Source organism: Dasypus novemcinctus, chromosome 23, assembly GCF_030445035.2.
Source record: "Dasypus novemcinctus isolate mDasNov1 chromosome 23, mDasNov1.1.hap2, whole genome shotgun sequence".
Classification (NCBI taxonomy): domain Eukaryota; kingdom Metazoa; phylum Chordata; class Mammalia; order Cingulata; family Dasypodidae; genus Dasypus; species Dasypus novemcinctus.
In genome coordinates this window covers 6,746,213-6,887,583 of record NC_080695.1, presented here as the reverse complement: position 1 = coordinate 6,887,583, position 141,371 = coordinate 6,746,213, and the positions used below count along the sequence as shown (strand labels likewise).

The 141,371-nt window shown below is 54.0% G+C and overlaps 2 protein-coding genes across 2 annotated transcripts in view; one reads left to right on the top strand and one right to left on the bottom strand.

Moving 5' to 3' along the window:
- PRKAR1B (protein kinase cAMP-dependent type I regulatory subunit beta) overlaps positions 1–57,197 on the bottom strand; it is a 112,855-nt gene extending 55,658 nt beyond the window's left edge. The window contains exons 1-4 of the mRNA XM_058285674.2: positions 57,136–57,197; positions 55,398–55,601; positions 28,265–28,435; positions 27,016–27,107 (exon numbers count right to left, since the gene is read on the bottom strand). Coding sequence (XP_058141657.1) covers positions 27,016–27,107; positions 28,265–28,435; positions 55,398–55,574 — 440 coding nt within the window. The 5' untranslated portion in view covers positions 55,575–55,601; positions 57,136–57,197. The remainder of the gene's footprint in view (positions 1–27,015; positions 27,108–28,264; positions 28,436–55,397; positions 55,602–57,135) is intronic.
- A 16,425-nt stretch (positions 57,198–73,622) lies between these two features.
- Positions 73,623–121,600, top strand: DNAAF5 (dynein axonemal assembly factor 5). The gene is made up of 13 exons (XM_058285673.2): positions 73,623–74,232; positions 76,116–76,300; positions 80,444–80,568; positions 81,050–81,168; positions 102,677–102,909; positions 104,455–104,667; positions 108,616–108,759; positions 109,793–109,961; positions 114,561–114,708; positions 115,991–116,141; positions 116,679–116,835; positions 119,174–119,365; positions 120,779–121,600. Exons 1-13 carry the CDS (start codon positions 73,626–73,628, stop codon positions 120,913–120,915), a joined length of 2,580 nt encoding a protein of 859 aa, XP_058141656.1. The 5' UTR covers positions 73,623–73,625; the 3' UTR covers positions 120,916–121,600.
- The last annotated feature ends 19,771 nt before the right edge of the window (positions 121,601–141,371 follow it).

The window sequence follows — 141,371 nt, the reverse complement described above, 5'->3', positions numbered from 1 at the left end:
CAAGCTCACCAATCCTTTCTTCTGCCTCCTCAAATCTGCTATTATATGAATCCAATGTTTTTCAAATTTCATTTACTGCACCTTTCATTTCCATAAGATCTGCTATTTTTCTACATATGCTTTCAACGTATTTTTCTACGTATGCTTTGTACTAATCCAGGGTCTTCTTAATATCCTTAATCTCTTTAGCCATATCATTGAATTTACTAAAGAGATTTGTTTGAATATCTATGATTAGTTGTTTTAACTCTTTTATGTCATCTGGAGGCTTACCTTTTTCCTGTAACTGGGCTATATGTTCCTGTTTCTTGATGTGGATTATAATTTTTTGTTGGTGTCTTAGCAACTGGCTTACTAGAATATTTATTCTGGGTACAGTTTTTCTCTGTAGTTTAGGGCTTCCTGCCCTTTCTCCCTTGCTGGTTGTGCAGTAGGAGCCAAGCATGTAGTTGGGGCTGTAAGCTGTGGAGGATCAAGCTGTCCTCATTGCACCAGGGACCAATGAAGCTTCTTCCAACTTTCTCCTTTGCCAGCAGTAGGGACAGAGTCACAGCTGTGTGGAAAAATCCAAGTTGTGCAGGCCTAGACTGTAGTTGCCCAGAGACTGATGAGGCTTCACGCCCCTTTCTCCCCTGCCTGGGGCGGGGATGAGCTGCAGGTATGGGCAGCAGTCTATGCAGTGTGGGTCCAAGATGACTGCAGTTGCCCTCGTAGACTTCCGATTTTCAGTCTGTGCCAGCCAAAGCTACCCGCAGTTCCCTGGATAGTCTGGTGCAGGGCCCGCAAGTCTCCTCCCGGCCAGAGGCGGGGCTGACGCCTAGGCGAGGGCTGCAGGCCGATAAGTCTTCTCTGCAGATGGGCAGTCTCCTCCTTCCATTCCTTCAAGGATGTGGCAGGATGTTCTTCTGGTCTCCTGGAATCCCCAAACAGGTGCTTCAGCTAGCTCAGATAGCTCTGGGTGTTTGCTAACTGCCCTGTAGCAGGCGCTGACTCTAGGAGCGCCTTACTCCACCGCCATCTTGCTGGTTGTCCTTGTGTGTGAACTTTTAAATTTTTTTTTTAAGATTTTTTAAAAATTCTCTCCCCTCTCCCCCCATTGTCTGCTGTCTGCATCCATTTGCTGTGTGTTCTTCTGTGCTCACTTGCATTATCCGGTGGCACTGAGAACCTGCATTTCTTTTTTTTTTTTTTTTTAAAGATTTATTTATTTATTTAATTTCCCCACCCCCCCCTCGGTTGTCTGTTCTCGGTGTCTATTTGCTGCGTCTTGTTTCTTTGTCCGCTTCTGTTGTCGTCAGCGGCACGGGAAGTGTGGGCAGCACCATTCCTGGGCAGGCTGCTCTTTCTTTTCACGCTGGGCGGCTCTCCTCACGGGCGCACTCCTTGCGCGTGGGGCTCCCCCACGCGGGGGACACCCTTGCGTGGCACGGCACTCCTTGCGCGCATCAGCACTGCGCATGGCCAGCTCCACACGGGTCAAGGAGGCCCGGGGTTTGAACCGCGGACCTCCCATATGGTAGACGGACGCCCTAACCACTGGGCCAAAGTCCGTTTCCCTGCATTTCTTTTTTGTTGCATCATCTTGCTGCGTCAGCTCTCTGTGTGCGTGGCTGCAATTTTTTTCACACGCAGCAGCTCTCCTTGCGGGGTGCACTCCTTGCGCGTGGGGCACCCCTACTTGGGGACACCCCTGCGTGGCACGGCACTCCTTGCGCACAGCAGCACTGCGCGTGGGCCAGCTCGCTACATGGGTCAGGAGGCCCTGGGGATCAAACCCTGGACCCTCCATATGGTAGACGGACGCTCTATCAGTTGAGCAACGACCACTTCCCGTGTGTGAACTTTTAAAATTACAAAATCAATGTCTTTAATGGTTGTAAGACTATCAGACTGCCTATTTCACTTCAGATGAATTTTAGTACTTTGTGCTTTTCAAGAAATTGGTCCGTTTCTTCGAAGCTGTTGGACTTGTGAGTTGAGAGTTGTTCTTAGTGTTCTCTTGTAATTATTCCGGTGCCTGTGGGTCTGGAGCGATAGCCCGTCTCACTCCCGACCTGGGTGAGGTACGTGTCCTCTCGCTGTGGTGGCGTGCCTGTTGCAGGTGCGCCCCTCCCCGGCAGCATGGTGTGTCGGGGGGAGAGGGGGTCCCAGGCCTGGTGGGAAGGAGAGCTCCTGCCCGGCCCCCTGTTTTTGGCAGGGCTTCCTCTGGTCTCCCTTGCTGGTCCTGCCAGGCTGTCCTGGTGTGGTCAGGGGACGGCCATTCAATCGGGAGGAGTTGGCCCTCCTGGGCCTGCTCCCGCTGCCAGGTCAGAGGTCAGGAAACGCAGAGCCTGGGGCCCTCCCCGCGGGTGGGCGCTGTAAGATGTCCTGTCACCGTGACCTTCCTGGGCCCGTGACCACTTCACTTTCCTCGTCTCACCTTCCAGGGAATCCTGGGGGGAGGCGGCGGGAGCGAGGGGCCCATGCCCTTTAGCCCAGGTGGGAAGTAAGAAAACACCATCGTAATCCATACCGAAGGCTTTCAGCACCGCACCGTCAACAGCCCCCCCAGGACTGGACGCTGATGTTCGGCCAAATCCTCGTCGCACGTGTTCACGGCGGCATCGTTCACAATCACCAAAAGGTGGAGCTGCCCAAGCGCCCGTCCACGGCTGAAGGACAAACAAAGCGGTCAATCCCTGCGATGGGCTGTAACTCAGCCATAAAAGGATGGACGTGCTGAGACGCGCTGCAACACAGACGAGCCTCAGAATGCCGCGAGAAAGGCAACAAGAAGACACGTCCGGGAGGAGCCAGGCAAACCGGAGACAGCACAGACGGGCAGGCTCGGGGCTGGGAACGGGGAAGTGCTGAGGGCTGGGCTCCCTTCGGGGAGCTGAGGGGACGGGTGCACGACAGTGTGAACGTACTGAACGTCACTGAATTCTCACGTTAGCCTGGTTAACTTTATGTGAGTCTAACCTCAATTCACAAACATGAACAAACCATTGCTACAATCTTAAGTATAAATGAATCTCACAAACACAACGCTGAACAAAATAGCAAGTCATAAAAGACTACAAACAGATCGATTCCATTACATAAAGTCGGCAATTCATGATTTAGGGCTGCAAACAAAGTGGTAAAATTACAAAGCCAAGTACGGAAGGATTCCCAGAAATGATCTAGGTCCCAGGGTGCTAAAATGAGGGCGACGCCCCCAACAATCGGTGGTCCTGGCTCCTGACATGCACAGGCTGTCACAGACAGGGTCACTAAAACTATTTCATTAAAATGCTTACGCACTGTTCAAATATCTTCAAATACAAGGAAAAAAGAACATGCTCACTCTTCCTGATGCTGCTAAGTCTGAAATGCACCTTTCAGAGAATAAGTACCACATGACGGGAGGGGTGACCACACGGGAGGGCCGGCGTCAGTGACGCCACGGCGTGGGGTTTGCTTTGCAAAAGCTCTGGAGCTCGCAGAGGGGGGGCCTGGCTCATCTCAGCCCCGTTCCCGGTCTCACCCGCCCCCCTCGAGGGGAAGGCCCAGGCAGGGGCCCCAAGCCCACCCCGCGCAGGCAGCTGCAAGTGCTTAGAACGAGGTCCAAAGCGTCCCCAGAAGCCCCGCGTTCCTCGGTGTGGCACGTTTATTCCAGCCTCATGCCGGACGGCCAGAAAAGGCCAGTGCATGAGGGGCAGGCGGGGTGGAAGCCACAGACAACCTCCGCCGGGCGCGGGGACCGCGGGGCGATGAAAACCCCCTAACCTTGGGTGGCTGCAGGTTCAAGAAGATCCCCCACAGTGGACGAGTCTCACGGCGTGCGACGTACACCCCTACAAGCTGTGAAAAACGAGCCCGCCTCCTGCCACAAGACCGCGGCCCCGCGGGGCTGCTGGGCTCGCCGCAGCTGCGCACGAGGGGCGGCGAGCCCGCCTGACGGCACGCGGTTCTGCACTCTGGCCCCCGCCACTTTCCGGTGCTACATCTCAACAGCAACTTCACCCCTCTGCACCCCTCTGAGCCTCAGTTTCCCCTTCTGTGAAAGGGGTAACGACCTTCCCGGCACCAACAGGACGGCGAGCGGATTGAAGGCAGTAGCCCGTGTGACACTCTCGGCGCAGTGCCAGCCTGTGCTGCCCCTCGAAGGCGGCCGCTGGTACAATGTTATTACAGCAGCTTCAGAACAACTGGCCTTTCTGTTGCAAAGGAAAAAGAGAACAGTCTTTCTTTCCCTCTAGACTCCCCGAAGCTCCACTCAGCCACTCCTCTACCCACCGAGGCCCACTGCCCGGGGGCCCTGTGCGCAGAGGCTGCAGCCACGGGCCACGCCCAGGGTCCAGGTGTCAGGGGAGCCGAGCCCCCACCCGCCGCTTGAGCCCCCCACCCGTGGTCTGCACCTGCCCCGCCCGAATTCCCAAACACCGGGGCGTGCCCTCCAGACACAGCGGGACGCGGTGCTGGCGCAGCGGTGGGCAAGTGTGGCACCACGTGAGGCCTGGCCCGGCCTGCAGTCAAACGAGCGCTAGCCGGGACCCCGCGCTCGGCCAGCGCAGGCCAGCATGCGACGGGTCTGCAGAGGGCTTCGGCCAGAGCGGAGTGCGAGTCTGCGGCCCCAGGGACTCCCTGGGGGACCCCAAGGCCACGAAGCTCTCAAGGCGGCTTGCGCAGCCTGGCCATCCTGCCGTCCAGTGCCGTGAGGCGCATAGGGTGCGCCGGCATCTCGCAGCCTGCAGTTCTTGAGCGCACAGGCCGCTCCCTTCACGCTGAGGCGCCCCAAGGGGCGCTCCCGCCAGCTGCCCCCTCCCCTCAGGCCCCAAACCCCCTCGGGGAGCCGGCCTCTCTGCTGCCTCGTGCCCCGGGCAGAGCCCCGTTCTCAGCCTGGGGCCACAGGCCCGCTCCAGGCCCGCCATGGGAGAGGCTCCACGGCAGAGGCCGCGAGGGCCTTCTTTAGAAACGCGGCGCGCCACATGCCCCTCCCCGCCACGTCCTTCCACAGCGGGGGCCCAGGGCTCCCACGCCGGGCCCGGGATGGAGAAGCCGGCGAGGCCGCGCAGGGCGCTCATCAGCCGAGGGCAGCCCCAGCCTGCAGGCTTCTTGGAGGAAGCTCAGTCCACTTCACTGTTAGGATTCTCTCATTTGTCTTACGCCTGGTCAGCCCTTCCCATGAGGCTTCCCTGAGGCGACAGGGGCAGGGGGGGCCTCAGCTTCCACCCCCGACCCCACCCGGCCACGGCTCAAGGCGCTCCAGGGGCGTTCATCACTAAACACAAACCAGCGCCTGACACTAGCAAGAGGCACCAACTTGAAACAGCCGTTCTCGTGCTAGGCGGACCTCTTCTTCCTGGGGCGGGGCCTCTCCTTCCAGGGGGGCTCTCTATCCAGGGGCCTCTCCTTCCAGGGGCTTCTCCTTCCAGGGGCTTCTCTTTCTGGTGGGGCCTCTCCTTCCGGGGGCTTCTCCTTCCAGGGGGCTTCTCCTTCCAAGGGCTTCTCTTTCTGGGGGGGTCTCTCCTTCCGGGGGGGCTCTCTATCTGGGGGTCTCTCCTTCCAGGGGCTTCTCCTTCCAGGGGCTTCTCCTTCCAGGAGCCTCTTTCCGGGGGACTTCTCCTTCCAGGGGGGCTCTCTATCCAGGGGCCTCTCCTTCCAGGGGGGCTCTCTATCCAGGGGCTTCTCCTTCCGGGAGCCTCTTTCCAGGGCGACTTCTCCTTCCAGGGGCTTCTCTTTCCAGGGGGGCCTCTCCTTCCAGGGGGGCTCTCTATCCAGGGGCCTCTCCTTCCAGGGGCCTCTCCTTCCAGGGGCTTCTCGTGTGTAGTCCTGGGGCCCTGGGGCCACGAGGGCTGAGCCGCTCCCTGGGGGGGTGCAGGGCGAGGGTCCCGCCAGCCCCTCCCACGTGTTTCCACTTAGACACCGACTCAGCACAGGCCGTGGGTTCACGCACGCAGGGCCCGCGCCCAAGCGAACCCGCCTGCACGTGCTTTCCCCGCGAGGCTCATCGCAGCCCCTCGGCTCAAGAACAGCCGGCGCTCAGCGCTGCGCTCAGGGCGCGGCAGGCGGAGAGGCCCCCGCAGAGAGGCGCAAGCAGCTGGAAAGGACGTGTTTCCAGGGTGAGGCAGCGCCCGCCTTGCTGGACGCCAGAGGGACCGTGTGCACCGTCAACTCAAACCCTCCACTGCTCTGCACGGCCCACGAGGCGCCGTGAGGGTACCGTGATGTTGAGCAGGGCGACAGTAAATTCCAGCGAGCGCGCGGATTCGCACCAAGTCGGGGGGAGCAGGGACTCTGGGAAACGGCGTCCGTCCTGCGCAGGCCCGGCTGACGGCGTCCGTCCTGCGCAGGCCCGGCTGACGAGAGCCGCGAGGACCACCGAGGAGAGGAAAGCGCCTTCCCGAGCGGGGCACGCAGGGTCCCGCCTCCCACGCTCACCTCCCTCACGCAGCAGCCAGGACACGGCCCCGCCCTCGCCCACCCACCCCCGGGAGACACTCGCCTGCCCGTGGGCCGCAGCAGCGCGGTGGCCAAGAGCCGCTGGCTAGACACATGGATGCAGCCAGGACTTGGAGTGTCAGCCGACTGCCCCTGGCGCCACAGGAGGCAGCGCAGGTCCAAAACGGTGAGCCGTGCGGGCAGCGGGGTGGCCTGGCGGGCGCCGGCTGCTTGGCTTCTCTGAGCATGACCAGTCCACAAGGCCCTGGGCCGGGACCCCCGGGAGGGCGGCACGCCTCTCCAGCCACCTGTGGCCGAGGGTCTAAATCAACGGCCCACTTACGCTGTTGTGTACGACCAAAAGAGTTTCTTAAAAACTATGCACCCCTTATGTGTTTTTAAGTTAATATCTAAAACTTTTCGTTACCTTTACATTGTTGTAAGAGAGCAATTGCCAGGAACCGCTGACGTTTTCCCTGTCGGGTCGCTCTTAAACGGCGGAGCCCAAGTGCATCTGGCTGGACACCCACCTTTGCTTAAAACAGGAAGGAGCGGCTGGAATTTTCCACTGTCCTGTTCCCCTAGAACTCATGTTCCTGCTCCATTTCACGTGAAATTTATTCCAATGGAACAATGTCTGTGCTTGAAAGTATTTTACTGATCTTCTGACCAAGCTTCTCGGAGATTTTTTTCCTGTGATCATGACTCTAAGGATTAAATTTTTTCAAGATTGAGCTCATTATTTGCACACACTTGTAAAGTATAAAGGTAGCGTTTTTGACAAGTAATGACTAAACCAAAGAAGTAGGCTGTTTTGGAAACACTGCTCGCAGCGTGTTAATGGTGCCTCGCAGGCCGGGCAGCCCCGCAAACACCTCGGACTGGCCGGCAGTCACCACCCACGGCCCAGAAGGCAGCACGTCCGGCGTCGGGCGTCAGCAGGCCTGTGCTTTCTCCCGAGGCTGGTGCTCCGGGCGGCTTTCCGGAACCCTCTGCCACGCCCTACCTCCGGCCTCAGCTGGGGGCCCGGTGGGCCGACGTGGCCACAGCCAGGGAGGCCCTTCGAAGGCCTGTCCCCGGGCAGGCCCTCACACGCAGGCCTGGCCAGGGCCGACCACATGGGCGCGGCTTGTCCACCACGAGGCTGACGCCCGCTGACCGTGCCCGTCTGCCCGTCCCTGTGGGGTGGCCTGGCGTTTTGGCCACGAGGGTGCTCACGTGCGCACCGCTCACCTCACTCCGCTGGACAGGCTGCGGCCAGCCCCATGAGGCCACACGCAGGAGTGAGGCTGGGCCTGGGCCCCCGAGCAGCCCCCGGGCTCTCCCAGGCCAGGTCTGAGTGCCCCGGAGGCCTCGTGCTCAGCCCCTGCCGGCCCTTCCCTGCCGGGCTGGTTCCCGCCACACCCGCCCACACCGGCCCTCAGCCCTGGAGCCTGCCTGTCCTTCCGCCAGGACCACTGCCCACCCCACACGTGCTTAGGGTCTCAGAACAAAACAGCCCCTCCTCGGGGGGCTTTGGCTTCCCCACCTCAGAGACCCTCCCCCTCACTCATCTCTGTGGCTGGACCAGTCCTGCACACTGACCCCCCACAGCGCCAGGCCTGGAGGTTTGCTGAGTGAATAAGTGACCGACTGCCACCAAGGGGGCGGAGCCCAGAGGGTCAGGCGCTTGCCAAGGCCACCAGCAGGGACCAGCGCAGCTGGGGCGGACCCCACGTCTCGGGCTCTGCAGTCCAGCTCTCCCCACCCGGCGCAGCCCCAGCTCTGGCTGCTGAGAACACACCCCACGCGCAGCCGGTTCAAGCCCTGCCTCCGCCTGGAAGCCTCCCTGGGCTCCTCCAACCTGGAGGCCGGTGTTTCCCTGGACCTGGAGTCTGAGTCTCTTCAGGAGCCGTCTCCACTCGGCCGCCCACCTCCCCGCAGCAGCCAGCGAGGGCCTCCAGGACGGCGGCCCCGGGCCAGCGGGCAAGGAGCCCGGGAGGCTGGAGACTGTGCGGCCTGGGCCACCCGCGGGCTTCTGTCCCCCTTGGGTGAGAGCCCCTCACTGCCCCCGCCTCGGGGGGCCTTCAGGAAACGCGGGGCGGTGCACAGGACCGCCACACGGGCCGCAACTCCCCAGCACTCGCCGCACAGGGCCGTGAGTGACGACGAACGCAGCCCCGGCCGGCGCCCAGGGGCCTCACAGGCCACAAACAGGTCTCTGGGCTGGGGCAGCGGGACCGGACGGGCGCTGAGCCTCGGTTTCCCTCCCCTGGGGTGGGGGGCAGCGCCTGGAGCTGCCTCAGGCTGGGAGGGCTGCGGGGTAAGGGCGTGCGTCCGCCGCCCCCGCGTGATGCTTTCTGAGCCCACCGCCACATCCCCAGCAGCCAGCGAGGGCCGCGGTCTGCCTGGACATTAGTGCTCCCCTCCGCTTGGGGACACGGGCCCGTGCCGCAGTGCCGGGACGCACGGGCAGGTGGACACTGGAGGAGTGACCTGGACGGTCCAGGCAGGTCAGGAGACGCTGCAGCCACACTCGAAGTGCTGGAGCGCTGACTGTTGGAACCAGTGGTCACAGGGGCGCCGCGACGCCAAGGGTGGTTGCCTGGACACGGCGGTCACCTGGACGCAGTGGCAGTGGCCTGGACGCGGCAGTCGCCTGGACGCGGTGGTCGCCTGGACACGGTGGTTGCCTGGACGCGGCAGTCGCCTGGACGCAGTGGTCGCCTGGATGCAGCGCACGGCAGCGCCTCGGCCTCCTCCGTCGGCTGTTCGAGGAGTCTGGGGTACACCCTGCCTCCCATCGCAGCTGCTCTTATTTCACGTGAGCCGGCTGCTGCCCCAGGCGCGGCGCGCGTGCAGGCCCAAGCCAAGGAACCAGCTTGTAGAGCAAGGACCCGCCAGCCCCGGGAGGCCTCAGGTTCGCCCTTTCAGGGCCCCAGCGGCTCGGCCCTGCCTCCGGTGCCAGCCGGCTGTGCACAGACACCGCGGCTGCCCTCCCCACGCCGCACGTGGGCACGACGAGGCGAGCAGGGAGAGGAGCTGCACGGAGCGACCCGCGCGCTGACGTGCTCAGTGGCAGGATCCCACTGACAGGCGGGGAGCAGCCAGGCGCAGGGACGGGTGCTGTGGCGCGCGCTCCTCTACTTCCACATCGTCCTGAAATGGTCCGTGATAAGACACCTTTTTTTTTTTTAAAGTCTTTTTTTTTTTTAAAGATTTATTTTTATTTATTTAATTCCCCTCCCCTCCCCCGGTTGTCTATCTTCTGTGTCTTTTTGCTGCGTCTTGTTTCTTTGTCCGCTTCTGTTGTCGTCAGCGGCACGGGAAGTGTGGGCGGCGCCATTCCTCGGCAGGCTGCTCCCTCCTTCGCGCTGGGCGGCTCTCCTTACGGGTGCACTCCTTGCGCGTGGGGCTCCCCTACACGGGGGACACCCCTGTGTAGCACGGCACTCCTTGTGCGCATTAGCACTGCACATGGGCCAGCTCCACACGGGTCAAGGAGGCCCGGGGCTTGAACCACGGACCTCCCATGTGGTAGACGGACGCCCTAACCACTGGGCCAAAGTCCGTTTCCCAAGACACCTTTTCAAACACGCGCTTTGCAGTCACAGGCCCGCGACGTGCCTGGTGTGAACAGTGCTCGGGCAGCAGGACCCCCCGATTCCCCCCGGGGTCCTCTGCACTGACAGGGCTTCTCCGACGACTAGGGCGGCCCGACCCGGACGCTGCCCTCTGCCCGGAGGGCCGCGGTGCAGAGATGGACGAGGAGCCCAGGCCCCTGCTGTCTCTTACTACGAGGGAGGAGCGCAGCGTCAGAAGAGGAGGGAGGCAGAGGGAGGTCGGCGCGCACCAGCCCTTGGGGGGAGCCGGGAGCAGCCGCAAATGTTTTGGCCTCAAGGCCCCCGGGGTGGCCCTGAGCGGGCGGCCCCCGCGCAGGCAGGAATGGCCCTGTGCGCCCAGGAGGGTGGCTCCTGCCGGGGGCCACCGAGCGCCCAGGGGCTGCGTGCGGGGAGCCCCCCTCAGCTCTCCTCCGCTGCATGGCTCCACCAGAAGCGCCTACAGGGCCCTGCAAGGAAGGCCATGGCCACCCCTCTCCGGACAGCATGCAGCCTCGAGCGGGGGCCGGGGGCTCTGGTGCTGAGCGTGGCCCTGCCCACGGTGGCGCCTGCCTGCTGAGCTCGGGGTGCCGCCATTCCCTGCAGGGCGGGCGTTCGTGTGGACGCTGCCCTGCGCCCCCGCAGTCGAGGCCGACGGGATGGGGCGAGGCTGGCAGGCAGCGGCGGCCGGGGTCCCGGGAGCCCTGAAGCGGGTGTAGAGGCAATCCCAGGCCCCTGGCCGCTGCATGAAGGGGGAAGGCTGGCCGAGGGCTGCGCGGGCGCTGGGGCTGCCTGTCTCCCTGCCCCTCCACACCGCCCAGCACCACTGCGGCCTCTGCCCCCGGCCTAGCCCCTGACTCTTCTGAGCGGGGGGCTGCCAGCTCAGGGAGAGCAGCGAGGGCCAGGGCAGGCCGTGGCCTGATCCGGCGCCGAGCTCGGGGTCCTGGCGCAGTGCCCACCTGCTCCTGCCCAGAGAGCGCAAGAAAGGGTGCGCGTCGGTCAGCAGGCCCCGCGCCCCTCTGTCTGCACGTCCACAGGGGCAAGCGCCACTTGTGTTCTCACCAAAATAAAAGGTTGGCGATTCTATGTTGGCTTCCCCCAAAAGCGGCTTATGGCATTCGAAACTCGGCCCAAAGGCCCCTGAAGAGGCAGGTCAAGTGGGGGGGTCCACCGCAGCCTGGGCTCCCCCGGGGGGCCGCCCCACGCACTGTCTGTGGGGTGTGGCTAGGCCCTGCTCCCGGGGCTGCCCCCCATCCGGAGCACAGGGGAGACGGCCCAGGACCCCAGCCCTTTTCTCCCTCTGGGCTCCCCGACCTTCTGCTGAGGACCCCAAGTCCCGACAGCTCCCCAGGGCTCCAAATCTGCGCACGAGCTGCTCAGGGGCCGCCCGGCCCTGCAGGCCCGAGCCCGGGTCCTCTGGCCCCTCTGCCACCCTGGTGTGCGCCGGGGCAAGTGCCCCCGCCGCCTCAGGAGCCCCGCCCCGCTGCAAGCGCTCTCGCGCCTCCAAGCTCAGCGCCCGCCTCCCTCGCCGCTTCCAGAGAGGCCTGCAGGGAACCCCCCGGCACATCCGCCTCGCAGGACGTGCGGATGCTCTGACGCTCTTGAAGCCGAAGAAGACGTGGGCAGGGTCCAGCGCAGAGCGCAGTCCTGGAGCTGACCCCAAACCACACGGGTCCTGTTGTAGGTCGGCGGGCAGAGAGACGGCCGGTCAGCGGGCAGCGCTGGGACTGCTGAGCGCTCGGGAAGCGGTGCTCACGGGCTCTAAAGCCAAGTTACAGCTCCAGGCCAGTAAGAGATTTAATCTCCTGAAACAGGAGGAAGCAGCCCGGAGGTTCTGGAGGTCGCGAGCGAGCCGGCTCGTCCTGCCGCGGGGAAGGTTTCCCGGGGGAACCCCAGAGGCCAGACAAGGAAGGGCAGCACCCCTGGCCACGTGGAAACCAAACTGCCAGAGGGAGGCGCGTTTCCTCGAGCACTGGAGGCCAACAAGTGACCGGGAGCTGCGCTGCGCACGTGATCCGCAGCGGCCGAGGCTGCCCATTTACAAAGACTCGTGCGAGCCCAGGAGGCGGCGAAGAGCAGGACGGGGCAGGCGGTTCACAAAGACGCGACTACGAGGCCGGGCGCCGCCCCGAGGCCCCGTCAGGACCAGCCACCAGCGCGGCCCGGGCAGAGCCCTGCACAAGGCGGCGGCGGCAGAGCCGGGCCACCGCGGGGTCTGCTCAGCGCGGACCCCAACCCCAACCCCAGCGGGCGCGCGAGCCGGGGGACAGGGCGCGGGGTGTCAGGTGGCCTTTCTGGACGCCGTGCAACGAGCTGCGTGGACAGGACACAGGCTCGGGGAAGGCACCAGAAACAGCGAACGTGGGTGAAGACCTGGGACCTTTCTATCCCTCTTTGCACTCTGACTGTAAAAAGCAACCGCGGCCCCAGGCGGGGGCTGAGCAGGATCCCACCAGCCAGACTTCCGCTCGGCACTGCTCCCGCCTCAGCCTCCGCCGGGGCCCCTCAGCTGGGAAGGCACGCTCCGCGGCCTGGCTCGAGTCACCGCCTGCCCAGGGCGCGGGTGGCCACGTCATGCCCTGACCACGGCTGGGGGCAGTCCTGCCTGCCTGGGCCTCGGCGGCCCCACAAGTGGGCATGGGGCGGGCACCCTTGGGCAGCGGCACGTGCTCTGCGGCCGCTCCGGCCTGGGTGGGGGGGCCTGGCCCCTTGGGCCGATGAGAAGCAGCAGTGGTGATGACCGAAAGCGGTGAATGTTGTCAATGCCCCGAACTGGACACTGAAAGGTGGTTAAGATGGCAACGTGGATGACACACCCGCGTTACGATTAAACAGTCTTGGTGGTCGGCGGGGGTGGGGGGCAGAGGGAAGGTACGCTGGTGGTCTGGAGCGTCCTACGTAAAACTTGAAAACAAAACAGTAAAAGCAGAAATCCAAGGTGTTCACTTTGGAAATAAAATCATGCTTTAAAAAAAAAGGAAAAGCGACGGCACCAAACCTCCCAGGCGGGTTCCCTGGACCACAGAGCCGGGGCTCAGCGCCCGCGCCCATCACTTCCCCAGCACTGGGCACAGTGGCCGGCGGCCCCTCCACAGAAAGGCCCCACACGGCACGGCCGCCCGCGAGCTCCGGACGACAGGCTTGTGAAGGCCAGCGCGCTGCGCAGCGCCTGCGCGGGAAAGCTGGGCAGCCTGGCGCCACCGCGTCCCAGGGTTCACGCCCAGCCCCCCTGCACCTCAGGGCCGGCGGCCGGTCCTGCCTGGTCCTGCCTGGACCCCATGGCCAGGGCGCGCGCTCGCCACCACTGCTCTGTGCAAGCCTCCCGGCCCCGCAGCACGCAGGGTCCACATCCTGCCGGGCTGCGCGGAGGCGTCCGCTGACCTCCAGGCCTGTGCTGGCTTGGTGCAAAAAGAAAAGCCAATTCCATGCATGTTCAAGCCATTAGCGCCCACTCGGGGGGGGCCTGCAGTTTCCAAAACGCTGGTTCTGCTTTTTCAATTTTGCCTTAAGGAAAAGCAGAAAGTCCAGATGCCAGAGCCAGGGCGCTGGGAGGCCAGAGGCGCGGCCGGCGGGCGTTCCTCCTGTCACCTGCAGGTCCAGGCCCCTGCGTGCAAACAGCTGCAAAGCCACGCGGGGACGGCGCGGCAGGGCCAGCCACGGGAGGTGGCTGCGGGCGCACCTGGCACGAACAGCGCTGGCCCTCGGCCCGGGGCCGGCCGCGCAGCACCGAGTGCGGTGCCTCCGAGCAGGGAAGGGCGCGGTGCGGCGCAGCCCAGCGGCTCTGCAGATGTGCTGCCCCACGGGGCGCCCCAGCACGAGGCCCCTCTAGGTAGCCCAGGGTGGGTCCGTCCTGCTGACCAGGGAATTCCAAGGCCCAGCGCAGTCCGCTGCCCCTCAGGCCCAAGTGGACGTGTGGCCCTGGCCACTGCAGCCCCCTCCTCGGATGGAGCCCAGGGGAGGGCCGGCCAGGGGGGAGCGGGCCTGGCTGCAGGGTCCGTCTGGGGGCTGGGCCAGCCCCGAGAGGCAGAGCAGCTGCAGGCAGAAGCCCCCCGAGTCTCTGCGCGGGGCCGGGGCCACCCGGGCAGTGCCGTGGAGACCCCGAGTGGGGACGCCACCTCACCACGTCCTCGCCGCAGCCCGCAGGGCAGGCATCACCGTCCTCGCTGGACCCCTGGGGACACTGAGGCCCACAAGACGTCATCACACAGCTTGTGTGCTGACCACATACCACGCCTTCCAGGAGATGCTCTGACGCGCCTTGAACCCCGTGGTGTGTGCGCCAGTGTGTGTGCCTGAGTGTGGCTGGGTGTGAGCTGGACTCTGGCAGCAGCCCCGGCCCCCCAACCCCCAGCCGCCGCCCCCACTTGCCAAGTCAGGGCCCAGCACCGCGGCTCCACCAGGACATGCGGGCCGTACCCCACCCCCAACCCCCACACATCGGCCTGCGTGGGCTGGGGCACGTGCCGCCCGCTTTACGTATGGGCGGAAATGGGGCCTGGGTGAGCGGCCCCGGGCGACGCCGTCCCGCTGAGGGCACGGCACTGCGTGCCGCGTTGTCCTCCAGCAGGAGGGCCGCAGGTGCGCGCCCAGCTCCTCCACGGAGACCCCGCAGAGAGGAAACCCCGAGAAGGGCTGCACGAGCGGGCCAGGCAGGACCACCGCTCAGAGGGAGCGGCCGTCACCCCCAATGGGTTTAGCTGCACAGGAGGGTCGTGCTTTAATATGCCCGCGCGGCCTCCAAGTCAGGGCACCAGGGACCCCTCTGCCCTCGCCAAACCGCAGCAGAGCCAAGACAAAGCCGCCGAGCCAGCATCCACTGCACTGGAAAACAAGACAAGCTTGGGTCTGCACCGGGGAGACGTCCCACAGAGGTCAGCAGACCAGTCAGCGCCTCCGGCCACGCCTGCTGGAGCCCGGCCCTGGCCTGAGAGGGGCCGGCGGCACTTCTAAGTGGAAAGTGAGTGTTCCCGGGGCAGAAAACAAGACCGAGGCTCAGACTACCCTGCCGGAGAGCTGCCCGCTCCAGCCAGCCCTGCAAGGGGATTTCTCAATCCAGCACCTGCCTCCTCTGTGCAGGGGGAACCGTGCAGTTCCAGAAGCTTCTGGCCAAGGACACAGTCACGAGCTGGGCACCCACGGCCGGGACGGCCCACAGACGCGCCATTTCTACCAGGGCCTCTCAACTCGCACTCAGGCAGAATGAAGCCCTAAAACAGGAGCTTGACGGAGCGAGTCACACCACTGCACTATCGGGCAAGGCGGGGCTTACACACAGCGGGGGCACGGCAGCAGAGGACGGCGGGGAGGCCGGTGAGCCCGGGTCCCTGTGCTGTTTCCAGGGGCTTGTGCGTCACACAGTCCCCAACTCCCGTTCCATGTCATCCCTTCCCAGGCTCCCAGGCCACGCGTCACTTCAGGGGAGGGGACCTGGCACACTCCTGGGCTCGGGTGGCCAGAGCCCCTGCCCCTGGCCCCGCCGAGATGGGCCCGCCGAGATGGCTAGCCTAGAGATGCTTGGCACGGCAGGAAACAAAGATTCTGTGGAGCCGCTGAGCCTGCGGGCCTGTTTGTTACACGGCAGGGTCCAGCCTAGCCTCGCCCGTGGGAGTCCTGACGCCGCTGCTCCTAACGAGGTGTGAAAGGCTAAGGGGAGACACGGGGTCCCACCCACAGGGGGTCAATGCGCTGCGGCCACAGGTCTCGAGGGCTATGCCCAGCATCAGCTCCCGCCTCCCCGCTCCGAGCCAGGAAGGGAGTCGCGCTTTCACGAGCCAGGCTCCTGACGGGCTCCAGCGGTGCTTTCGGACCCTGGGCTGCCTCTGGAGGCAGGGCCTCTCCAGAGAGGCTCCGGAATGCCCGGAAATTCAGAGTGATGAGCATTTGAGCCCCAGGAGTCCAGGGCGGCGTTCCCGGGCACGCTGGGTCCCTGCTGGTGACATAGCAGTGCTGCGCTCAGCCCTGCCCCGGGGCCTCTGCTCCGGCCCGCCCTGCCCCGTCTCCCCGGGCCCTTCCCAGGGTCGGCCCCACGTCTGTCGGGCTCCCCTGAAACGCCCCCTTTCTGCCCAGCCTGATGACCTCGTCCGCTTTATAAAGCTCCCAGCGCACGCTCTAAATGCTCCCTGTTGACCGACCGCAGGCGCCTCCTCCAGCCAGGCAGGGGCCCGGCCCCGCCTCGGTGCGACTGCAGCACCCAGCACTGCCTGCAGGAAACGCCCCAGAGCTGCGACGTCGATTCTGCTGAACTGAGCCAACGAGTGGGTAAAGGGGATGAAACGGGTTTTACCAGACCAGGGCTGAGCGCCCGCTCTGCCGGCAGGCGCTGCTGACCCAGCGGCATGGCTACGGGTGTCTGGGGCAGGATGGTGGACTGGCCGGCCCGGGGCCTGGCGCTCCTCACAGCGCCTGCCCACACGCACACACCTGGCCCACTGCTGCAGAGCTCAGAGGAGGCCCCTCGCCTGCCGGTGCAGAAAGGGAAACTGAGGCCCAGAAGGCGAGCGACACGACTTCCGGGCCGACTGGCCAGTCATGACCCCACCAGGAGCTCGAAGGAGCCTGTCTCGGAGCTCCAGCCTCAGGCTGTGCACTGAGTCCAGCCCCCGGGCGCCTCCTGCCACGGCCCCCAGCGCTGCGCTCACGTGGGAAGGACCGAGCCGAGGACGCCAACCCTTAGCAAACACGAGCAAGCCGAGCCCAGCAGCGCGCACCGTGCGTGGGAGGTGGCGGGGCGGGCGGCCGGGTCCCAGCACGCCGGAGGTGGAGACACCCATGACCAGCTGAGCGGACTCGAGAGGCCGCGCCCCAGCCCCTTCCCAGTGAACACCCGCGGCCAGGAGAGCAGGGACTGTCCGACCTGGTAAAGGGCGCCCACGGGAGCTCACAGCCGCACCGTCCTCAAGGACACTCCGGAAGCTCCCGTCAGGCACCAGTGCTCACACTCGCCTGCCAGGCCACCCGGCGCTGCAGCCCAGCCCGGAACTAGGCAAGGAAAATACATTAAATTAAAGGCATCCAGACTGGAAAGGAAGAAGTAAAACCGCTTCTGTCCTCAGATGACATGACCTTTCTTTTTCTTTTTGAAGATTTCTCATCCCCCTTGCTATGTCTGTTCATCTTCCTTTTCTTTAGAAGGCACCGGGAGCCCAACCCGGGACCTCTGACATGGGAGGGAGGTGCCTGATCGCTTGAGCCGCCCTGCTCCCTGCTTTGTTGGGTCTCTCATTGTGCTTCTCCTCTGCGTCCCTTGTTGCGTCATCCGCTGGCATCAGCGTGCTGCACCTGCCCGTCGTGCCAGCTCACTGTCTTCTTGAGGAGGCCCTGGGAACACTGCTCCCTGCTTTGTTGTTTCTCATTATGTTTTTTCTCCTTGTGTCTCTTGTTGTGTCAGCTCGCCACACCAGCTCACTGTCTTCTTTAGGAGGCCCTGGAATCCGAACCAGCGACCTCACGTGTGATAGGCGGGGACTCAGTTGCCTGAGCCACATCCACTACTCACATAAGCTTATATACAGAAATCCTAAGGAATCCACTAAAAGAAACCATTAGAACAAAGGCATTCAGCAAGGTGGAAAAAAGAAAATCAATATTAAAAAATCAACTACATTTCCATACACATCTGGTGAACAATCCAAGAAAAAATTAAGAAAACAATTCTTTATAATAGCATCAAGAAGAACAAAATACTTAGGAATAAATTTATCAAAAGTAGTTCAGGGGAGCTGAGGTAGCACAAGACACTGAGCACCTCTCTCCCCCTCCAGAGGATCCCAGGATCAGTTCCCGGAGCCGCCTAAAGAGACAACGAGCAGACACAGAGGAGCACTCAGCAAACGGACAGAGAGCAGACAGCCAAGGGGGTGGGGAATAAATAAATAAATCTTTAAAAAAAATGGAAGCAGCTGCAACCAGAGCAACTGAGCCCCGCTTGCCATATGGAGGACCTGGGTTTGATCCCCAGGACCTCCTGGTAAAAAAAAAAAGAAAGAAAAACGGTGTCCCAGGCCTGTGCGGTGAGGCGCAGGCCCCGCGCAGCAAAGCAACGCACCAAGACGATGACACAACCGAATAGGAAAAAACAGTAGTACAAAGCTCCTACTCTGAAAACCACCAGCTGCATTGAGAGAAAGTAAAGACCTAAACGAAGGGAAAGGCATCCATGCTGCTGGACTAACGTTCCTGGAGAGGCACGTCGTTGAGGAGGCAACCCTCCCAAACCCATCCAGAGTCAACCTAATCGCCACCAAACCCAAGCTCGTGCTTTGCTGAGCAGAAACTGACAACCTAATCCCAGCAGGGACCAGAACAGCCACATGCCAAAAAAAACCTTGAAAAGAACGAAGTTCAAGGACTCACAATTCCTGATGTAAAAACTGGCTACAAAGTGACAACAACCAGGACCTCGTGCTCCTGCCACACAGACACAGAGACCACAGAGCAGACTGAGGGTCTGGAATAAACCCCACACCTGCAGCAACTGTTTTTTGTGTGTTTTTTAAGATTCATTTCTTTATTTAACTTCGTTGTCTGCTCTCTGGGTCTACTCGCCGTGTGTTCTTGTGTCCACTTGTCTTCTCTGTAGGAAACTCTGGGAACCGATCCTGGGACCTTCTGGAGTGGGAGAGAGGTGCTCAATCTCTTGTGCCACCTCAGCTCCCTGAAGTGCTGTGTCTCTAATTGTCTCTCCTCTGTCTGTCTCTTTGTTGCATCATCTTGCTATGCAGTTGTCCGCTCGAGCCAGCTTGCTGCATGGGCCAGCTGTCCACTCAGGCCAGCTCACCACGTGGGCCAGCTCGCCTTCATGAAGAGGCCCCAGGATGGAGCCCTGGACCTCCTGTATGGTGGACAGGAGCCCAGCTGCTGAGCCACATCCACTTCCCGGCAACTGGTTTTTTAACAGGGTCCCAAGACCATCCAATAGGGAAAAAGCAGTCTTTTCAACAAAGGTGCTGAATCCCACCTGCGAAAGAATGAAATGGGACTCTACCTTACACCATACACAAAAAACTCACGGCGGATCAACAACCTGCATGTAAGAGCAAAGTTTGCAAAGCTCTTAGGAGGAACAGGAGCGAAACTTCAAGACCTTGGGCCAGGCAACGGTTGCTCAGATGACACCAGAAGTATCATTACCAACACACAGGTAGGTTGACCTCACCAAAATCAAAACCTTTTATGATTCAAAGGACACCGTCAAGTAAGTAAAAAGACAACCCACAGAATGGGAGAAAGTTTGGGTAAGTCATTTATGTGATAAGGGACATGTATCTAGAATACATATAAAATTCTTAATACTCAATTAAGAATTCAGTAACAGAAGCACAAATAGTGCAATTAAAAAGTGGGCAAAGGGGAAACAGATTTGGCCCAGTGGTTAGGGCGTCTGCCTACCACATGGGAGGTCCAAGGTTCAAACCCCGGGCCTCCTTGACCCGTGTGGAGCTGGCCCACGCGCAGTGCTGATGTGCGCAAGGAGTGCCATGCCACGCAGGGGTGTCCCCCACATAGGGGAGCCCCACGCGCAAGGAGTGCGCCCCACAAGGAGAGCCGCCCAGCGCAAAACAAGTGCAGCCTGCTCAGGAATGGCGCCACACACATGGAGAGCTGATGTAGCAAGATGACGCAAGATACCACTGACAAGAATACAAGTAGACACAGAAGAAGACACAGCAAATGGATACAGAGAGCAGACAAGTGGGCGGGGGGAGGGCGGGGAAGGGAAGAGAAATAAATTTTTAAAATCTTGGAAAAAAAAAAAGTGGGCAAAGGATCTCGATCGGCATTTCTCCAAGAAGATAGACAACGGAATATTACTCAGCCCTGAAGAGGATGACATTCCAAAACACGTGATGACACAGACGAGCCCTGTATGAGTCAGCCAAAGGGGTGCGGATGCAAAATACAGGAGGGGGTTGGTTTCTATGAAGGGTGTTTATTTGGGGTAGGAGCTTACAGACACCAGGCCTTAAAGCATAAGTTCCTTCCCTCCCCAAAGTCTATTTCCACGTGCTGGAGCAAGATGGCTGCCGATGTCTGCGAGGGCTCAGGCTTCCTGGGTTCCTCCTTCCAGGGTCTGGCTTCTTCCTGGACTCAGGGCTCCTCTTCTCCCAGGGCTGGCTTCTGTTTCCTCTGTGAGCTTACTCCCCGGTAATCCAGCTTCAGCATCAAATTCCAACATCAAAACCCCAACATAAAATACCCTCACCTCTGTCCTCTGCCTTTTATCTGTGCGCCCCACCCACCAAGGGGCAGGGACTCAACACCCCAACGACGTGGCCGAGTCAAAGCCCTGATCCTAACTCACTCACGCCCAGGTGCAGACCAGTTTACAAACATAATCCAATATCCACTTTTGGAATTCATTACTATAACAAAGTGCTACAAATCCCAAAAACCACTACACCATGGAAACGAAGGCAGACACAAAAGGACAAGTAATGTGTGTTTCCATGGAAATGTCCAGAACAGGGCAGTCCCTAAAGACAGCAGCCGGGTGGGTGCTTAGGGCAGGAGGTGGCAGGACAGGCGTGGGGTGGCAGTGAGAGGGCCTGGGGTTTTCTGCTGTGAAACCCACCACGGAGACGGCCGCAAGCCTGACTCTAGCACCTGCGGAACCGCACACTCGCCTGGAGGAGATGCACAGTGTGAGAACGACAACTGAATACAACGGCTTTATTTTAAAGAGAATGCCGGCCCTTCTGTGGACGCCAGTCACGGCACGGCATGGGGGGTCGCACTCCCGCCCGAGGCTCGGCTCCTTCCTGGCCTCCCCGCGCTCCGTGGCTCTGCCCCACGTCTCGTGGCCTCTTCTCCGGCCCCCGCTTCCCTCTCAGGAGGACAGGCCTGTGGTCAGGTCGTGCTTGGATGAACCGGCCAGGCGGTCAGTTCACGGGCCTGGGGTCAGGACGGGGCCCCCGTGCACCCTCCATGACGGGTGCCCCCAGCCAGCCTCCCACGGGACCCCTGGGCTACGCGACAACAAAGCAGCATCAGGCCCCTGCCCAGCTCAGCAACGTCTACGGGCCATCAACAACCAGGAGCGAGCGCTTTCCCAGCAGGACGAAGCGCTGCTAACCGCGCTTCCCGGCTGTGGGGGCCGGCTGGCAGGAAGGGGGGAAGGGGCAAGCGCTCAGGGACGGCTCTGCCCGCACTGGTCCCCCGCGAACTCAGGAGATGCCTGGAAGGCGCCAGTGAGAGGAGGGCAACTTACAGGGAGCTGCCCCAGACGGGAACCCACGCCCCAGGGCCGCCCTGCCCTCCCTCTCTGCCCTTCTCCCTCTGCCCCCCCACCTCACCCCTGCCCCTGCCCCCTCAGCCCTCCTCCTACCTCCACCCTTCCCCTGTGCGCCTCCCATTCCGCCCTGGGCCTCCTGCCCCTTGGTCCCTACTGCTACCCCCCTATCGCTGCCCCCCTACCACTGCCCCTGGCCTCCTACTGCTACCCCTGACCCCCTACCGCTGCCCCCCTACCACTGCCCCTCCCCCTTGGTCCCCTCCTCTCACCCTCCCTGCCACGTCCTCTGGGCCCCCAGCCCCGGGGGCTCCTGCTGTTCTCAGGCCCAGCAAGGACTTTCCACAGAACAAAGCTTGGGCCACAACCGCCCTGCCCAGTGCTGGACCCCAGAGGAGTGGCCCACCCGCCCCGGGTCCCGGCAGCCCTGGTCTCATGGGATCATCCTGGACAGCTGTGGGGGAGGGAGGGACTTTCAACAGTGGCCGCGTGGCCGGTGGGGAGCCAAGCACCACCTCCCCGCGCCCCCAGCCCATCTTCCTGCGAGACACTTCAGGACCGGCTCCTGCACCGGTCAGGTTTATTTTCTCCTGCTGCTGGACACTGTTCTTACTCTTTGTTGCAACAATGTAGCAACCAACAATCAGAAACAGCCGCCAGGACCCTGGACGGGGCTTCCTGGACTGGCATACAAGACGCGGGGACGTGGGACACTGGGCTGGCGCACAGGGGCTGGCGCACAGGGGTTGGCGCACAGGGGCTGGCGCACAGGGGTTGGCGCACAGGCGCGCCTCGGCCCGCTGATGGCGAGGAGCACGTCACAACACGCGCATGATGCACAGAGAACGAACCGGAAGGTCACGCCAAGCACAGCTGGGAGGCGTGGGGGCAGGCGAGAGGAGAAGAGACGTTTTCTTCTCATTTTGTGTATTTTATGTCATTTGAATTTTGAATAGGCCTGCTGTCAAAACGTCCCCAATCTAATAAAGACATAATTTGCCACAAATGAGCAAAAGAGACAGAAAATGTTTTAAAATGTTATACATCCTTTGATCCACGTCAAGGAATTTACCTCAGAGGACAAAATGGGTAAGTCCCTGAGGTGGGTGTGCGAGGACAGCCGTGGCCCCGAGAGGGTGAAGAAGCTGACCGCAAACCCCAGAGCAGGACGCGGTGTGGCGGCGTCCAGAGGAGCCCTCCAATTCCAACCATGTGACCTGCCACCCGCCCTCCTCGGACCTGTCACCTGCCCTCCTCGGACCTGTCACCTGCCCTCCTCGGACCTGTCACCTGCCCTCCTAAGACCTGTCACAGCCCAGGCCCATCCTCTGACCTGTCACCTGCCCGGGCCCCTCCTCTGACCTGTCACTGCCCTCCTCGGACCTGTCCCCTGCCCTCCTAAGACCTGTCACTGCCCAGGCCCCTCCTCTGACCTGTCACCTGCCCGGGCCCCTCCTCTGACCTGTCACCTGCCCGGGCCCCTCCTCTGACCTGTCACTGCCCTCCTCGGACCTGTCCCCTGCCCTCCTAAGACCTGTCACTGCCCAGGCCCCTCCTCTGACCTGTCACCTGCCCGGGTCCCTCCTCTGACCTGTCACCTGCCCGGGCCCCTCCTCTGACCTGTCACTGCCCTCCTCGGACCTGTCCCCTGCCCTCCTCTGACCTGTCACTGCCCAGGCCCCTCCTCTGACCTGTCACCTGCCCGGGCCCCTCCTCTGACCTGTCACCTGCCCGGGCCCCTCCTCTGACCTGTCACTGCCCTCCTCGGACCTGTCCCCTGCCCTCCTAAGACCTGTCACTGCCCAGGCCCCTCCTCTGACCTGTCACCTGCCCGGGCCCCTCCTCTGACCTGTCACCTGCCCGGGCCCCTCCTCTGACCTGTCACTGCCCTCCTCGGACCTGTCCCCTGCCCTCCTAAGACCTGTCACTGCCCAGGCCCCTCCTCTGACCTGTCACCTGCCCGGGCCCCTCCTCTGACCTGTCACCTGCCCGGGCCCCTCCTCTGACCTGTCACCTGCCCGGGCCCCTCCTCTGACCTGTCACTGCCCTCCTCGGACCTGTCCCCTGCCCTCCTAAGACCTGTCACTGCCCAGGCCCCTCCTCTGACCTGTCACCTGCCCGGGCCCCTCCTCTGACCTGTCACTGCCCTCCTCGGACCTGTCCCCTGCCCTCCTAAGACCTGTCACTGCCCATGCCCCTCCTCTGACCTGTCACCTGCCCGGGCCCCTCCTCTGACCTGTCACCTGCCCGGGCCCCTCCTCTGACCTGTCACTGCCCTCCTCGGACCTGTCCCCTGCCCTCCTAAGACCTGTCACTGCCCGGGCCCCTCCTCTGACCTGTCCCCTGCCCTCCTCGGACCTGTCCCCTGCCCTCCTCTGACCTGTCACTGCCCAGGCCCCTCCTCTGACCTGTCACCTGCCCGGGCCCCTCCTCTGACCTGTCACTGCCCTCCTCGGACCTGTCCCCTGCCCTCCTAAGACCTGTCACTGCCCAGGCCCCTCCTCTGACCTGTCACCTGCCCGGGCCCCTCCTCTGACCTGTCACCTGCCCGGGCCCCTCCTCTGACCTGTCACCTGCCCGGGCCCCTCCTCTGACCTGTCACTGCCCTCCTCGGACCTGTCCCCTGCCCTCCTAAGACCTGTCACTGCCCAGGCCCCTCCTCTGACCTGTCACCTGCCCGGGCCCCTCCTCTGACCTGTCACTGCCCTCCTCGGACCTGTCCCCTGCCCTCCTAAGACCTGTCACTGCCCAGGACCCTCCTCTGACCTGTCACCTGCCCGGGCCCCTCCTCTGACCTGTCACCTGCCCGGGCCCCTCCTCTGACCTGTCCCCTGCCCTCCTCGGACCTGTCCCCTGCCCTCCTCTGACCTGTCACTGCCCAGGCCCCTCCTCTGACCTGTCACCTGCCCGGGCCCCTCCTCTGACCTGTCACTGCCCTCCTCGGACCTGTCACCTGCCCTCCTCTGACCTGTCACTGCCCAGGCCCCTCCTCTGACCTGTCACTGCCCAGGCCCCTCCTCTGACCTGTCACCTGCCCGGGCCCCTCCTCTGACCTGTCACTGCCCTCCTCGGACCTGTCCCCTGCCCTCCTAAGACCTGTCACTGCCCAGGCCCCTCCTCTGACCTGTCACCTGCCCGGGCCCCTCCTCTGACCTGTCACCTGCCCGGGCCCCTCCTCTGACCTGTCACCTGCCCTCCTCGGACCTGTCCCCTGCCCTCCTAAGACCTGTCATTGCCCAGGCCCCTCCTCTGACCTGTCACCTGCCCGGGCCCCTCCTCTGACCTGTCACCTGCCCGGGCCCCTCCTCTGACCTGTCACCTGCCCTCCTCGGACCTGTCCCCTGCCCTCCTAAGACCTGTCACTGCCCGGGCCCCTCCTCTGACCTGTCCCCTGCCCTCCTCGGACCTGTCCCCTGCCCTCCTCGGACTGTCCCCTGCCCTCCTCTGACCTGTCACTGCCCAGGCTCCTCCTCTGACCTGTCACCTGCCCGGGCCCCTCCTCTGACCTGTCACTGCCCTCCTCGGACCTGTCACCTGCCCTCCTCTGACCTGTCACTGCCCAGGCCCCTCCTCTGACCTGTCACTGCCCAGGCCCCTCCTCTGACCTGTCACTGCCCAGGCCCCTCCTCTGACCTGTCACCTGCCCGGGCCCCTCCTCTGACCTGTCACTGCCCTCCTCGGACCTGTCCCCTGCCCTCCTAAGACCTGTCACTGCCCAGGCCCCTCCTCTGACCTGTCACCTGCCCGGGCCCCTCCTCTGACCTGTCACCTGCCCGGGCCCCTCCTCTGACCTGTCACTGCCCTCCTCGGACCTGTCCCCTGCCCTCCTAAGACCTGTCACTGCCCAGGCCCCTCCTCTGACCTGTCACCTGCCCGGGCCCCTCCTCTGACCTGTCACTGCCCTCCTCGGACCTGTCCCCTGCCCTCCTAAGACCTGTCACTGCCCAGGCCCCTCCTCTGACCTGTCACCTGCCCGGGCCCCTCCTCTGACCTGTCACCTGCCCGGGCCCCTCCTCTGACCTGTCACTGCCCTCCTCGGACCTGTCCCCTGCCCTCCTAAGACCTGTCACTGCCCAGGCCCCTCCTCTGACCTGTCACCTGCCCGGGCCCCTCCTCTGACCTGTCACCTGCCCTCCTCGGACCTGTCCCCTGCCCTCCTAAGACCTGTCACTGCCCAGGCCCCTCCTCTGACCTGTCACCTGCCCGGGCCCCTCCTCTGACCTGTCACCTGCCCTCCTCGGACCTGTCCCCTGCCCTCCTAAGACCTGTCACTGCCCGGGCCCCTCCTCTGACCTGTCCCCTGCCCTCCTCTGACCTGTCCCCTGCCCTCCTCGGACTGTCCCCTGCCCTTCTCTGACCTGTCACTGCCCAGGCCCCTCCTCTGACCTGTCACCTGCCCGGGCCCCTCCTCTGACCTGTCACTGCCCTCCTCGGACCTGTCACCTGCCCTCCTCTGACCTGTCACTGCCCAGGCCCCTCCTCTGACCTGTCACTGCCCAGGCCCCTCCTCTGACCTGTCACTCCCCAGGCCCCTCCTCTGACCTGTCACCTGCCCGGGCCCCTCCTCTGACCTGTCACTGCCCTCCTCGGACCTGTCCCCTGCCCTCCTAAGACCTGTCACTGCCCAGGCCCCTCCTCTGACCTGTCACCTGCCCGGGCCCCTCCTCTGACCTGTCACTGCCCTCCTCGGACCTGTCCCCTGCCCTCCTAAGACCTGTCACTGCCCAGGCCCCTCCTCTGACCTGTCACCTGCCCGGGCCCCTCCTCTGACCTGTCACCTGCCCGGGCCCCTCCTCTGACCTGTCACTGCCCTCCTCAGACCTGTCCCCTGCCCTCCTAAGACCTGTCACTGCCCAGGCCCCTCCTCTGACCTGTCACCTGCCCGGGCCCCTCCTCTGACCTGTCACCTGCCCTCCTCGGACCTGTCCCCTGCCCTCCTAAGACCTGTCACTGCCCAGGCCCCTCCTCTGACCTGTCACCTGCCCGGGCCGCCCCTCCTCTGACCTGTCCCCTGCCCTCCTCGGACCTGTCCCCTGCCCTCCTAAGACCTGTCACTGCCCGGGCCCCTCCTCTGACCTGTCCCCTGCCCTCCTCGGACTGTCCCCTGCCCTCCTCTGACCTGTCACTGCCCAGGCCCCTCCTCTGACCTGTCACCTGCCCGGGCCCCTCCTCTGACCTGTCACTGCCCTCCTCGGACCTGTCACCTGCCCTCCTCTGACCTGTCACTGCCCAGGCCCCTCCTCTGACCTGTCACTGCCCAGGCCCCTCCTCTGACCTGTCACTGCCCTCCTCGGACCTGTCACCTGCCCTCCTCTGACCTGTCACTGCCCAGGCCCCTCCTCTGACCTGTCACTGCCCAGGCCCCTCCTCTGACCTGTCACTGCCCAGGCCCCTCCTCTGACCTGTCACTGCCCAGGCCCCTCCTCAGACCTGTCACTGCCCTCCTCGGACTGTCCCCTGCCCTCCTCTGACCTGTCACCTGCCCGGGCCCCTCCTCTGACCTGTCCCCTGCCCTCCTCTGACCTGTCCCCTGCCCTCCTCGGACTGTCCCCTGCCCTCCTCTGACCTGTCACTGCCCAGGCCCCTCCTCTGACCTGTCCCCTGCCCTCCTCGGACTGTCCCCTGCCCTCCTCTGACCTGTCACTGCCCAGGCCCCTCCTCTGACCTGTCACCTGCCCGGGCCCCTCCTCGGACCTGTCACTGCCCTCCTCGGACTGTCCCCTGCCCTCCTCCGACTGTCCCCTGCCGGCCGACAGTGTGCAGTAGCCTGGCCTCGGGAGGCCTGGGAGGGCCAGCAGGGCCTACCTCCTCTCGTTGTCGTCGAGGTGGGCGAAGAGCACGTTCCTGGAGATGGCCTTGGCCAGCGCCGTCATGGTCTTGTAGTCCTTGGGGATGACCTGGGGGGAAGGACCAGCAGCATCAGGCTGAGCCCGAGGCGGGCGATGCAGATGCGCGGCCTGCCCCCATCCCTGGGGCTGCACCCCGTCAGGGCTCAGGGGGCGCTGGGGTAAGGGATGGGGAGGGACTCGGCCCCCGTCAGCCAGAGACGATGAGCAGGGGCAGGGAAGCGGGACGCACTGCGAGTGCCATCTGCAGATGAGAACGAATCCCTCGCTTCCCCAGGGCCAAGAATTCCCTCTTACACGAGAAGCACTAGGGTGGGGGGTATACGGGGACCTCATATTTTTTATTGTAACATTAAAAAAATAAAGAAAAAAAAAGCAGCACTGGGGAGGCAGTGGTTGAGCTCCTGCTTCCCATGACGAGGGTCTGGGTTCGAGCCCCAGAACCTCCAAAAAACACACACACAAAAAAGAGCAGACCCCGAGGGGCGGCTCGTGGGGCCACACAGGAGAGCCGCCAGCTGGGCCCCCGCAGCGGGCAGGGTGCTCGGCAGGCGCACCTGGCGCCGGAGCACAGCAGGTGCCCCACGAGGCCGCTCCGGGTCCAACAGGAGGGAAAACGGGCTGTGGATCCTAGAATCGCTTCCGGTTCCGTCAGAGGTGGAGCCGGGCAAGGTGCGGTGGCCGGGGTCAGCCTCTCCGCGAGCACAGCGGGCGCCGGCCCCGGCCCCGCCCACACTGTGGGCGCCCCCAGTCCCCAGGAGCCCGCCAGGCCCTCGCTTTCGCCACCGCGGCCCTCCGGGCGGGGGCAGCTTCTCAGCACGGGCCAGGGCGGCCGGTTGGGGGAGCTGTGGGCTGGTGCGGGCTCCGTGTGGGCCTGGTGGACGCCCGGCCAGGGTGGACGGCGTGACGGTCTGGGAAGGAAGCCGGGAGAGGGGGTCGCCCAAAAAGACGTCTCAGCAACTCTATCCTCGGAGGAGAGAAGCGTTACCGTAGAAACGGCTGAAGTAGCAAAGGCAAGGCCTGATCGAGGGGTGCAGGGGGGCGGAGCTGGCACCCATGATGGCCGGTGGCAGGAGCCTCGAGGCCTGGGCGGGGACGCAGCAGAGGGCCTGGGGCCATGGGTGGGGACGCAGCCTTGGGGCCCCCCAGCCTTAAGGGATCCCCCCAGCCTCAGACCCCCGCCCGAGCCCCGGCCCTAGGCCTCCCACCTTCCTCACGTAGGACACGGCGTCCTCCTCGGTGTAGACCTCGGCGCTCACGGCCCCGCGCCGGTGCCGCACCTTGACGGCGCTGCCGAGCAGGCTGGGCGAGGCCGCGTCCTCGCGGGCATCCACGTGGGGGCCCGACTTCTGCCGGGCCAGCAGCTGGCGGCTCTCTTCCTGGGCGAGGAGGGGGGGCAGGTGAGGGGGCGGGCCCTGGGTCCTGGAGACCCCCGCCCCAGGCCCCTGGCGGCTCTTCCCCTGGAAGCGTCTGTCTGTCTGTCCACTGGCCAGGGCTCTGGGGTGTCAACGTCCCCACCGGCCGCTCGCCCCTCGGTCCATGCTCAGGAAGCATCCGTGGACGGTGAAGGGGAAACGCCCTCCTCGCGACCTTCTCTTTTTTTAAAAACATTTGTTTTTTTTCCCAAAGATACACAGACTATACAAAATGTTACTTTAAAATATCTAAGCGGTTCCTACACACCCCACACCCCCACTCCGCCCACATCAACATCCCTTCCATCGGTGGCACGTCCATGGCATTTGGGGACACAGCCTGGAGCACTGCCGCACAGCGTGGATTATAGTTACACTGTAGCTTACATCTCCACCGTCCACCCAGTGGGCCATGGCAGGACACACAACGTCCAGCATCTGTCCCTGCAGCACCACCCAGGACAACTCCAAGTCCCGAAAATGTCCCTCCATCACACCTCTTCCTCCCTCTCCCTGCCCTCAGCAAAAAAATTTATACGTGTGAAAGCACAAAACGCAAAGAAGGGCCAAGGGGTCTGTGTGAGGTCTCCCTCCTGCCTCACCGCCAGCCTCCTGCCCCTGCTCCCGACGCAGCCGTCCCCAGGCTCCTGGGAGCCGTGCGGGGCAGGGTGGGGCACTGGGCCGTGAGACCCTCGCCCGCACCCCAAATTGCTCAGGACAAGGTCTGCGGCCCGTGCATCCCCAGGAACAACCCCCCGAACTGGCTGTGGGCCCAGATCTCCGAGTCGATTCAGGGCGATGAAGAGCCAGCCCGGCTTTACGCGGGAGTCAGCTGGCAAAACCACGGAGCAAGGATGCTGCGGCCTCAGGCCCCCCTCATCCCGCGTGGGGTCCTCCTGCCCCGAAGGGACTGGGGGCTCCAGAGCCAGAGTCCTTGGATCCCCACAGGCTTCTGAAGCATCTCCTCTCTCCACCTCTCAGCACGCTTAGCTCAAGCTAGCCAGTATCAGAAAGGGAGCTGGAAGCGCTCCTAATTCACACTACAGCGTAAATGACTTCCAGCACAACGCTCCCCAAGGCTTTATACTTTGTAAGAAAGACATTTAAAGAAGGTGCCAGGGAAGACTCTACTTAAATGGGGTTGGGATATTTTTCCACAGAGCAGCTAGAGGGGGAAAAATTAAGAGAGCCACCCACCTGCAGAACAAGTTAATACAATTCATTCATGCATTCATTTTGCAAATATCGGCTGCCTCACGTTCTAAGCATTGAGGTTGGCATTCACTTTTTCCTATAAAAATATTTTTTACCTTAAAAAGACCGAGGAACATAAGCCTAATTGAAAGTTCAACACTATGCATGTCATTTTGTGAGTCACATTAAAAAGTGGGTGAGACACTATAATTTCTTACAACTGCATGTGAATCTACAATTACCTCAAAGTTAACGTTTCAATTTTAAAAACGTGGGTGAGACTGAGCAGGTGGGGCTCGCGGAGGCTGAGACGGCCCGTTCCGGGGCTCAGGCGAGGGAAGACGAGGCCGCTGGCCGCTCAGAAGGCGCAGGCGGCCCCCACCTCCCCTCAGCGCCGGGGCTGGCGGCGCCTCCAGGCAAGGCGTGCGTTTACCGTCTGCAGGAGCCCTGCAGCCCCCGCTGCGGCTTGGCACTCCCACCCACGGCAGCCATGGCCTCTGACCTCCACGCTGGGGAGGCGGGGGCTGGCAATGGGGAGCCTGTCCTCTGCGCACAGGCCACAGCTGTGCTGGGCAGCGGGCGAGCAGCGGGGCCTGGCCGGGCACACGCCTCGCAACACGCGTGGCCTGGGCGCGTAGCGACAACCTTCTGAGCCCCCGTTTCTCTTCTGAGAAAGGGCGCGGAGGCACCTGCTGCCTCGCAGGTGTGAGAAGAGGTTTCGAGTGTCCCACAAAGAGCCCCTGCGCTAAATGCCAGCCGAGCCCGGCTGAGTCACCACTGCTCGGCTCAGCCCTGGTGGGTGCTGCCCCCGGGCCCCGGGGCCTTTGCACCTGCACTTCCAGGCTCATCTTCGCGCAAACGTCACCCCCTCAGCGCAGCCTCAGCCACGTTCTCCCAATGGCGGCAGCCCATGGCGGTGCGGGGGACAGCGCCCCCCAAAGCGCGTGTCTGAGGCAACCTCACTTGGAAATGGGGTCTTTGCAGGGGCCAGAGCCCGGGGTGGGACCAGCACCCACGGCCCGGGGGGCCTCGAGGTGGAGCCAGAGGGAGCGGCCCCCCGTAGCCCGCTTCCAGGCCTCGGCGCCAGCCCGGGCCTCAGCTTCCCCGGCCCCACTGCGGCCTGGGCAACGCGCCAGCCAAGCGCACGGCAGGCTCACCCAGGGCAGGGAGCGCCGCGGAGCCGCGGGAAGGGCTGCGTGGCCCCTGCCTGGGAACACAGCTGCCAGCACCACCACGTGCTCCGAGAGCCCGCCCTGCCCACGCGGGGCCCCCGTCGGTCCTGAAGACCACACTCCGCCTGCCTGGCGCCTCCTCACACTCTGGCCCCGCTCTCTGCCCGCGCCCCCTCGCACACAGCTCTCCTCGCAGCCCCGGCCCCAAGCCTGGCCCTGTTCAGTGGGCTGGGCACGTGGGGCTCTGCCCTTAAAAGAGATGTCGTGTCCACACCTCGCCCTGGGCCTGCTGACAGGAGTACCTGGCACCCCGCCCCTCCCACGCGAGCTTGCGCAGGCCTGCATGCAGCAGGCACGGGCCCAGGCACCTGCGCAGCGCAGCTTCCCGCCCTCCCTTGCGGACCCAGGCTCCCCGTGCAGGCCCCTTGCCAAACACTTGCGACGCGGACGCCGACAGGGCCAAACGACAGGCGCCAGCGCTGGGCAGCACGGCTCTGGCCTGCACTTTCGAAACCACCCTGGAGCACCCTGTCGGCTTCTCCTCCCAGCTTCCTGGTCCATTTCTACCCGCGACGCCGAGCCACCCAGAGCAGCCACACGGCGCCGCCCACGGGCCTTCCGCAAACACGGGGAGTTCTGCTGAACGCGGCCCGCTCCTGTGGGTGGGGTCCCAGGGCGGCAGCTGGGGGCCCTGGACCAGCTCTCGGAGCCGACGGAGAGGCCTGTGGGCTACGTGTCGCTCCCTGCACGCAGGCCCTCTGCGGGGCGTCTCCAAACGGGGCCCCCGGAGAACCTTCCCGGCCAGGCCCTGCCGTCACCGCGCCTCCGTGTCTGAGCTGGCAGCCTCCACGGGCACTGGGTGCTCCTGCAGCATTTCGCAGTCCTGGAAAACGATCCTTTGTGGGACTCGCCAAAGAACGCGTGGCAGGTTGATGGCACGCAGTCATCCTGGGAATCCCATGGGAACGACAGTAAAACTTAAACGTAAGTGGATATGAATCCACAAGAAAGATGAAGGGAGAGAGACTGGTGGGACGTTTCAGCCAGTTTCCAGAAGACAGACCTTTAAGCCGAGAGCGGAAGGACACTAGGGCGGGCACGCCTGGGTGCGGGCAGCCGAGACGCAGCGGGCTCCACGTGGGATGGCGGGCACGGGCGGGGGGCTCGGTCCAGAGATGGCGGGGACGGGCGGGGGGCTCGGTCCAGAGGACGGCAGGCACGGGCGGGGGGCTCGGCCCAGAGCAAGATCCGATGGCGTCCACAGGTGGGCATCTCTGGGAGGACACCCTCCCCTTTTACCTTTTACTGTGGGAAATTTCAAACCCATACCAAGTAAAGAAAATCATACAAAGAATCACCAAACGCCCGTCACCCATCTTAAATCAGTATCAAAACAGACCTGAGCAGGGAGGATGTAGCCCAGTGGCTGAGCACCTACTTTCCATGCACGAGGTCCTGGGTTCAATTCCCAGTCCCTCCTAAACACGACAAAGAGCCGATCCTATTTCACCTCCGTCCAATTACACAAACAGAGAAGATTAAAGAAAATCCAAGACATTAGTACCTTCACTTTACCTAAGTATGTATGTCTAAAAGATGGCTTTTTAAAATATAACCTTAATACCCGTTATCATGCTGAAAATTCATAATTCTTCTTAATATCATCAAATACCCATCCAGGCAGTGTTGAAACTGTCATCCTGGATGCTCTCCACTTTTTAGGTTGTTTTTCAAAATTCTAATCAGGATCTAACAAGACCACTAATTCTTAAATGTAACAGCCAAACAAAGATTACCAGATGCTTGAGGAAAATATCCAATATAAATGGAAACCAGGTTAAACTCAAAGGAAAAAATGACCCCTGTAAAATAAAAATAATTCAGGGAATATAAGACAATTCAAAAACGTATATACATATTCTGCTCAGAAAGATATGAAAGGAAATTTTAATCATTAACCACTAATATGTCTATGAAAATTGCTTCAAAACTGCTGAATTTAAGTATATGTTGATATATATGATATATTAACATAAACATATCCTAACATATATGTTAACAATGGGAAGATGAGTCTTGGAAATACCCCAGAAAAGAGTGAAAAAGACAAAGACAAAAATATGCAAGAAAAATAAAATACATATCAAAAGCAATCTGGGGGGATGGATAATATAGGAGGTTGAATATCCAATTAACAGGAGTTCCAGAAGATAAAACAAAAGAGAGGAGACTGTCAGGGGAAAAAAAAGGAAATTTTCCAAAATTGAAGAACATGGGAGGGTCCAGAGAATTTCCATCCCAGTGAATGAGGGAATTTTGCATTGTGAGGTTTCCAGAGATAAGACTAACATCCCAAAGACTGAAGCAAAGAGAAGTCAGGCCACCTGCCGAAGGCTGATCATCGTGACGGCCCCGCGTTCTCCACGGAAACCCCGAATACCGGCAGACAACAGAACGGAGCCTTCAGCTTCCCGCGGGAACCTGCTTTCAGCGTATACTTCCATACCCAATGGACCAACATGTGCATTTCAGGACAGAGTAGAGGCATTTCCAAACATTCTAAGACATCAGAAAATATGCCAGTTTAACTTTCAGCTTTTCAAATGAACCTACAGAGAAAGCATACAAGACATCATTGTGATTTTTTAACAGAGCATTAGTGTTACCAGTATTGGCAATGAAAATTTCAGATATAAATAAAAGGTGATAGAGTTTTGGAGAAGAAAACTGGACAGGGCAGAAATGCTAAGAGCTTTGCTTACAAAATGGGGAATACATGAGATGACAGCTCATACTATGAATACAGCTCACAGTTTATGGAATTATAAGTTGTTAGCATATTCTTTATGTTTTAGAAGGGAAACAATGTAAGAATTTAAAAAGTGACATAAGAATACTGGAAAATGGAGAGAAAGTGGGAAGATGGGTTCAAAGTCAACATACAAGGTAACATCTAAAACTGAAAGGCGCACGCGTGCCATCACCTGTTATTTGTCCTCACTACAACCCAGTCACCACCTCTCCTCTGGAACAACGCCAGAGCCGACTTTTCTTGCAGTCAGGAATCTACTGAAGCACAAATCAAGTTTTCACTTCTGGTAGTGGCACACTAAATGAACTAGACCAAGTCTTCTGGTGAGACAAACCAGAAAAGCCTGGTGAACTATAGTTTTAAAAACATGTTTTTAAAGGCATTGGAGGGCACTAGAGCAGTGAAGAATTACAGTGCCAATACCCAGGGGAGATGGAACCCAGACAGTGCGCACAGGATGTGGAGCCACTTTACCCCTAGAGGTGCTAGAACATTAGCCAAGAAGTGGGGAGCTGAGCAAAGCCTTCAGCAGATCCTCAGAGCTGGGGAGACCAAAGCCCAGAGTTCAGGGCCTGCTTAGAAAGAGCCCTAGCAAATCCCCAACACTCGGGGCCCCCGAGGGTCAGACCCTAGAAGCCGGGTGCACCGAGGCTGAACCAGCTCCCGGGCAGAAGCCCAGCTCCAGGCACCTTCATCTGTGTGTGGGCCGTGCTGACTGGGACTCACCAGTGCCCCAGTCTACCATCTGCCCGAACCAAGCACAAGTTCTCTCAAAAGGAAGACGTCAACCATAGCCTCGAATTCTCTCTGTAAGTTTCCATATGCTACGTAGGACACTCAAGAAAAAATATAAAGAGGCAGGATCATGTAACCTAAAACTAAGATTAAACAATAGACAGTAGAAATAGACCCACAGGAAATTCAGATAACGGAGTTACCAGATAGAAACTTTAAAATAACTGGGCTTGGGGAATGGGTGTGGCTCAAGCAGTGGGGCACCCGCATTCCACATGGGAGGTTCTGGGTTCGGTTGCCAGTGTCTCAGAAGATGAACAAATGCTGCAATGAGCAGACAGTGCAACGAGCAGATGCTGCAGCCAGCAGAAGCCACAATGAGCAGACAACACAACTTGGAGGGAGTGGAAGTGGCTCAAATGGTTGGGCACTCGCATCCCACACAGGAGGTCCCAGGTTTGGTTCCTGGTACCTCCTAAAGAAAATGAGCAGACAAATGAGGAAGCCATCTCAGAGGCAGAGGGGGAAGGTGGATAAAAAGTAAAAAATAAAAAATAACTAGGTTTAATATGTGTACATAAAAGATTGAGAATTTTGGCAAAGAACTGAAAAGAAATTTTTTTAAAAAGTCAAATGGAAATTTTAGTTCCAAAAAGCATAATAATTGAAATGAAGAACTCAGTACGTGGGTTTAGCATCAGATTACAAACACAGAAGAGAGAATTAATAACTGGGAGGAAGTCAGAAAGGAGCACATAGACACAAAAGGAAAGAAAATATTTTTAAAAGCCTCATGAGACCAAGTGGCATAAGGTAAAAAGGTCTAATTTATGTGGAAGCAGAGCCCCAGATGGAGAGGAGCAGTGAGGGCAGAGACGATACTTGCAGAGCTAACGATTTAGAATTTTCCTGAATTAGTAAAGATGCCAAGCCACAAATTCAAGAGGGGCTCGAACTCCTGAGCAGGACAAGCACAGAGCCAATCACAGGCGCGGTGCAGTGAGGCAGACGAGAACCCGAGGCAGACGAGAAGCCGAGGCAGAGGAGAACCCGAGGCAGACGAGAACCCGAGGCAGACGAGAACCCGAGGCAGACGAGAACCCGAGGCAGACGAGAAGCCGAGGCAGAGGAGAAGCCGAGGCAGACGAGAACCCGAGGCAGACGAGAACCCGAGGCAGACGAGAACCCGAGGCAGAGGAGAACCCGAGGCAGACGAGAAGCCGAGGCAGACGAGAACCCGAGGCAGAGGAGAACCCGAGGCAGACGAGAACCCGAGGCAGAGGAGAACCCGAGGCAGACGAGAAGCCGAGGCAGACGAGAAGCCGAGGCAGACGAGAACCCGAGGCAGACGAGAACCCGAGGCAGACGAGAACCCGAGGCAGAGGCGCGCACGGCGGCCGGAGGACAGACCCCAGAGAGGTTGGGCGGGGAGTGTGTGCCCGTGGGGGCGGTTTGTTTGGCGGATGGAAGGTTTTGGTGATGGACGGTGGTGATGGTGGCACAATGCTATGAATGAAATTTGGCCACGGACTCAGTACAATTAAAAACGGGGAAATGTTACATCATGTGTGTCATCGCAATAAAAAATACACTGAAAAATTAAAGATAAAAACAGGATACACATCTATACACAGTGGATTATGAGCTTTATTACACGTGGGAGAGTAAGAGCAGGTGTGTGTGCACCAGTGTGCCCAGCAAGCCCCGGGCTCCAGGCGGGAGCAAGGGCACCGAGGGCACCAGGACGTGGCCGCTGAGCTGCGTTCTTGGCGCCGCGGGAGCCAGTGCAGGCGCCTGCGCTCCCTGGGCTGACCCACAGGGGGCACCGTGCCCCAGTCGCGCGGGCACACGAGAGAGGGCGGTGACGAGGGTGTGTATGTACGCACAGCGTGTGCAGTAGTGTGCACGTATGCCCAGGTGAGCACGCACACGTGATGTGTGGGGGTGTCTGGCATGTGCGTGTACACATAGGTAGGCACTCATGTGTGCCTGTGCGTCACACACACACCCTAGCTGCCCGTCTTCAGGTGTGTGGGGCCCCTGTGGGTGTGCGCGGGCCCGTGGGTGAGCATGTGCGGGCCCCTGTGTGTGTGCATGTGCGCCTGTGGGCGAGTGTGCGCGGGCCCCTGTGGGCGGGTGTGCGTGGGCCCCTGTGGGCGAGTGTGCGCGGGCCCCTGTGGGTGAGTGTGCGCGGGCCCCTGTGGGTGTGCGCGGGCCCGTGGGTGAGCATGTGCGGGCCCCTGTGGGTGTGCATGTGCGCCTGTGGGCGAGTGTGCGCGGGCCCCTGTGGGCGGGTGTGCGTGGGCCCGTGGGCGGGTGTGCGCGGGCCCCTGTGGGTGAGTGTGCGCGGGCCCCTGTGGGCGGGTGTGCGCGGGCCCGTGGGTGTGCGCGGGCCCCTGTGGGTGTGCGCGGGCCCCTGTGGGTGTGCGCGGGCCCCTGTGGGCGAGTGTGCGCGGGCCCCTGTGGGTGTGCGCGGGCCCCTGTGGGTGAGTGTGCGCGGGCCCCTGTGGGTGTGCGCGGGCCCCTGTGGGCGAGTGTGCGCGGGCCCCTGTGGGTGTGCGCGGGCCCCTGTGGGTGTGCACGGGCCCCTGTGGGTGTGCATGTGCGCCTGTGGGCGAGTGTGCGCGGGCCCCTGTGGGTGTGCGCGGGCCCCTGTGGGTGTGCATGTGCGCCTGTGGGCGAGTGTGCGCGGGCCCCTGTGGGTGTGCGCGGGCCCCTGTGGGTGTGCGCGGGCCCCTGTGGGCGAGTGTGCGCGGGCCCCTGTGGGTGTGTGCGGGCCCCTGTGGGCGAGCATGTGCGGGCCCCTGTGGGTGTGCATGTGCGCCTGTGGGCGAGTGTGCGTGGGCCCCTGTGGGTGAGTGTGCGCAGGCCCCTGTGGGTGAGTGTGCGCGGGCCCCTGTGGGCGAGCGTGTGCGGGCCCCTGTGGGTGTGCATGTGCGCCTGTGGGCGAGTGTGCGCGGGCCCCTGTGGGTGTGCGCGGGCACCTGTGGGCGAGTGTGCGCGGGCCCCTGTGGGTGTGCACGGGCCCCTGTGGGCGAGTGTGCGCGGGCCCCTGTGGGTGAGTGTGCGCGGGCCCCTGTGGGCGGGTGTGCGCGGGCCCCTGTGGGTGTGCGCGGGCCCCTGTGGGTGTGCGCGGGCCCCTGTGGGCGAGTGTGCGCGGGCCCCTGTGGGTGTGCGCGGGCCCCTGTGGGCGAGTGTGCGCGGGCCCCTGTGGGTGTGCGCGGGCCCCTGTGGGCGAGCGTGTGCGGGCCCCTGTGGGTGTGCATGTGCGCCTGTGGGTGAGTGTGCGCGGGCCCCTGTGGGTGTGCGCAGGCCCCTGTGGGCGAGCGTGTGCGGGCCCCTGTGGGTGAGTGTGCGCGGGCCCCTGTGGGTGTGCGCGGGCCCCTGTGGGCGAGTGTGCGCGGGCCCCTGTGGGTGTGCGCGGGCCCCTGTGGGTGAGTGTGCGCGGGCCCCTGTGGGTGTGCACGGGCCCCTGTGGGTGTGCATGTGCGCCTGTGGGCGAGTGTGCACGGGCCCCTGTGGGTGTGCGCGGGCACCTGTGGTACAGGCCCCTGTGGGTGTGCACGGGCACCTATGGATGTGAGTGGGCCCCTGTGGGTGTGCGTGGGCCCCTGTGAGCAAATGTGTGGGGGCACCTGTGTGTGCGGGCGCCTGTGTGTGCGGGCGCCTGTGTGTGCGGGCGCCTGTGGGCGAGTGGCGCGGGCCTCTGTGGGTGTGTGCGGGCGCCTGTGTGTGCGGGCGCCTGTGGGCGAGCATGCACCGGCACTTGCAAGCACCTCACACCCCCCACCTTGGAGACGGCTGAGGGCCGACGGTGCAACCGCATACTCTCCCGCCCCTCTGGGCTGGCCCTTGGGGCTGCGGGGCGGCTGCAGTGTGAGCACGCGCGTGAGTCTGGCTCACAGACTGCACATCTCACACACGCCCCCCCGGCCCGCACGCGGAGGCACTTCTAGAAGGCTGTGGAGAGAAGGGGGTGCTTCCAGGCCGGCCTCCTCAGCAGCGCGTCCGGCGGCCAGCAGGCCCTCGCGCTTCGACCATCGCAGTGAGGGAACGACGCCGGTCCAAGGACAGAAGCCAGAAGGCACCGGCCGGCAGGACCGCCTCCCGGGTCCCAGCGCGCCCGGGAGCACGGGTTGTGCTGCCTCGCCCCGTCGACGCTGGCGGCGACCTGCCCTCACCGGGCCTCAAAGTTCTCATCTGTGAAACGGGGTGTGGGAAACCAACGCCACAGCGTCTGAGGACGAGGTGGGCACACAACACACTCCATGGAGCCTGGCGCGCGCGTGGCACGCACACGTTCCCGGGCGTGGCTGGCCGTTGTCTCACGCTGGTCCTGGTGAAGCGTCCGTGGACGGCGAGCAAGGAGCAGGCAAAGGCGCGAGCCGCCTGCCTCGGAGCAGCAGGGCTGGGCAGGCGTCCACACACGTCCACCGAGCCTCGCGGGAGGACGGTCAGCACAGGCCTCTCTGGGGCCGCGGTGGAGCCAGCGGAGCTGGCCGAATGGACGGTGCTCGCCCAGGCCCTCGGGTGCTGGAGCCGGCGGTGGGCTGAGGGGCGGGCTCGGGGCACTGCAGGAGCCAGCCACGCCGGGAGAAGTTTAAACTTCATCACGAGGACACTGGGAAGCTTCTGAAAGGTCTTAAGCCAGGCAGGGAGGCAGACTGATGTTTTCCGATGATTCCTCTGGCTGAATTTCTCGGGGGTGCGGGAGGAGGCAGCTGAGAGGGGAGGGCGGCTTAAATCGAGATCAGCACGTTGTGGCGAACGTGACATTTACATTCGTGGCGGGCGGTGGAGCCTGAGAAATTCCACAGAGGACGCGGGAGGAGGGGGCCCCTAGCTTCACATTATCAGCTGACACAAGCCTGACCCACCCCCCAAGCCGCACCTGCACAGAACACGTCCAAAGACGCAGACTCAGTCGAGGCCTCCCAAGTCCCAGGCCAACCCCCAGTCAGGGAGCCCAGGGGGAGGCGGATGTGGCTCAAGCAACTGGGCTCCCGTCTACAACAGGGAGGGTCCTGGGTTCGGTTCTCAGGGCCTCCTGTTGAAGGCAAGCTGGCCTGTGCAGCGCGGAGAGCTAGCACAACGAGATGACGCAACAACAACAGAAGAGACACAGGGGAGCCAGTGAGAGACACAGCAAGCCAGGGAGCTGCGGTGGCTCAGGTGAGTGAGCGCCTCTCCCCCATGTCAGCAGGTCCCAGGATCCGTTCCGACGCCTCCTAAAGAAAGGACGAGACGACACACAGAAGAACACACAGCGAATGGACACAGAGCAGGCAGCAAGCACAAGCGGCAGAGGGGGGAAATAAATAAAAAACTTAAAAAAAAAAAGAACTTAAGAAAATGTCATAGGCGGCAGACTTGGCCCAGTGGTTAGGGCATCCACCTACCACATGGGAGGTCCGTGGTTCAAACCCCAGGCCTCCTTGACCTGTGTGGAGCTGGCCCACATGCAGTGCTGATGCACGCAAGGAGTGCCGTGCCATGCAGGGGTGTCCCCCGCATAGGGGAGCTCCATGCGCAAGGAGTGCGCCCCGTAAGGAGAGCTGCCCAGCGTGAAAGAAAGTGCAGCCTGCCCAGGAATGGCGCCACACACACGGACAGCTGACACAACAAGATGACACAACAAAAAGAAACACAGTTTCCCATGCCACTGACAACAACAGAAGTGGACAAAGAAGACGCAGCGAATAGACACAGAGAACAGACAACCAGGGTGGGGGGGGAAGGGGAGAGAAATAAATAAATAAATCTAAAAAAAAAAAGGACTGCTCTCTACCTTTAAAAAAAAGAAAAGAAAATGTCATAAATGCTTAAAAAAAAAAAAAAAAGGTGCAAAGGGGCTCCCCACAAAGGTGAGGACAGACTTGCCTCTGAACCCAGCTGATTGATGTCTACTGAAATAAACAAATGAACATCGTTCTCCACAGGGTTTTACCAGAGCCACACAACATAATCTATAAAATGTGCAGGATACAATCCAAAATTACTTAACACACTCAGAGCTGGGAGCCAATTCCTAAGGGGAAAGACACATGATGTCAGCCTCAGGATGAGACAGATGCTGGGACAGTCAGATTTAGACTCTAACCACCCACCATGAGATAAAGGAGAGCAGTCATGAAACGAAGGGCAAAATTCTCAGCAGGGAAAGGGAACACTTTTTAAAGAACCAAAAAAAAAATTTAGAACTGAGAAATAAAATAATTGGACTAAAAAATTAACTGGATGAGGTCAATAGCAAAACAAAGATGACAAAGGAAACAATCAGTGAACCTGAAGATAAGCAGAAATTATTCAATCTGAAGAAAAGAAAAGAAAAAGATTGAAAAGGAAAAAAATATTAACAGAGCTTTGGGGATTTTGGGGGAAATATCAAAAGATCTAACTTTTGCATCACTGAAATCCCTGAAAGAGAAGAGAAAGAGAATGTCACAGAAAAAATATTCCAAGAAATAAGGATTGAAAACTTCCCAAACTTGTTGAAAGACATAAATGTACAGATACATGAAGATGAGTAAACATGAAACAGATAAACCCAGAGGAAAAAAACATAGCTAGACACATTATAATCAAACTGCTGAAAACCAGAGAGAAAACCTTGAAAGCAGCCAGAGAAAAACAACACGTTACGTTTAGGGAACAAGGATTCCAAAGACTGTGGATTGACTGGACTAATCTTCAGAAACCACTGAGGTCAGAAGACAGTGGCAAACATAAGTCATCAAAGAAAATAACTGTCAACCGGGAACTCTACAGCCAGCAAAAGTGTCCTTCAGGAACGAAGGCAAAACAAAGATATCCTCCCATGAGGGAAAACAAGGCATTTGTTGCAAACAGATATGCTCTAAAAGAAGACCTGAAAGCAGTTCCTCAGGCTACAGGGACGTGGGATCTACAGGAAGAAGGAAGGAGCCGAACGGCAAACATCTGGGAGATGGACTAGACCAAGTTCCACTCTTGTGTTATTTAAAATACATAAAAGTCCTAACAGTAAAAATGACAGCATTGTCAGGAGGAGGGCTCCAATGTACGCAGCTGCCAAACCTATGACGGTAAGAAATAAAAAGGGAGGTGCATGGTCTACACAATGGAAAGTTCATAAGTTTTACTTAAATTGTAAAATATTCACTCTAAAAAGGCTGTAAAGTTATGTATACTATAATCCCTAAAGAAATCACTACGAAAAAGACATAGTTAAAACGACAGTCGAGCAGGAAGCAGATGTGGCTCAAGTGATTGGTCTCCCGTCTACCACATGGGAGGTCCAGGGCTCGATACCTGGGGCCTCGTGTGAAGGCAAGCTGGCCCGAGCGGCAAAATGGCCCGAACGGCGAACTGGCCCGAGCAGAGAGCTGGCACGCGTGGAGTGCTGGCCTGCGCAGGAGTGTTGGCCCATGCGCACAGCTGGCGCAGCAAGATAACACAACAAAAAGAGACACAGAGGAGAGACAATAAGAGCTGCAGCAGACCAGGGAGCTGAGGGGGCGCAACGGAATGATAGCCTCTCTCCCAGTCCGGAAGAGCCCAGGATCGGTTCCCAGAGCCGCGTAATGAGAATACAAGCAGACACAGGAGGACACACAGCGAATGGACACAGAGAGCAGACAATGTGTGTGTGTGAGAAATAAATAAATCTTAACAAGAAAAAAGATGACAGCAGGAAGCAGATGTGGCGCAACCAGTTAGGCGCCCGCCTACTACATGGAGGTCCTGGTGTCTCCTAAAGAAGACAAGCGGATGTCTAAACGAGCAGACGCCACAAGCCAGCAGACGCCACAGCCCACGGCGAGTGGATGGGCCCTCGCCTACCATGTGGGAGGTCCCGGGTTTGGTTTCCAGTGCCTCCTGGAAAAGGCGAGCAAACAATGAGTAGACAGATAAGAGAACTATCTGGCGGAGTGGGGGATAAATTAAAAAAAAAAAAAAAGACAACAGCTAAATTAAAACACTAAAAATGAATCAAGTAAACTAAAAGAAGGCAGAAAAAGAGGAACAAAGGTACAAAAACTAGAGGTGACAAATAGAAAAACAACACAATAGTGGACCTTAATGCAATCATACGATAATTAAATGGATATGTAAATGAGGTAATACATGTGAAAGTAACTAGCACATTATATATATACAGCATGTAATAAAAATTAAGTATTTCTTTTTTAAAAAACTAAATGATCTATAAACACACTAATTAAAAGACATAGATATTTAAGAAAGCAATGGCTAACATTTAGACATAAAAACTCTAGTAATAAATGAATGCATATTTATTTCCTAAAAAAGAGACAGATTAAGTGAAAACATGAAATTTGATGATGCACTTTTAAATATGATAGAGATAAGGTAAAAGGTAGGAAGACATACCATTCAAATCCTAATCAAAAGACAGCTAATGTGGCAATATTAATATTAGACAAGACAAACTCCAGAATAAGAAAAATTCCCAGAATGAGGAAAGACACAGAGTTAAGGATAGAAGAGTCTATGCATCACAAAAACACAAGCTTGGGAAATGTGTATACAATTAACAACCAAATACAGAAGTGCATGAAACTAAAGCTGACAGAACTAAAAGGAGACATAAATACACAACTGTAATTGCAGACTTTAACACTCCTCTCTTAGAAATGCATACAACAAGGAGAAAGAAAACTGGCAAGGACACAAAGTAACTACTACCTGAACAACACTATCAAGCATCTAGATCTAATTGACATTTATAGAAACTCTACCCAACAGCAGGATAAACATTCAAGTAAGCGCACATGGAACATTCATTGGATTAAACCATATTATAGGCCATAAAATACATCTTAATTGACCATAAAGGAATAAAACCAGAAAAATAAAATAGATCTTTGGAAAATCAACAATACTTCTAAATAACAGATGGACCAAAGAGGAAGTCTCAAGAGAAACTCGAAAATACTGTGAATGAAATAAAAATGAAAGTACAGCATATCAAAATTTGTGGGATGCAGCTAAAGCAGTGCTTAAGAGAAATGAACAGCACTGAATACTTATATTAGAAAAGAACATCTGAAATCAAGTTTTAAAGTTCACCTTGAGACATTATAAAAAGAGCAACTAAAACCCAAAGACAGCAGAAGGAAGCAAATAAAAATAAGAGCAGCAGTCAATGAAATTAAAGATACAGAAAAGAGAAAATCAGTTACACAAATCTGATTCTTTGAAGAGATCAATAAAATTGATAAACCTCTAACCAGACTGATCAAGCAAAAAAAGAGAGAAGACACAAATTACCAATATCAGGAATAATAATAAATCAGCACAGGCACTATAGACAAAAGGAAAGACTGCTACGAAAAACTTTGTACTCATAAATTCAACAACTTAGATGAAAAGACCACAATTCCTTGAAATATACAAACAACCGAAGTTCAACCAACAAAAAAGGATAACTTGGTTATCTAATTTCTATTGAAGAAATTAAACTTGCAGTTAAAACCCTTCCAAGAAAACTCCAGGCTCAAAAGAAGTAATACCAATTCTACACAATGTCTTCTAGAAAACAGAAAGAACACTTCCCAACTCATTTTACAAGACCAGCATTATCCTGATACCAAAACCATATAAAGACATTGAAGGGAAAGAAAACTACACATCAATATCCCTCATGAACAGACACAGAGATCCTCCACAACAAACCAGCAAATAAAACCCACCAATACGTGAAGAGGACAACCTAACACCAGCGATGGGTTCATCCCAGGAACGGAAGGATGGTTCGAGAATCAAAAAGCAAATCACCTATTCTCAGAACGTGCTGAAAAGCATTCGGCAAAATTCAACATCCGTTAACGGGGAGAGAGTGGACTGCAATGTGGACCACTGTCCACGTGGTGCAGCGGTGCTCCAGAATGTACTCGCCAGTGCAGTGGATGTGCCGCGATGATGAAAGAGGTTGTTGATGTGGGAGGGGAGGGGGGTATATGGGTACCTCATCTTTTTTGAATGTAACATTTAAAGAAAATAAAGAAGAAAAAAAAGTAAAAAATAAATAAAGAGAAGAAGAAAAATTTAAATTTAAATTTAAAAAAACAAAAAACAGCTGTTAACGACTTTAAAAAATAAACTCCCAGTAAACAGGAATAGAAGGAAACTTTCGTAACATGATAAAAGCTACAAAAAGCCTACAGCCAGCACCATGCTCAGCAGGGAATGCCTAACAACATACTTAACGGCTGGCCACGTTCCCCGTAAGATGGGAGCAAGACAAGCCCCTCACCAATCTATCCAACATTGTGCTGGGTGTAGCCAGAGCAGTAAGGCCAGGGGGAAAAAGGCAGACAGATATGAAGGGAAAAAAAAGAAAACTCAATTCAAAGACAATGATTTTCTATGTTAAAAATTCCAAAGTACCTATTAAAAAGGCCCTATAGACAACCAGCAAGATGGCAGTGGAGTAAGGCGCTCCTAGAGTCAGCGCCTGCTACAGGGCAGTTAGCAAACACCCAGAGCTCTCTGAGCTAGCTGAAGCACCTGTTTGGGGACTCCAGGAGACCAGAGAGCATCCTGCAACATCCTTGAAGGAATGGAAGGAGGACACTGCCCATCTGCAGAGAGACTCGTAAGTAGAGGGCCACGGAGGCCAGTGCCCATTCTCCACTGGAAGCACAAGCTGCCTTGGGAGCTGTTCCACGGCTGGAATCGAAAGCTCCACTTCCCAAAAACGGGGGAAGGAAGAGACGGCTGGGCACCAACTTCAGCTATGATGAGGAAATTCAGCGGCCACAGTATGATCCTGAGAACAGCTAAGGTTTGAGCCTGTCCAGGTCAGAAAGAGGCCGGGAGCCGCCATCTTAACTCTGTCCCTGGCATGAAGGGAAGCAGGGTGGACTGAGCATCCCAGTGCTGGGGGGACCTGCTTCTTCCCATCCAGGTCAGAATGCAGGTCTAGCCTAGGCCCCAGTGCCACCTCCAGGAGGCAGAAGCTGTGGGGACCTGCGCCAGCCTCTGGGAAATTACCAGTCAAGCTGGGGAGGCCGGTGATTATCCTACTCTGGCAGCATGAGCTGCCCCAGGAGCTGCTCTGTGACGGGAATTGGAAGCTCCATTTCCTAGAAACAGGGGAGTAGGAGACAGTTGGCTGCTGATTTGGCTACTAATTGAGAGACTTGGCTCGCTAAGAGATCACCCTGGGAACAACTGGGGTGAGAACCAGCTCAAGTCAGAAAGAGGCCCATAGCCGTCATTCTGACACTGCCCTCAGCCTAGGGGAAGCCGGGCTGACTGCAACTCTCAGTGTCAGCAGGAACCAGTTTCTTTCATGCAGATCGGCCTGCAGCCCTAGCCTAGGCTTCAGCCCCGCCTCTGGCAGGGAGGAGGCTGAGGAGCCCTGCACCAGCCTATACAGGTAACTGCAGGTAACTCTGGTTGGCACAGACTGAAAATCAGAAGTCTGTATAGACTGCTGCCCACACCTGCAGCCCCATTCCTGCCCCAGGTAAGCGAGAAAGGGATGTGACGCTTCATCAGTCTCTCTGGGCAAATACAGTCTAGGCCTGCACATGCATTATTCCACATAGCTGTGACTCTGTCCCTACCCCTGGCAAAGGAGAAAGTTGGAAGAAGCTTCATTGGTCTGTGGTGCAATGAGGGCAGCTTGAGCCTCCACAGCTTACAGCACCAACTACATGCTTGGCTCCTACTGTGCAACCAGCAAGGGAGAAATGGTAGGAAGCCCTAAACTAAAGAGAAAATCTGCACCCAGAATAAATATTCTAGGAAGCCAGATGCAAAGATACCAACAAAAAATTACAATCCACACCAAGAAACAGGAAGATATGGCCCAGTTAAAGGAACAAGATAAGCCTCCAGATGACATAAATGAGTTGAGACGACTAATCAAAGATGTTCAAACAAATCTTAATAAATTCAATGAGATGGCTAAAGAGACTAAGGATATTAAGAAGACACTGGATGAGCACAAAGAAGAATTTGAAAGCATACATAGAAAAATAGCAGATCTTATGGGAATGAAAGGTGCAATCAATGAAATTTTAAAAAAACTGGAATCATATAATAACATATTTGAGGAGGCAGAAAAAAGGATTGGTGAGCTTGAAGAAATGGCCTTTGAAAGTGAATATACAAAAGAACGGATGAAAAGAATGGAAAACATTAAACAAGGTCTCAGGGAACTAAATGACAGCAAAAGGCATGCAAACATACATGTCATGGGTGTCCCAGAAGGAGAAGAGAAGGGAAAGGCGCAGAAGAAATATTTAAAGAAATAATGGTAGAAAATTTCCCAACCCTACTGAAGGACATAGATATCCCTGTCCAAGAAGCACAATGTACTCCCATCCGAAAAAATCCAAATAGACCAACTCTGAGACACATACTCATCAGAATATCAAAGGCCAAAACAAACAGAGAATTCAGAGAGCAACAAGAGAAAAGCAATGCATAACATATTAATCCAATAAGATTAAGTGCAGATTTCTCACTAGAAACCAGAGGCAAGAAGATAGTGGTCTGGTATATTTAAGATACTACAAGAGAAAAACTTCCAGCCAAGAATCTTATAGCCAGCAAGACTGTCTTTCAAAAATGAAGGTGAAATTAGAATATTCACAGATAAACAGAAACTGAGAGAATTTCTAAGCAAGAGACCAGATTTTCAGGAAATATTAATGGGTGTGCTAGAGCCTGAAAAGAAAAGTCAGAGAGAGGGGGCCTGGAAGAGAGTTTAAAAATAAAGATTATATCAATAATCTAAAAGTGTCAAAAGAGTGGTGAAAATAAAATATGACAGATAAAACTCAAATAGGAATAAACTTAAACAATGATGTAAAGCACTTGTATTCAGAAAACTGCAACTCATGTTAAAAGAAATCAAAAAAGCCCTAAATAACTGGAAGAACATTCCATGATCATGGATTGGAAGACTAAATATCATTAAGATGTCAATTCTACTCAAACTGGTATACTGATTTAATGCAATCCTGATAAAAATTCTACCATTAAAGAAAAAATTGAACACACAATCATTAAATGTATCTGGAAGGGTAAGGAGTCCTGAATAGCCAGAAATATCATAAAAAGGAAAAGTGAACCCTCATCTCCAGACTTTAAATCATAATACCTACCGATAGCAGTAAAACAACACGGTACTGGCCTAAAGACAGACACAACAGACCAATGGAACCAAATTGATGGTTCAGAAACAGACCCTCACAGGTAGGGTCAAGTGATTGTTGACTAGCCTGTCAAACTCACACAGCTCGGGCAGAACAATCCATTCAACAAAAGGTGCTGAAAGAAATGGATATCCATAGCTGAAAGAAGGAAAGAGGACCCCTATCTCATACCTTATTCAAAAACTAACTTAAAATGGATCAGAAAACTAAAAATAAAAGCAAGAACCACAAAACTTCTAGAAGAAATTATTGGAAAATATCGGACCTGGTGGTATGTGGTGGATTCTTAAAGGAGATAAGAGAAGGACTGAGATGGACTACTGATGTTTAATGTATGTATAAGTTTTAATTGGCTTTACTGTAAAAGTATGGAAATATATAGAGTGGATGGTAACACACAGTGAGTAACAGCTAGTTTATAAATGGGGATGTGGCTGAAAATGGTAGTCTAGTTATGTAAAATGCCAACTGACAGAATGCTTGAGAATAATCTAGGAAATGGATAGCACAGTAAACCAAGAAGTGGGTGAGAACTGTGATTGATGGTAGATGGAAGAGTGTCCTTTGTTAGCTAGAACAAATGTATATCACTACCACAGAGTGCTGGGAATGTCAGAAGCATAGGAAAAATACAGCTGGAGTGACCTATGGACTGTGGTTAGCAGTAATAATAAAATATTCTTGCATCTATGCGAAAGATGTACTGTGCTGATTCTGAGGCGATATGGAAAATGTGAGCCAAATGTATACTATGGATATGGCAATAATCAGATGATATTACTTTATCTGTAGCAAATGACACACCACATTGCGGTGTGTTGATGGAGGGTGTTGTTTGGGAATTCTGCACCTGTGCATGATTGTTTTATAAGTTTACAACTTCTGTCATAAAAAAATATATTTAAAAAATAATAATAGGGTGGGTTAGGGGAAAAACACATCAAATATAAAATAACTATGATTAGTAGTAAGATTTTGACAGTGTTCTTTCATGGTTTGTAACAAACATCTCATGACAACGCAAGGTGTTGGTGGAGGGTTGATGTATGGGACCCCTGTATGATATATGCATGTTTGCTTTGTAAGTTCACAACTTTTACTATGTGCTTAATTGTTTATGTATGTTCATATATAAATGATATAAAGAGAATAATAATCGGATTGGTTAGGGGAAAAATACTTTGTTTAGTAGTAACATTTTGACAATGCTCTTTATCATTAGTTAAAAAGGTATAAAAACTGCAAGTTATTGGTAGTAGGGTGAGATGTTATATATGTTAGTTTGATGTTATATATGTTTGTCTTATAAGTTTACAACTATTATACATTCATTGTTTATGTATGTTTATGTATAGTGATTTATTTCAATATATCTTTTAAAAAGGCTCCATAATTAATAACAGAGTTTATCCAGGTTGCAGAATACAGTGTCAACATACAAAAATCCACTGTATTTCAACAGACTAGCAATGAACAACTGGGTTTTGACATAAAAACACATTTAAAATAGCACAAAAAAGAAACAGGCGTAAGTGTAACAAACTACGTGGAGGATCTATATCCTGAAAACTACAAAACGCTGATGAAGGAAACCAAAGACACAAAACAAATGGAGAGAGATTCCGTATTCATGGTTTGAAGACTCCATACTTGGGGGGCAATGGAAGTGTTCGACAAGATCGTGTATTTTTTAAGTAAATATTTAAAAAAAAAAAAAAAGTTTCCATACCGCTAGGATGTCGGTTCTCCACAAATCGATTTATAAAGTCAAAACCCCAAGAGGACTTTTGTTTGCTACCAACGAGCTTGTTCTAAAACACAGACGGAGAAGCAGACGCACAAGAACACCTGGCCCGCATGAGGCAGAGCCGTCAACACAGCAGGGAGGGGCGAGCCAGGGTCCAGGCGCTCAGGCCCCTCAGGCGTCTCCAGAAGAGGGGAGACCCGGCCACTCGGGGGGTGCTCCCGGTCCCGGGGCAGGCCTGCGCACTGCCCACTACTCCTTCCTCTAGAGCCAGGCCTTGTGGGCAGCCGCATCCCCTCGCGCTGCTGCCAGCAGGGCCCGGCCTCGGCCTGGGAAGGCCCGTCCACTCCAAGGCCCCGACGCACACGTGCTCCTCCACCCTCCCCATGAGCTCCCGAGATCCCCCCAACTCGCATCCAGAAACCTGGGGCTCCCCAGCCCTTCCCCGCTCCCCGCCTCCAGCTTCCCCTTTCTACTTCCTGAATGGCGCTCTCTTCCCTGCCCTCCCCGCTGTACTAGGCAGGGAAGAGCGAGTCGGGGCCCAAATGCTGGGGCACCCAATTTCCAGAACAGGCCCCCCTGTCCTTTCTCCAACCTCGGCCGGAGAACGAAGCCCCTCTGCGGCCCCCGCAGGTGCTTCGCAGGTGCTTCGGGGCCTCCAAGCCCACTTCCAGAGTCGAGCCCCTTACCCGTGGCCCTCCCTGAGGCCCCAGCTCCCACCACCGACTCTGGAGTCTGCGCCCACACCCACGTCAGCCTGGCCAGCACTGACTCGGTCTCCCTGCCACGATGGCCAACTTGGCTGGTGCGGGGCCAGTCGTTCAGTCAAACCCTGGCCCAGGGTGACTGCGGAGGGTTTCGCAGATGGAACCAGCACCTGCCACTGGCTGACTTGTGAAGCCCGTCACACTCTGTGAGGCTGTAAGAGCAGTAACTGAAGGTTCCAGAAGGAGGAAATCTGCCTCCCCTCCTGAGTGTCTGAGGGAATGCAGACTTGCCAGCCCACGGAGGCAGGAGCCAGTTCCTTCACGTTCTCTGTGTTCAGCTGGCTTCTCTGGGGAGTCCCGGAGGTCCACATGCTGTCTCAAGTCCCTTCTCTGTGAAATTCCCCGAGTCAGAGCTAGTGACTCCTGCCTCGGTTTACCGCACACAAGCTCGGGGCATGCCTCCGTGTGCGGTGACACCTCTGCTCCCGAAGCCTGGGGCCACCTCCCTTTCCTCCCGTCGTCCCCTTGAAGACTCCGTACTGCCAAGATGTGAATAGATGGAACTCAATAAACCAGTCCCCTGCCACCAAAGAAAGGTAACGGCAGGGCTGGTCTCCAGGAAGTCCTGTTGACCCAGGACCGGGGTTGGCAGAGCAGCCTGGCGCCCCAGCCCGAGCGCACGCCCCTGCGTGGCCGGCAGGGCTGCTCGTGCTCTGCAGTCTACTTCCCTGACACAGTCTCGGAGGCCTGGCCAGGGCCCCTCTTCTCCAACACGCGTGCTTTTTCCAGAAGTAAGTGCAAAGGGCTTTTCTTCAAGCTAGTGGATCACCTGTGTGGCCACCAGCCACGGGGAAAGCCAACCCTCAGTCAGCACGTGCAGAGGGCACTGCGCCACCAGAAGAGGCAATGCCAGTTCCAACCGGGAGGCCCTGCACACTCAGCAAACCCACAAGATAAACAACCGACATGAGAGCCAGGGCTGGCACGGGTCTGGGAAAGAGTGAAAGCCTCACGTGTTAGGGAAACCATAAATTCACCCGCTCCTCTGGGAGGTAAACAGACAGTTTGGTTCACGGTTCATGAAAACACTCTGACCCCAGAGTCCATCTCCTAAAACATTTGCCAGATGACTTTCTTTTAAATTATTTCATTTGTATAAAGGTGTTTCCTAAAGAAAATAAATCCTGAAACCATCAAATATGCAGCAACGGAAAGAAGGTACAAACCATGACACAGCCATGTGATGAAATACTTTATGACAGTAAGATGTTATAAATATGCTACGAAAGTAAATCAAACAAGAGGTGCACATCGGCCTAAATTATCCACATCACCTGCATGTGTGTATATAATGCAAACCAAGAAAAGTCTTCAGAAAAAAAAGAGAGGTAGGGTATAGATTGTAGCAGTTTGATATGGTTATGAATTTCAAAAATGGATAGTGGATTATGTTTGTAAACTGGTCTGTACCTGGATGTGATTAAGTTATGATCAGGGCTTTGATTGGGCCCTGTCATTAGGGTGTTGAGTCTCTGCTCCTTGGTGGGTGGGGACCACAGCTAAAAGGCATGGCAAGGGACAGATGTGAGGGTTTTTGATGTTGGAGTTTGATGCTGAAGCCTTAAGCTGAAGCCCTGGGAAGTAAGCTCACAGAGGAAAGAGACACCAGCCCCAGGAAGGGAGGAGCCCTAAGCCCAGGAAGAAGCAAGCCCTGGGAAGAGAGGAATCCTGAACCCAGAGAGAAGCAAGACCCTGGAAGGGAGGAACCCAGGAAACCTGAGCCCTCGCAGACGTCAGCAGCCATCTTGCTCTAACACGTGGAAATAGACTTTGGTGAGGGAAGTAACTTATGCTTTATGGCCTGGTACCTGTAAGCTCCTACCCCAAAGAAATAGTCTTTATAAACCAAACAATTTCTGGTCTTTTGCATCAGCACCGTTTTGACTGACTAATACATAGGTGAAGGGGAATGGGTGAAATTTTTATGGCATAATCTTTCTCCATAACATTTAAAATTCACTGTTCAAAGAATCAATGAAGTCTTCGGAAGCTGCACTGCTGAGTTCTGCCAGGGGATTAAGAATCGTGTGTTCCTGTAATTTCCCACCACAGAGTAACTCGGCCTCTTACGTGACCGGAGGCCTGACCTCTGGGAGCCGGCGTGGTGGGCTCCGGGGCTCAGGCAGCAGCTGGGAGCTGCATCACTGCCCCTGTGAGGAAGGAGGTGACGTGGGGCTTTATCCAGGCCTCAGAGACCCTCCAGCATGGGAAGCCAGCAGAGAACAGCCCCGGCCCTGCCCCGCCCTGCGCACTGCCGCGCCCTCGAGGGCCCCCGGGCCCCGCTCCTCTCTGCTGGACACCACCACCCAGGGCTCCACAGTGAGATGCCACTGCCCGAGCACGGGAGAGCAGTTACGTTAAAATCAGAAGTTCCAGGCAAGTAAAGCCTCGAACACTGCTGGTAGGAACGTAAAACAATGCAGACGCTGTGCGAAGAGCCTGGAGGGCCTCGGAAAGTCAACACAGAGCGCAGCATCCAGCCGCCCACTCTGGGGCACAGGCCCGGAGGAACAGAAGGCCGATGGGACCCCAGCGTTCAGAGCAGCGCATTCGCTACAGCCACAGCGGGGAGCAGCCCAAGCGTCCACCTGCGGAAGGACACACAAAACAGGGCCCACCCACACCACGGAGTGTCACTCGGCTGAGGAAGAAGGAGGTTCTGACGCGCTCTGCAACATGGTACCCTGAAAACACTGTGCCGAGTGAGAGCACAAAGACAAAACTGTACCATCACTTACAGGAAGTATCTAGAACACGCAAAGGCGCAGAAACAGAAAGCCGACCACAGGCGCCCGGGGGCCGGGCAGGGAGGCGCGGGAGGGGTCACTCAGTGCAGATCTCGTCTGGGCCCAGGGAGTCCTGGACAGGTGGGGCTGAGGGCAGCACAGCCTGAACGCACAGACTTACAGGTGATTAAAACAGGAAATACTGTATTACGTTTAGGTTACCACAATAAAATTCAGAACACAGCAGGAAAAAAACCAGAGACATCTGCTTTTAGAAACACTGGACAGCGGCTCGCTGGTCAGGCGGGGCTGCCTGACGGGGCTCTCTCCCCACCCGTGTCCCCTGCGAGTCCAGGCGAGTCACGCGGCCCTCGCCTTCCCTCCACTCCGGGTCTCCGCCTCGGCGCCGTGACACTTTCAGGCAGACCGTCCTGCGCACCAAAGGTGTTCAGCGGCACCCTGACCCACCTGAGTACAACCACCGAAAGGGTGCCAGCACTGCCCAGCGTCCCCAGGGCGGGGCCCGCCTGGGAGCCCCTGCTCCCGGCACGCCGCCCGGGGGTGGTGTCCTGGAGGGCTCCCTCCGGCTCACAGCCTCCCTTCGGCTCACAGCTGAGTCCTGGGGGTTAATTACCTGCCTTGACCGCCTGTGAGCAGCGCAAGTAAGCTCCAGGGTCACGAGGTTATGCTGGGGGGAAAGGCAGGCTGCCAGCTGCCTGACTCCTCTTCAAACCCCAGGAAGCAGAAGCACGGCCGCCACCCCACTCTCCCCATTCTCCGTGTGTACTTGGTACTGGAATTCCACCACTGAAATTTCTTCCCTAAATGTTGACCTCATCAGTAACCAAAAAGGACAGATTAAAGCCACAGGATCATCTTCAACTGTCAACCAGCAGAAAACTTTTAAATGAAAACAGCTAAAACTGGCCAGTGTGGGAAAACTAACAATCTTGTCTACTGGTGGAATGGCAATTGTCTCATCATTTTGGAAAGCTCTTTGACAATACCAGCAAGATTCACGAAAACATTTCTTTTGACTCAATTTCACTTCTAAGCAAACAATACTACATTTTAAAAATCCTACATGTACACTGGACATTGTAAATCCTCACAGGGCCCACTGGATGGAACATGGGAGAGTGTGGGCCATGATGTGGACCACTGACCATGAGGTGCAGAGGTGCCCAAAGATGTACTTGCCAAATGCAATGGATGTGTCATGATGATGGGAATGAGTGTTGCTGGGGGGGTAGAGGTGGGGTGGGAGTGGTGGGGTTGAATGGGACCTCATATATATATATATTTTTAATGTAATATTATTACAAAGTCAATAAAAAAAATTTTAAAAAATTAAAAAAAATAAAAATCCTACATGTAAATGTTAAATGGCAATAGTTTTTAATATAAAAAAAACTGGAACAATTCAATTATCCGACCATGAGGGAAAAGTTGAAAAAAATTTTGTGTATCTTCTCAACAGAACATTATGTAGTCACCAAGTGAAACCTGTGAATAGCATATAGTAAATTAAAAATATAAAACATAAAATTGCTTTTCTAACACGATCACAGTGTTTAAAAAACAATGCATGAGGTTTCAAAGTATGTGGTGATACGACAGATGATTTTCATTTCCTCTTTCTACTTTTGAGCTTTCCAAATTTTCTTTAATAGGCGTGCATGATTTTGAAATGTTCAACGGGTGTTTTGAGGGAAGAAATAACGTCACCCTTCCAGGGAGGGCTGCCGTTGGGGCTGTGTCTACAGCACCAGCGCTGCAGGCGGCTACCCCAGGGCTCCCGGGCGCTCACAGGCTGACTGGATTCCCACTCGGTCCCCATGAAAGCTGCGACAAGGCACAGGTAAGTTTTGTTAAGAGGGGGACAGGAAGCCAGTCGGAGGGCTGGGAGGGGTCTACTGGGGCATGAAGGAGGGGTGATGCCCCAACATTCTGTTTCCCAGCCACGTCCTTCCACAAGAACCAAGAAGATGGGCCGAGAAAGTGCGGTGGAGTTCACGGCGGATGAGCTGTACGTGGGGGTCTGTCTCCTCAGGAGAGACAGGGTGGAACAAGTGCCCGCCTTCCCCCACCGAACAAACCCAAGGGGTCTTTTCCTCTACCACTGTGGGCAGAGTTCCCAAGATGCAGGTTAAAGCAGACTCCACCTTCAGATGCCACAAATCACATTATCGGCAGAGCTATTTTCTTTTATCCCAAATGCTGATGACATCTTTAGCCTGACCTGGTTTCCACCTCCAACCTGAGCTGATAACTGTCCGTAAACGTTCAAAACAGTCAACCGCACCGGAAAACCCCAAAAGCCTTCGGCGAGCCCTCTGAAGATAGCTGAAAGTTGTAAACCACCTGGAAAAGGGCAGTCTGTGGCTGGAAGAAGACCTTGCCTTAGAGTGAATTCCACGGGACCGAGCAAGGGAGGGTCAGACCCACATCAGCTTCTCCCCCATCCTCCCGGAAGCTGCACCATTACAGTCCCTTGGACCGCCCACTTTCTCCCAAGGATGAGAGAAGGGAAGGAGGATCTATGGGCACACTGTCCTGGGACATGTACACACGGAGGGTCCAGGCTTCAGGGCCACTGACCTTCTCCAGCGCCTCGAAGTGCTCCCGGAGGAACCTCATGGGGCAGTCCGGCTTGGCGAGGCACAGGTGCACGATGCAGTCCTTGAGGACCTGCTGGACGCAGTGCTTCTGGACATACAGCTCACAGCCCTTCACACTCTCGTCCTCCTCCGAGCGGCAGGACGACGGAGAAGCCATGGTCAGAGGGCCTTCTTCCTTCTTGTCCTAGAGAGCAGCGAGACAGAACACGACAGAAGCACAGGCCTTAGGGAGCCAGCGGGGAAGCCCCGGCCAGCACCCCCGTGGACACGTGCTCCTGCAGGCGGTTCCCATGCAGTGGCTACGTTCTGTCAACTTGCCGCACACACTGCATCAGTCACTCCTGAACCACTGCTCCTGGGGAGGCGCAGGGTTGGGTTCGGCGAGCCCTTGCCAACCAATCGATATCTGACCCTGTCTCAGATGTTCCTGCTTAAAGACGCTTGCTGGATGCATGCGGTTGATCGAGGCCTGCAGCACTGCAGCTCACGCCTAAGGAAGCAGGTTGAACACATCGTGTTTTCTCTCGGCACATCCCAGCCTTCCTGTGCTGAGAACACTAGCATTCAACCACATGTGGGGGCCATTCAAACAGTAAAGGCACCCACAAGAAGCATAAACTCGCAAAAATGTGACACGGAGTGGAATGCAGAGGACACCTGACGACAGGTGAGAGCTGAAACGCGAGGGCCACAAGTGCCCAGGAGAGCACTGCGGGGGCTGGCTGTGGGATTACAGATTTTAGCAAGTAGGCAGAGAGAATCCAGGAACAATGAGCATCAGCTGTATAGTGTAAGTTTATTGTTTGTGGTCATATTAAAGGAGTAGTGTGAGATGTAAGAAAACGGTTCATTTTCCACTTGTCAGAGGTCTTTCATTTGGAGGGGCTGGATGAGTTGTTAAATATGCATAGCCTTGAAACACATCCTGGCAGGAAGACAGGAGGTTCGAACAGTCACTTGTGTGGTTTACTAAACCCCTTCAGTGTCACCAAAAACCAGGAGAAGGTGGTGGTGGGAGGAACGGGCGCCAGTCACCTCCGCCCAGGCCTGGGGTCCCCTCCATCCCCTCTTACTCGCTCGAGTCCAAGTCTGAAAGGTGAACGTGGTCTCCAGCTGGAGACCCTGACACCCGCGGGAGGAAGGAGAGCAGAAGGGCGCCGGCAGCACGGCGAGGTGGCCGCTCTTCAGGAAAAATAAGAAAATGGCAGAATCCTAAAATGCAGTCAGAATTCTAGAAGGATGGAAAGTCACGACGATGGCAGGTGCGGGGCTGCGCATCCCGCAACGCGTTCCGCTCCCGCAGCTCACTCCCGGGTCCGCGGGTGCAGCCCCGCCCCCACCCGCAGGGTGGACGTGGCCCCGGGACCCACGAGGCCCTCCAGGATTTAAGGCCCCGGGCAGAGGTTCCTGCGGCCGCGGGCCACGCGCCCACCCACCCCCGTGGGTGCCCATTCCCCGTAGCCCGCGTGGCGGTTAGGGTGAAGGAGGCGGGAGGCGGGGCGGGGACCCCTCATCCGACCGCGGCAGGGTCGCGGGGGCCCGGACCCCTCCCCCAGGCGGCGACAGGAGCAGCGAGGACCCTCTAGGGCCGCCTCGTCCCCAAGGGCGCGGGAGACCTTTCCACGCCTGCTCCCAATCCCCTACAGTTCCTGGGTGGACCCCCACGGGAGAGAGGGCCGGGGTCCCGAGCAGAGCCCCCACCCGAGCTCGGGGCGTACCTGGATGCGGCGCAGGAGGCTGGAGGCGGCTGCGGGCGAGGACGGCGGGCGGGGCGCGGGGCGGCGCGAGCCACCGGTCCCGCGCTGCGCCGGCGCCGCCCCCTCCCGCGCTCCGCCGCCCCCACCTCCCTCCTCCCCCCCCAACCGACCCCGGCCTTCCCCCACCGCCCCCTTTCCCAGTCTCCCGCGCCCCGACTGCCCGACCCCTCGCCCCCGCGCCCACATCCAGCCGGGCCTCCTCTGTGCCCCCGCCCCCGCCGGGCCTCCCTCCCCTGGACCAGGCCAGGCCCCCTGCAGCCCAGCCTCCCACCCCAGTCTCCCTCCCCGGGTCTCCCCCTTCCCCACCCCCGCTTCTCAACCCCCTCCCTCGGCCTCTCTACCCCCCACCCCCCACCCCTGCCCAGCTGAGCGCGCACCGCCGGGGGCGGGGGCGGGGGCCTCGCGCTGGGCAGATGCGCCAGCCAGCAGCCTGGCCGGACCCCTGGCACTCGGGGCCTGAGACCGTCACCAGGGCTCAGGGCGGCCCGGGGGCCCCAGGGGGCGGTCGCAGGGTGGACCTGCTTCCCCCTTCCCACCCCCAGAGGCCTGGGAGGAGCCCCTCGGGGCTTCTTGGCCACAGGACCAAGCCTCAAGCCCACCTGTGGGAAACAGCCGTCCCCGGCCTCCTCCTGCCCCCGGCACGTTTTGCCCCATTCTGCTAGGGTCTGCGGGACAGGCCCTCCCTTCCCAGGTGCCTGGAAGCCAGAGGGGGTCAGGGAGCCAGGACGCTGCCCACCCGCCTGCCCGCCCCTCACTGCCCGCTGGCCTTTCTCCCGCCCGCCCCCTCGCCCGCCCCTCACCTGCCAGCGGGCGCTCCGCGGGGCTGCAGCTGGGCCCACACCCCCACCGCGGCCGCCATCCCGCCCGGCTCTCCTCCCGCCAGGGCACAGCATCCGAAGATGGATCAGGACACTCCGGAGGGGCTGCCCCGCCTCTCCCAGCCCACACCCCAGCCCGCGCTCCCGTTGCCCCGGTTACAGCCCTCGGAAGGGCTCAGAGTCCCGGACCTGCACCAAATCGCCGGCAGGCCACTTTACCTCTGACTCGCCTGGGGCCTGGCCCAGGTGGCTGCAGACAGAGGGGAGGGAGGGGCCCCTGCTCAGGGACCACCCTGGGTCCCTGTGGGAAACTGTCCCCCTGCCCCATCCCCTGAGGGGTGGAGAGCCCCTCCTAGTGGGCCTCACAGGACGGCCCCCTGCCCAAGGAGTCCACAGCCAAGCTCCAGGACAAGGGCCTCGCAGGTCCCCCTGCCGACCGGGCCCGGGCCCACCGAGCCCACCAAGCCCACCAGAAGCCCTCCCCACCCCCCACAGGGCAGCTCCAGGAGCCTCGCCCTCCAGGCCTGCCCTGGCCAGCCAGGCCCCTTGGCAGTGTCCACAGGGGGTCTCCCTGGGACTGCCCACCCACCTAACAAATGCCCCAACTGGGGGCCTCGAGCCCCAGCACTGTCCTCAGCCCACACTGGAGGCCGGAAGGTGAGAGCCGAGGAGCCGCAGGGCCGTGCCCCCCATCCCAGGGGGCTCCTTCCCACCCCGCAGCTCCCAGGGCTGCGTCCCTCCCGGGCACCCCTGGGCTCGTGGCCGCAGCTCCAGTCCCCGCCTCTGTCCTCGCGTGGCCCCTTCCCCTTCTCATAAGGCCCGACGTTGGTTTGGGGCCGCCCTGCCCAGCTCATGGTACCTGACCACACCCGCAGACGGCCTCAATAGTCACGCCCACGGCGACGGGGACCAGGACGCCATGTCTTTGGGGGCAGGGGCCAGACCCCCTAAGGGGCTCGGCTGCTGTCGCAGGGCAGGGCCCTCGTGTGTCCACAGCCCGCGGAGAAGCCTGCACGGGCAGGGCTCTGGAGAAAGCACCCCAGGTCCTCCGATGTGCTCTCATGCTGCCCACACACGGCAGGCGGGAGGGGGAATTCTTCCCAAGTGTCCTGGCACTGGCCAGCCTGAGGATTAGCCAACCAGGAGGCGGCAGAGCCGCACTCACACCTGTGACGCCCGACGCTGGACTGTCCAGCTATGCGGGCCAGCACTCCCTGCCCCTGGCGCCTGCTGGACTTCCGTTTTCTCTTGGTCACCGAGGCCCTCTGAGTGGCTACTTCCCGACGCACGGCATCTCCCGGCACAGACCACCCCCACTCAATGGCCTGTGGTGATGGAGAGGGTCTCGATGGTCTCAACGGAGGAAGCAGGGGGTCCCTGTGGGAGCTGGACCCCAAGGTGCGCAGCGGCGTCTCGCTGCGGCTGTAAGCTGCAGTTCCCAGGGGGTGATGCCGAGCATCCTTTGTGCCCGTGTGCCGTCTGTGTGTCTTCCTCAGGGAGGGCTGTGCGGGTCTTTTGACACATTCTGTAACCAGAGTGTTTGTCTCCTTGGTTGGGTTTGAAGAGCTATCTGAACACTTTGGATGCAAGCCCCTCGTCAGGTGTGTGTTGCAGACATCCTCTCCTGTGGCCTGACCGCACCCTCTAACGTCTGCCCTCAAGCTGCTCACTGCCGGCCTGGGTGCAGAGCCTTCGGCACCACACAGTTTAGGTGAAGTCTGCGCTACATGGACGCGGGGTGGCAGAGGCTCCAGGAGGCCGCCGGGCGCCCCCGACACCCTTCCCCGGCTCTCACCTGCTGGGACCCCCTCCCCTGGAGAGTGGTGAGATGCGTGTCCTGCTTCTAACTGACAGACAACGCGAAGGCCACGGATGCCCAGCCGGGCGGTGCTGCCGAGAGGCTCCCCTGGTTTTGAAGGCGGAAGCGGCCCTGCTGGGACCTGCCTATGGTGGAGGCCCCACAGCAGCCCCAGGCCACAGCCAGCAGCACCTGGGGACACCCTCCCGGAGTCAAGCCACACGCCAGCCAGGCTGTGTGACACGGTGAGACATAAATGTGTGGCACCTTAAGCCGCTGTTTGCGGTAATTTGTGACGTAGCAAGAGGTAACTAATACCTGTGAGAAATCAAGGAAAAGGGACCCAGTGTCATGCCTGGGGTTGTGCAAGACAAGAAGAAAGCAGCTGCAGGAGGGGGCATAACACACTGAAAGGAGCACAACAGAGTAAAGGAATCAGCCCCCAAAATACTATAATAGTAGTACCAGACACAACGGGGAAAAGGACTCTTCAACAAAGAGCTTGGAAACAACTAGAAAGCCAACTGGAAAATCAGGTTGAGTTCCTATTTCATTCCTTATGCAGAAATAAATTCCAGATGAATCAATCATTTAAATATAAAAATTGAAACCACAAAAGTAATAGAAGAAAAGTTGGGAAAATATAATCTTGGGATGGAGAAGTCCTTTCGAAACCAATACAAAACTCGGTATCCATAAAATCTGAAAATTTCCAACTGGAAAAAGTTGGAAAAAATTGAAAAATTTCTATTTCAAATACTGAAAATTTTATAATTTTGATTACATAAAAATTAGAATTTCCCTCATAAAAACATAAATTCAAAAAACAAAGCAAGAAATTATATACAATACATTTCACAAATCGCTAATTTCCTTAGCATGAAAAGATACCCAACTTGCTCAAAATAAGAGAAATACAAATTACAACTACATAGAGCTGTTATTTTTTACCTATCAGATAATCAAGTCAGAAAGTCTGATAACACTAGTTTGGTGAAGACGCAGAGAAATGGGCCTGTTTTCAGTGGGAGTGAGGCAGGTCAGTGTAGTGAAAGGGCAAAGACAGCTGGTCGGCCACCACAGGCTGAGAGACCACGTGGAGACCACACGGAGACCACAGCCAAAACCACGTGGAGACCACTCAGAGACCACACGGAGACCACACGGCAGAGAGGCCACACGGCAGAGAGGCCACATGGCCAAGAGACCACATGGAGACCAGATGGCCGAGAAACAACATGGAGACCACACAGCCAAGAGACCACATGGAGACCACACGGAGACCACATGGGGACCACATGGGGACCACATGGCAGAGAAACCACACGGCCAGGAGACCACATGGAGACCACACAGCCAAGAGACCACATGGAGACCACACGGAGACCACATGGGGACCACATGGAGACCACATGGCAGAGAGACCACATGGCCGGGAGACCACATGGAGACCACACAGCCAAGAGACCATGGCCAAGAGACCACATGGAGATCAAATGGAGACCACATGGAGACCACACAGCCAAGAGGCCACACGGAGACCACACGGCCAAGACCGCATGGAGACCACATGGAGACCACACAGAGGCCACCCAGCCAAGACTGCATGGAGACCACATGGCAGGGAGACCCCAGCAGGGAGACCCTGTAGAGACCCTGACCTTGAGCTGGGGCCCACGCAGACCTCCCCCTGGCCCACCTTTGGGGGGGTAGCCAGTAACAGCTGGGCCTCGCCTTAGCATTGGCAAGGGGAGGAGTAATTGACAGCTTAAAAGGGACCACACAGGCCAAATCCGCTCTCTGCCTAGAGGAGCCCGCACCAAACCTTGGTGCGTATTTCCGTCTCACTTGCTCCCATTTCTCAGTAAGTTGTTCTTTTCCCCATTTCCCAATAAATTCTTTTTACTAGCCTAACTAAATTGGAGTGTTCTTAAATTCTTTTATGCAGTATGAGCCTAGAGGAACCCAATACTTACCCAGCTTCAGGAGTATAAATAAGACAACCTCTATGAGATCAATTTGGGAAAAAATCTTATCAAAAATGTAAATGCGGGAAACGGACTTTGGCCCAGTGGTTAGGGCGTCCGTCTGCCATATGGGAGGTCCGCAGTTCAAACCCCGGGCCTCCTCGACCCGTGTGGAGCTGGCCATGCGCAGTGCTGATGCGCGCAAGGAGTGCCGTGCCACGCAAGGGTGTCCCCCGCGTGGGGGAGCCCCCACGCGCAAGGAGTGCGCCCATGAGGAAAGCCGCCCAGCGTGAAAAGAAAGTGCAGCCTGCCCAGGAATGGCGCCGCCCACACTTCCCGAGCCACTGACGACAACAGAAGCGGACAAAGAAACAAAAGCAGACAAAGAAACAAGACACAACAAATAGACACCAAGAACAGACAACCAGGGGAGGGGGGGAAATTAAAATAAATAAATAAATCTTTAAAAAAAAAAAATGTAAATGCACAGCATCTCTGACCTAGAAACTCCCCCTGAAGTAACGTGTCAATAGTGCAGTGACACCCTTGCACGTGCATTCCACTGCACGTGGTCTATAGAGCTGCACATCTGCATCCCTGCCCGCTGCACCAACATAGTCTAAATAAGCTTGCAGTGACCCATCCAGGCAATGGAGTATTATGCAGCTGTTAAAAAGAACGAAGTAGTTCTGTAAACAGGGCTCAAGATATGTTCTTAAGTGGGAAATAAAAAAACATGGTACGAAACGTAATATGCTGCCACTTAAGATAGGAAATTATATATTCTACATGTTTAGATTGGCAAAGACTACCCTGGAAGGATCCAAAAGGAACTGACAACAGAGGGTTCTGGAGTGGGAGCCAAGGTCTGACAGAGCAGAGAGAGGAAGATGCTTTCTCCTGTGCTCTTGGATATCTTTTGAGTTCTATACCACATACAAGCATTATAAATTCAAAATAATTATTTCCATTAAAAATCCTAAACCTTCCTGGAAAAAAACAGAGAATTTAAAATACCCATTTATTTCACTCCCTCCCAAGTCACAATAAAACTACAATAAAGGGATTTTATTTTTAATGGCACAAATCCCCAAGGACTGGGAGAACTAGAGAAGGAAAAAAAAAAAACTAAAAATTTGGAAGCCAGAGAGCAGACAACTGGGGGGGAAGGGGAGAGAAATAAATAAAAAAATAAACCTTAAAAAAACAAAAAGTAGATGGAGGATAGTAATGGGCTTTCCAGACCCGAGAAACGCGAATGGTAAGCCAGCAGTGGGGAGAGTCTGGGGGGGACCTCCAAAGTCTCGACGTGGCTGGGGGTAGGAGGGGGCTTCGGGGCTGTGGGAGGCTGTGTAAGTGGCCGATGCCCCGGGTGAATTTCTCTCCCCTACCCTGGTAGAATATTGGCAATTTATTCTCTATAGAGAGTAAAACAGCCTCTAGACTGGGACACCAGTATAGGTGAGGGAGCGGGAACACTAAAAAGGGGGTTTAGGGGAATTATGCATTCAAGCTGCTGGGGCCCAGAACGCTGGGACCAAGACTTCGCCCCTCTCCAGGCCACCAGTACCTGAAGACAGAGGGTCCCCAAATAAAAAGCCCTGCAGACCACCCGCAGAAAGGTTTACAGGCAACTGGCCCCTCCCACCTACTCAGAGCTGCCAATCAAGCCTTGGTTTCCGCACACATATTAACTAGGAGCAGAAACTGTTCAAGTGTAATTTCATAAGGATTTTTAAAAATGGCTTTCATTCCGATATACAAAGAACAAATGCTGAAGACTTTATCCAACTCACTAATTAGTGAAGGGACCAGTAAGATGCTGAGACTGGTTCAAAAGAGAATTTGAGGAACAGAGAGTGATATGGTCAGACCAATGGTGAAACAAATTTACTACTAGATGCAAAACTGGGTAATGAAATACAGGGCAACGAACTATAGCGGTGGAGGGCATCTCTCTTATCTGAGGCAAATCAACTGCAGAATTCACCTGTGAGCTCAGCTGCTTTACTATGGAATCATCTGCATGGCTCTCAGGCAAGAACTGCTTAAATCACTATCAGTTTCCTGCAAGCTGCCTTTACTTCAGAGGAGTTGTAAAACAGGCCAGCCAAAAGGAATTCAGTCCAAAGTTCTCTCTCTAGAATCAGATCATTCTTGGGCCCTCTACATAGAAAGAACAGCCGGTAATCCCATTTGCCTTTTCCAAGTGTTGGAATATTTTTTTGACTCAGCGATATCAAACTTCCAGTGAGTGGGGTAGCTCCATGGTTGAGCGCCTGCCTCCCACGTATGGGGTTCCCCAGGTTCAACCCCCAGTTTTCTGCCTAATGCACCTGATTAACCAATTCCTGAGACACTGGGTTCCAAAGGGAGAAAAGTTTACTTGCTTCCACAAGCAATGGAGGTCAGTGGCCTAAGGGCTCAAAACTACAGCAATCCTGATAGTTTTTTAATCTCCAGGTTTAAAAGTTTATGCTGAGTAACTGGGGGTGGGGCTGGCTCAGGTTCCTTCATTAATACATATTAAGGGGCTGAACAGGAGGGGGAGTCACAAGGCTGTGACAACCACAAGACAAACATTATCAGAGCTCAAGGCCGCTGGGAATGGGGGGTTCAGAATGAGGGCCAGTTACAAGTTTCTTATCGATTTCAAACGGGAGGGTGGAGTGGTTACCATTTCAATAGAAATGTTCCTACAGGAGAAGTAATATAGAAATGATCACCATAATAGAAATGACCATATACAAAGGGTGAGGTCAGTCTAGCCAGTTTCAGTAATTTCAAATAGTACTCTTAGGCTATTTTAGAATATACTGGTAGTGAAAAAGAATCTATATAATGATTCAGTAGTCATATCATTTATTAATTCTTAACCCTCAGTTACAACAGCACAGGATCACCAGGTATCTGAGGAAAGCGCTAATGCAAAAGATAGAAACCAAAAGAGAAAAAAAAAAAAAAACAACTTGAAGAAAACAGAGACTATTCAGGAAGAAAATAACTAAAAAACCACCATCAATATCATCAGCGAGACAGGAGCGACTCCAAACAGGATGCTTGAGAAAAGCACTATTTGGAGAACTAATAAGAGCTCGAGCTTCTCTGTGGAGCTTCTCCACAGAAGGACAGTGGTTAAGGAACCATCGCAGAAAACAGTACAGAAAGAAAGAGGATGGAAGTGAACAATGTAAGAACATGTGAGGCAGGCTAGAAGGTACTACAGAGAAATAACAGGAGATCCAGGAACACAAAGTAGAGGAAATTGACAGGAGGAAATCATAGAAATAACTGCTGAGGGCAGGGAGAGGGAGTAGAGATGAGATGTGGGGGGATTTTTGGGACTTGGAGTTGTCCTAAATGATAGTACAGGGACAGATGAAGGACACTGTATATCCTGCCATAACCCACTGAATGGACTGGGGGAGAGTGTAAACTACAATGTAAACTATAATCCATGCAGTGCAGCAGTGCTCCAAAATGTATTCACCAAATGCAATGAATGTGCCAAAATGATGAAAGATAAAAGATGTTGATGTGGGAGAAGTAGGGGCTGGGGTGTGGGGTGTGAGGGAACCTCATAGTTTTTAATGTAACACTTTCTGTGATTTATGTTTTTTTTAAAAGACAATTTAATAAAAAAATAAATTTTTAAAATTTAAAAAAAAAAGTTTTTAATTAAAAAAAAAAATAGTCAAGAAAATTTCCCAGACCCAGAGGACATACATCTGAAGACTGGAAAGCTCTGCCTAACACAATGGCTCAGAGGAGACCTCCCAGGGCAGGCTGCCAAGACATTCCAAACACGGGACAAAGAAGTGATCCCTGTGAAGCCGGCTAGTAAACTGGGGAATCAACAGACAGAGCTGGAACCTGCAAGAGTCCACGTGGACACCAATACCCCCAAGATGGCTGCTGGGAGACCCTCCCCAAGATTCTGCCACGCAGAAGACTTCCTCCAGAGGCCAGCAGAAGCCCTGGCTCTTTCCCAAGGATTTTATCACGGGGCCCTCATGGGGGATTGATGGGTGGGGTAATTGATCAAAATGGCAAATAGCTGGAACTCCTTCCTCCCTCGCCACTACCAAAGGATGCAATAGGTAACGGTTCAAAAAGCAGGCGCAAGGCCTGAACTCGCACTCTTGCCTCTGGATCCCGACTCTGGCCACCTTCTTCGCCCCCCCTTGGATCACTATGCAAGTAAACCTGGGGGTTTATAATCTATAAGGGGAAATTGTAGTCTGTAAATCACCCCACCTTATCACTTTTCAGCCACTTCCTCTCTAGCTGGGACCTCTGATCTGCTATTTTCTCCCATTTCTCCTCCCTATCTGAATAAATTACTGGCCTAACTCACCCGACGTGCTCTTGAAATTCATTTCTGCAGCGTAGTCAAGAACTTAGACAAAATCCGGTAACACCTACACGTTCATGGAGAGAAAACGAGCTGGCCATGTACAGCTTCAGACATCTCAGCAGCAATTCTGAAAACTAGAAAAGAATAGAGTAATGCCTTAAAAGCTAAGGAGAACAATTTCCAACTAGAAATCTACCCTCAGACTGTCCATTGTGACAATAGGATGGGTCAGCACACTTTTTCCATAAAAGGCCTGAGACTAAATCTTTGAGGCTTCTCAGGCCAAGAGCCTTAGTTACAGGGAATACAGTAAGGCACAGTAAGTATCTAGGTACCTACAGAGCCAGAGAGAAAACAAATTTCCAAAAAATTCTAATTGACAGAATTCAAAATATAATAAAAATGAGGATATATATTTTATAATATAGGTCTACTAATGAGAATGGAATGCCAATTTTGGTGGAAGGATAACATTTTGCTTTGTTGGGGTTCACTGAGTGTCCCGCATGGCAGTAGGAAGGTGAACTTACTCTCCTTCGAAGCCTTCCCTTGCTCCTCTGAAATACAGTGATCTTCCCCTTTGGAAACTCACCAGAATGGGGTCTGGCTCTTAAATTTTCCCTGAGAGTACTGGGCAACTTTTTATATGGGACACAGAACAAAGCAGGGCTCTGGGGCTAAGATTCCTGGAATGGGAGCAATAACTGACTACTTACTTAACCAACCTAGTTTGGTTTTCTCATCTACAAAATGAGCAACAGTGCCCACGTCACATGTAAAGACTGAACGAACTAGTAAACAGTTCACTCTAAAGCACTAGAGACGAACTGTTCTTTTTAATTTCCTCCCACCACCTAAACATGTAAAACCACTCAGCTCAACTGCAGGTGCAGTTTGCGGAACCCTGGCACTGAGTCAGAACATGTTATGCAAACCCTCCATACGTTTATCTCAGGAAGCTATGGAGCACACTCTCCCCAAATCAAAGAAATGAACCGAAAAAGAGAAAGAGGACAGATTCAGGAAGCCCAACACAGAAAAGAGGTGCAAGGACCCCGAGGACAAACGGAAGGGTGAGCCCAGGCTGCAGCCCTGATCCGAGCAGGATGATGAGGCTGCAAGGTGAACTTGCCCCCGATGTGTCTAACATTGAGATAAATAGTGCTCTTTTAGGGCTAAATTAGTTATCAAACCTTAAAAAACTAAGGAAACAAAACAATTACTAACTCCAGGAAAAACATAAAGTTGTGCAGAAAAAGGCAAGCCCTGCGTTGGCTGTTCAAACACTCTCCCAGCTGTGACCACGTAAACACTGAGAATGGATCTAATCAAAGTCACTGCATTGAGGGGCCAGGTGGGGCAGGGCGGTGCATGTGTGAGGTGGGGACAGGCCCAGGACGGAGAGCTAGTCTTCATCTTCCATAGTGGGGTGTCAGTGGAAGGGAACCAAACTAAAAATAAACTGGAGCAACATACACTCATTAGTTAGAGAAACAGAGATAAATACCAAGAAAATCCCTAACAGTGTTTGGGAAACTGGCTTACCTGTTCCCTATTTGTTGCACTTGTCCCAGTTAGTGTAAACGTTGCCGTGCTGATGAGGAACAGCTGCTTTGGAGTTCCTAATAAATATGATGTGGAAACTAGGGTGGAAGCTCACAGTTCCAGGAGCTGGTTCCATCCCTGGTTCCTCTCTCGTGCTTCCGTGTTTCTCTTCGTCCGTTATTTCTGTAGTTCTGCATCACCTTCCCTTCGAGCAACCCTAAAGCTGAGCTGGTTCTCAGCAACTAGCACCCAACGTGGGGCTTGAAGGGAAGAAGGATCGCCTCGAGTGAAACTGAAGTGGTTGTAATGGCACAGAGCCCAGAGTGGTTTGCAAAGCCTTCGAAGTCCTCGAGGGTTTGCTTGTATTTCCCCAGGAGACAGAGATTGTCCTGTGTGGGTACCAGCTCATCAGATAAAGCCACACCATGAACACCAAGAGACAACGAAAGTTCCTGGGGGACCCAGAACTCCGGTCATGCAGACGGAGAGACAGACGCTGGAAACTGCACGGCTGGGTCTCATTCCCAAGACTAGAATGACTTTACATCAAAGTATCTAAACTACAGACCTTGTTCAAGCATGGCATCATAAAGCAAGTGTGACTTGGGGACAGAAACAGATTAAGAAGGAAATAGAGAGGAGGAAACCTGGAAAAGAGAAATTGAATTATAAAAGGAAGCAATGAAGAAATTCCAGATTAATAGATCTGGAACTGCTTTTGTGTTTGTTCAGTGAGGGTGTTGTAATTGTTTCAGTGTGTGTGAGTGTTCAAAAAAGAAAGAGAAAGAAAGAAAAAGAAAGGAAAAAGGAAAAGAGATAGGAAAAAAGATAGAGAATGAAAAAGGAAGAAAGAAGAGGAAAGGAAAAATAGAAAAAAACAGAGAAAGGAAGGAAAAAAGAAAGGAAAAGGAAGGAAAAAAGCAAAAGGAAGGAAAAAGAAGAGAAGGAAAAAGGAAGAAAAGAAAAAAGGAGGAAAGAAAAAGAAAAAGGAAGAGAAAAAGAAAGGAAGGAAGGGGAAAAGAAAAAAGGAAGGAAAAAAGAAAGAAAAAGGAAAAGAAAAAGGAAAAAAGAGAAAGAGGAAAAGGAAGGAAAAAAGAAAGAAAAAGGAAAAGAAAAAGGGAAAAAGAGAAAGAGGAAAAGGAAGGAAAAAAGAAAGAAAAAGGAAGAAAAAAGAAAGGGAAGGAAAAGAATTGTCAGTGTATATTTTAATACCTCTGGATGGTGATATAATTTGATAAATAAAAGTTTCTGAAAGAGCTCTATTCAAATGACCAAAATAATTAAGCACTTATATTATTACCAAAGTTTAAAATGTAATGAGATCTCTGTAGTTCCAAGTCTTGATTAATAGAATTACTACGCTCTTCATAAAAAAGTTCTTGCTTAAATTGAAATGAATAATTTTTCTTCATATGATAAAATGAAAGATATAAAAGTTAAGCGAATATTGAAAAAGGTAAAAGGTTTGTGGCAATGCTAACTGAAATTTAAGGTGTATTTTGTCTTGAAATAAAACGGTTAGTTTCATAAAATCAGAAAATGGAGATATGTGGGACAGAACTAGTATGCATATAGCAAGTTGTAAAAGTACTGTGATAGTATTCAATGACTTAATGTGTTTTGTAAAAGTAAAACAAACCTGAATGAATATGAAAAGTGCAAAAACTGTGTGAAAAGGACAGCAGTGGACTTTTGCAGTTCTTCAAGGCTTTCTGCCCTGGCCTGATGGCAATGAATCTGGCTGCATAGAAGAAACCTGTGGCAGCGACTCTACTAAGAAACATCAGAGACAATGGCATTTTAAGGACCTGGAACAGGCAAACAATTGGGACAAGCTGTAAGGTCCCTGCTGCTCTATCAAATTCTTAAATGTTTGGTTGGGTAAACTACACCATCTACTGTATCTGATAAAGTACAATGTTTTCTCATGTTAATAGAATTAGTAATATTGTTGGAATACTAAAAATCTTTTATCCCTCACTGAGATGTGTTAATTAGGAAAGGTCCTTCATGGGAGTAGGAGGACCTCCAGCAGGCTGCTTTAAAAAATAAAAAAAGAGGGGCAGGTGGACATGGACTTAGCCTGTGAACCGGCTGTGGCCAGCACCAGTATTGGCTGTGGGTGGGGTTTGTGGTGAAGGCACTATTCTAACTGAGTACCCCTTGGGTTTCAGTCACGAATGTGGGAAGAGGCCAAACGTGCAATATGGAAAAGCAATTACGTGCAGCATGGCAAGCCCTGCTGAAAGTGAAGGATCTAACCCAGCAGCGTCTGGTCACTCTGAAGACTGCCACCCCTATCCAGAGGAGGGTTGCAAGTAGTAAAAGCAAAACAGAAACAATGGACTGTTGTGAATCACCCTATGGGGGAGAGAGCTGTGGAAGAGCATCTGGGATGGCTGCCAGCAGTGACAGGTGAGTGTCTGTCATATCCCTGCCCGCTCCTCTTTACCTCTCAGGACTGTCGAGGCGATGCCTCATGAAGCTCCTCAGTCATACAACTGACACCTGAGAGTGAGGCAGAGCGGCTCCACAGAAAAGTGAACATCACGAATCCCAGACCTTGGGGTGCCCAGCACAGCAGTTCCCGCTGCCTGCTGCTCACCAACAGCGTGTGGCCTTAATGTTCACCTCAGTGACTGAGACATCAGCACCCTCCTGCTCATGGAAGGGGCGAGATACACTTTCACTGCTACAGACACCGCAATGGGGCTCTCGTAACAGGTCAGCTATTGTTTTCTGCCTGGAAAGAGTCCTCACAATGACAGACTAAGTTTAAATTCAACAGAGTTGTGGTCCGTCCAGTGAAGATGCTAAGAGCAGGACCAAGGAAGGCACTGAAATTATGTGATAAACTTCCAGCTGTCCGCCAGCCCAAAATGAGGAAGTAACAATAAGTTGTAATTGCCTATGCCTCAAACTATACACACTGGGGGAAAAAATGAGGTCATTTTTGATCGAGTACTGGCCTATATTATATAGCCTTGCTGGTAGGAAATCTTAAACCCATGAGAAATAAGTCATCACTAGTTGGAAGTTTGTATAATCTGCTGTAGTTATGGATTATGTATAAAATGCTGTCCTAAACTTGGAAGAAAAATTACAAAATATAACAATGGCTGGAATTGCCGATGGACTACAGTCACTAAAACATATGACTTGGGGGAAAAGTCGGGGAGGAGATATTGTGGGAGAAATGTTGCTTGTCTGTTTCTTTTGAACTTAGTTCTCAGAAGCACGCAACGAGCCCTTTGGAGTATGAAGCAGCGAGAAACCACCGAATCTGCCTTCGTTGCTTTACAAAAACAAAAAAGGGGAAATGTTGTGGGAAACCTGCTTACCTGTTCCCTATTTGTTGCACTTGTCCCCAATTATTGTAAACATTGCCGTGCTGATGAGGAACAGCTGCTTTGGAGTTCCTAATAAATATGATGTGGAAATTCGGGTCGAGGCTCTCGGTTCCAGAAGCTGCGAGCCCCCTGGTTCTATCCTTGGTTTCTCTATCCTATTTGTCTCTTTGTCCTTTATTTCTCTAGGTTCTGTGTTGCCTTCCCTTCGAGCAAACTTACTGCTGAGCTGGTGGCAGCCCCTGGAACCCAGAGTGGGGCAGGAGGGAGGCTGGATCGCAGCTTCTCCCCTTCAGCCAAGAGTATTGAACACTTTTCATAGGCTGACTTGCCATCTGTATATCCTTTGGTGAGACATCTGTGCATTTGCCCATTTTCTCCCTAACTTGTTTCCTTTTGTTAATTTTTTAATGTTGAGAGTTCTTTGTATATTCTAGATACAAGTTCTTTATTAAATATGTGATTTGCAAATATTTTCTCCCAGCCTTTGTCTTTCATCTTCTTAACAGGGTCTTTTGCCCAACATGTTTCTACTAATTTTAATTTCCCCTTCTCTGGATTGTGTTTTGGTGTCAAGTCTAAGAACTCTTTTCCTAGTCCTAAGTTCATGATGACTTTCTTCTGTTTCTTTTTAAAAAGATTTGTAGTTTTATGTTTTATATTTAAGTCCTCGATTTGTTTTGCGTTAATGCTTGTATAAGGTGTGAGCTTTAGATCAAGGTTCATTTTTCATGCATATGGACTGTCCAATTGCTCCACCACCCTTTGTTGGAGAAAACCTACCCCTCCTCCACTGAACTGCTCTTGCACCTTTGTGAAAAACTGAACGTATTTATGTGGGTTTTATTTCCAGGGTCTCTATCCTGGTCCATTTATCTACAAGTCTAGCCCTCCACTGGGATCACACTGCCATGATTACAAGAACAATATTTTAAGACAACTCAAAGACTAATTCCTCCCACTTTATCCTTTTTTTTCAAAATTGTTTTGGTTATTCTAGGGCCTTTCTCGTCCCATGTAAATTTTAGAATAAGGTGGTCTATTAACCTATGATTTTGATCGAACTCATATTAAACCCTTAAAATAACTTAGGGAGAACTGACAATTTTACTACGTTGCAGTCTTCCAATCTGTGAAAACTGTATGTCTATTTACCTAGACATTTTTTTCATTACCATTTTCTACTTTCCAGCATACAGATCCTGTATGTATTTTGTTTAGTTTATACTTAGGTATTTAATTAACACGTATTTTATTAACAATAAACACGTGGAAATGGAAATGAAAATCATATCATTTGGTACCATGGATTGCAATTTTAATTTTGATTTCCACCTAATCCTTGTCTAGAGAAATGTGACTGATTTTTGTATTGATATATCCTGACACCTTGCTGAACCTATTAACTTTGTGTTTTTTGTAGATTCCTTGGGATTTTCTACAGTCATATCTTCAAATAGAGAGAGTTTTATTTCTTCCTTTCTAATCTGTATGACTTTTATTTTCTCACCTTATTGTACTGGCTACACTTCCAGTACTATGTTGAAAAAGAGTGGTGAGAGCAGATCGATATCCCTGCTTTGTTCTCCATCTCAGAAGGAAAAAGCATTCAATCATCCACTATCAAGTGTGATGTCAGCTGTACATTTTAGAATACATGGATTGTTTTTCAAGCTGAGGCAGTTTCCCTTTATTCCTAATTTGAAGAGCTTTTTATCATGAATGAGTCTTAGAATTTGTCCAGTACTTTTCTCCATCAATTAACATGAGCAAATAATTTTTTCTCTTTAGCCCGTTAATATGACATTGACTGGATCTTAAATACTGACCCCTGCCCTGCACACTTGATATAAACCCCACTTGGATAGGTTGCACGATTCTTTTCATATGTTGTTGGATTCGATTTTCTAATATTTTGTTGAGAACTTTTGCATATAAAATTGAGACCTATTGGGCTTTAGTTTCCTCATTTGTTCTGTCTTTATGGAATTCTGGAATCAGTTCTCAAAGTAAATTGATAAGTGTTCCTTCCACTTCTGCTCGAAAAGACTATGTACCTTAAACTCCAGGGTCGGGAACAGTTAACAGAACTTACACCCTTCCTTTCTGGCATGGGGAATTTTAAGTGGCACCGGGAAGGGGCTCACCAAAGGTTCTTTCAGCCATACGAGGCAGATTTCTTCGAGGGGAAGGCCCCCTACACCGGCGCTGGGCCGCCTCTTCGGAATCCAGCCCCTCCAGTTGCAAGGCTACGACCTCGAGCAAGTTACTCAACTCTCTACACAAAGGTTTCCCCACTCGCAAAATGGGACCAGCAGCAGCTACGGCCTACGTCTGCGGAAGGGGTAATTGGGCCGCGCCGGGTACATGGCGAGCGCGCTGTAAACTCGCCATTATTTCGGCCTCAGGCAGAAGGACGCGTGCAAGACCTGACGCGGTGACCGCAATCCGCGCCCCAAAAGCACGCCGCGAACCGTGCGCGCCGCAAGCGGACAATAAAGTTGTATTTGAAGCCAGGCCGCCGGATGTGCCGTAATCCGCGCCGCCGGAAGTGCCGTAACCGCACCACAACCAACGTAAAAGCGCCGGTTTCCCGTAGTTACCGGCAACGCGAGGAAGATGGCGGCGCAGGGGGCCGCAGTGCTGGGGGCCGCGGCGTCCCCGGGCCCGGTCGAGGCGGCGGAGGCGGAGGCGGCGGAGCTGAGCCGCGCCCTGAGCCGCCTGCTGCCGGGGCTGGAGGCCGACAGCAAGCTGGGGCGGCGGCGCGCGCTGGAGGCCCTGCGGCGCGAGCTGGAGGCGTCCGAGCCGCCCGGCGCGGCGGACGCCGCGGCCTTCCAGGGACCCTGGGCGCGCCTGCTGCTGCCGCGCCTGCTGCGCTGCCTGGGCGACCCGGCCGAGGGCTGCCGCGCGCTGGCCGCGCACCTGCTGAGCCTGGGCCTGCGGCGCGCCGCGCGGCCCCACGACGCGCTGCCGCGCCTGCTGCCCGCGCTGGCCGCGCGCCTGGCCGGCCCCGAGCCCGCCCGCCGCCCGCCGCCCGAGGCCTGCGAGGAGCTGCGCCTGGAGCTCGTGCAGCTGCTCAGCCTGGCCGTGGACCTGGGCGGCGCCGCGCTCGCGCCCTACCTGGACGACGCGGTGCGCGTGCTGCGCTGCACGCTCCTCGACCCCTTCGCCGCCGTGCGCCGCGAGAGCTGCCGGTGCGCCGCGGCACTTGCGCGCGCCACGCCAGGTAACGCTGCACGCACGGGGTGGGGGGGGGGGAAGCCGGCCCTCTGCGTGGGCGGGGGTCTACCACCCCGCCACTTGCCTCTAGCTCCGTGACACGCGGCCCACACTCGCACACCCTAGCCACCGCTCTTCTTTCAGTGGATTTCAAAATGAAAACTCGGGGTGCAGGGCCAAGACTCACATTTCTGGGAAGCACCCCAGAAATTCCTTTTCGATGTGTCTGGGATGGAATTCATTTTGATAACTGCCCCTCCCCTGGGCGACTTGAGTTGAGCGGGGAAGGAAACACACTTGGAGGAACAGGGCTCCAATCCTGTTACTTCTCTTTTCCCTCTTCCCCTGGGGTCCCCTCCTCTGTCCTCTTTGATTTGGACCTCTGCCCTAATTGGAGGCAGGCCACTTCTTTCCTTTAATCCATTCTTCAAGTGGCTCAAGTAGTCATCTTTAAAAATTCTAATCTCATCAAGACAGTCTCTTTTTCTAAGAAGCCACATCCCTACAGCAGAACTCCTAGAGGGACCCACGAGACCTTGCGTGATCTTACCCCATTGCCTGTCCTCTGTCTCGGGCAGGGGTGTGGAGTGATTGGAGGAGAGGGCTTGGAGCTGCTGGGTAGGCCTGCCCGAGGAGGGAATGCTTAAGCTGAGAATCCATGGGCAAGAGGGAGCCACGCTTCACGAATAATCCTGGCAAGTTTGAGAACCAAAAGGAGGCCAAGCGCTGAAAGGGGAATCAGTAGCGGCAGGGAGGCAGAACCCGGCCGCAGAGTCCCACGGGAAGGGTCACTGATGGCTGTGTGGAGAATGGATTACAGAAGGGGACAAAAAGGGAATGGGGAAGCCCACTGGGGTCACGTTTTAGATGACGTTGGCCTAGGAGAGGGGGTCTGCTAATAGAGATGGAGAAAAATGGACAGGTACTCTAAAGATACAGATGACAGGATTTCCGGTGGAGTTGGATGAGAGGTGAGTGGGGGAAAAAAAAGGGATTAAGGGTAATGTTAAGATTTCCGTTTTGGTCATGTCCAGTTTGAGATTTCAAGTAGTCCATAGTTCTAGTGGATCTTCTGGGAAAAATTTAGGCCGAAATAGGCAATGGGACTTATAAGCATTTAATGCACTTCTTGTCCCCCCCCAACCACCTCTGTCCCTACTCTGCATGCATGGCATGAGCTGCTTTCATTCCTTGCCTGTTCGAGCACTGTTCCCTCCTAGAGTGTGAACTTGTGGGCAGGCCCATACCTGGCTGCCCCCCAGCCTCTAGGGCAGTACCTGAAACAGGGGTTCCCGGGTTATTTGTTGAGTGAAGGACTGTTTTCTGCTGGAAGCATCTCCCTCACTCTCTCCCTGGGGTGAAGGACTTTCCTCGGGATGGGCCACAGCTCATCACACTGGATAGTAACTGCCTGTTATCTCACAGTCTGATGGGGTAAATCACTCATCCAAAGTAGGATTGAATAGCCATTTTACAGATGGGTCCCAGTCTGTGGCAAACTGAGGCAGAACGCCAAAACAAGTTCAGCCTGCTGTCACGGAGGCACTGCTGCCTGTCCTGTGGGGACCTTGCAGATAGGAGGGGTGGCTGCACGACCACTTGTACCTTGAGTGCAGTCTCAGTCCCCTCAGCACCCCTTCTCAACTGATGTGGGCAGAGCTCCCATGTGCCCCTTGGTTCCCCAAAGCCTCTGAGTGTGGAGGTGCACGTGAGACCCTCCCTGGCCAGGGGCACAGAGCTCTGCTGGGCAGGCTGCAGCATGGACCTTGAATGGGAAGAGGGCAGGGGTGAGGGCATTGCTGTAAGAGGAGAACAGGGAGGGCGGCCTGTCCTGTGGGGAGCCCCAGGCTGCTGTGGGAGAGGCCCTCGTAACGGGTGCCTCTCCCACAGACCACTTCCACATGCAGTCGGAGTCCCTGATCGGCCCCCTGATGCAGACCATCTCCCACCAGCACTGGAAGGTCCGCGTGGCGGTCATCGAGGCCACCGGCACCGTGATCCAGTTCGGCAGTGGGAAGTCAGTGGACGACGTGCTTTCCCATCTTGCTCAGCGGCTCTTTGACGACGTCCCCCAGGTAATGGAGCTTTCTCCCGGGGTGGCTCATCCCTCTCCCTGTCAGGAGCACACCATGTGCTCTACTTCCCATGTTGTGTTTGTTTTCTCCAATTTGTTTCTCTTTAGCTTTTTTGAGAAATTAGAGAGTGGAATTGCACGGTACATTTGTGTTCTTAATCCCAAGGAATGTGGAGAGGGGTTGTTTTTTAACTGTCCTAGGGGCACTGGGGGAGTGTAGCTGCAGGGTAAAGGAGGGGGTGAGCTGGACCATCCACGGCCTGGTTCTGGCTCAGCACTAGACTGGCTGGGCAGCCCAGGCCGGCCAGCTGTCTTCACCTGCACAATGGACATGTAGCCGCCTCTTCATAGGGTGGCTGAGGATTAAATGAGTTGATTGTTATGAAGCACTTAGAACAGATTTATTTCCAGGCAGAATTAAAGTCCGGGCCCTGGATCAAGTTCTTCAGCGATCTGGGATTTACCCTAGCCCACCACCAGGACAGTTGTTCCAAAGTGTGACTGTTGTGGAGTCCTAACAGAGCCGTGCGTTAGCGTGAAGACTTTGAGTGAAAAGGCAGCTTTGTCACTTAATCTCCCACTCACTGTAGAGGACACCAGTGATCATCCCCACTAACTGCGCCCAAATAAACGTGAAGGTTGGCAGGCAGCTAGAATAGCAAGGGCAGGGCTTGCGGTGGGGACAGCACATCCCACACCCGCCGCAGGGGCTGAGCGGGCCCTTGCTGCCCCGTGACCAGGACAGGTACCTGCAGCGCCCAGCAGAGGAGGAGGCTGGGATGGGCTTGAGGCAGGTAAGCAGGCGACTGGCCGGGGCTGTCCCTTCAACCGCACAGACTAATTAGACAGCACTCGCTCCACCCTTGCTGCTAGCCGGCCTCGTCATGCTGGCTGAGTAAGCCTGGGCTGGATCCAGCCATCAGGAGAGTTCTTCAGGGATCAGTTAAACCCTGGGAAGCAGCTGGGGAGGCACGGGCACCTTCCTTCAAGACATAGTAATTGCAGTTCCCTTGTCGACATGAACCCATGGCTGAGTTTCCGTGGATCCAGTTGGCATGGCCTGTGCAGGCTCCAGGGAAAGTGTGACCAGGTGTCCAGGGTGGCACGGTGGGGGCAGGGCAGCATGCTGGGAGGGTGGGGCGGGGCCTGGGGCCCTGTGCTGCTGCCTGGACACTGGCCCTGGAGGGCCACTGCAAGGCCTGTCCCTGTCTGCACTGAGGGATCAAGTTGCAAGCCGCCGCCACCCCATCCTCCAGCCACTCCCCGCTGGGCTGTGGTTGTCCTTCCTCATCCACTAGTACGCTCTTTCGCAGCGGTTCCCCGCTGCCTGTGGGTTGGTCCACATTGTGGGAACTCCCCATGGCCCCGCAGCTGGCCTGGGGGGCATTCAGAGAAGTCCATTCCACGCACCTTCCCAGGCCGGCGCCTGTGGGCGGCACTGAGCCTGGTGATGCCCAGCAGTGGTAGGAGGGGTGGCCCTCACACTGCGCCAAGTCCACAAGCTGCAGGGGGGAACCCCGGTGTGAGGGTTGGGGCCCTCCTCGGCTGTCCGCACCCCAGGGACCCTGTGGGGTACACTGTGACCCCAAGGCCCAGGGCAGAATCCGTGTGATGAATTTGGCCAGGCCTGCAGTGCCCTTGGGTCTGCCTGGAGGTCACGGGTGGCGCTGTGTGCAGAAGGGTACACCCTGCTGGCACCCTGCCGGTGGCTGCTGGTTTTTTCTCGCGCTTGCGCAGGAAGGGCATTGGCACCTGGGAGCTGCTTGATCCAGGCCTCCTGCCGCTTCTCCTTTTCTCCCCTTTTCCTCCCTCCCCAGTCCCTCCTCCTGCCTCGTTCTCATCTTCTTTCCTCTTTCTCTTTCTTAGTTACATATTGAAGGAAAAGTAACAGCAAAAACACAGTTGATGTTCACATATTTAATGAATCTTTTGCCGAATTTTTTTCATATTTTAAAATTAGGTATTAGATTCTGTTGAAGCCCATTGTGCTAATTTTTCCTTAACTGAAACTGAGTAGTATTGAAGATATTTCAGACAAAATAAGTGTGTTGCAAAATATTTTGTTGATGCTATTTTTTTTTATTTGGTTTTGGTTTTAAGGGTTTTCAGGGGGTACTTCCTCAAACGGTATAAGATGGTTAGAATTCCAGCGCCTGCAGCAGGGCGGGCGGAGGAGCTGCAGCAGGGCGGGCCTGCAGCCTAGTTGGAAGAACTGGGCATTTTAACTGCTCTTGAGTGAAAAAATAAGCAAACTGAAAATTTTTCTAGTTAAAGGAGAACGGGCAATTATTTTCCATGTCCATATGCTGTTTTAAATTCAGAATTTTTTCCCTTTATCTTCATGTGACTGTTTGGTTTAGTAGATTGTCTTGATTCACGGGCTCACCAGCCCATCCAGAGAGTCCAAACCTGAACTCATGCAAAACGAATAATTCTCAGCTAGTTCATCTTGTTTGTTTCTAATTGAAATATTCCATGCTTAGTCAAACTGTTACATGGCAACCCAACATTCAGAGCTGTTTTTCCCATAAGAACTAGAAGAAATGAGATAATATGCCTCCTACCAAATGGAATTTGCAAATTTCCTGTGCTGCTGTGCTGAGGCTGGTAGAAGAGATCAGTGTATGCAGGGGCTGGGGGCAGTCCAAGCCCACACCCTTAGCCGTCCTCACCCACGGGGTGAGAATGCGAAGCCTCCTGTCTGCAAAGTGGGACTTCGGAGTGGCGGTCCTGGAGAAGGGGCCCGGGGCGCGGACCCTCGTGCAGGCTGTCAGGGGGAGAGCCGTTTCCTTGGCCTGGCGCCTGGGGCACAGTTCTGCGTGCAGCTCGCTGAGGAGTGTGTTCAGGCCTTGCCGTGTGGGTCCTCGGAGCCCGCACCTGAGTGCCCGGTGTCCTCATGGCACCGGCCTGGCTGGTGGGCTGCCTCGCCTCCCACTTGCCGCTCAACTCAGTTTTGTAAGAAGCATGACCTTGAGCGATGCCTTGAGCGGAGTGAAACTCCAAGAGGGATTTTCTTCCTCAGCATATGGCATTGTGCATAAAGGGGCAAAAAGACAGTTCTGGGGCTCCGCCCGCAGTGGGGGAGCTGGTGGGGAGCTGACGTGGGACTTCTGGGCCCTGGCTTTCTGAGCACGTGTGGAGTTAGGAGAATCTCTCGTTTCTCTGGTCTTTATTTTGGGTTGTTAATAATGGTCCTCATTTCAGTTAATAATAACCACCCTGGTGGTTTTTCTATTATAACTTTTAATTTTAAACTAGACTCACAAAGAGTTGCAAAAGTAGACTGGAATTCCCGTGTGCCCGTCTCTGCACTTCTGCAGATTCCTTTCCTCTTCACAGTGTGTTTGCCGCTGACACGGAGTTGAGTGTAACTGGTAAGCGTTCACAACTACTGAGTACTTACTGTGTGCCCAGGATCGTGCCGTGTGTTCTGTGCGCACCCGCTCCTTTGTTCCTCACAGGATCTGGTGACCCTCTCGTTTTACAGATGGAGAGCGAGGCCCAGAGTCGGCCTCTGCCCAGGCCCCTCTAACTCAGTATGCGTAGAGCGGGTGGTCAGTGCCCTGGCCGGCCCCCTTTCTCTGTGCAGTGCCTCCCACCCCCAGCTGCTGGGTGGCGGCTGCCCACTACTCATAGCCAGAGTTGCTACTTGGTCCTGGCTGGAGCACGTCCGTGCCCCCTCACGTGGCAAGGCAGCCCTAGCAGCCATCACCGTGCAGAGCTCCCCCAGGACAGCCCTGGGCCGGTGCCAGCCCCACCTCTCGTGCGCACAGCCTCTTCTCCAAGAGCCTCCATCGGTGAGCAGTGGCACTGCTGGCGAACTTGACGGCCGGCCCCGTGTGTCTTGAATTGGCCTCTTCCCGTGGCAGGCGAGGTGATGAGGCACACACTTCCCTTTTCAGCCAGCAGCAGAGCTGGGCAGTGCCTCTGCAAGGAGGCGTTTCTGGGAGTTGACCTGTGGCTGCTGCTGGGACAGTAGCAAGGGTCCAGCACAAGCCCTGTGGACGTGTCCTCACCTGTCCTGGGACCAGCCCAGGGCTGTGGGCTGAGCGTGCATTTGCTAAGTTGTGCCCGTCGTTGGACTCTGCTGCCCACGTGACAGCCTGTGTCCGTGCCCAGCGTGAAGCCCTGTTACTTTCTCCAGGTGCGGCGGGCAGTCACCTCCGTGGTGGGCAGCTGGCTGCTGGACCTGCGGGACCGGTACTCCTTCTTTCACAAGCTCATCCCTCTATTACTGAGCAGCCTTGACGACGAGATCCCTGAAATCGCGTAAGTGGCATGGCTTAGTGCAAGACTGTTGGGCCGCCTGTCCTGGGCATGCCAGGGCAGACGGCACTTGGCTCTCTGCCAGCTCTGCTGAGGCCTTGCCTTCCTCAGCCTCACTGACAATAGTAGTTGTTTCTCTCAGTTTCAGAATCTTGCATGGAAACCCACCTGGCCCCCTAATTCTATACAAAGTATTTGTGTGTGTGGTTTATGCAAAAGGTCTCTGGTTTTTTAAAATATAACTTTGTATCTTTTTCACGATTTTATTGGGCACCTGGGTACAAATTAAGGAATCTCATTTTAGCGCCAGGAGTAAAGTGAGCTAAAGCCTGGCAGCTTCTGGCATATTCTTTCAGGGAAGTAGGGCACATCCCACCCCTCACCCCACCCACGTGTCACCCAAACCCTAACCCTGAGGAACCGTGGCTGTCCCGAGCCCCGCCTGGCGGACGCTGCTGGCTCATGCCCTGCTCCTGTGCTGCAGGCAGCTGGCGGCCAGCCTCTGGGAGAAGGTGGGCATGCAGTGGCAAAAGGAGAACGAGGAGGAGCTGAAGGACAAGCTGGACTTTGCCTCTCCGCCTCCGCCCCATTACCCTCCACAAGGTGAGTCTTGCGAGTGGGGCAGCCTGCGGGGGACAGCAGCGCAGCTGCAGGGGCCTCTGTGCCGGCAGGAGGGAGGCCTCTGGCGGCACGTGTGCCTCTGTCGCCACAGCCCCCTGCTGCGTGCCTGCTGGGTGGGGCCGTCCCTGGGAGGTTCCAGCAGAGGGCAGAGCTGGGGGACCTACCATGGGCCAACTCTTTTTTGGGTGGTCAGCCTGTGGGCTTCCAAAAGGGTCTTGGACACATAGTTAGAAAAGACCAGCCTCGCTCTCTTGGAAACCCCTTGATTCTGAGCTCCTTGTTTGTGCTGTGAGGATGCTGCATGGCTGCTGCACGTGGCGGTGGTGGACGTTTAGGAAAGGGGGCTTTGTCATTTTACTGAGAAACCGCTTTTGTACACTTCCTTCAAGACGAGGTTCTAATGCTAAGGACAGATGAGATAGAACGGGTATCCTGTGGTGTGATACGCACACCTGGAGCTGCTGCGCCCCTGTTAAGGGCCCTGCCCCTCCCCAGGCCAGCGTATTGCCCAGTGGCGCACGAGTGTGTGTCTTTGCTGCCGCGTGTGTGTCTGCGCGGAGCCCAGGCCTGAACTGGTTCTGCTCACAAGCCTCTCCCTGCCTGGGGCTGAGCCCACAGACCCAGGCCACCGGCCTTTGGTCTCGCTTGATTTGGAAGCTACTTGACTTTCCTGGGGATGAAGTATCTTTAGATATCTACGATCACAGACCTTTATCACTTTATCTGCAGGATATTTTCTTAAAATTAAGAGAGTGAGGTAGACACAAGGACAAAAAGTAGGTAAAATGCAACCCAAGTCAAACAAACATATGCTGTGTGAGAGTACTGTCTAATAATTCATTTGATTGCCTCTCAGTCTGGCTGGGGAGGCCAGAACATCTGGAGCCCTAAGCCTTGCCTGGGAGGGTGATGCGAGCATGAGGTGCAGTGCTGCAATGACGCCTGCATCTGGCACTTGCTTTAATGCTCACTCCGCGGCCGGCGGCATGCTCCCCCCGAGGCCTGTGAGGCACCCCATGCTGGGGCTCAGTGTCTCCTCATGCAGCTCAGCCGCCCGCACCGTGAGGCTGATGTGAGGGGAGTTAGACATCTTGGAAAGGGACTACAAAAAAGTTTGCTAGCAACTTGAGTTCTGATTTAGTAAAGTCAATTTGAGGAGAACTTTTTTTTTCAAAGAAGGTATGGGGTGTTGAATCCAGGACGGTCTTACATGGGAAGCAGGCACTCAACCACAGAGCTACATCCACTCCCCCGTCATTTTTTTTGTATGTTTTTGTCTTTAGGAGGTACTGGGGATTGAACCTGGGACCTCAGAATTGGGAAGCAGGCATTCAAACACTTGGGCTATTAATATATCTGTTCCCCTCATTTTTTAAAATGCATAGAGAATGCTTTTTTTATGTTATTGATTTATTTGATTGTTTCACTTTTTAAAAACTTATTGAAGTATATTATTCATACATAAACAAGTGTATAGTAATAGTTGTGAACTTACAAAACAAACATATATAACATCATACAGGACTTTCATAATTCACCTTACCACCAATAATTTGCGTTATCGTTAAACTTTTTTAACTAATGATTAAAGAGCGTTGTCAAAATATTACTGCTAACCAAAGAATTTTCCACCAACCAACCCTATTATTATTATTTTTGTCATTTATATATGAACATACATGAACAATTAAATATATAGTGAAAGTTGTGAACTTACAAAGCAAACATGCATAAGATCATACAGGGGTCCCATACATCAGCCTTCCACCAACACTTTGCATTGTCATGAGACATCTGTTACAAATTATGAAAGAATGTTGTCAAAATCTTACTACTAATCCTAGTCCTTATCTTACATTTGGTGTGTTTCTCCCCCAACCCACCCTATTGCTTTTACCTCTTATGTCAACAATGTTGGATACAATATGAACATCACTAATCACTTGTTATTATTTTTCAAGTATATTTTTTATGACACAAGTTGTTAAACTTCTAAAACAATCATGCACATGTGCAGAATTCCCAAACAACACCTATGCATCAACACACCACACTATGGTGGAACTTTGCTACAAAATAAGATAATGTCATCTGATTGTTACCATGTCCATAATGTACATTTGGCTCACATTTTCCATACTGCCTCATTATCAACACAGAACATCTTCCGCATTGATGCAAGAGTATTATATTCTTACTGCTAACCACAGTCCATAGGTCACTCTGGCTATATTTTCCCCATTTCTCCACTTTCCCAACACCCTGCAGTAATGATGTACACTTGAACTAGCTCACAAAGGACACTCTTGCATCTGTACTGTCAACCACAATTCTCATCCACTTCTGGGTTTACTGTGCTATTCAGTTCCTAGATTATTCTCTAGCATTCTATCAATTGTCATTTACATACCTAGACTACCATTTTCAGTCACATCCCCGTTTATAAACTAGCTATTACTCCGTATTTGTTACCATCCACTCTGTACATTTCCGTACTTTTATAGGAAAGCTAATTAAAACGTCTATATACATTAAACATCAGTAGTCCATCTCAGTCCTCCTCTAATCTCCTTTAAGAATCCACCACCTACCACCAGGTCTTGAAGACATTTCCCTACAATTTCTTCTAGAAGTTTATGGTTCTTTTATTTTTAGGTTTTTGATCCATTTTGATTTAATTTCTGGATAAGGTGTGAGATAGGGGTCCTCTTTCCTTCTTTTGGCTATGGATAATCCAGTTTTTCCAGCACCATTTGTTGATTGGACTGTTCTGCGTGAACTGTGTGGGTTTGACAGGCTAGTCAAAAATCACTTGACCATACCTGTGAGGGTCTGTTTCTGAATCATCTATTTGGTTCCATTGGTCTCTCAGTCTCTCTGTATGCCAGTATTATGTTTCTACCACTATAGCTACGTAATATAATTTAAAGTCTGGAGAGGAGAGTTCACTTTTCCTTTTTATGATGTTTCTGGCTATTCAGGACCCCTTACCCTTCCAGATAAATTTGATGATTGTGTTCTCAATTTTTTTTTTAATGCTGATAGAATTTTTATTGGGAGTATATTGCATCTTTGTATCAATGTGAGTAGAATTGACACCTTAATGGTATTTAGTCTTCCAGTCCATGAGAATGGAATGTTCTTCCTGTTATTTAGACCTTTTTAAAATTTCTTTTAACATTGAGTTGCAGTTTTCTGAATACAAGTGCTTTACATCGTTGGTTAAGTTTATTCCTGACTATTTGAGTTTTATCTGTCATATTTTATTTTCACTACTCCTTTGACATTTTTAGTCACTTTCATTGATATAATCCTCATTTCTAGACTCTCTTCCAGGACTCTTTCTCCTGTCTTTTCTTTTCAGGCTCTAGCATACCCTTTAGTATTTCCTGAAAATCTGGTCTCTTGCTTAGAAATTCTCTCAGTTTCTGTTTGTGAATATTCTAATCTCGCCATCATTTTTGAAAGACAGTTTTCCTGGATATAAAACTCTTGGCTGGAAATTTTTCTCTTGTAGTATCTTAAATATATCAGACCACTGTCTTCTTGCCTCCATGGTTTCTGCCGAGAAATCAGCACTTAATCTTATTGGGTATCCCTTACATGTTATGCATTGCTTTTCTCTTTCAGTTCTCAGAATTCTCTCTTTGTCTTTGGCATTTGACATTCTGATGAATATGTGTCTCAAAGTTGGTCTACTCAGATTTTTTCGGATGGGAGTACGTTGTGCTTCTTGGACATGGATATCTATGTCCTTCCATAGGATTGGGAAATTTTCCACCATTATTTCTTCAGATATTCCTTCTACCACTTTTCCCTTCTCTTCTTCTGGGACACCCATGACATGTATGTTTGAACATCTCTTACTGTCATTTATTTCCCTGAAACCCTGTTCAATTTTTTCCATTCTTTTCTTCATCTGTTCTTTTGTATGTTCACTTTCAGAGGCCATTTCTTCAAGCTTACCAGTTCTTTCTTCAGCCTCCTCAAATCTGCTATTATATGAATCCAGTGGTTTTTTTTTAATTGCATTTATTGCACCTTTCATTCCTGTAAGATCTGCTATTTTTCTGTGTATGCTTTCAAGTTCTTCTTTGTGCTCATCCAGTGTCGTCTTAATATCTTTAATCTTTTTAGCCATCTCATTGAATTTATTAAGGAGATTTGTTTGAACGTCTATGATTAGTCATATGATCAGTCAACTCCTTTATGTCATCTGGGGGCTTGTTCCTTTAACTGGGCATAGCTTCCTGTTTCTTGGTGTGGATTGTAATTTTTTGTTGGTGTCTTGTCATCTGGATTACTACAGTATTTATTCTGGGTGCAGTTTTTCTCTTTAGTGTAGGGCTTCCTGCCCTTTCTCCCTTGCTGGTTGTGCAGTAGGAGCCAAGGTTGTTATTGGTGCTATAATTTTTGGAGGCTCAAGCTGCCCTCATTGTGCCAGGGACCAATGAAGCTTTTTCCAACCTTCTTCTCTGCCAGGGGTAGGGACAGAGTCACAGCTGTGTGGAAGAATCCAAGTCATGCAGGCCTAGACTGTAGCTGCCCAGAGAGACTGATGAAGTTTCACACCCCTTTCTCCCCTGCCTGGGGCAGGGATGGAGCTGCAGGTGTGGGCAGCAATCTATGCAGCGTGGGTCCAAGATGACCGCAGTTGCCCCAGTAGACTTCGGATTTTCAATCTGTGCCAGCCAAAGTTCCCTGCAGTTCCCTGGATAGGCTGGTGCAGGGCCCGCCAGCCTCCTCCCTGCCAGAGGCGGGGCTGAAGTCTAGCCTACGGCCGCAGGCCAGTCTGGGTGGAAAGAAGCTGGTTCCTACCATCACTGTGGTTTTCAGTCAGCCCTGCTTCCCCTCCTACTGGAGTGGAGTCACAATGGCGGCTACCAGTCTCCTTCCGACTTGGACGGATTCACACCCCAGCTGTTCCCAGGGTTATATGTTAGCAGAGTCTACCAATCAGTAGCCAAAATTGGCAGCCAACTGTCTCCTCCTCCCCTTTTTTTTGGGAAATGGAGCTTCCAATTCCAGCCACAGAACAGCTTCTGGGGCGGCTCCTGCCACCAAGAGTAGGATAATCGCCAGCCTTCACGTCTTGGTTGGTAATTTCCCAGAGAGGCTGGCGCAGGTCCCCACAACTTCTTCCCTGCTGGAGGTGGGGCTGGAGCCTAGGCTAGAGCTGCAATCTGATCTGGATGAAAAGACACCAGTCCCCACAAGCACAGTAATTTTCAGTCTGCCCCGCTTCCCCTCGTGCCAGGCATGGAGTTAAGATAGTGGCTACCAGCCTCTTTCTGACTTGGACAGGCTCAAACTTTAGCTATTCTCAGGATTGTACCTCATCCCGCTGAATTTACTCATCAGTAGCTGAAGTTGGTGCCCAACTGTCTCCGTCTCCCATTTTTGGGAAGTGGAGCTTTCACTTCCAGCTGCGAAACAGCTCCCAAGGCGGCTCGTGCCTCCAGTGGAGGATGGGCATGGGCCTTCAGGTCATGGAGTGCTCCTCATGAATCTGCTCTGCAGAGGGGCATCTCCTCCTTCCATTCCTTCAAGGACGTTGCAGGACGATCTTCTGGCCTCCTGGAGCCCCCACACAGGTGCTTCAGCTAGCTTAGAGAGCTCTGGGTGTTTGCTAACTGCCCTGTAGCAGGCGCTGACTCTAGGAGCTCCTTACTCTGCCACCATCTTGCTGGTTGTCTGCTTTTGTTTTTAAATGTTTTCTTTCCCTAAACAGGAAGGATTCTGAAGCTTATTTCTTTTTCATCTTTTGTTTTGCTTGGCTACCTAGAAATAACATTTGCACAGCGGGACCTAGAACCCTCGGCCGCAGGTTCTGGCTGTTTATGACTGAATCAGCTGGGTGCAGTCTGCAGGGTGTGATTTGCACCCAGCAGGCCTCCATGTGCTCGCTGCAGTTTGCCCCGACACCGCCCATAGTAAACCCATCAGGGGTTTATTCAGCACAAAGGGCTGTCCTTGCCTATACATGAAATGTTTTGTCTTTGCCAAAGTACACATTGGCATTGAGCCATCCTTACCAGATCACACCGAGGAACACAAAGGGACAGACCATGAAAGGGGCACCGTTCTGAGGGAGGTGAAGTTCTTGGAACATGCCGAGCAAGAGGAGCGTGCAGCTCGCCGGCCCTCGCTCCCTGCCTGGTGCTTCTGCGGGCGCCGCGTGCAGAGGGCTGGGGAAGGGCTTCGTCTCAGGCCATCCACAGCCAGGGACGTTTGTAAGCCTCCAGCGGCAGCGGGGTAGAAGCACTAAGGAGAAGGGAGAGAGGGCGTTTCTAAAGACCAGTGGAAGAAGCTGCTCAACCACATGTTCCGGTGCTCAGAGAGCCAGTCGTGCTCGTCGGGGCTTCTCTGTCAATCGAGCAGAATAAATTTACATCTGGGCACAATCAGCTAGTGGCACAAGCAGCGGATTTCATTAGACTTTTGGCATGGTCCTGTAAAATTACTTTTCTGTTCTTCCATCTGTAGATTCGAATTTTAAATCTAATCTCCGAGTTCTCTTTTAAACAATATTTCAGATTTCACTTTGTGTCAGTCTCCTTCGAACCTCCTTGCCGGGCGCCCGCTGCAGCCCGTCCCCCTCCTGCAGGGCTCACAGGCCCCAACACTTCCACCCCCCTGTGGACACAGCTGCTGCTCCTGGGAGACGGTCACAGCGGCAGGTCACCTGCCGGTGGCTGGGTTTGAATTTTGGCAAATGGGGAGCGCGGTGACCACCACACTCAATACTGCGCGTTTCCGGGCCCCCGGCTCTCCTCGGGCCCCTTTTCCGGCAGGCGCTGGCCTTCCCCAGAGGACTGGAGAGTGAGGCCAGCAGCCTCTCACGTCTGGCTGGTGCTGCTGCTCCCGGTCAGAAGCTTGCTCCTTTTTCTCTCTGAGCTGTGCTCCCTCAGGCCCCAGTTGGTTTCTTGCTCGCCAGTTGAAGGGCAGTTTTTGGGGATTAGGAATAAAGCCAATGTAAACATTCGCGTATAGGTTTTTGCTCTTTTGGGTCATATGGTAAATATATGTTTACCTTTCTGGAACCTTCCAGGCGCTCTCTGGGGGCAGCTCTGCCCTGTCTCCCTGCCGGGGGTGTGCAGTGACCCTGTCCTTGCCGGCGCAGTCCTAATGAGCGTGAAGTGTTTTGATTTGCATTTCCCCAGAGACTGAGAATGTTTCGCATCTCTTCACATCTGGCTCTGCACACTTATACATATGCCTCTCTTGGCGGGTTATCTGTGTAGACCTTTGGCCTGTATTTTAAATTGGGCTGTTTGTTCTCTTATTATTGGGTTATTAGAACTCTTTATAATTCTGGATACAAATCCTTTGTCAGATACGTGGTTTGCAAATCTTCTTCTGCTGGGCTGCCTGTGAGCACCCAAGCCTGCGCCTTCTCAGCCTCCTCCCACCTCCCCCGCCTGGGCTCCTCCTCAGTCCTCCCCGTGGCTTCAGCTCCTCCGAGTGCGGTTCCCAGTGACCTCCCCGCCCTTCGCCCTGCTCTTCTTTCTTCACATAGCACACCACTACCTGAGGCCGTGCTGCTTCCTAGCTGGGTATAAGTGCATCACCTCACACCTGGGACAGGTGCTGCCAGGTACAAGGTGGGCTTAGCAAGCATTAGGTGTGGGCGAATGGATGATGTGAGGCTCTACCTGTGGAAATGGACCATCCATTTGTGCCAGGGTTTGATAGTGTTTAAACCACTGCCTACGTGCTCTGGGCCCAAATGCCACAACTTCAAGTAAGTTCATAAGTTACACCTGGTCAGAGGTTTACTCTAAGTCCAGCTCTCCCTCTGCAGAGGAAGCAGGTGTACACAGCACCGGTGTGATCTGCTTGCCGCAGCGTTTATCGCCCCCTTCAGAAGCGAGTGAGGGTGGAGGGGTCGTCCGTCTTCACGTCCGTGACTGGGCAGGACAAAGGCTCTTGTTGTGGGAGCGCGCAGGCTGGCATGACAGGTGCACTGCAGTCCTGCAGCGGGGTCACTCTGTGACAGCAACTTCCGGGGGCCTTTCTACTCTGAAATTGCCTTTTGTTGAAAGTGTTTTCTTTGGTGATGCTTGAGTGAAAAGGGAAACACTTCTTCCTAAGGGTGAATAGCCTGCCAGGCATTTTACCGTGAGAAAATACAAGCGCCTTTTTTTCTTAACCCCTTTGGAAATAATTACCACTCACTTTACTGGCTGTCGTTGCAGTGGAGTTGGGTTTCGTGCTGTGCCTGAGAGCTCCTGCCTGCTCAACTTGGCTGATATGTTTTCACCCAAGTATTTGGAAGTATGGGGAACCTAAACAGAAATTGTCAGAAATTTTACATGTGTAAAGAGAAAAGAAGGAGAGGTAGACCAGAGACAGGCTGGAAGAAGGATTTGCTCCATGGCCAGCCACTTGGAGCACCGACCACCTAGCTGGACTCGTTGCCCAGGGTCCATGGCTGTGCGAAGAGCAGGAAGTCCTTGCTTATTCAGAACAGAATTGGTGATCCTCCTTTCCCGGCAAGGAACAGGCTTGTCCCTCAGTGGTGAGTCGGTGTCAGCACCCAGAATAAGCTCCAGTCTCACCGCCTGAGCTCGCAGCTTCTCCCCTGACACCTTCCCTTCCTTTCCGGAATGCTGCTACTTTCATGGACATCCATGATGTGTCACAGATGTGTCCTCTGCCTGCCCGAGATGTTGTATAAGCACCAGGAGAGGGTGGATTCACTGCCAGATTTGTGTCAACAAAGGAAGACATGGATGGCCTGCTTTTCTGCCTGTACTTAAATTAAACATGGTTTAATTGTGCAGGAATTACTGTGATTTACTGCTCCGCATGCCCTGACACAGCACCACAAGTGTTCTCCACTGTCCTGGAAACAGTTTTCCACTGTGTAAGAGGCAGAGGGAGAGCTGCGCTCCACCAAGCAGAGTCCCGGGCGGGAAGGCGCTCGGCCTCCTTTCAAGACCAGGCCTCTTGGAAGCAGCGGCTCGGCCCTCCCTGCGGTGCCTGAGGCTGCTCGCTGCCCGTCCCCCAAGCTTTCCTGAAGACCCTGCGCTCACCGTGAGCCCCCAAACCAAGCACACGCTCTCGATTACAGCTGACGAAACTGCTCCAGACACACAGTCACGGGCCTGTCTCAAAGTCGCAACTCAGCTTCGGGGAGATTGCTTTAGGATGAGAAGGCAACTGCTTGGTAACGATAAAAATGAGGTGGAAAATACAGGTAAATCGTGTGACCCTAAACAGGCAGCAGGATGCTCAAATGCCTGGAGTGGGAGAAGGGGAGAACCCCCCGGGTGCCGGGCTGCTCACGCCTGGGGACGGTGTCCTCCTGCGCCTGTCACAGCCCAGCGGGCAGCGGCAGGTCTGGGGCCACCAAAGGGGCTCGGTCAGCGGAGGCCTCTCGGCACCACAGCCCAGTGTTCAGTCCGCCCAGTTGACTGCGCTTTGTCAGAGTAAACATTTAATAAGTGCTTTGCATTTGGGGCAGACCAGTGGTCCTTCAGTAAAGCAGTCACCAGCTGTCGCTGTGCAGACCACTCCACGAGCTGTTTATCAAACCACAGTTCCTTCTCGGCACGGGGTGCATTGGCCTGACCCGTCTGCTGGGTTGTTTTGTTTGTTTGTTTAGGAGGTCCCGGGGCTTGAACCCCGTACCTTGTATGTGGAAGCGGGCGCTCAGCCACTGAGCTACAACCGCTCCCTTGTCTGCCTGGTTTTTATTTTAATTTTCTTTTTTAAATAAGGAGAAGAGAGAAAGTTATCAGTAGTGGAGAAAATAATTTGTTGTTTCTTAATGTCCAATCTAGGACTCCCAGAGAAAGTTGAAAATGTGAATTAGAATTCTCTTGTTCCTTTCGATTGCTGAGAAACTGACATCCCTGGAAGACTTCAGCTCTCCGGGAGCCCCACTGCACCCACTGTGTGGGCTTTGGGGCTGGGCTGGCGCTGGGGCCTGAGCTGTCCCTCAGCAGCCAGTGCTCCTGAACCCCCATACTGGACGGGGCTCCCCCCTCCTAACTCGGTGAACGATGGCACCAGCCGCTCCTACAGCCTCCCTCACCCACCCTGTACGAATGGTGCCCCCTCCATGTAACATTGGATAGGTTAGAATTCTTCCTCACCTGCGCCTTCAGTTTTCAACAATTCTCTCTTGCCATCATATTTAATTTTGTTTCGATTATGTCTACAAATGCTTGCATCTCATCTTTTCGCTTGAGGTCAGATCAGCCTTATAGTTGCAGTTTCGTAAGGCTGAATTGCTGATGTTGCTTTCTTTCTGCTCTTGGCCAGCTTTGCCCTTTCAGTTGTCTTTCTCGGTGCATTTTGCTCGCTTCAGTCCTGCAGTTAGGTTCAGAGGAAGGACTCCTAGGTCGTTGCTGAGCTTCCTGGGGCCTGACGTGCTGGTTTTGGACTCTGGACTTAAGTTAATAATTGCTGTGGACCTCAGGGCACCTTCTGGTTGTTTACCATTGCTGCCAGACTGCATTTAGCTTCTTTAAACTATGTGATAAATAGGCAAGAAACACACTGACCTGGTGTTCTGTTTCATAAGTCAAAAAGTAAATCTGGAAGGAATGTGCATGTGGAGAAACTAGAACCCTCGCCCATCGCTGGTAGAAAGCAGAATGGCACAGCCACTTGGGAAAAGTCTGGCAGCCTCTTAAAATGGTAAACATCTCCTTCCATGTGGCTGGCTCCTCCAGGCCTGGATGCACACCCCGTGGATCCTGTGTCCCTACAAGGTTTACCTGTGGACAGTCATTGGCCCAAGTGCAGACGCCCACGCCTGTCGGCCTACAAGTGGGTGAACGGCGTGGCCCGTCCCCGCGGAGAGCGTCGGCAGGGGGAGGAGCGAGTGCCAGCCACCCTGCAGCGAGGAGACATCTCGGGGCATCGTGCTGCGGGAAAGGAACCCATTTGGAGGAAGTTTCTAGAAAGAGAAAACTGTCGGGACAGCAGGGATGGTCAGGGGCCAGATGTCGGAATGGGGACCAGCCACAAACAGGCCCAAAGGAACTTGTTCGGGTGGTGAAATCGTGGTGGTGGCAAATGCAGATGTATGGACCGACTGAGCCGCGTGAGCTTGTAGGCTCGAAATGGGTGAATTCTAGGATGTACAAGTGTCATGCAGTAAAGCTGCTTGTTAAAAATCCACTGAGGCAAGGATCGCCTTTAACAATCAACCATGCATCAGCAAACAGTTACCGAGGACCCTCACCAAAAAGGGAGAGGCCTTCCCCGTTCCCCTCCCCGCCCATGACCACAGTGCTCCAGATAATGGCGCGCTGCCCTGGTCCCTCTGCCTGCCCAGTGGCGGCTCAGCGCGGCAGGAGGGGCCCGAGCAGTGCGTTCCCTGCCGGCCGGTGTGCTGCTCGACTCCTCGGGGCGCAGGTGCAGGCGCCTTCCCGGGGAGGGAGGAGCAGGTTGCTGGAGCGGTACTGTGCCTGGAAGTGAGTCTCTGCAGTGAAGCAGCTTGGGGGGACCTCCCCTCTGGGCACGGGCTGCCCGCACTCAGTCCTTTCCGTTCAGTCTCTTCCGTGACCACTTTCCTGGTGCTGGGTTTTCACGTTGTGAAATGCGGTTCGAGGGGACTTTGCTTACGAGATGAGCTTCTTTAGGCCTCAGGTTCCGGTCATTTTGCGTTAAACCACTTGTGAAAGCCACTTTGGGGGGACACACTCAGAAGACTGAGTTCCCTCGCTCTGGAGATCTGGGACACACGTGCTCTAGGACCGTCCATGCCAGAGGGTTGACTCCCCTTAAGAGCCACAGGGTCAGGAAGCAGATTTGACTCATCAGATAGAGCGTCTGCCTATCACATGGGAAGTCCAGGGTTCAAACCCAGGGCCTCCTGGCCCATGTGGAGCTGGCCCACGTGCAGTGCTGATGCGCTCAAGGAGTGCCCTGCCACGCAGGGGTGTCCCCTCCTAGTGGAGCCCCACGCGCAAGGAGTGTGCCCTCAGCCTGCCCCGCAGTGGCGCTGCACACAGAAGGCTGATGCAGCAAGATGATGCAACAAAAAAAGACACACATTTCTGGTGCCGCTGACAAGAATGCAAGTGGACACAGAAGAACACACAGTGAATGGACACAGAGAGCAGACAACTGGGGGGAAAGGGGAAAAAGTAAATAAAAAATAAATCTTTTAAAAAAAAAGAGCCACAAGGTGGATCCAGCCGGGGTTCAGCGTAGCCCTTCTTGTCTGTTGCTCAGTCTTGGATCTGTAGAACAATAATGGTTGGAAATGCTAGCTCTGAGCAAAGGGAAAACGGGAGCGCTCTGCCTCGGCAGCACCATTGTTGGGAAGTGCTTGGCGGGCCGACCTGCCCGTGTGAAGGCACCGAGCGCAGGGCGAGCCTGCACCTGCCACCGCAGCGCAGGACTTGGGCCTAGCGTCCTGGGCCGGGCTGGGTGCAGGCCTGCACCAGCAGAGCGTGGAGCGTGGCTGGGTGCTCACTCTCCTGTTCCTGGAGGACCGTTTCAGGAAAGAAAGGCAAAACCCACATTTAACAGAAAATGGAGCTGTGCGGTACGCTTGTTTCCTCTTTTTCTTTTTTTATTCTACCCTGCCTTTTTTTAAATGCATGTGCCTCCAGCCCAGCAACTCCATTTAGGGTCTGTCAGGACTAAGCAGAGATATTCAAAAAAACATAAGAAATGTTAAGTGTATGTCTATTATCATAGTATTAATCGTAATGTTAAAGAGGTAGGAACAGGTCAATAAATTATAATACTTGATTGTTTTTTATTTTATTTTTTCAGAATGAGATGTATTCATATATTTCAGTATTCTCAAATATCTTTTTTTAAACTTTGTACATTTACTAATTGAAAATATAAATAAAAGATAAAAAGACAGTTGAATAAACATACGCTTCTCAGTTAAATGTTCTGGATTTATATAATTTTTTTAATCATACAATCTGTTACACTGTGTATTTGGTTCATAGTAACGCAATCATACAGTATTTGCCCTTTTGTGTCTGGCTTGCTTCGCTCAACATAATGTCCTCCGTTTCATCCACGTTGTCATGTGCTTTACGACTTCATTTCTTCTTTGATCTGCATGATATTCCTTTGTATGAATAGACCACAGTCTGCTTATGCAGTCATCGAGTGATGGGCACCTGGGTTGTTTCCAGCTTTTGGCAGTCACGAATAATGCTGCCGTGAACGTCGGTGCAGGTGTCTGTTAGTGTCGCTGCTCCTAGTTCTTCTGGGTGTACACCCAGTAGGGGTATTGCAGGGCCATGAGGCAAGTCTACGTTCAGCTTCTTTAGGGACTGCCAGACAGTCTTCCCCAGTGGCTGCACATTCTGCATTCCCACCAACAGTGAAGAAGCGTTCCTATCTCTCCACAGCCTCTCCAGCACTTGTAGTTCTCTGTCTGTTAATAGTGGCCATTCTGATAGGTGTGAAATTGACATCTCATTGTACTTTTGATTTGCATTCCCTGATCATTAATGATGTTGAGCACTTCACTTTTTTCCCATTTTTATTTGTTTTTGGAAAATTGTCTACTCAAGTCTTTTGCCTATCTTTAAATTGGGTTGTTTGCCTTTTTATTGTTGAGTTGTAACATCTCTTTCTACATCCTGGATATTAATCCAACCCTTATCAGACATGTGATTTCCAAATATTTTCTTCTATTAAGTCAGCTGCTTTTTCACCCTTTTAACAAAGTCCTGTGAGGTGCAAAAGTGTTTTAATTTTGAGAAGGTCCCATTTATCTATTTTTCTTTTGTTGCATAAGCTTTGGGTATAAGGTGCAGGAAACCACCGTCTACTACAAAGTCTTGAAGGTGTTTCCCTACATTTTCCTCTAGTAGCTTTATGGTCCTGGCTTTTATATTTAGGTCTTTGATCCATTTTGAGTTGGTTCTTAAATAGGGAGTGAGATAGGGGTCCTCTTTCATTCTTTTGGTTATAGAGATCCAATTCTCCCAGCACCATATTTTGAAGAGACTGTTTGTCTTGTTAACATTAACTTGGTAGGTTTGTTAAAAACCAGTTGACTGTATAGGCAAGGATTTATTTGCTTTTCTAATTCTGTGAAAAAGCTGTTGGATTATAATTAGTAGTGCGTTGAATCTATAAATGTTTGGATAAGATTGACATCATCATGATATTTCTTCTTCCAATCCATGAACACAGAATGACTTTCCATTTGTTTAGGTCTTTTTCTATTTCTTTTAGCATTGGTTTTTAGTTTGCTGCATATAGGTCCTGTACTTCTTCGGTTAAATTGAGTCATAGGTGTTTGAGTCTTTTTGTTGCTATTTTAGATGGAATTTCCCCCCCTGGTTTCTCCTTAGATTGTTCAGTACAAGTGTACAAAAACATTACTGATTTCTGCGTGGTCATCTTGTATCCTGCCTCTTTGCTGAACTCATTTATTAGCTCAAGCAGCTTTGTTGTGGATACTTGAGAATTTCCTACATACAGAATCGTGTCATCTGCCAACAGTGAGAATTTTACTTCCTGTTTTCCTATTTGGATGCCTTTGATTTTTTTTTCTTGTCTAATTGTCCTAGCTGGAATTTAAAGTACAATATTGAGTAACAATGGTGACAGTGGGCATCCTTGTCTTGTCAGATTTCCATTGAATATGACATTGGCTGTGGGTTTTTCATATATGTCTTTTATTATGTTGAGGGAATTTCCTCTCTTCCTATCTTTTGAAGTATTTTTACCAGAAAGGATGCTGGGATTTGCCCGGTGCCTTTTCTCCATCAATTGAGATGATCATGTGGTTTTTTCTTTCAGTTTGTTAACGTGTGGTATATTACATTGATTTTCTTATGTTGAACCAGCCTTGCATACCACAAATAAATCCCACTTGGTCATGATATACAAGTGTTTTGATACACTGTTGGATTCGATTTGCATGTATTTTGTTGAGAGTGTTTGCTTTTATGCTCGTTAGAGAGATTGGTGTGTAATTTTCTTTTCTTGTAGTATTTTTATCTGGCTTAAGTATTAGGGTGATGTTGACTTCATAAAATGTGTTGTTTAATTTTCCCTCCTCTTTAATTTTTTGGAAGAGTTTAAACAGGATTGGTTTTAATTCTTTTTGAAATACTTCGTAGAATTCACCTGTGAAGCCATCTGGTCCTAGACTTTCCTTTGCTAGGAGGGTTTTGATGATGATTCAGTCTCTTTAACTGTTAGTTTGTTAAGTTCTTGGATTTCTTGTAGCAATCAGTGTGGGTTGGTTGTATATTTCTAGGAATTTGTCCATTTCTTCTGGGTTGTCTAGTTTGTTGGCATACAGTTTCTCATAATAACCTCTTATGATTCTTCTTATTTCTGTGGGGTCATTTGTAACTTCCCCCTTTAATTTCTGATTGTAATTATTTGCATCTTCTCTCTTTTTGTCTTTGCGATTCTAGCTAGGGGTTTCTCAATTTTATTGATCTTTTCAAAGAACCAGCTTTTGGTTTTATTGATTTGCTCTATTTTTGTTGTTGTTGTCGTTCTCAATGTCATTTATTTCTGCTCTAATCTTTATTATTTCTTTCCTTCTTCTTGCTTTGGAATTAGTTTGCTGTTTTTCTAGTTTCCCTAGTTGTTCCATTAAATATTAGAGTTTAGCTCTTTCTTCTTTTTTGATATAACTATTTATGACTATACATTTCCCTGTCAGTACTGCCTTCTTTGTGTCCCATAAGGTTTGAGCCGTTGTGTTCTTGTTTTCATTTGTCTCAATATATTTACTGATTTCAGTTGCAATTTCTTCTTTGACCCATTCAATATTTAGGAGTGTGTTGTTCCGCCTCCATACGTTTGCGAATTTACTTTTTTCGTCTATTATTGATTTCCAGTTTGATCATTTCGATCTGAGAAGGTGCTTTCCATAATTTCAGTCTCTTATATTCAGAGGTGCATTATATTCAGAGCCACACCCCTGCGTGGCCCTTGCGCGCATCAGTCTCTTTTATATTCAGAGCCGCAGTGTGGTCCATCCTGGAGAAAGATCCATGGGCACTTGAGAAGAATGTACAACCCGCTGAGTTTAGATACAGCATTCTGTATATGTCTGTTAGGTCTAGTTCTTCTAATGATGTGAGTGGAGTGTTGAAATTCCCAGACATTTTTGTAGAGCTGTCTGTTTCTCCCTTCAGTTTTCCCAGAGTTTGACATGTATTTTGGGGCACCCTGGTTAGGTGCATGGTATTTATGACTGTTATATCTTCCTGGTGGAGATTCCCTTTTATTTATATATAATGGCCTTTTGTATCTCTCAAAACTTTTTGCATTTAAAGTCTGTTTTGTCTGATATTAGTATTGCTACCCCTGCACTTTTCTGGTTAGTATTCATGTGGAGTATTTTTTTCCAACCTTTTACTTTGTATCCCTGGGTCTGTGGTGAGTTTCTTATAAGCAGCATATGGATGGCTCATGTTTTTTATCCATTCTTTCAGCCTGTATCTTTTGATTGGGGAATTTAATCCATTCACATTCAATTATATTACTGTAAATACACTATTTACTTCATTTTATTCTTTGGGTTTCTTATGTCGTGTCATATTTATGTCTGTCTTTTCACTCTTTTGGTTATCCTTCCTCTATTCTTTCTTCCATACTCCAGGCCTCCTGTCTTTTTCTTTCAGTTCGAAGGCTCCCTTTAATATTTCCTGCAAAAGTGGGTACTTTTTTTCAAACTCTTAGTTTCTGTCTGTTTATGAATATTTTATACTCGCCTTCATATTTAAAGGACAATTTTGCTGGATAAATAATTCTCAGCTGGCATTTTTTTCTCTTTCAGTATCTTAATTGTATCTTACCACTGTCTTCTCGTCTGCATGATTTCTTTTTTTTTTTCTTTAAGATTCATTTATTTATTTCTCTCCCTTCCCCCCCACCACCACCGTGGTTGTCTGTTCTCTGTGTCTACTTCCTCTTTGTCCGTGGCTGTTGTCAGCAGCACGGAAACCTGTTTCTTTTTGTTGCGTCATCTTGTTGTGTCAGCTCTCCATGTGGGCGGTGCCATTCTTAGGCAGGCTGCACTTTCTTTTGCACTGGGCAGCTCTCCTTACAGGGTGCACTCCTTGCGCGTGGGGCTCCCCTACGCCGGGACACCCCTGCGTGGCAGGGCACTCCTTACGCGCATCAGCACTGCACATGGGCCAGCTCCACACAGGTGAAGGAGGCCCGGGGTTTGAACCGCGGACCTCCCATGTGGTAGACGGGCGCCCTAACCACTGGGCCAAGTCCGCTTCCTGCATGGTTTCTGAAGAGAAATCTGTGCTAAGTCTTACTGGATGTCCCTTGCATATGATGGTTTGCTTCTCCCTTGCTGCTCTCAAAATTTTTTCTTTATCTTTGACAGTCTTAGTAGTATGTATCTTGAAGTAGGTCTATTCAGATTTATTGGGGTATGATGAGCTTCTTGGACATGTAAGTTCCTTTCTATTGTGATATCTGGGAAATTTTCAGCTATTTTTCCTCATATCCTCTTTCTGTCCCTTTTCCCTTCTCTTCTTCTGGAACTCCCATGACACATATGTTGTTGTGTTTTATGTTGTCTTTCAGCTCTGTGAGCCCCTGCTCAATTTTTTCTATTCCGTTCTCTCTCTCTTCTTTTCTCTCTTCAATTTTAGTTATTCTGTCTTTGGTGTCACTTATTCTTTCTCCTCTCCTTTCGAGTCTGCTGTTATATTCCTCTAGTGAGTTTTTTATCTTCCCTCTTGTCTTTCATTCCCATGAGCTCTGTTACTTTTCTGTTCAGGATTTCAAATTCTTCTTTGTGCTTGCTCAATATCTTCTTGATGTCATTTATCTCTTTTAACATATTGTTTTTCAGCTCATTAATTCGATTTTGGAAATTTGTGTTCATCTCGCTAACTAGCTATCAAATCCTGCATTTTCTGGGGCTTTGATATATTCCTTTTCTTAGACCATGTCTTCTATTAGTATGGCTTGTATTTTTTTTCTGATATCTAGGTATCTGATTAGGATGGAGTTTACTTAGATGCTAAGTTTCTTTCTCTTTTGTAGTTATTTAGTGGCAGGAGGCTATGTGTTACCACTGCTCTTTGATTCTTGGCTTGACCTGAATTGTTAAGGTTTGGGTCCCTGCTGGTTGCTCAGAATTGGGCTCTCAACCCAGTAATTGGTTGCAGACCCACTTCCTAGGGTCTTGGGGAGGAAGACTTAGAGGCTGGAAAAAGCCTCTCCTGCTTGCTTTTAATCTCCTCACATGCACTTTCTGATCTCCCAGGAGATGGTGCTCTTTGGCAGCTCTCAGTTCAGTGCCTGGTTGGACTGTATTTGTTGCAGCACAGAGAGGATCAGTGTGATAGAGCTTCCTGTCCACAGTCATTCCTTGTTAGTAGAGGAGATTGGGAGATGGTGTATCTTTAGCCCTCGCCCACTCCCAGGCAAACAATGGGGCAGCCCCAGCCCACCTGGGCGTGCTACTGGGGCACAACAGGCCAGATTAGTGAGTCAGAGGCTGGCCTTAGAATGTGTCTCTCTCCCCTTTCCTGGGGTGGTGGGCCCTTGGGGCCCCTTTGTCTGTAGCAAGAATTCAGTTCCCCTCCTTCGTCCCTCCCTCCTCTGGGGAGTGTCCAGCCTTTGCCTGGTACCCTAAACCCTTTTTCCTTGTTGTTCAGCCTATCCTCTAGCTAGTCTCGATACTCGATCCTTTGTGCTCTGGGATCTGGACTACTCTAGAATACTGCTGACCTGGAGGACTTTCTGCGGGGAAGGAGGTGTCCTGTGTCTGTGCTGTCCAGTACAGCGGCCACTACCCGTACTGCTACCGAGCATTCAGCGCGGCTCGTGCAACTGAACTGAGTTTCAGATTTCATATAAATTTTACCAGCTTAAATTTAAGTAGCCACATATGGCTCATGGCTCCCACATTGGACAGCACCATTCTGGAGTCTAGAGTGAGATCTGTGTGTCAGATAGTAGCTGTCTTAGGCTTTGCAGGCTTGGGGACGCCTCAGCTGCTCAGCTCCGCCATTCTTTGCAAAAGCATCACCGACTGCACAGAGGTGAGTGAGCATGGCTGTGCTCCAGTAAGGCTGGGTCTGCAGAAACGGCAGTGGGTCATGTTTGGACTTTGAGCCATAGTTTGCCAACTCCCGGTCTAGAAGAAATGTTAGAGGGGAGTTAGCACCTGCTATGTAGCATGCAGGAAAATCAGCTTCAGAACTACTTATGTAGTGAGGGCGCTTCTTCCGAAATAACCTCTCTAGGCCCATATGTCTGGAAAGGTTCTGTATCAAGTTGTTCACAATCTCTCCCTTACTGTCTATATGTTCCATTTATTTTACTACTTTTCTTCTTAGGAAGAAAAGTGTATTTATCATTTTGGGGTTTTTTTGTTGTTTGCATTTTACAAAAAACATACCCTATAACTTCGGACACATGGTTTCATTTCTGTTTTTAGAGTTGTCTTGATTTTTTGTTTTAAGATTTATTTATTTCTCCCCATTCCCCCTGTTGTCTGCTCTTTGTCCATTCGCTGTGTGTCCTTCTGTGTCTGTTCATGTTCTTATTAGGCTACTCCGGGAACCAATCCTGGAACCTTCCGGAGTGGGAGAGAGACAATAGTTCTCTTGTGCCATCTCAGCTCCCTGTTCTGCTATGTCTACTTATTTTCTCTTCTCTTTGTGTCTTGTTGTGTCATCTTGCGTCATCTTGCTGTGCCAGTGTCCACGTCGGCCGGCACTCCTGCACGGGGCCGCATTCCCGCTTGGGCTGGCACTCCTTATTGGCCAGCTTGCCATGTGGGCCAGCTTGCCCTCACCAGGAGGCCCTGGGCATTGAACCCTGGACCTCCTATATGGTAGACGGGAGCCCGATTGGTTGAGCCACATATGTTTCCCTGTTCTGAATTTTTAAGATCAAAATCTTTTACTTAAAGTCTTATAAGACTTTAGTGGAAATTAACAAACCAACTAAAATTCATATGGAAATACAAAGGACATAGAAGAGCTAAAAAAAAAAAGATAAAAATTCAAAGGACTAACATACCTGGTTTCAAGATTTGCTATAAAAGGACCGAGAGCCACACAGTGTAGTTGGCATCAAGATGGACAACCAGAAACAGGCGAGCACACAGCCAATGTTCCACAGGCGCGAAGGCAGGTCAGCAGAGGGAGGCTCAGTGGGCAGCGGTGCTGGAACAATTGGACGTCCATGTGCAAAAAGCAAGCATGGACCCATCCTTCCTGTGGTCAGTAAAAATTCACTCAGAATGCATTGTAAACCTAAATGTAACACCTCAAACTATAAAGCCTCCAAGGATTAAGCCTTTGGGATATGTCGGATTAGGCAAAGAGTCCTTAGACACATCACCAAAAGTACAGTATGTGAAAGAATAAATTGATAGGTTGGACTTCATCAGAATAAAAACTTCTGCTCTATGAAAGATATTTTTAAGAGAATGGAAATAATAAGCCACAGACTGTGGAGATATTTGCAAATTATATATATGATAAAGGACATATATAAGGAACTCTCAAAAAATCAATAATGAGAAAGTGAATAATCCAGTTTTTAAAATGGGAAAAAATTTGAAGAGATCCTTCACCAAAGGACAAGCTCATGAAAAGATGCCCAGTATCATCAGTCACTGGGTAAATGTGGATTAAAGCCATAAGGAGAACCACTGCACCCTTTGGGAAGTTCACATTCAGTGGCTGATAGCACCTAGTTGGCAAGGACGTGGAGCTGGAGCCCTCGCCCACTGCTGTGGGATTGCAGACTGGTGCAGCCACTTTGAGAAACAGTTGGACCTTTCCTAAAAGTTAAACATGCATCTGCACGCGACCTGCCATTCCATTCGTAGGTGTTTATCCAAGAGAAATGAGAAGGTGTGGCGCACAGAGGCCTGTGCTTGACCAGTCCACAGTTGCTCGTTTGTAACAGCCAGGGGCTTGGAAACCCGAGGCCCAGCGGCGCGAGCGTGGGCTAGCAAACCATGAGGCTTCCACCCAGCAGGACGCTGCTCAGCAGCGAAGGGGAACATGCCACCGATGCCCGCGACTTGGGGTGACCTCAGAGGAGTCCAGCTGAGCGGAGGAGCCAGGCCCACGAGTGCTGTCCCGGCCACTCCAGCTTAGACGTGTCTAGGAAAGGCGGGAAGCAGGTGGCGGTGGCGGGCAGTGGGCAGCCCTGCAGAGGCACAGGGACAGCGTGGGGGGCAGGCAGGGGGCTCGGCAGGGGCCCACAGGCCAGGGTGCACCACGCGAGACTCCACACGTGTGCAGTTCATCGTGTGTCCCTTACTCCTCCAAAGAGCTGCAAAGGTTCTTTTTTTAAAAAGTAAATCATGACGCTTCTTGGTTTCATTTCTATCTTAGAGTTGCTTTAAGTTTTTAAGATCTCAAACTTGGAGGTCTATCTTAGGTAAAGGGTATAATAAGTGACTTCCCGTACAATTCATTGAGCTTTTATTGATTTTTTTAAAATTAATATATTGATATATATCACTCATACATAAACATACATAAACAATAAGTGTATATTGATTTTTTTTTTAATCCCCTAGAGAATCGCCCGGTGTTGGGCTGTCGGGAGCTTGTTTTCCGAAATCTCTCCAAGATCCTTCCCGCCATCTGTCACGATGTCACGGACTGGGTTGCAGGCACGAGGGTCAAGGCCGCGCAGCTGCTGGCGGTGTTGCTGCTGCACGCAGAGGACCACGCCACACAGCACCTCGAGGTCGTGCTGAGGACCCTGTGCCGGGCGGGTGCTGACGAGGAGCCTGCCGTGCTCAGCAGCGTGAGTGCCTTTCCCGGTGCGCGAGCCCTGGCGGCTGCCACCGGGCTCCCCAAGGCCCCTCCCTGTGTCCTGTGCTGTAGTCCAAAGCCCCTGGGGGTCCAAGCGTCGGGACGCAGGCCTGCGGCATTCAGACGTGGCGGTCCAGAGACTGTGCTGCTGGGCTGACTGCAGCCAGAGACCGCAGCCCTGAGAGCCGTGCAGAGCTGCCCCGCCGGCCCACCGAGGCAGGGCTGGTCCCCTCCCACTGTGGCCCCTCAGGAGCACGTGCAGGCAAGCCAGCCTCTGCTGGGCCGTTTCGCTCTTAGTGGACTACGTGCTGAGCTCCTCCTCTGCCCCTGGTGGGCAGCCGTGTCCTTCCTCCACACGACATGGCCAGCCCAGGGGACGAGAGGACCAGAGCTGCCAGCGGTGCTCTGCTGAGGCTGCTCACACCCGCCCCCAAGGCCAGCATGGAACCTTTCTAATGGGCTTTTCTGTTAAACTGTCTTAAGTCATCATTACTGATTTAAAATAAATGCTGCAGGTTTTTTAAAAGAACAAGTCATTGTAAGCCCTTTGCTCATAGTGTTTTCACTTTTTAAAACTACCATTGAATTTTTGTTTAACTTTTGAGGAAGTGTCAAACTTTCCCAAAGTGGCTGTACCGCTTCCTAATTGCACCAGCAGTTTTAATCATCAGTATCAGCTGTAATTAGGGAAATGCAGATTAAACCACCAGGAGATTCCACTGCACCTATTGGAAGTTCACGTTCAGTCGTTGACCTTGCCAGTGCGGCAAGGATGTGGAGGAGCTAGAGCCTTTTTTTTACTTCTCATTCTGAAATAAGTGAAGGAACTTGGTGGAGATGTGCAGACATCAAGCACAGAGGCCCCGGGAACCTCCCGCCTCCCACCTGCTCCCCACCGTGGCTGGCGCCTCGTCATGGGAGTGCTTGTCCGGGCAGGGGCTGGCACTGGTCCCGTGTCACTTGGTCCCTGCGTGGGTTCACGTGGCCACCTCCACGTTCACCGCAGCCCCCGTCCATCTCAGCATGACCTGCCCCCGCTCTGCGTTGCAGCCATGCCCAGCCCCTCCACGGCCCTGAGCCCGGCAGCCAGGAGTTCATCTCCATCTCGGAAGTTCTGTCCTTGGGAAAGTTGCTTTCGTGAGGCCTGCGCTGCGCCCTTTATGTTGGCATTTGCCCCCATGAGGCACCCTGGGCCGTCCCACACCTGGTGTGCCGCTCGAGGGGGCGTGCGCCTCACCGTCGTTTAATGAAGAGTGGTCAGGTCAGGGTCTCAGAGGGGATGAGGTGAAGACCCCAGGCCTCGGCCTTCCTGCAAGCTGGGCCGTCGCAGCCTCAGCAGGGTCTGTCCTATCTGCCGGACACTGGGCCTCGTCCCGTGGACGCTCTGAGCAGCCGTGAGGACCCACGTCTTTCATGAGCCTCTGGGCACAGCCCGGCAGAGGCATTAGCCTGAGTCTGGGGGTGGAAGGGGCAGAGGGGAAAGCAGCACCGCGCTGCTCCCACAGCCACCCTCGCTGCCTTGTGCTCCCCTTCACAGTGTGCCAAGTCCGCAGAGCTCGTTGGAACATTTGTTGGCCCCGAGGTCTTTCTGAAGTTGATCTTGTCGGTGCTGAAAAGGTCGCCCTCCCCCTCCAGCCTCTTTGTGCTCGCTGCGCTCATCCGCGGCTGTCCCCGAGACGCGCTCCAGCCCCACCTGAAGGCCCTTGCCGCGGAGCTGGCCCAGGCGCATGTCTGCCAGGCATCGGAGAACGTAAGATGGGGGACGGGGAAGCAGGGCTTGCCCCATGCTTGGCTCTGGGCGTCCCCGTGCCTTGCCCACGTTGGGGCAGCGTGGCCCCTGCTGCTCTCCTCACTACTGAGAGCTGCTGGAGGTCGAGTGGGACCGAATCAAAACAAAGTCATTGAAAGTTCTGTTTCCTGGCCACGGTTCGATGCGCAGCCTTGGGCAGCGCTGGTGGAGGATGCCTGTGGCATGCAGAGGGTCTCCGTGGGCAGTGCTGCTCGGCTGTGCCAGGCTCGGGGCTTTCCGCCTCACCCCAGGGGCACCTGGCCCCAGTGACCGGAAGCCGTTCCCTCCCCCCGTGGGCTGGTCACCAACTTCCCGAGCCCCCCTGCGCATAACGCAGAGGGTCTTCACCCACCGCCTCGACTCTGCTCTAGCTGCAGCACGTGGTGTTTCTGCAGCGTGCCGAAATCGTCCTGGGGACCCCGCGGGCTGTTACTGGCACCTTCGGTTCCCTGTTAGAGGTTGTTGAGTGTTAAATTGGGCACTGAATCCAGGGCTGTCCCCTGATCCCCCCCAGTGGACTCTCCCAGCCCTCGTCTCGGGGCCTTTGTCAGGGTGTGCTCTGACTTTGAAATGAGAGGATGGCACAGCTGTGGTCGTGCTTATAAAACATTTTAAGAAACCTGTAAGGCAATTTCTAAAACGCACAGAGAAGGAAATGGAGCTGAAGTTTCAGAACAGGAATGTGGGTCGGCTATCTGATCCTAGTGTCATGTTTAACTTCTCCCTAAGCCCATTTTTAACATATCTTTCAGGTTTCCACAAAACCTTTTTCCTTTTCTTTGGCCAGTTGTCAGAACTATATAAGCACTGGCTATATTTTCACTTGCTAGTGGTTTTGAGAATGATTTTGATTCCACTATGTGGATTGGCAACCCAGAAGAATTTTTTTTCCCAGAAAAGTATAACTTGAAATTTTGTATAAATGTTTAAATACATATTTTTATAAAATTTATAGCAAGGAAAATATAATTTTTCTATCTTTGTGTTGGTGAAGGAGAAACTTCATTAGGTTGAGACTGTGTGTGTGACCCCGATCTTCATGTAGCGAGTGAAAGTGGGCTCAGTGACCTTCTCCACTAAGGGGCCGCCAGGAGCAGTCAGTGCCCGCCCTCCCCGGGGGCCAGTCCGTCCGGGGGGCAAATGCCTGCCAGCCCGTGGCATGCCAGGGAGCCAGGTGTGCTGAGATGCGCTCCCAGACACACATGCTCCTTGTGTAATAAGAGAGGAGCTGTTCGGGGCGGGCAGACGGGCTTTCTGTGTGAGCTGGACGCGGCGTGGTGTTCCTGGCAGGCAGCTGGGAGCTGTCACACTGAGGAGCGTGTCCTGCCCCTTGGGGCGTGCCAAGAGTGGCAAGAAGAGATCAAGAATAGCTTCCAAGAAAAAATGGCAGGTTTTTCAAATCCTGCATTAAACCAAACTAGGGAACTCGCTGGAATGTGTTTAACCTGAGGCCCTCAGCCAGAGCGCTCCTTTGTTAGCGGGAGCCAGGTTGTCAGTGGAAGGTACTTTCCCAGGTGCCTGGAGCCAAGTGTTGCACCTGGAGTTGGGTTGAAGGAAACTTGATCATCATCTTTGAAATCTGTTTCTTTAGTGACAGGTAACTGAAATAAGGAAATTGCTTTATATCCCAAGGATAGTGTACTTGTTCATGTTTGACAATAACAGGCTCAGGATATATCTGCCTCTACTAAAATGTGAAAGACTCCAGCACTTTATCTAGTGAATCAAAATCCTTGCAATTTCAAATAACATATTATTTCAGGAACAAACTATTGTGTATCATTTCCTGCTAGGTCTCTTTTTCCCTTTTCATTTGTGTATGTGTGTGTGTGTGTGTGTGTGTGTGTAGGAGATGTTGAAAATTCTCTGATTAAAACTTTATTTATAGAGAAATCTATAAATGTTCAGATCTCATTATTTCCTTGAAACAATGTCGCCATATCCGTGGCAGGAAGATTAGGCTGTTCATTTGTGAAGGACCTGTGACCCCTCACTAGGTCCAGTATTTGGAAAGGCAATGAAACCTTTTTTTTTCGGTATTGGGAACTGGGGACAAAACCCAGACTCAACCACTCAGTCACACTGGCTTTCCTGAGTTGGTTTTTTTTTTCACTTGTTTTGCTTGGGGTTTTTGTTTATTTGTTTTTCAGGAGGCACCAGGAACCAAAACCCAAGACCTCCCACGTGAGAGGCAGGCACTCAACTGCTTCAGTCTCATCTGTTCCCCCAATAATCTTTTTTTTTTTTTTAGATTTTTTTTTTCCTCTTCCCTTCCCCCCCCACCCTGTTGTCTGCTCTCTGTGTCCATTCGCTGTGTGTTCTTCTGTCCGCTTGGATTCTTGTCAGCGATACCTGGAATCTGTGTTTCTTTTTGTTGTTTCATCTTGCTGCGTCAGCTCTCCGTGTGTGCGGCGCCTCTCCTGGGTAGGCTGCACTTTTTTCGCGCAGGGCAGCTCTCCTTTAGGGGCGCATTCCTTGCATGTAGGGCTCCCCTACGTGGGGACACCCCTGGGCGGTACAGCACTCCTTGCGCGCATCAGCACTGCATGTGGGCCGGCTCCACGTGGGACAGGAGGCCCTGGTTTGAACCCTGGACCTTGTATGTGGTAGGAGGATGCTCTATCAGTTGAGCCAAATCCACTTCCCCCCAATAATATTTTAAGAAGTAAATTCATTTTATTTTAATTTGAAAAAATGATAGCTCTTTAAATAGGTATTGTCCATCATTCTAGAAATTAGCTGAAATCATGCCATCAGAAGTCAGTCAGTGCAGACCTAAGAGAAATTGGGCTGCAGGACACGTAAGGACTTGAATAAAAACATCCATCTGTAACTGCTCATGGGAGTCCACGTGCAGTGCCCACCAGCAACCCAGCCCAGGGGTGGCAGACACCCAGCGCTCATGGGAGACCCCTCGTGGCTTTGGCGCTCCCGTAGGGTAGGCCGGGCTTGGTCTGGGGAAATGCGAGGGCCACACTCCTCTGTGGTCCATGTGAATTTTTGTGTAAACCTGTGTGGTGCGCATCACTTGTGAATGAGTCGTGGAGATTAGAACTGATTCAGAGCTTTAGACCTAATCCGTTGTCTGGCCCGTATGTATAACCCACACGTAGGGATCGTCCCGCTTCGTTCCCTATCTTATGACAGGTGAAGTAGGCGTGTTAGAGGACATAGACAGCGGCGCGCTTGCGTCCTCCGCAGGACGGCACACCCCTCAGCTGCCCCTGGCCACTCCACACGGGCTCCGCGTGAAAGTGCCTGCGGCCAGAGCAGCTGGACAGCTGGAGGAACAGCCATTTTAGCAGCAGAGCTGGAACTTCACTTTCCTGCCCCTCCGTCAGTCAGGAAGCGTGTTTTGAACCAAAGAATTATATTTATTTGTTAAAACTTAATGTTACAGAAACGTTAAAGAAAGACGTAATTGGAGGAGCAGAGTGAACCCCATGTGCTCCTTACCAGCCTCGACACTGTCCGCGCCTCTGCATTCTTGTGTTTTATCCAGCTCACTCTTGTTTGCTCTGTATTATTTCACTTTGTGTGCTTGGGGTGGGGGGCTGGGGTATTTTAAAGCAAATCCAGTATATCCTATCATTTCTCTTGTACATGATAGAGTGTGTATCACTAAAGCTTTAAAACTGCTTTTTAGAAATGTAACTGTATACCATGAAGTATTTAACAGAACCAGCAATTGTTCCTTTATATCTGTTTTCCATTTTTCCCTACTGTCTAAAAGAATGCAAGCTGTGTGGTGTGTGCGAATCACCATCCAAACATCCGTCATTTTACCTGCTGTATCTTGAGCCTCGTGTAGCCTCAAGTGTGAACCTCAGATGTGTCACGTCAGGCGGGATCTCAGCGAGCAAGGAGCTGAGACCCAGAGGCTCCACCCCGGACCCCTTGTCTTTACAGACCCTGTACCTGGAGCGTCTGCTGTCCTGTGTACAAGCATTAGTTGAGGTGTGCCGGGAGGACTGCCGCGAGTGCAGCCTGCAGCTCACGGAGGTGCTGGTGGCGCTCATGGCCGCCTCGGGGGTCACAGACCTCGACGTGAAGGTGAGTGAGAGAGCGCTCAGGCTCCAACCCGGCAAGACGGGCGTTCCACTGAGGGAGGTGCTCCTCTCCGCTCTTGAATGCCAAGTTGCAGGCGTGCTCCGCTCAAGCTGGGGAGCAGAGATGTAAGAATTCAGAGCATGTGGGGTGAGTCGCTCATGCTGTGGCCTTAGGCATGTGCAGAGCCGTGTATCCCTCCAACTGCCTGTTGGTTTTTCTTTCACAATGTGAAGACAGGACTCCCAAAAGGAGCAAACGAAAGATGAGATGATTGTAGCCATAAATCTGAATTTACTTGTGGTTTAAAAAAAGAAGACGCGCATGTACCTGCGTCTGGAGAGAGTGTCGTGCTTGTCCTACCGTCACTGCAGCCCTGTTTTGCTGGTTCTGTGGTTACACTTAAATATTCTGAGCCCCCAGCCCCCTGAGTTCTGAGGCTCACCCCGGGGTGTCTTGCTCCTTCTCCTAGAGCTGAGAGCTTGATTTTTTCTCTAGTTCTTGTTTCCTGACAGCCCATAGGCAAAGTCTGTTGCCCGGCCCGTCAGGAATGATGGACTAAGACGTCCCTGCAAGATGTCTGAGACCTGCCGCCCCAGATGGAACTTGGTGTCCAGGAGTCTGAATTCCCTCTCTCCTTTCTCGGGGCTGTTGAAACTCTTGTTTTGTTTCTGGCTTCAACAGTAATCTTCCCAGCTTCCCGAGCGTACCTGCCTGCTCTCCCCGGAGCGTCCCCGGGCTCAGGACTGTCCTTGAAGGGCATGTGTCTGTCTCTCATTACCTGTCACACAAGCGGCACTGCCCACGGGAGTGGAGCTCAGAGTCTTGAGGAACCATCTCTGTTCCTGGCTCTCCAGGGACACTCAGCGTTTCCATCGTCCACTCCTGGTGGGGCGATGCTGCCGCAAGGCTGCACACCATCGCCCCAGATCCCAGTCGTTCTTACTCTCAGATGGCAGAGATGGGTCCCTGGGATGGAGTGTGTACTTAAAAAAATGAAAAGTTGGAGTTATTACAAGTTTTGCCTCTTAACTCTCAGGTTGGGGAGACGATGGACTCCCTGGCTGCGGTGGACAGCGTCTCTGGCCGCCAGGGCCTCTTCCAGAAGCACATAGGTCCATTGATGGAGTGGCTGACGCCCTCATGCGGCGAGTGGACGGTCCACTCGGCAGAGCTGGCGCAGTTCAGCGTGCTGCTCACGCAGGCAGGTACGTGCTCTGGCTGTGGGTGGGGACAGCCGCGGAGCAGCCTTCAGCAATAACCGGACTGCAGCCTGCGCTTGAACCACACTGCCCACAGCGTCGGAAAGGCCCCTCCTCGCCCGCTGCCTGTGCAGAGCAGGCGTGTCTGGAGGCGCCCAGGGCATTGTATCGGCGGCTTCATGGAACGGAGCTCTCTAAAATCTGCCCAGACGCATGTTTTTTTGTGTTAAACTTTGGCAATGTGATTTTTCACAGCCTTTTTTATAGCCCGTGTTCTCTTAATACATATTACTTGATTAAGTGAATAGAATGTACCCTTCAAAATTTTAATGAGCTATTTACTAAAGAGGCATGTCCTGTACTTTTCCAGGTGACTGAAAACTTACCACATGAGCTAGCATTTTTTTTTTATTTAAATTAAATGAAATTTCTCTCTCTTCACGCTTCAGGCTTTCATGACGCTTACTCCTGCTGTCCCCTTGCCCTCCTCCCCGTGACCTTGCTGCCACACACTGGATGTTTAAAGTGCTGTAATTGCACCCTGCAGCTAAAATCTTTTCTGTTCACATCTTCTTTCTGTTTGTCGTAGCGAGATGCCAGAGACTGGAAAGTGGTCGAATGGTGACCCCAGAGCTCTGAGATCTAGAAAAACATCCAGGTGATGTGTCCAAATTAGAAAAGAAAGATGCTAGTGATTGCTAATGTTATTAAACATTTTCTGCCAGACGTGGTGTCTACTGATGGGCTACTTTGAAACAAGTTTATTTGGGCCCAAAACTCATACCATACACCAAATAAATAGGAAAGTGTTAAATGATAGGATCTGGTTATGAAGCTGTGATTCCATCATCCCACCGGCATTTTCGCTCTCCCTCCTGTGTGCGCACACAGGCGTCTGCGTGTATGAAACCTCCAGGGGAATATAGCGCTCCCAGTAGTTTTCTGGGTGTGTGGTGCTCTTTGCTTTCCTCTTTGTTCTTTATTTTTCTGTATTTTCCAACTTTTCTATACAGTGAATATGTACAGCTATAATGAGCAGAGAAAACAAAAAGAGTAAAATAATTTTTTAACTAGATAAAAATTTGGAATTCTATATTTATAAAAGCTCTGCTGGGACATAAGTTTTAAGTCTAATTATAAAATGTTTAAGGGAGCGGATGTGGCTCAGTGGTTGAGTGCCGGCTTCCCACATACGAGGTCCCAAGTTCAATTCCCAGCCCCCGGAAGCTCAAAAAAATTTTTTTTTTCCTAAACATGTAGAAAGGAACATCTTTCTAAGCATGGAAAAGTTAGGGAGGAAACTACAAAGGAAGTATATAGGCATAGCTATATACATTAAAAACCAAAATAAAAGGGAGAGAGACTTGGTAAATATTTACAGTAAACATGTAGTATAAAAAGTGCACACAAAATGAACACAAAAACATTAAGCCTCCCAGCAAATATGCACAGCACCTGATTGTATCAAGAGAGTAACTACAGTCATGACCAGATGGGTGGGGAAACGTCCGGCCTTTCTCTTAGTTAAAACTGCTCAGCGGGTAGTGGACTCCACGCCCTTGGGCTGGCGGCATCTGCCTGCCCTTCCTGGCACAGCAGTGCCCGGGCGTGCTTTAGGACGCCCCTCCCTCGCTCACTGCCGCTCACGGGCGCCGCACTGAGGGGGCTGCTGGGACATGACAGGTTTCCTCTCTCCTCCGGACTTGCAGAGTTCACGGTCACTTTGGAGTCCACCCCATCCCACCCTCTAGCTCTGCAGCTCTTCTCTCATTCTGTGCATTGCCCATATCCTTTCAGTAGAAATGGCGGGGGGGGGGGCTGCTTTTAGTATGTAAGTTGCTGTGTCTACTATAACAATAGTCTTTACATACCCTCCCTCTTGTTTTTTTTTTAAAGATTTATTTTATCTCTTCCCACCTTTTGTTGTTTACACTTGCTGTGTCTGTATATTTTCTTTCTTTAGGAGACACCAGGAACTGAACCCGGGGCCTCCAGTGTGGGAGGGAGGCACCTAATCGCTTGAGCCACCTCTGCCCCCTGCTTGGTTGTGTCTCTTTTTTTTAAGATTTATTTATTTATTTAATTCCCCCCCCTCCCCTGGTTGTCTGTTCTTGGTGTCTATTTGTTGCATCTTGTTTCTTTGTCCACTTCTGTTGTCGTCAGCGGCACAGGAAGTGTGGGCGGCGCCATTCCTGGGCAGGCTGCACTTTCTTTTCACGCTGGGCGGCTTTCCTCACGGGTGCACTCCTTGCGCGTGGGGACTCCCCCACGCGGGGGACACCCTTACGTGGCACGGCACTCCTTGCGCGCATCAGCACTGCGCATGGCCAGCTCCACACGGGTCGAGGAGGCCCGGGGTTTGAACCGTAGACCTCCCATATGGTAGACGGATGCCCTAACCACTGGGCCAAAGTCCGTTTCCCCGGTTGTGTCTCTTGTCTCTCATTGCGTCACTTTGTCGTGTCAGCTCACTGTGCCTTCTTGTCGCGCCAGTTTGCTGTCCTGCCTGTCCTCTTTTAGGAGGCACTGGGAACCTCTGCTCCCTGCTTTGTCATGTCTCTCATTATGTTTTTTTTGTGTGTCACCTTGTGTGTCAGCTTGCCACACCTGCCCGTCACGCCAGATTGCTGTCCTCTTCAGCGGCACCAGGAACCTTTGCTCCCTGATTTTGTTTTGTCTCTCATTATGTTTTTCTTCTTGTATCTCTTGCGTCAGCTCACCAGGCCTGCCCGTTGCGCGAGCTCTCTGTCGTCTTTAGGAGGCACCAAAATCACGGACCTCCCATGTGATAGCCGGGGGCCCAGTCATTTGAGCCACATCTGCTTCCCCCTCCCTCCTTTTTTCTTTCTCTCCCCCCCACCCAGTTGGCTGCTCTCTCTGTCCATTCGCTGTGTGTTCTTCTGTATCCACTTGCATTCTTGTCACGTGGCACCAGGAAACTGTGTCTTTTTTTTTGTTGTGTCATCTTGCTGTGTCCGCTCTCCGTGTGTGCAGCGCCACTCCTGGGCAGGCTACACTTTTTTCATGCTGGGCAGCCTTCCTTGCGGGGCGCACTCCATGTGCATGGCACAGCACTCCGTGCATGCATCAGCACTGCACGTGGGCCAGCTCACCACACAGGTCAGGAGGCCTTGGATTTGAACCCTGGACCTCCCATGTGGCAGGCGGACGCTCTGTCAGTTGAGCCACATCCACTTCCCCCCATCACCTTGTTTAACCCCTTCCTTTATAGCTGGGATAGTGTCCATTTCTTCGTTCAGAATGTCTTTCAGAAAGAGTGACAGATCCCATTTAGAGGCAAATATTAATAAGTTTACTGTTTTGAATAATTGATTTTGATTGGCCTTTGAAATATTGCTTGACTTTTTTTTTGCTATCTTTGTATTTTTTTAATTGTCTTTTTTTAAGATACATAGATCACAAAAAATGTTACATTAAAAAATAGAAGGGAAACGGACTTTGGCCCAGTGGTTAGGGCGTCCGTCTACCACATGGGAGGCCCGCGGTTCAAGCCCCGGGCCTCCTTGACCCGTGTGGAGCTGGCCCACGCGCAGTGCTGATGCGCGCAAGGAATGCCGTGCCACACAGGGGTGTCCGCGTAGGGGAGCCCCACGCGCAAGGAGTGCACCCATAAGGAGAGCCGCGATGGAGGGAGCAGCCTGCCGAGGAATGGCGCCGCCCACACTTCCCGTGCCGCTGAGGACAACAGAAGCGGACAAAGAAACAAGACGCAGCAAAAAGACAGAGAAGACAGACAACCGGGGGAGGGGAGGGGAATTAAATAAATAAAAATAAAATCTTTAAAAATAAAATAAAATTAAAAAAAAAAAAGCCCACATCTAACATTCTAGTATGAAACTGGAATGATAAATGATTTTAAAAAAAAAAAAAAAATAGAAGAGGTTCCCATATATCCCACACCCACCTCCTCATTGACTTTTTTTTTTTTTTTTTTTTTTTTAATTAATTTATTTATTTATTTTCCCCCCCTCCCCTGGTTGTCTGTTCTTGGTGTCTATTTGCTGCGTCTTGTTTCTTTGTCCGCTTCTGTTGTCGTCAGCGGCACGGGAAGTGTGGGCGGTGCCATTCCTGGGCAGGCTGCTCTTTCTTTTCACGCTGGGCGGCTTTCCTCACGGGCGCACTCCTTGCGAGTGGGGCTCCCCCACGCGGGGACACCCTTGCGTGGCACGGCACTCCTTGCGCGCATCAGCGCTGCGCATGGCCAGCTCCACACGGGTCAAGGAGGCCCGGGGTTTGAACCACGGACCTCCCATATGGTAGACGGACGCCCTAACCACTGGGCCAAAGTCCGTTTCCCGACTTTTTTTTTTAACTTTGATTTTCCTAAGAATTTGGAAAAATAGCTGATTTGGGAGGGATTAAAATTTTTTGTTACTTTTTTTATAATCACATTCATGCCCAGAAAGAAGATGGTTGTAGGAAAGGCTAAAGCTCGGTAGCGTGTGCACGAGCCTCGAGTAGCCTCCAGGGAGTGAGCCGCTGAAGGAGGCAGCTGAGGGCCGCTGCCAGGAGCCGGCTCCCATCTGCCGGGACCCCGACGCCCCTGCTGCCCTGGCCCGCGCCCACTGTGGGTTTCTCCCCCAGGGCCCGCCTTGGGAGAAGCTCTTCCGCACCTGATGCCCACGCTCAGGGCCTGTCTGCAGCCTGCGCGGGACCCTCAGATGCGCCTGAAGCTGTTCTCCGTCCTCGCGGCCGTGCTGCGGAAGGCCGAGACCACCCTCGACTCACAGGGGTAGGTGCGGGGCAGTGCGGCCCTCCCCAGGAAAGCCCCCGGGTCTCCTCGGCGGCTGGCCTTCCAGCAGGCCCGTCCTCACTGGGCAAACGGGCGGCACTGGCCGTGGACGTGGATGTTTTCCGACAGCCCAGAGGGCTGCCCCGTGTCGCTGAGGTGCAGGCCAGGCACCGAGTTCCACTGGACGGAAGGGTCTCGGGGCGTGAGTGCGGACGGCTGTGCGTTGGCTGCTGTAAATCCAGAAGCCTTGACTGGGGCTCCCCTAACGGTTAAAGTGCTGGGAATGCTCTTCCATCTGAGGGAAACTTGAGAGTAAGAGTAAAGCGCTGAGGGCCTCCCATCTCGGGCCTCCAAAGTCAGCGACGAACAGGGAGAGAGGAGCAAGCGGGTGCAGACACGAGCACGTCAGGTGGCCGGCGGGAGTCCCTGTCCAGCCAGCCACGGCGCGGGCAGGAGCGGCAGGGCGCGTCCGAGCCTGTGGGTGTGGGGCTCCCCAGGGGGGGAGGGCCGTGAGCGGAGCAGGGCTCAGGCGGGGGCCGAGGCCGAGGGGGCGCCGGGAGGGCCCTCCGCTCCCCCGGAGCACTGGCTTGGAGCACGGGAAGGTCGACAACCTCGAGAGGAAACGTACCTAAAGCGCAGGCCCAGAGAGTGCCTGGCAGGGTTTTGATAACTCTCACCGATTGGTTTGCTTTGCTCCGTCCTCCCTTGAGGGTAAGTCCCTTGACGCTTCCTGTCGCAGCACCCGGTGCCTCGAAGGTGTGCTGTTCCTGGACTCGGCAGGATGTGGTTTGAGAGCTACGTTCCTCGTTTTCAACTGCACACCATGGTGGTTCAGGTTGACCACAGCAGCGGCCACCGAGCCCGCCCACGAGAGGGGGTCCCCGGCCCCAGGGCTGCCACCTTGCTGAGGAGGGGGCGCAGGTCGCTCAGGACACTCCTCTTCTCGTGCTGTGTGGAAATGGCAGTTCTCTGCTCAGACCTTAAGACGTGCTGGGAAGCCTAATGACCAGACCGCCCGGAGCCAAAGCAGCTCCAGCCTGTGCTCAGCGCCGGTCCTCACAGAGTCGGGGCCAGGAGGAATGGGCGGTCGGAGGAGGCCTGGGGTGACGGAGTGGGGAGGCCTGGCCTGGCCGCGCCCCGCTCTGGGGTCGGGCTCTGGCGGCCGGCTGCCCGCCTGTCCTGCTTGGCTCTTCCCCCAGCACAGTTCGTTTCCCAGGCTTACGTTTTCCTGCCTGGGAAGTCCGCAGGCCCTTCCTCATGTGCCTTCTGTGCTTTGGCTCAGGCAGTTCCACAGCTACCTCGAGACGGTGGTAAAGGACATGCTGGCCCCTAACCTGCAGTGGCACGCGGGGAGGACCGCTGCAGCCATCCGCACGGCCGCCGTGTCCTGCCTCTGGACGCTCGTCAGCGGCGAGGCCCTGTCGGCCGAGCAGGTACTGTCCCAGAGTGCTCTGGGCTCTCAGGGGGCTGGGGCACCGGGGCGCGCAGGGGAGCCGCAGGGCTGGGCTCCAGGCAGATCTGCGCAGCGGTTCCTCGGTGTCTGGCTGAAGATCACCTGCAGGGACCTAGGGTGGGCGCATGGGCTCTGGAGCCTCAGTGACTGCTGAGGTGCTCGCGCAGCGCATGAGCGCCACCTTCCGGTGTCCCGAGGCGCCAGCGTCTACGTCCCACAAGCTGCCGCGCTGTCGGTGAGGAGGTGTGGAGGTGCGGAGGTGCACCTCCCGTCAGCCGTCAGCCGCGGGGAGCCAGGGGAAGCGGGAGCGCGCGCGTTGCTGGTGGGAGTGTGAAATGGTGCCGGCACCGTGGACAGAACCTTCTCAAAGGACCTCATGTTAGAAATTGTTCACATTGTCTAAATGTTAAATTTCCAGTTTGCTTCCTGAGTAAAAGCTCTAAAGCGGCACCCCAGAGCCCGTCAGCTGAGGCCACCCCGAGCCTGCCGCCCGGCGCCTGTGCTCTGTCCCCTGCAGGTGCTGGGCGTGCAGCAGACGGTGCTGCCCCAGGTGGTGAGCGCCCTGGAGGAGGACTCGCAGACGGCGCGGCTCCTGGCCTGCTGTATCGTGAACGTCTTCCTGAAGGCCTGTGCTGGTGGGATGGATCCAGAGAAGTTCATCAAGGTTTATCCCGGTAGTACTTTGTAGTTTTTCAAAACGTGTAGTTAAACCTGACAGCTGTTTCTATTATAGGAAAAAAACGGAAGTGCTACGTTTTGACTTCTGGTGACAGCAGAGCTGTGAGTCAGGATGCAGCTGAGTAACCCCAAATAAGTCAGGCCCCCACAGGGCTGCCGCGGGAGCAGGGACGGAGCCCCTGGTGGCACGAGTGTGGCTGGCCTGGGCGGGGAGCACGTGTGGCCCGAGGCCCTGCCCACAGGCGGGCTGGACAGCACCCAGGGGTGCCCCCTGCTCTCAGGGCCACGCAGAGGACGGAACCCGGGTGGGGGGCGGGGCTGCCAAGAAACACTGAAAAGGAGCGAGTCTGCAGAGAAGGGCGCAGGAGAGCCTGAGCACCCAGCCCCGAGGAGGCCGGCCGCGCCCCGGCAGCAGCGCTCCCTGAGCCGTGTCTAGGACCACAGAAAGCGGGAAGAACACCCGGTAAAAAACAAGCTGAGAAGCAGGAGGCAGCTAGGAATAGAGACGCGAGTGGAAAAGCCCCGTGGTTCTCAAGGGATTCTGGGGAAATGCCTGAGAGCAGGTACGCGATACAGGAGAGGTTCCCGGCTCACCTCTGCAGAGCAGGGCAGCCGGCCGAGGTCAGGGTATGGGGCCTTCGTCTCAGAAACCAGGTCGGGGCTGCAGGGGTTTTTGCGTGCCATAAATACTGAGTAGTTTTTAAAGGAAGTTTTCTAAGAACGCCTGGAAATGAGCAGTGTTAAGTTGGATAACTCCAGGCGGGATGTGGCCGGAGAAGGGTGAGTCCTGGACGTTGTGGCATGGGTTCACTCCGCACAGCACAGGGAAAGGCGAGACGTGTGGACGGTCCAGCCAGGCGCCCGCGGTCTTCTGTGCTCCGTGGGAAAAAATGGAGGAACGCTATTGAAGAGACGGTGACTCAGAGGCTTCAGAACTGAGCAGGGGTGAATTTTCTCGTCGAAAGCCCCCGCTGGGTGCTGAGCAGGAGAGCCCCCGCTGAACGAAGTCCACCGTTGGGGGCACCTTTCCCATACCCGCTTCAAGGTGGTTTCTTGTTTGCTTTTTCTTTTTGTAGCAACAGCCATTTTATTTCCACTGACAGTCTTTATAATTATCTTGAGCAAGCTCAGTCACGTTCAAGTGTGATTTGCCGACTCTGAATTACTTGGGATTTTGGTCACTTTAAAAGAAAATGGAGACTGAACAGTGCAGGGCCTGCGTGCTGGGGCCGCTGTCCTGGGTCTGCTGTCAGCTGCAGAGGGGCTTCTCATTGCAGCCGCTCATGGTCCTCGAGTCCGTGCACCGCCGGCCCAGACCTGGGTGGGGAGGGGGAAGACGTCGGGCATGGGGTTGCCCACGACAGACGCTCCTGCGGTGACCTGCCACCGTCACAAGGATGAGTTTTTGGCACCTCCCATCTGGATCTGAGGAGCGAGGCACCACCTTGGGGGAAGGCAGGGGCCTGCGGAGCTCACCCCTGTTGTGCGCCTGCCGTCTCGGCCGCCCGGTGCTGGCCCCCCCTGAGCCTAGATGAGCAGGGAACCCGTCCTCCAGCCGTGGAGGGCTGGGCGGGCCGATGCCCGGGGCTGCTCCGCAGCGTCGGTGCCGGGCGGGCCCCCCCTCGGGCTGGCTCGTTCTGCTGCCGTGCCCCGGCCCGCAAATGTCCAGCTGCCAAACCCCCACCACCCAGAGGCCTGTTGCCGAGGCAGGTGCCCGGGCATCTGCCTGCTGCCCGGCCATCCCGAAACGCGGGCGTTTGTTTTGCGATAAGCCAGGGCCGACTGCTGGGGCGAGGCAGGCAGCACCCAGCCCTGCGCCCCACGGGCACATCTGCCTGCCAGGCCCACTTCCCACTTGATTCCTTCTGTGCGTTTGCCGATTTCTCCAAAAGACGCTCAAGTAGGTGCCCAAGGTTTTCCAGAACCTGCGTGAGAAAAGCCTGCACTTGGTAAAGCCGTAGAGCGCTCACCCCAGGAAAGACCTTTGGCCTTGCGTTTGGGGCCGCAGGCTGCTCACGAGGGTCACCAGCAGAACGTGGTCACGGGTGGGCGGGCTGGTCCCTGCACCTCCCTGGCAGCCTGACCCCCCCCGTGCTGCCCGGTGGGTGGTGGGATTTGAGGCCCCAGCATCCTCTCCCGGGGGAGGGGCGGTACAGAGTGGGTGAGAGCTGCCCGAGCCTGCACGGCTCTTGGAGAGCCTCAGCCCGCGCCCGGCTCCGCGGCACTGTCCCGCGGCCTGCGCACCTGCCTTGGGCGAGCCGGTGCAGGGTCCCTGGAGCGGAGGCCTCAGTGCTCGGGCCCCTCTCAGCCTTGGTTCTGGCCCTCTCCTTGCAGAACTCTTAAAGCGTCTGGACGACGCGGCCAGTGAAGTGAGGGTCGCGGCCGCCACCGCCCTGGTCACCTGGCTGAGGTGTGTCCGAGATGGAGGGGGACAGTCTGCCTGCGAGAGCGACATTCAGTACCTGTACCGGGAGCTCCTGGTGTACCTCGACGACCCCGAGCCCGCCATCCAGGACGCGGTTTTAGGTGAGGCTCCTGGTGCCTCGTCACTCACGCAGACGCCCGGTACTTGTTGACTTCGGAGACTTCCCAGATAACAGATGGGCAGGCGGGTGGGGTGATGCGCCCACTCCTGGGTTCCCAGTGGGACTTCAGCGCCCCTCTGAGGGGCCCCCATGCCCCCCCCACCAGCTTCTTGGCCTGCGCAGGCCCCGCCCCGCCTCCTGGGGCCTGTACCAGGCGTGGAAGCGCCGGGCGTGTGGCGGTCTGGTTCACCTTCCTGAGGAACCGTTCGCCGTCGCTCGAGCACCGTCGGTGCTCAGCACAGTAAAAAGGCAGGAGTGCCCGTGAGTGATTAGGGATGGACGTAGCTTGACTCACGTCCCTGGGGGTGCTTGAGCCCACTCGAGGGCCCTGCCTTGGGTCCGAGCACCCAGTCACCTGAAGGTCTGGGTGCACGAGAGGCTGAGCCTGTTTGGCAGCCAGCCGGATGCTCCCTGTGGCCCGAAACAAATTGGAAATGAGCCAGAAATTGCTGGAAGTGATAGCAGCCCCTCTGCCTCTGGAGAGCTGGTCCTTGGAGCCAGATGATCTGGCCAAACACCCGTCTCCTGGCCGTCCGGGGTCCCCCAGGCTCGTGGCTCCTCTTGCCGCTCTCGCCCCTGCGCCAGCCTCACTGCTGCTCTCCAGCAGGTCTGCCCTGGAGCAGCTCCTCTTCCTGGCGGCGGCTTCCCGGCCGTGCTCCCCACTGCGTGCATTCTAGCATTTCTCCCAGCTTCACTAAAAAGCAGCGCTGTCGGCCTGGCCTCGCTCCCCGGTGCCCACTCCCCCCCCGCCCTCCTCCCTGTTCCTGAGGCCGGGCTGCCGTGTGCTGCCCGCCGGCCTCTCCGCTCTGCCTCTCGGATCCCGCTCTACCCCGTCCGGGGCACAGTGACTGCCAGCCCCCGAGCCCTTGCCAGGGCTCACAGTGCTGGACTCAGTGCCCCTCGGCAGAGCTGCTGGGTCCTCTGCTTCCAGGACGCCTCTCCCCTGGTTTCCTCCGCCCCAGGGGCCGCCCGGCGCCTTCTCTCCCTGACTCTTCTCTCTCCATCTGCACGTGCCCAGTCACGTCCTGACAGCTGCCGGGGCCCCCCGCAGCCCCAGCTCCCCACACCCAGCTCTTGCCGCTCTCCTTCCAGCCTCCGCCCCCTGCCTCCGCCCCCCACCCCACCCCCGGGACGCCTCCTCGCACAGGCCAACAACTCGGAGAGGTAAACTGCCGTCCTCCCTGTTGTGACGGCTCTTAGGCGTTACCCAGCAGCACGGGGCATCAGAAGTGCTCTTGCAGGTGCCTCAGCCTTAACTGAGCCCGTTGGAGGTCGTGCTGGGGACAGGGTGGCGGGGGTGGCGGGCGCTGGCACGTGCCTCCACAGCACTGGCGCCGTCTCCTGCTCTTTGCAGAGGTCCTCACAGAGGGCAGCGTCCTGTTCCCCGACCTCCTGGAGCGCGAGGCGGCGGCCGTGGCCCACAAGCACCGCTCACCCGCCCACTGCGAGCGGCTCCTGCGGCACCTGCGGACGGTGGCGGCCGCCCGCTGACCGCCCTGGGGTAGCGCGGCGCCAGGCGTGGCCTCACCCGGCCGGGCTGCGGCCCTGCCATTGGAGCCGGGCAGCGCGCCCTTCCATCTGCGGCCCGAGGGCACGAGCCAGACGACGGTGGCGGCGCGTCCCCAGAGCGCGCCTGTGCTCCACCTCAGCCCGGCCGGTGGCACCGCGCCTCTCGCTTGACACCGCTCACCCATCCAAGGCACAGCTGCGCTCCGGGGCCTGCCTGGCCTGCTCACCACGCAGGAAGTTCTTGACCGCTGCAGGGAAAAGCCAAAGTCACCGAAAAGCGAGCAGACCGAAGGGAGCCTGGAACCTTCGCCACCACCGATGAGGAGGAGCTCCCCCGTTTAAAAGCTGCTGGAGCCTCGGGTGCTTCGTGAGTGTGTGAGGATGCTGCATTTCCTTAAGCCAGTGGTGCCTGCAGTGCTGGAAGCAGAACATTTAATCTTTTAACTTCAGTTTCTCTCTTAAAACTAGCAGTAAAGTTGTATGTCACTTCCCAGCCCTTTCATCACTCAAGTGCCTGAAAGACTTGGTTTCAAGTGACCCTGTCTCTACACACCGTACTTGCGGGAACACAAGGAAAAAGACACCGTGTTTTCCAACAGTCAAATACTAACATCTATGTTTTATTTGAAAATTTAATAATTAAAAATATTTATAATTTTTGTGTGCATGGCTGCCTTAGCGTTTCTAGAAACGGCTCATTGTCCCTTATATTTAACCTCAGAGTGATCCAGCCTCAAGAATTTGGGCCCCAGGACCGTGGCCAGTCCTGCTTGGTGCCCCTGGCCCCAGGGGGGATGGCCCCACACCGGGGACCTCCTATCCTAGAGGGACGACCCAACAGGCCCCACCCTGGGGCGGCCTCGCCCTCCGGCCCTGTCCTGGGGGGACGGCCCCATGCTGGGGCGGCCTCGCCCTCCGGCCCTGTCCTGGGGGGACGGCCCCATGCTGGGGCTGCCTCGTCCTCCCAGCCCTTCGAGGGCGTACTTGGGCTGGGAGAGGGGCTGCCCCCGCAGAGCTGAGGGCGGCCTCAGGGCCCAGCCCAGACCCCCAGGCCACAGGGACCAGGAGCACAGCCAGGCTGGCCCCCGGTATCGGCGGAAGGGTGGGAAGAAGGAGGCGCCACACATTCTGCCCCACACATTCTGTCCACACAAAGAAGTATCCGGGGACCGCTCTGCCTGTGCGATGCACCCGGTTTCCGCGTCCAGAAAAGCCGGTCTGCAGGGGTTACGAGCCCAACCCGAGAGTGCTACGTCCCTGGCCACGCCCCCTGATTCGTTGCACTTCCTTTTTTTTTGCTTTTTCAGTTGTTTTTAGGACACTGGGGATTGAACCCAGGACCCCGTGCCTGGGAAGCAGGTGCTCAGCCACTGAGCTACGTCCACCCCCCTCTGCAGTTCCCGTGACAGTTTCACTCAGCTCCACGAGCGGCTGCTGCCCGGCGGGGGGAGGGAGTGGGCACAAGTGCAGCCCCCAAAGTCCGCGTCCACAGCCTCGCTGACGCACAGTTCACTTACCGTAAACTCACCCGTCTTGTGTGTCCAGGCAGTGTTTTTTAGTAAATTTAGAGCTGCGTCATCACCCGAGCGCGAGGCGCTGCTGGCGGTTGTGTTGCTCTCGGCAGCCACTGGCAGGCCTTGTGCTGCTGGGTTTGCCTTCTGCAGAGACTGTGTACGTGGACTCAGGTAAATGTACCCGCTTCATTTCCTTGCCTGAGCGTCCACTGCGTGGCTGTGGAGGCCGGGCCATCGCATTGCTCCATGCTGTCGTTTCCGGCGAGGCTCAGGCCACGTCTAGGTGTGGGCTGCCTCCACCTCCCCGTGGCTGCTGAGGAGCAAAATTCTGGGCCCTTTTTAATGCTGTTTGTAGTCCCTGGTTTTTATTTGTTTTTGCTATTGAGACATAATTGACATACAGGTCAATGCGCATATAGAAAGGGGCAGTCAGGTAAGTTCTGGCGCATCCACACCCTCCCCCAGGCCTGGCGCTTGCCAGCACCTCTGCTTTCGGTCCCTGCACATCAGCTTGTCTTCTAGGGGCTGGTGTAAGGGGAGTCGCGGCATACCTGCTCTTACTCCGTATCCTTGTTTGAGATTCTTCCACGTCGCAGTGTTCTTCTCGTTGCAGTTTGGTGTCTGCTGTACAGATAGACCACGGTTTGTTTATCCAGTCACTTGTCAGCATACGTTTGGCCATTTCTAATCTGGGGCTGTGCTTCTGTTGGACGTTCTGGAGCTGGGTGGTGGTGGTGGTGGCACAGCGTGACTGTGAGTAATGCTGCTGGACTGTGCGCTTGAATCTTCATCTGGACTCAGCGTTCACTTTTTTCTCCAGGTGTGACCAGTCGCATTAGGGTTTATCTGGCTGCTCACCCCGCTCTGGCCCTGGTCATTGGGTGTCACTCGGCGGCTCCCAGTCCTCCCCGCCTGCCCCTGCCCTGAAACAGCCGCCGCCGTCACCCACCTGCAGGCAGAAGCATCCGTTGAGAGCTCTGGCTGTGCTCCGCCGGGACGGGATGCTGGTTTCCTCACTTTTCCGTCTTCAGAAGGCGTAGTGACGGCCTCTGAGGTGGAAGCCGAGCGCTGGCCGGGGAGAGGCAGCGCCTGGGCGCTGGCGCGGGACGTCCACACCCGCCCTGGGCATCTCCTCGGGAGGGCGTCTGGGTTCTCATCCCCGGGCTCAGCCTGGGGCTCTGTCCACGCAGGGGCAGGGCTTCCTTCTCTGATGAGCGAGACAAATGCGTTTGTCTTGGCAAGAGCTGAGAATCTCACACACGCGGAACCCTCAGCGGCGTTTAGTGACGAAGCCCGGGTCCAGCCTTGTGTTGGGGGCGCGCGGTTCCCACAGGCGAGCACACGCCTTCCTCCGGCTCGGTGACCGGGCGGCGCGGGCGCGGGCAGGCGCCTCCCCCGGCACCCTCTGCCGCGCCGCTTCGCACTTGGGGCTCGTGGGACGCAGCGCGCAGGACTCCAGCGTGGAGGGCCTTGGCGCCGCCAGGCAGGCACTTGGCTCCTGAGCCCCCCCTTGCCGCCCCCCGCCCATGCTTGTTCGTCGTTCGGCAGATGCTCGGCCTGAGAGTTAGCGGAGCTTGAGCCCTGTGGAGACCGCTGCCCGGCGAGCCGCTGCGGCCCCCGCCCATCCCCGCCCACCCCAGCCCACCCGCTGTGGAAGCCACGGATCCACTGCTCGGGGGTGTGCAGGGGCCTGCCAGCCTACGTCAGGTGCACGTTCCGGAACAGTCTTCCCTTGCTGACGTGTCAGGAGCCAGGAGGGCCGAGAGGAGGCCGCGCGGGGGACAGAAAGCCCTCCCTGGCCCTTGGACACCTTGATTTGAAAAACGGATGAAGCAACTGCATCCAAGTTACTCGATATGACAGAAGCTTGTACAGGAAAAAGACACATCTTTTGGAAATTGGACTGCTTCAGAGTGCAAAGGAATGCCCCCTGAAAAGCAGCCCGTTTAACATGGCTTTCTTAGGTCCTTTCGTGACAGTTGGAAATTTTCTGCGAATCCCATAAAGATGGTGTTCTTGGCGCTGCTCCGTCCCGTGGCAGGCGTCCGCGACTGCGAGGACCAGGTGGCGTTAGGGCCTTGGGCTGGTACCTGGGGAGGCTGCCCAGGTTAGGTCCTGCCCCTGCTGGAGTCATCGGAGCCGCGTCCTGACCCTGCCCCCTGAGGGGTCACCCGCAGCCGCAGGAAGACAGCCTGAGAGGCCCGGGAGGGCCCGGGGCTGGCGGCAGGGCTCGGGGAGCGCAGGGCACGGAAACCGCAGCGCTGGGCCCGTGGACAGCCCAGGCTGACCAGGCGTGTCCTGCCACCAGCTTGGCCGCCCACGGCCGCGCTTGGAGCATCTGGAGGAGACGCAGAGTCCCCGGCAGGGAGCTGCCGTTTTCCCTCGCCACGCGGCAGAGCCCAGGATCCGACAAGCAGGCGACCTTTGGTGAGAGCATCCGAGGGTGCCTTGACTGCCACATTGTTGCAGCCTCGTAACCAGTAGGCCTTCACCCCAATAAATCCCCCTTCTATACACCCATTTCTGGTATTTTTGCATCTGCAGCCTTAGCAAATTGCAATACCTTTCCTAAAACTGTAACTTACTTGATATCCAACTTCAATTTCAAGTTTAAATAGCCTCTGTGTGTTAAAACCATTTTTCCTGGGAAAGAGGTTTAACAAACGATGACTTTCAATATGCTTTGGAGTGTTAAAAAAAAATGGGGGGTGATGGGGAGGGGGTGTATGGGAACCTCTTTTTTATGTGTGTGTGTGTGTGTGTGTATATATATATTTTTTTTTTTCTTTTCCCTGCTCGGGACTAACACCTTTTTTGCCACCCAAATTTCGGGGCCCCACCTACACACCCCTCCAGTCATCGGCGCAGACGACCGCACCGAATGCAGCTGCACGGCCCTGCCCAGCTCCCTTGCACGCCCGTGGCGTCCGTTGCGGGAAGACGTGGACGGTGAGTCCCCTGCCGCGGTCTCGAAGCCGTCCTCGGTGGCGACGAGGAGGACCTCGAAGGGCTGCCCTCTGGAGAGGAATCCCCCAGCCACGCTCCTCCGCCCCAGGAGCCGCGCTCCAGGCCGTTGAACCCACCTCAGGCGCGTCCAGCCACGGGTGGAAGTGCCGGGCAGCGGCGGCTGCACAGCAGGTTTACATGGAACCTGCCAGACTTGGGGCGCACCGTGAGTCCTCATCACGGCGCCCACGCGGACTGCCTCAGGCAGGGCCAGGGGGACAGTGCAGCTCTCCACCGTGGCTGAGACAGGGCGAGAGGCAACACTGGTCTCTTTTTTTTTTTTTTCCTTATATTTTTTAATGTAACATTTTGTGTGATCTATGTATCTAAAAGTAAAAAAAGGGCATTTTAGACCTAGATAGCCTACATGATGATGGAATTTTCTGAATGACCTGGTTAACAGCTGGCCTATCAAAATAGGCCTGTTGATGCAAAGTGGATGGGCAGCTTTGGAGAGCTGGAAGCTAAAACCCGGTGTTGCCGGCCAGTGATATGTCCCCTCACTGCACTGACTGGGAATCAGTGTGGTCCGGAGGCTGGGTGAGAGCAGAGCTCTAAGTCCAAGCAAGTTTCACATCTGAAACCCCCAAGTCCTGCTCACCCACGAGCCCACAGCTCGCCCTCAGTGTGCATGCAATATTCTCAAAGATGATCCTCAAAGTTAAATTTTTAAACTTTAACTTTCGTGGCATCAGAAGCAGAGTTCCTCCCCTCGGTGGGCATATAGGGTCGGGCGCCCACAGGCGGCGGGGGACGCGCTGCTGTGTGTCTGCTTTGGAGAAGGCTGGCATTTCCTTCCACTCAGCCTTTCTGGAGGACACAGTGTTTATCAGAAGCCATGCGACATTCCTTCCCTGTGACCCAGCAGTCCCACTTCCAGGAATTCATTTTAAGGAAATGAGAGGACACGAGAGCAGAAGTGAGTTTTGGAGGGCGTTAACAACAGACAGACTGAAAACCACTCGGGTGCACTCACAGGGTGCATCGCAGCCGTGAGGGAGTGTGCTGAGGCTGATTTACTCCAACAAAGCGCACGGCGCAGGTAATACCATGTTTGTTTAAATAAAACACGTCTGTTGAGTAATACATCAACAGATGGTGATGGTTAGGGGCCACCCACCAGGGACAAGGCACCCGCTCCTGGGGCACGTTAGGGGTCCATGTGACCGCAGTGCTGCGAGGGAGGAGCCGTGAGCCAAGTCTGCAGAGAAAGTCCGCCCCCATAATTCACCTGGACACGGCCTACTTTGAACTAACTGATGGAAAGCACAAAGAATTTAGAGAAGAGATAGTTCCTGAGACAATAATCCCTCACTCCCCAGCAGCAGAAAAACATCAAGTGTTGGGCAGATAACTTTTCATCCAGATTTGTAATGGAAAATTACAGTCAGAGAGGAAGTGGAGATGCCTCGTCTTCTGCACCCTCAGGATCAGTGCAGTCAGGGTGCCGACAGACACTTCAGAAATGGGCCTGAGAGCCTGCCTGTCCTCTCCTGAAGCAAAGGTTTATGGGTAATCAGGATGGTGGAGTGGGACACTTCAGGGCTCCATCCCCCCACAGGAGCTTTGAACAACCAGCAGGAACTGGCAGAAACAGCTTTCCAAATATTCTGGGAAAGTTAAAGGACTGCCTAACAGGACAAGTGCCAAGTCAGGAAAAAGACACTTAAAAATGGCAGGGGGAAGTAGGTGTAGCTCAGTGCTTGAGCGCCTGCTTCCCGTGTATGAGGTCCTGGATTCAATCCCCTGTACCTCCTTTTAAAAAACAGTAGGCCCCCAGAGTGGGACATGACTCCTGGGGATGAGCCTCCCTGGTGCCGAAGGATGACTACCATCACCAGCTGGTGATGCAACTAGAAAAAGACCTCGAATAAAAGGGGGAAATGGTAAAGACAAATGAGTTTATATAGCTAAGAGACTTCAAAATGAGTCAGAAGATCATCAAAGGGGTCACACACATGTCTCAGCAGGACCCCAGAGACAGCCAAAGTAGATACAACCCCAGGTACTGGTGCTCCTGAGGGCTACGGAGACACACAGGTACAGTCATGACAGATGGCTCTAGAGTTCATTGCCTTGCCAGTGGGCCCTACTTTGGAATTTGTGCTCCTGATTGTGATGGAGTTGGACTCAGATGTGACTTCTCTATACATGCGTCTTCTGTCACTTTTACTGAACCTGTGATTGGCGCTGGGGTTTGTGTATGCTCAGGAGACTTGAATCTCTGGACTGTCCATGTGGCAGCTGGGCCCTGAGCCTCAGCAGAGTTGCAACGCCTACTCTCCAGTTTGTTGGCCTTACCCAGGTCATCTGTCAGGGAGGTAAGTATGGTCACCCACCACACCAGGGAACCAAGAGTGTCTGCAACTGCAAGCAGGAGAATCACATCCATAAGTCATGTGGGATCTAAGCCCCCTCTCCATTTAGAGGTGGAATGGACATCACCATCCCAGGATCCATAGGATGGAGGACTATACTATGGATTGGAGTGGACTTACTGTATTCTACTATAGAATTATTGTGACTCTAGCAATGGAAGAAATTGTATCATTGATGTGGAGAAGATGGCCATAGGAATTGCTCAGGGCAGGGAGAGGGAGAAAGAGGTATGATATGGAGCGTTTTCGGGACTTGGAGTTGTCCTGAATGATATTGGAGGGACAGATGCAGGACATTATATATCCTGCCATAACCCCCTGGATGGACTAGAATAGAGTGTGAACTACAGTGTAGACTATGGTCCTCGCGGTGAGGCGGTGCTCCAGGGCGCATTCACCAAATACAATGAATGTGCCACACTGATGAAAGGGGGTGTTGATGTGGGAGGAGGAGTTGGGAAAAAAAACAAAAAACAAAGTAGGGTCTCGAGGAGCCCTGATGGGCCGTTCCCCTGCCTCGCACGTGGCTGGTGCAGAGCCAGCCGTGTCCCCGGGGGCAGCGTGTATGTCCAGCCCAGTCTGTCTGGAGCCCCAGAACCTGCCCTGTGTGTCGAGGGCAGCCTGCTGAGTTCCCTGCAGAAACCTGTGGGGGAGTGGTCAGGACGCCCTGCCTGGGTACGGAATTGCTGACTGGAACAGACAGTGCAGTGCCAGGGACCATAAGAGTGTTTCCTAGGAGAAAGGGGACATTCAGAACTGTCCAAACGGGAGAAGCCCCAGCACAAGGTGTGCAGACGTATTGGGCGGGGGCGGGGAGGCTGTGCTTTGGCTGGAGCTGTTCCCTAAACTGCTTGTGTGGACCAGCTCCTGGCTCCCTGTGTGGAAAGCGTACCCTCGGGGCAATCTGCAAAGACTGGGAAAGGTGTTTTCTTTTTTTGTTTGTTTAGCTCCTGTCATTTAAGGAAAGCTCTGTCATAACTGGCTGGATACAAGTCTAAGTAACAGATGACTCCAAGTCTAAATTCCAGCAATAACACATTAAAATATCAAAATGCCCAGGATTCAGCAAAAGACCACAAAACGTACAAAGAAGCAGGAAGAGATGGCCCTCACAATGGAGAGGATTAAAGTATCAGAAACAGACTTTTTAAAAGATGGTCTTAAATATGCTCAAAGAGCTAAAGGAAAACATGGATAAAAAACTAAAGGAAATCAGGAAAACAATTGATGAACAAAAAGAACATCAAAAGAGAGGTGGAAATTATAAAAGGAACCAAACAGAGCTGAAGACCACAGTAACAGATCACAGTGTCTCTAGAGGGGTCAGCAGATTGGAGCTGGAAAAAGAATCAGTGATCTTGAAGATAAGACAGTGGAAATAATCCAGTGAGAAGCAGAAGGAAGAAAATGAAGACAAGTGCACAGAGCCTGAGCAACCTGTGGGGACCACAAGTGGACCAGTGTATGCATTGCGGGCATCCCAGAAGGGGAAGAAGTAATGGCTGGAAACTTCCCAAATTTAATAAAAGACATGAATAGACACATCCACGATGCTCAGTGAACTCTAAACAGGATAAACCCAAATCGACCCACACTGCACCATGTTATAATGAGTTGTCAAATCCCCGAGATAGGAGAGAATTCTGAAAACTAAGAGAGAAACAGTGCATCACACACAAGGAACCTCAGTAAGATTAAGTATCAATTTCTCATTGGAAACCACAGAGGCAAGAAGGCAGTGGGAGGACGTGTTTACAGTTCCAAAAGCAAAACAATGCCAACCAAGAATTCTATATTTGACTAAAATGACAAAGGGAGAAAGGCATTCCCAGATAAAGAAAATCTGAGTCACCACTAGACCAGCCCTACAAGACATTTCTGCAGGTTGGAAGGAAAGGGCACTAGACAATAGACCAAAGCCACATGAAGAAATAGAACTCTCCAATAGAGAGTGATGTGGGTAAATACAAATAACAGCACTATGGTATTTTTTAGTGTTGTTTTTAAGTTGTTTTTTTTTTAAATTTCTCTCCCCGCCCCAGTTGTCTGCTCTCTGTGTCCATTTGCTGTGTGTTCTTCTGTGTCCACTTGCATTCTTGTCAGTGGTGCCGGGAATCTGTGTCTCTTTTTGTTGCGTCATCTTGCTTCAGCTCTCCGCATGTGCGGCACCACTCCTGGGCAGGCTGCACTTCTTTCACACAGGGCGGCTCTCCTTGCAGGGCGCACTCCTTGTGCATGGGGCTCCCGCCTGCGTGGCAGGGCACTCCTTGCACGCATCAGACTGCGTGTGGGCCAACTCACCACACGGGTCAGGAGGCCTACGGTTGGAACCCTGGACCTCCTATACGGTAGGCCAATGCTCTATCAGTTGAGCCAAATCCACTTCCCTGGTATTTTTTTATTTGTAACTCCACTTTTTACTTCCTACAGGAGCTAAAAGGCAAATGCATAAAATGTAGTGGTAAGTCAATATATAAACGTGTAATTTGTGACCAGAATTACATAAAGGTGGGGGTGGAGAGGTATAGGAACATACTTCAGGTATGCTGTGAAGTTAACTTGGCATTAGAAAAAAAAGGTTGTTATGGATCCACTATGTCAAATTTTAAACACAAAGAAAATGAAAATCTCAGAGATAATGCAAGTTTATAGAGACAGAAGGTAGAGTACAGGTTGCCAGGGTTGGCAGCAGGGGAAGAGAGGGTTAATGCAGAGGGAAAGTTCTAGCAGTGGAAGGTGGTGAGGGTCCTGCGACACCGTGAGTGTGATTCATCCCACTATGGTGCGCTTGGAGGACTGGGACGGGAAGGTTGGTGTATGTGAACTAAAGAGATGATGACAGTCAAATGCAGGGCATGACACTGGATGGGATCTAAGAATGGAGGAGAGGAAGCTCGAGAAGACATTCCTGGACCTTATTGGAATATAAACTGTCAACTTTATATCAATGTTAGATTTCTTGAACCTGACGACTGCACATAAGGTACGTAAGTGAAATCCTCGTTCATAGGAAACATACGTGGAAGTATTTTGTGTTCAAGGAGAACGTGTGCAACCTGCATCAAATACTCAGAAGAGCGAGAGGTGGTAGATACATGTGGAGATGAACAGCAGAGATGGATGGTCGATAGGGGTTGATGAGTAGAGAATGACACGGCAAAGATGGCAGGACATTAAACTCGGGGGATCTGGGGATCTGGCCGTGTACGTGGCATTCTCTGAGTTCTGTATTTTTGCAGCTGTCTTGTAAGTTTGAAATTATTTCAGAATAAGAGGTTAAAATCGTTATCAAAATAAAAATGTTATCCATATGTGATGACTCGTGGTGGTTTTGACGGTCTAAGTTGTACTGCCTTCCCCCTCGTGCTGCGCTGCGCCCAGTCTTGCCCACAACGCAGCGTGCTGCAGGTGGGGCGGGAGCTGTAAGAGCTGAGGAACTGCTGCAGGGGCTGCCTCTCCTTGGCTGCCAGCCTGACCCCCGGGCTTCCCTGCTCTGTCCCCACAGCCCTTCCCTGGGCACCGTCCCAGCAGCACAGCCAGGCTGGCCGGGACAGCCCAGCCCTCCCTGCCAGCGGTCACCATCGTCAGACCTGCCCTCCTCCCCCTCAGTGCAGAGGCCGGGTTTACAGTCGAGTGGGGGCTTCGGGGGAGAGCTGCCGTCAGCCCTGGAGAGGAGGCGGCTCGGCGTCCCGACAGGCGCTCGGGGAGCAGGCTGGCTCGCCAGGGCTGCCGATTCCTCAAGAGGAGCAGGAGGGCGGGCGTTTCCAGCACAGACTGTCCCGTCCTCTGCATATCGGCAGGAGTTCGTGTTCTCTCTAAGGAGGAAGGCAGAGCACAGCTTCGTCGTCCCCGTGCTGCTCCTGGAGCATTTGCCGTCGTTGCTGGTGATAAAACATGGCGCGGACCTGCGCCTCCACCTGAAGGGTCGGGTCGTGGCTTCAGGGCGTGCACGGCGCGGTGCTCGCCTCCGGGACTCGAGGGCTCTTGTGCCCGTGCGTTTCCTACGAGGTGAGCGTGCTGTGCCCACGGGAACGCCCAGAGGGGCTTGGGGTGCGGGCGCCCGAGGGGCGGCCGGAGGCTCGGGCGGGGCACGGCGGCTGGAAGCGGGTCACTCCCCCGCCGCGTCGCGGGTGGTTCCCTCCACAGGGCTTCTGTTTGTTTCTGGAAGCAGGCGAGTGAGGTTGACGGCCGAGGGGGATTGCTGAGGCGGGGTGTCCAGGAGGGCGCCGGCTGCCGCGGCGCACCAGGCGCGGGCTTCACTGGGCCTGGACGTGAGACTGCGGGAGGGGGAGCGACGCTGCAGAGGAGCAGGGGTGGGACAGGGCCGGGCTGGGCAGCCCAGGGGCCTGCAGGGCAGAGACGGGCTGGACGCGGCCAGGCCGGGCGGGCGTGGGGGCAAGGCCCGGAGGCCGTGGGGCGCGGCTGGTGAGCTGGGGTCCCCGTGGGCAGAGGCGGGTCGGATTCAGAATTTTGGAGGGAGCTGAAGAGGAGGGCGGTGGGCGACCGGCGCCTGAAAGGGGGGTGGGAGGCCTGGAGAGCCGGGGCAGAGCGCCTGGTCAGGGCGAGCGCGTGTGGGGCGCGGTGGGGCTCGAGGCGCTGGGGGCACCGTGAGCCGGGGCCCTGCTGCCACCCCTGGCTCTGGACTGTGGAGGGGCCACCCGCAGCCGCGAAGCCGCCAACTCCAGAGCCGCCCTCAGGCCAGCGGGGACGCAGGAACCAGCGCAGGAGAGGGCGCCCTCGAGCCCGGCGGCCGGCGGCCTGGTGACTCCGCTGGCCCCGGCCTTTCGTGGGCCTCCGCGTCATGGCGCACAAAGCCTTGGGTGCGCCCCCTGCCACCCTCGTGTCCCGCCCAGGAGCCAGGCTCTGCTCACCGCGGGGAGGGGGCTCCACCTGCCAGGCTGGGGGCCCCGCTCCTGGAGGAGGAGCCGCTGCTGCCCGCTGCCTCTGCCGCGCACCCTCTGGCTTCCAGGCAAGGCTTCGGCCTCAGCTTCCCCAAGAGGGCGGCTCGGGCGCGGGCGGGAAGCACCAGGGCAGTGGGGCGCTGCCGGAGGAGCTCGGCCGGCCCGGCCCCTGGGGAGGGTCCTCAGCGCGGAGCCCAGACCCCACTGCCTGTGCCTCCTGACCCTCGCCTGCCGAAGGCCAGGGCTGGCACTGGCTGGCAGCGGGGGCGGGCTGGGCGTGGAGCGGCACGGCCGGTGCGGGCATTCTGAAAGCACACCCAAGTGCATGTGTCTAAAGCGCCTTCAGAGCAGCGGGGCGTGGGTGAAACCAGAGACCCAGGCCCGAGAGGATGGCCACGCCCAGACCACGCACACTGCAGCAGCCAGGTGCTGGAGGATGCACGGGCCAGCCGCGGCCCTGGCCAGGCCACGCAGCTTTTGTGAATGAAGTTTTATTGGAACGCGGTCGGGCCCGTCCACTCATGTCATCTGTAGCCACTTTTGGGCTACGGTGGCAGGGGGGAGACTTGTGACAGTAGGGCCTGCAAAGCCTAAAATGCATACCGTCCGGCCCTCACAGAAGAAGTTTGCGCACCCTGAGCTAGTGAAGGATGAACAAGGCCAGGAACCCCGTCCAGGGGTGAAGACACAGCCGCGCAGCACGCGCTGAGCCTCAGAGCCGCCCGCCAAGGCCAGTCCACAGCCACAGGAGCAGGGGCGACGCGTGCGCGGGCCGGCGAGGGCGCGGAGGAGCCCTCCAGGGTGACGGAACGAGCTGTGTTTTGGTCGCGGTGACAGCTGCACGTCAAGCTGTGCACTTTGAGAGCGTGGGTATTTGTGTATGTAAATTACATTAATATCCAGAGAAATTAAAAAAAAAAAAAAAAACCTCCAGAGAGCCAGAGCAACATCCGCGCGTGGGCGCCGCAAGCAGCGGTGGGGAGGGTGCGGCAGCGTCCAGTGAGAGGCCTCGGGGGAGCGGGCAGGCAGCCCTGCGCTGGGGGCCTTCGGCCAGGCTCGCGGCACCGGGAAGCAGCCCCTGCCCCAGCGGGCCCCGAGCCGCGCACTCGGTCCCGGAGGGCCTCGGAGCCGGCCAGCAGCGCGAAGGCGACCTGGCCGTGAGCAGGAGGGCCCTGCCCGCAGCCCCCGAGGCGGTGCCGCTGCCGGTGTCCAGCAGGGTGACGGCCAGCCCCGCCTCCCCGCTGCCCGCTCCCCGGCCCTGGGTAGTTCTTGAGGGCACTTGGCCCTGTGTCCTTGCAGATGCACCCCAAGGCGCGCCCGAGCACTCCTGCCTTAACGAGGCCCGAGGCCCAGCCCGGCGCCATGTCCGGCCGCTCGGCCCTGCTGGCTGAGTGGGCCAGGCCAGGTCTGCCGCCAGCCACCGCTCCCCACCGCGCCACAGGGCCTTCCTTTGCTGGGAAAATAGCATAATTTATGATTTTCCACCCTTGACACCTGGCATTATTTAAGGCATCAGAAATTGGAAACTGTGTTTTTTTAAGTGACAAGTAGTTACTTTATATTTTTAAAAATTTTTTGTTTAAAATTATGCAAAAATAATAGAAAGTTTAAGAGTGTTGCTTTTCTGCCTTACATCTGGTGTGTTATTTTTCATTAACTTCTGAATTTATGGAGTTATAAATTATTTTTATGATATGTACAGATAGGGCCCAATTCACTTATCTATATGCTAAATGTAACTCTCTATATGATATATAAATACATTGTTTTTACATTTAATATATTATTAAATTTTAATAAACATTTTAATGTATTATAAAATAACATTTCGGGAAACAGGCTTGGCCCATCGGTTAGGGCGTCCGTCTACCACATGGGAGGTCTGCGGTTCAAACCCTGGGCCTCCTTGATCCGTGTGGAGCTGGCCCATGTGCAGTGCTAATGCGTGCAAGGAGTGCCGTGCCACGCAGGGGTGTCCCCCGCGTAGGGGAGCCCCATGCGCAAGGAGTGCGCCCCGTAAGGAGAGCCGCCCAGCCTGAAAGAAAGTGCAGCCTGCCCAGGAATGGCACCATCCACACAGAGAGCTGACACAGCAAGATGATGCAACAAAAAGAGACACAGATTCCCATGCCGCTGACAACAACAGAAGCGGACAAAGAAACAAGACGCAGCAAATAGACACAGAACAGACAACCGGGGTGGGGGGGAGAGGGGAGAGAAATAAATCTTTAAAAATAAAATAACATTTCATATTGATATACATTATATATCACACTTAATACAATTATTGGTTTATAGTCATAATAAAATACTAGATCTATTAAGTCGAACACTTACAAAATAGTGTGTGTGTTTATCTAAAATTGCTACTGTGCCATCGCTGTGGCTGAGGAATTCTCTTTCAATTGAATTCTAATTCAGTTACATGCAGAGTTCCTTGAGGGTGTTAGAAAGAAAGGTGCACCTATAAGAAAATAAAACCTGACCTGATTGTGGAGCAGAAAAGAATTTTATTAACTGTCTTGCAAGAACAGGCACTCGACCTGGATAAAATGGCCAGCGCACCAAACAACAAGAAAGTGGTATTTATAATCTAACCCTAACACGCGGGTCCTCCCCTGTTCCCCATTGATTGGGCACTTCAGGGGTGACAGCGTATCTGAGAGGTCTAATTGACTTTCCCAGGTCCTGCTCTGCTTCCCCGCTCCTGCACTCCCTACACTCCCGCCGGCCAGGCGGGCCCTGGCGTGCTTTCCAAACCTGGCGCCGCTTCCACTGCTGGCCCCGCCCCCAGCACTCACCATTGGCTCTCCCACTCTAGCCCCGCCCCCAGCACTCACCATTGGCTCTCCCACTCTAGCCCCGCCCCCAGCACTCACCATTGGCTCTCCCTGCTCTAGGCCCACCTCCAGCACTCACCATTGGCTCTCCCCCACTCTAGCCCCGCCCTCAGCACTCACCATTGGCTCTCCCTGCTCTAGGCCCACCTCCAGCACTCACCATTGGCTCTCCCCCACTCTAGCCCCGCCCTCAGCACTCACCATTGGCTCTCCCTGCTCTAGCCCCGCCCTCATTTCCACCCACTTTTCAAATTCTTGGGCCGCCAAGGCCGCTGGAACCCTTCCCCTCCCTCCAAGGGCAGAGCCGGCTCCGGCTACCACTTGTGAAAATAAAACTTGACCCTTTCCCACAAATCCCCCATTTCTTTCAGACTCTCTTAGTTTTCACAATTTAGTTTCTCAAATCTGCCGAGCGCCTCCTCACACTCTTCATCACAGAGCTCCTCCTCTTTCAGGGGTACAGGTGATTTTCCTGTGCTGTGTGGGCATCTGTTTGGTCGGGGCCGTTTCAATGAGTGTCTGAGCTGACCCTCGGGCACACGGGTGATGCAACATCCACCTGCTGTGAGTGCCCCAGCCACGGTGGTAAGGGAGGTCGGGACAGACAGGGCCGCTCCTTCCCGTTTTCCAGTCCAGCTCTAACCACCCTGTGAGTGGGTTGTCAATGCCGGAATTTTCTGCCACCTCTTCAGATAAGGCTGTGAAGCCGTGCCAGGCCGCGGTGATGGTCCTGCCTGGGGCCGTGTTATTGGGGCTGAAGTTACAGCAACTACCTCCAGCCATACGCAGGCGCCGCTGTTCTCTGCTGGCGTCATGTCTGGGCTATACTATTTTCCCAGGACATTCGGCTAGTAGCATCCAACTGTTCTGCTATTCGTTCAAACACATCCCTAGTGTAATTGATAAATCTTTGTTGATTATATATAGTTAATCCAATCTACATTTTTGTTAATGGTGACCCACCAGAACAAGAGTGACTCAAATCCTGCAGCTACCTGATTCCTAGCTTTAAGTTCATTAGGGACTCCCCAGGGAACTCCTATGCTATCTAGATAAATTGGGTCATCAAAGGAACCAGGTAAATGTCTTTCCTTTCTCTTTCCCCGGTTTTGTGTTTCTTCCTCTTTTTCAAATGCCAGGGTGAAAGGTGTGGCCAGCTGACCCAGAGCACAGGTTCCTCCCACTTCTCAGGTAACACTGGTCCGAGGACGCCCCTTCCCCAGTACCACCAGAGGTCTGCTTGGGGTGTGGCCAAACTGGGGAACTTGCCAGCACTATCCTCACGTTCCATACTCGTGTACACAGGCCATGGTCCCGAGGTCCTGGAGCCCTTCTCCCGTCTAGAGAGACAGGCAGAGGGACTTCCTGGACCGAGGCAGGAAGCCGGTATGGTTTTGGTGTTTCCATTTTCAATAGGAGGGAAGAGAGAGGACAAGTACTACAGTCTTCACCGGGAGAAGCACTCTGGAAGAGGAGCACCTTGCACTTAAACTCCCTTTCAGGCTCTTCCACACCTAACGGAAAGGGCACGATATGAGCTGTGGGCCGGCCTGTGGCACAAGCATGACCGTTGCTTTGTTCAGACTCTGGACTGTATATTTGACCCATTCCACCCAGGCATTTGACTCCACATATCCTGTCTCTATTTCTGTGGTCGCTTTAAATCCTCTGCCTTAAGTATCCTGACTGCTTTGGGGTCATTCTGAGTTGGGGAGCTGGCCTTTGGAGGGTTTTCCCTTGGCATCTCTGAAGGGTGAGCTGGAGGGGGCGTTGCTGACGTCACATCCACAGGGGGAGGGAGGACTCGAACACGGAGCCTCCCCAGAGGAGCTTTACTTGTAACATCCACCCCATTCCATAGACTCTGTCAGGGGGAGAATAATGGTTGTTGTTGCTGAATCTGTCTGCCTTTCTAACGGTTATTACTACATGGTTACACGGGAGGTTTTTGCAGTCTGGTGGGGTATTACTTTTATAAAAGGCCGTCTTGTCCTCTAATGGTTTCAACTGAGTACGGCCTCTTCCGTTCCCGGCGGTCTGCCCCTTGTACTCGGTGATCCACCACACAAAGCTCCAATCACAATGGGGGGGGCGGAGTTGAGATAATCTCTCAGTGACTCCAGGAATGGATATTATTTTGCCTACTCAGCCGCTGCTGTCCTAAGTCTCTCCACGCTTATCCCCTGACAGGTGTCAAACTGCACAGTCTGAGACTCTAGACCTTTGGTTACATTTCCTACCAAATTAACAGGGCTTGTCATGACCTGAATGTGAAACATCATAGTATAATTATTCTCATTTTCAGAAACATTAAATCCTTCATCTGCTAGTCTCTTAAGGCACTAGAAGAGGTGGATATGGGTAATAGCCTTCCCTCTAAGTGGAGGGATATCTTCCTGCAAACTTCACTGATACAGAGTCCGAGCAGTCCCTCCCCTTCTGAGATGCCCTCCCAACTATGACCTTCTCAGAGTGATCCTTAAGGGATCTGAGGTTGGAGTTATGTCCCAGTACTTGGATGGTGTTGTTGGGTACTTATCGTCTTGCTCGGGTACTGGTCCTTTTACTCGAGAGTGGTTGGTCCAGCCTTGTTCTGCTGTCCAGGCTGCAGTTTAACTTGTCAGCAAAACTTGATAGGGTCCTTCCCAGATTGGCTGAAGGTTGGACTCTTTCCACAATTTGATTAGGACCCAACTGCCTGGTTGGTGTTGATGGACAGTGAATCCAAGAAGTGGGGTCTGGGTAAGCAAACCAGGATGCCTGAGGATGACAAGGTAGAGGACAAAGCCAGAATACAATTCTTAAGGAAGAGATCCTTCGACTCTAAGGAAGGGAGGTCTCCAGTCCTCCTAGGAAAAGGCAAGCCAGAAAGCATTTCTTAAGGGGAGATTCCAGGCCCAGGGTTTGAACCGCAGACCTCCCATGTGGTGGACAGATGCCCTAACCACTGGGCCAAGTCTGCTTCCCCCTAGAGGCAGTTCTAATCCTCAGTAGGGCTATGGGTCAACAATCCAGGGTACCTTTGTTTCTAAGACCAACTTAGAAAGAGGCTTCTTTCAAGTCTGACTCATCCTCTCCATTCCCTGAAGACGGCGGGTGCCGGGGTGTGTGGAAGTTCCACGTGACACCCGCCTTCGCACAATATTCTGGAGCACACGGGAGGTAAAGTGGCTGCCATTGTCTGAGTCTATGTTTTCCACTAACCCATATGAGGAGTAATTTGTTTGAGGATCATGTTAGAAGTTGCTGATGCTGTAGCTGAGGCCATAGGACACGCCTCCACCCATCCTGTCAGATGACCTACGATAGCCAGAACATACGTTCGCCGACCCACTGGGGACATTTCAGTGTAACCACCCTGAATGCTCTGGAATGACCTGAGGTCCAGCTCCCGTCCCCCTTGTTCTTGCCTCCTTAAGACTTTCTTATTAATCTTTTGGCAAATTAGACATTGTTCACTTAACTTCTTTGGTGACAGTATAAAGGCCCACACATCCAAAATACTTAAGAACCAGATCACACATGGCCTGTACCTCCAACGACTCCCTTGGTGTAAGTCTGCTAATGCCTCTCTCATCACTTGTTCATTCAACATTTACCTGCCATCCGGGAGGAGCCGCCTCCCTTGATCATCTAGGATCATCTAGGGTCGCTCCAGCTCTTTCACTTCCTTTTCAGAGAATATGGGGACCTCAAACTCTTTGGGAATGGAGGGTATCAGAACTACCACTCGAAAGAGGAACTAAGGGGGGCTTTCCTGGCCTCCTCACCTGCTCACCTACTGCCCTCCGTCCCAAACATGTGACCTTTCTGATGTCCATTTACATGCACCACTGGTATTTCCCTGGGTAAAGGTAGATTGGCCGATTCTTGTTTTATTAATTCCCCATGGACCGACTCTTTTCCTTTCCTGTTAATCAATCCCCTTTCTTCCCGAATTTTCCCAAAGGTGTGGACTACCCCAAAGGCTTACTTAGAGTCGGTGTAGACTATACCACTCTTTCCCTCTGATAATTTGAGGGCTTGATTTAATGCGTACAGTTCAGGTTTGAGCTGACCAGTCATTGGGCAGTCAGCCAGCTTCCTTCACCTCACAAGTTAGTCCACCCACAATTGTGTAGCCATTGTGCCCCTTCCTTCTAGGACCCTGGAGGACCCGTCTATGAAGAATTCTTTTTTCCCAAGTGCAGGGGAGGCACCCGAGGTCAGATTGAACTTGGGTCTGATAATCAGGTCTGAACAGTCCTGCTCAGGAGCCTCCATTTCATCAGGTCCTTCTAGAGGAAGAAGCTGGGTTTAGGCTGTGGTGTGTTGTCAATACCAAGTCATTTTTTCCATTAGGACAACCTCAAACTTCAGAATTTGGGAGTCAGTCAGCCACCTTCCCACTTTCTGAGACAGAATAGTCCTGACCCGATAAGGGGTGCTAACGACTAAAGGCTCCCCCGAAAGTCAGCTTCCTGCTCTCTCTACCAGGAGAGCGGTTGCCACCACAGCTCCAACACATCCAGGCCATCCCTTGGAGACAGGATCCAGGATTTTGGAAAGGAAGGCTACAGGTCTCCTTTTACTTCCCCAGATTTGGGCCAGAACCCCCAAGGCTGTCCCTTTATCACTGTTACAAACAGGTTGGAAGGTTTCTCAAGGGAAGTGAGGGCTAGACCAGGGGCCTGGACCAGTGTGAGTTGACCCCTCTGAAGCCTCTATCTCCCCGAGAGCTTGCACCTTCATTCTTCATGGGGTGCTGAAGGACGATGGTCACCTTCTGTAACTGCTTCCTGCTGGTTAGGGGCAGTGGACCCTACCTGGCAAGGTGTGACGCCCTCCTGCTATTCTATCATGGTTGGAGGAAGACGACTATGGCACCCTGGGTGAAACTGGCTGAAATCCCTGCATTGCTTTCAAGATGGAAGAAATGAACTTAATTAGAATGTTGAGGATACAGGGTTTCACTGAAAGGAAGCTGGGCCACAAAAGTAGAAAAGGCCAGGTGCCTAAAGGCTGCAACTTCTCAAAGTTGATTGACTTTAGTTTGCAGGTTTTCATCAGAAACTGGCTCCCAGGTCCTGGGTGAGGAAAGGTTACCCATAGACTCTCTTGAAGGGGTTACACTGAAGTGGATCCCAGCCACCTCGTTTACTGCTTCCTTCCTGGTGGGAAAATGCTTAGCCCTGGCAGGATGGCATGTGGGTTTGCCAGTCCTCCCCAGGATATGAGTGGGGCAGGTTTTAGAATAAGGGTTAGGAGGGAGACTTGGATTAAACATGTTCATTAACTATTTTGAAAATGAAGTTTACCAGAACTCTTTAACATGTTCAATATCCCCCTGCATATGATCTAGAAAAGATACCACCATAATCATCCAGCATATATCTAGAATAGGAGAGATATAGGTACAGTACCTAATACCAATCAATGCACTAATGAATGCATAAGTTTCTTTTTGAGTTGCAATTAATAGATCTAAGCTCCAGGCTTGCAATACCATATGAGTTGTGTCTACATGGGAGCACGCCATAATGCCAATTATATTTAAGTTCTACTCACAGCACTCTGGTGATCGCTGCTCCACTTAGCAGGTCCTTCACACAGCAGCACGCTGCAGCACCGCTGACCCTAGAGAGAGGCTAGAAGGTTGGCTCCAGGATTCCACCAGCCTGGCACACAGCACCCTTCAGCACCACGGACCTTTTTACTTCTACACCTTTACCACGACAGCATTCAGTAACAAGTATTTTATTTCGGCAATCAGATGTTCAATGGAATCACGATTATCTTCCTTTACCACCACTTTAATAT

What these genes read in the sequence shown, in the direction of transcription:
- DNAAF5 (XM_058285673.2), top strand. Translation starts at nt 73,626, where the DNA reads ATGGCGGCGCAGGGGGCCGCAGTGCTGGGGGCCGCGGCGTCCCCGGGC. An exon ending in ACTTGCGCGCGCCACGCCAG is followed by an intron (nt 74,233 to 76,115) that starts GTAACGCTGCAC and finishes CCTCTCCCACAG; the next exon opens with ACCACTTCCACATGCAGTCG. An exon ending in GTTCATCAAGGTTTATCCCG is followed by an intron (nt 116,836 to 119,173) that starts GTAGTACTTTGT and finishes CTCTCCTTGCAG; the next exon opens with AACTCTTAAAGCGTCTGGAC.